Source organism: Megalobrama amblycephala, linkage group LG9 (genome assembly GCF_018812025.1).
Source record: "Megalobrama amblycephala isolate DHTTF-2021 linkage group LG9, ASM1881202v1, whole genome shotgun sequence".
NCBI classification, from domain to species: Eukaryota; Metazoa; Chordata; class Actinopteri; order Cypriniformes; family Xenocyprididae; genus Megalobrama; species Megalobrama amblycephala.
This window is the reverse complement of record NC_063052.1, coordinates 40,636,243-40,760,583: the sequence shown is the minus strand read 5'-3', so window position 1 is coordinate 40,760,583 and position 124,341 is coordinate 40,636,243. Positions and strand designations below refer to the sequence as shown.

The window sequence follows — 124,341 nt, the reverse complement described above, 5'->3', positions numbered from 1 at the left end:
GCATACCAATAGTGAGAGTGTGAAAAGTGTGTGTCTTAAAACAGTAAATATATATGTAGAGTATTTAAATAAGTTTTACGACTGACTTTTCACACAACATAATGTGACCTCAGTGTAAAGACGACAGTGTAATTTCATAAAGGATCCAGTGAGGGGCGGCAATGCGCTCAATACAACCAGAAGAGACTTTGGTGTAAACTTTCACTTTCTCATTTAGTGTAGCCTAGATATACAGGACGTGCGACTGAAATATGAATGTGAAAAATGGCAAATACACTGTGGTTTAAAACATTTACCACACATAGTGTTTTGTTATTTTTGTTTTTCCCTTTTCTATGCAATCTTGTTTACGCCACAGAATAAAAAAGTTAATGATGTTTGTATGTGTGAGTTTTTGAGGTTATCACTGAGCTGAAGAGTAGAGTCTGTGGTTAGGCTGAGTTTAATTTGAACTTAAATTTAACAACTTAGTTAACTTTCACGAGTATTTAGCACTTTCTTTTTCTTCCAGGCTCACAGAACTGATATATTTTAAGTTAAACTGAATTGTTTCATTGTTTTGAATTTTATGAACTTAATTTCTTTCAATTTAGACACACTTAAATTTAACTGAAACTGGGCTGGGATTTCTATTTCCCAGCATGCTTTGCACATGACACTCGAAAGGGTCTACAGAAAGACAATTTTTTAGTTTTATATGATCAAGTTCATATCCATCATATACTGCCCCCTGCTGGAGAGATTCAATATCACAAATCTTCCTCCTGTAGATCAGTGGTGATTTATTACATCAAACTACATCTGAAATCTGCTCTTGTTCATCCTGAAGTCTTTTCTGATCCAGTTCCTCTCTCTCCTCTCTCATGGTTTCCCGTTTGTTCTTCCACTGTCCTATAAAGGTGGAAAAGGCCCAAAATAAATTAAGACTGATGTCTAAATGCCTCCATAACTGTGTCCCATAATGACTGACTGTCAACTCAACAAAAGCAATTTTCAGAGAATATTAAAGTGACTTTCAGTCTGTTCCTCGTATCATTCAATCAGATCCATTGGCATAAATTGAGGGTGGGACATGTGCACCACAAAGTTCTTCCAGACGTAAAAGCAGAATGTTAAAAAGTGAAATTACTGCACTGGTGAAGAAAGTGAACTTGATCCAGATCTAGATATTTATGATGATCCGACATTCTTGTTTGTTCTTCTGTCGTGTTTCACTCTTTCGCCCCTTGTTCTTCTTCAGTGTTCGAGCTTCTTTACAGTGGGCTGAAAAGGCCTTATGGGAATGCGGGACTTTTCCCAAAAGTCTTGGATCAATCCTTCATGGTCTGCACTGATGCTTCATGATTCACTGTACCCATGTCCGAATCCTAAGTATTCATAACTGAGTAGGCAAGAATTACCAGGGCTTTGGACTCATTCTCGAGAGATTCAGATGTGTGTATACTAATGTTGTGTTTGAATATGCCTACTTACCTACTATATAGTAGGAGAAAACAGTAAGAGAAAAGAGTAGTATGTTTGAAACCTCTGTATTCATAAAAGAGTTGGTAAGAAATACCTGCATGGCAGAATCTCCTGGCCAGATTCTGAAGCTCTCGTCATCAGATACTTTTCTATCCCTGCCTTCCCAGGAGGCCACGGGAAAGGATACAACATTAGCGAACATGAAGGAGACCAGTGATGTGGGTGATCTGAATGTGAGTATTACAAACCAAAAACATGGTTCCTTTTGTTTTGTTTTGTTTTTTAGCTATTTGTTGAGAGTAAACTGTTGAAGTGTTGAAAGCTCTGGACAGTGTAGTATTGTTGTGATTTTGCTGTAAAAAAATGTTTTAGTGTGTATAGCTAACAGGGGAGCTCCATAAGCACACATACGTCTCCAAAGGGATTTACACACAATCTAAACCATATTCTGTATCAACCCACAATTGTTTGGTTATATTAAAATCACAAAATAAATGGGCAGCTGTTTCTTTAACAAGACCACAAAATTAGATTATCCAACCCCATCTCACGGCAATTTGTACGTATTTATATGAGGTGGCTAATTTGTACGAATTCATACGTTTTTTGCTAAATCGCATGTATTGTATGAGTTGACAAATTCATATGAATTCATACGAAACCCCAAACCCCGCTCATAAACCTAACCGTCACTGTGGTTTAGACAAATCGTACGAATTCGTAGGCCTACGAGTGAGGACATATATGAATTCATATGAGTTAGCCACCTCATAAAATACGTACAAATTGGTCGTGAAATAGCGTTGCATTATCAGGAAGTAAAATATAATGATGGATCTGATTGTGAGCAAACAATTAATAAATTGAGAAATATAAAATATGAAGCCCTCAAAGAGATGGTAGAATGAAAATTGAGGAGAAAATTGTAGAATTAAACTTTCAGGAGAACCTCTTAACTAAAGTATGAGCTTGTGGATTCAGTTTGAGGGAAATACCCTACTGACAAAAGTGAAGCTAGAGGATTTATTACCTTTTCAGGACAAGAGTATATACCCACACCTCTGAGATGTTTTAAATACCAACGCATGGAACAAACAGCAAATACGTAAAGGAAAAAATGTGCTGTCAAAATGTGGAGGAGAAGATGAGTGTGAGGAGGAACAGAGATCAAATGTGTAACTGTGGGGGAGGTCAGAGCGCTGTGCAGGATGCCTTGTGCAACAAGAAGTTTGAGAAATACAAAAAATAAAGACAAAATATAACATATACAAAAGCTACCCTTATGGAAAGAAAATATATTTCCATATATGAATCAATCAATGATTTAACAGTATATTTGAAAATATACAGAAAAATATATTGCATAAATATATTACAATATATTGAATAATACATAAGGAATTGCCGCTTTTCATATATTGAAAAATATAAGTGAATATCTGTGAATGTGTGTATATATGTGTGTATAATACATTCACATTTATATGGGAACATGTATGTGCAATATATGTGCGCAATAAAGGATAAAACTTTATAAATGTAATGCTGTTTTTGTCTTCATTTATAAATATTTTTTATGCATCAATATATAGCCATACATAGTCAATATTGCAGTATATTGAAAAATATAAGCACAAGTTTCCCATATATGGAAATGTATTATGTAATACATTGTATTATATTTTGCAGTATATTCCCATATATTTTTGTTCCGTAAGGGTACCCATAAGATAAAAGGCAGAAACAAAGAGAATAAATGAGCAAGGAATCAGTGTGGAATCTTCCATCCAGAATAATGTAAATCCTTTAAAAGAAATAAAGATGTTCTGTGTATGATGAACAAAATTGATTTTGTGGCATTTATTTGGGCAGTGGTGAATAGAGCAAGTAGAAAGGAAGTCGGACAAATTAAAGATAATCGTACACTCAAAAAATATGTTGAGGGTTATGTTGGTTTTAATGCATTTAATTAAAATTATTTATTACAGTAAACTTAAGTTTATTACATAAGGTTAATTCAATGCCATTTAGTTGAATCAGGTTGACATTCATAATTTTGTCCAAAACTATTAAGTTCCATTATCCTAATATTAATATGAAACAAAAATTAAAACAATCCAATTTAATTGATAAGTTTATTTAATGAATACATTCAATAACAATTTTAACAACTTTTACAAATGCTATCAAACAAGAACAGTTTGTACTCTATAAAGACTTTTATTGTTAGGCATTAGCCAGCAGACGGTTTTGTTACATCTATGGCATGCCCAAAGTAATTGTTTTTTATCATTAAAACAACTTTAATTGTTGTTAGCAGGCAGTGTTGCCAATTGCTTTCAGCTGAAAGTAGCTCAAATTTGTAAGGACCGCCCGTCGAAGGTATAATGCGAAGGTATAATGCGAAGGTATAATGCGAAGGTATAATGCGAAGGTATGTCTTTTCAGCGCCCCTGTGAAGTTCACTTAATTTTTAGAATTTAGTTTCAATTTTATTTTAGCTGTGCGCTTAATCTGACTCCAATTTAATTTGATTATTACATTTAGATTGTGTTTCCATTGTGAATTAGGAATTAATCATAACTATTGGTTATTTATTAATTTAGGTATTTGATTATTCTGGGTATCCCGTACTCTCAATTATTCATTCATTAGAGACCCGACATCGCAATGAGTCACACGGCCCGGGTTTGCACGGATTGGGGGGGGTGCTCTACCACCTTCCCTTAATTACCCAGACCAGAACAAAAGGACTGTAAATATTTTCTACACTGACACCTGGTTTTGAGGGAGAAAAGAAGGTTATCAAATATCTTGAAGAGACAACACCCATAAAGGAGAACAGAATTCTCATCAGTCAATCTTTCTCATAATACATGTGACTGCTGTGAAATTGAAACCATTTTACCAATCGCACTGAGACAATTAAAATGAGACCAAACATGAAAGGGGAAAAACAATAGATTCACAAGATACATCATACATAATATATGCATTCGTAAAGAACTTTCAGTGACTTGAGTCAAGGAGAAAGGAAGGAAGGGGGTGGGTGAAGTCGGTTTGGGCAAGGCAGTGTCAAGTAGAAAGGAAGTTAATGTGCTAATAAATTCTTAAAGTTAACATGAATTTTAGCTGAAGAAGTACACAAGAGAAAGTGAAAGAAAGAACTGTTGCTTTGGATATGACACAGAGTAACAATACATAATCTTATAATGTCTTTTTATACACTGTAAAAATAAAATCCCCATAAAAGTTCACAGTAAAAAGGGGCAGCTGTGGTTGCCAGAACTTTACTGTAAAACTGTACTCTTACTGTCATGCAGAGAATTGTGGGAATGTCAATTTACGCTTTTTCAATGTAAATTATACAATGACTTATTATTTTTCACTTCCAAAAACTACATTTTTCAAGACAAATTACATTAAATGCACCATAAGATCTATTACAGTTATTCACCGTATAGTACAGAAACGTTCTGTAAACCACTTCATGTTTTTTCACCGTAGCATTTTTACAGTCTTTTATTGTTAATTCACAGTCTTTTTTAATTTTTGTTTTTTTTACAGTGTACTACTACATTGGAATGGTGGGATCTTAATAACAAATGGGCAAGAATTTAAAGAACGTATCACAAAAATGGAAAGAACACCAGACAATATTTGGATCCAAGAGACATGGTTAAATTGCTCCTTGGATTTTAAGATCAATGGATATGTAGTAGAGAGGAAAGACAGAGAAAATGCAACGTTTATTAAAGAAGGCAAAGCATACAAAAGAATATATTAAAATAATGCAGAATATATACATATAGAAATAATTGGAATGAATGAAGTAATCAGAATTATTATTACTATTATTATTATTATGAGTGGGGATTTTAATACAAATATTGGTGTAGTATAAGCACTGATAATAAATAATAGAAGAATTTATAGAACAACATTCACTGGTTTATTTGAATGATGGAACCTCAACAAGAATGGATATAACAAGACATCATGTTTAGATCCCACAGTGATGTCAGGAGCGTAAGTGTTTTTGGACAGGTCATAAAGATAATATGGGCAGAGATCATTGGCCAGTAATTTGTGTAAATATTAATCAGTGTGTAAGATGGCAGGCAAATAGAAGGAATTTTATATATTGTGTGAAAAAAAATTTCAATAATATGAAATTGGAAGGAAGTGTAAATATAATAAAACTGTAGAAGGAATTGTCTTTGCAGCGAAACAATCTATTCCTTTGATAGGAGATAGTGGAAAGAAAAAAAATTGTACCATGGCGGTCAGAAGAATGCACAGTGGCAATTAGAAAGAAATATGGTATTCCGAATTTTGAAAAGATACTAAAGATACAACCGTAGCGTATCAGAAGGGCAATTGCAAGACAGCTGATTATGAATGCAAAAAGGAAGAGTGGCAAGAGTTCTGCAGTACAATTAGAAGAGAGACTGAAATGCATGTGGTGTGGAGAATGATTAGGAAAAAGAGTGATATTAATAATTATAAGCAGATCCCTGTAATAGAAGAGAAAGGGAAACTGGCCATTACAAATAAGGAAAAGGCAGAAGTCTTTACTATAACCTTCACTAAAATCCACAGTGCTGAAAACTTGGACACGTTTTTTGTTTGTTTGTTTGTTTGTTTAATGATTTATGAAATCCATGAAGTCCATATGAAAAAACAAGGAGAAGATAGCAATATAGATGAAGATTTTAATTAATTCCTTTGAGTTAAAAATAACTATAAACAATTACTTCTGTGGAACATAAAGATTTTTTTTCACTGTTATTTGTCAGTGGTCATCAGAAATGTTCAGTTACCAACATTCTTCTTCTTTTGTGTTCACCCATTCTTCAAAATATACTGTTTTGTGTTCTACAGGGGAAAAAAAGAAAAGAAATGCAGTTATGGAATTTTAGGGTGAAATATAAATATTAACAGCTGGATGAATCCTGACTGATAACAATCACAGATGACAATGTTTGTTATACACAGTACAGTCCAAAAGTTTGGAACCACTAAGATTTTTAATGTTTTTAAAAGAAGTTTCGTCTGCTCACCAAGGCTACATTTATTTAATTAAAAATACAGTAAAAAACAGTAATATTGAGAAATATTATTACAATTTAAAATAACTGTTTTCTATTTGAATATATTTGACAAAGTAATTTATTCCTGTGATCAAAGCTGAATTTTCAGCATCATTACTCCAGTCTTCAGTGTCACATGATCCTTCAGAAATCATTCTAATATGCTGATCTGCTGCTCAAGAAACATTTAATGTGTACAATTGTACAAAATATTCGTGTACAATATTTTTTTTCAGGATTATTCGATGAATAGAAAGTTCAAAAGAACAGTGTTTATCTGAAATCTAATCTTTTGTAACATTATAAATGTCTTTACTGCCACTTTTGATTGATTTAATGCATCCTTGCTGAATAAAAGTATTCATTTCTTTAATTTCTTTTCAAAAAAATAAAAATAAAAATTCTTACTGACCCCAAACTTTTGAACGGTAGTGTATAATGCTACAGAAGCTTTGTATTTCAGATAAATGCTGTTCTTTTGAACTTTCTATTCATCAAGGAATCCTGAAAAAAAAAAGTACACAACTGTTTTCAACATTGAAAATAATCATAAATGTTTATTGAGCAGCAAATCAGCATATTAGAATGATTTCTGAAGGATCATGTGACACTGAAGACAGGAGTAATGATGTTGAAAATTCAGCTTTGATCACAGGAATAAATTACTTTGTCAAATATATTTAAATAGTACACAGTTATTTTAAATTGTAATAATATTTCACAATATTACTGTTTTTTACTGTATTTTTAATTAAATAAATGTAGCCTTGGTGAGCAGACGAAACTTCTTTTAAAAACATTAAAAATCTTAGTGGTTCCAAACTTTTGGACTGTACTGTAATGTTTCAAGGTAGATATTTTTCAAATAATTCCCAAATTATTTTATATTTATTGATTTTTACATGAAAGTCAAGAGAAACAGGAAGTTGAAGATCTGACTGAATTTGTTATTGCTTTCCCATTTCCTCTACCCCATCATCACACAACCCGACAGTTCTTGAGGTTTGAAGGCAGAAGCTGTGAAGGGAAAGATAAAAAGAGACTTTTGAGGTAAACATCCCAAACTGCCCCTCATTGAGAACATATATTATTCAAACATGTTTTTTCTTAATTCTTTCTTTCTTTTTCTTATTGTTTGTGTATGGAAAGATTCATGTTCTGAGACAGTAAGCATGAAACTGCTCTGCTTCAAATCATTTTCTCAAACAGTAAGGGCTTATTGTTCTGCAACCGTTTCAGTTTCCGTGCTTTTTTTTTTACCTGTGTATGTTAAGCTGTCAAAGCTGTTGTGCTTTCTTGAGTGACGCATAAGAGCCTATGTTAAGAGCATGAAGCTGCTGTGTTTGTGCCTTTGTAGGTGCTGTTAACCACACCACATGTTTTGCTGCATAAAAGCTCCTCCTTTTCTGTCGCTGGAACATGATGTGCATGACAGTTTTCAACAACCAAAATCATGAAATCTTAAATCTTACTATGCTTGTTCTGATTGGTACAAAATGCAAAATGGTGTTAAGTGCAAATAATAAAATACATGCATTACTGTTTAAAAGTTTGGTAAGATTTTTTCAAATACTTTAGAAAGAAGTCTCTTATGTCTTAGTGTTGTCACAATACTGGAATTACTTTGATATGATACTTTGAAAAATATTGATATTAAATTCCATTTTAGACACTACTGGGAAAACTGCCATATGTATACTGAATAATGCCATAAGATTATTCAATATCTCATAATTTTTTGTCCATCCATTGAAAGTCTAGGCCATCATTATTTTCAAGCTTCAAAAAGCACATGACAACAGTAATCTTGGAGTGGTTTAGTCCAAGTGTTCTGAAAAGACACGTTCACTTAATATGATGAACAGATTTTAAATTATGCTTTTATTTACTTTTTTTTTTACTTTTATTACATCCATTACAATAATCTCACATAAATGTTTGCTCACTCAAAGTATAATGGTCTGAATTAAATTTACAAAACTGTAATAAAATAACAAATAAAAAACAATATCCTAAACAAATACAATATTATCATAAAATTATATTTTATATTTGTATATATATTTACAAATATATTTTTTGTATATATTTATCATTTACATTTTAAATTATTATTATATTGTGTATATATATATATATATATATATATACACACAATATATATACAAATATACATATATATATACAAATGTTAAGTTATTGTTTTATATTTAAAGATTTATAATTTAAATGACATTTTTTTAATTAAAAATTTTGAAGAAAGTCTTTTTCTCTACAAAAGCAGATTCAGTTTTCCGTGGTCATCCTGCTGATCTCTCTCTTATACTGTGACTGCGTGTGTCCATCAAAGACCCTGAAGAGTTACACAAACACACACAAACACACACACTGAATGATGGAGAGATGAAAAGTCTCCACAGATCTGAGCTGATCCCAATCCACAGATCACAGAGTTCTGGACATAAGATCCTCTTCATAATCTCCAAAGAGAATACATACATACATACAAATATGTGTCAATTATATAAAAACCAAAAAGTGTTTGTGCTCCTGTGGTTTCTTGTTTAAGGGTCATGTATGTCAGATTTGAGTGAATATACCGGAGGAAACCAGAGGATTTGTGTTGCTTGGAAATGGCTAGCAAAAACCCTGGTGAAACACTTGCCACAATGAATTTCTCTAGTGATTTCCCCTCCCTCTCTGTACGTCAAACTCGTCACATACTGTCAGACTGTGGGGTCTTTGACACATTTGGAAGATTTATGACTGATGTCTGTGTGTCTCCGCAGATGTGCGGGAATATGAACCTCCATTCGGGAAGCTGAAGGAGCATCCGTGTGTGGAGAGCATGAAGGATGATGTCATCAGATATCGACTGAGACCGGAAATACCGGCCAGACTGCCAAAAGCTCCTGGCAGAGAAACATGGATTTACAGTTATCAATTTGTGTCAATATTTAGAACTTTGGTAAGTTTTAAGGAACACTATACCTTTATTTTAAACTCATAATTGTTTGTTTTACTCAGGTTTTCCCCTATTAAATCTAGTCATGCAGCATCTTTTGCCACTCAGGCTGCCTGTTTTTTGACTCTGTTTATGGAAATACCATTTTTTTTACTTGTTTACTCTATTTGATCATTTATAAGCTGAACTTGTGAAAACAACTGCTAGAGTTAATAGGACATTATTTTCTTATTTATTTATTTACTTGCTTTCAAAGATTTATTTTTGCCGTTTTTGCCTTTTTAGGACAGAGAGTAGACGGTAAACGAAGTGGGCGAGACGGGATCAGGAAAGGTCCATTAGCAGAAACTCAAACTCGGGTCACGTGAGCTGCCCACAAGGCTATCGTGCCGATTATAGTATTTTATTTTCAACTTGACTGCAATGTTTAAAAGGACTCATGAATGAAAGTAATGTTCTAATTGGATGGTTGATACACCACCCCTGGACCCTGTATAAAATCCAAGCACAGAAATAAAAATGGAGAAGGTTCATGTTCATGACTCTCCCAGGCGTTCAATTAGTGAAAAAGGAAAAGACTGAGAATGAGGCACAGGAAAACAAAATAGAGATTAATAATCTAACAGAAAGAAGATATGCTTATTGACTTTAGATCAGAATCTCATTTTTCCCAGTCTACACTCAGCGTCACTATACAGCGGCATACAGTCACATTAAAGGTCGCAGAAGTCCCTCCGGTCACTCCTCATCTTCTGTCTGAATCACTATCACCTCTAAAAGTCTCTGATCCAAAGACCTTAGAGATTTAACAGATCGTTCAAAGGCTTTATAAATATCACAGTAATAATTTATTAACCTAATAAAATCTCTGAATATGATTTACTTGAGTTGATTTGAGTTGAACATACCAAAATAATTGCCTAAAAATCCAACAGTTAATTTTCTTTAAAATTTACAGTTATATATTTTTTTTCACTATAAAAGAATTTACTAATTGACTAACAAATTAGTTTTTAAAAATAGTTAATATTTTTGTTAAATTTCTATTAAAATATTTGAGAATGAGAAATGAAACTGACCTGTTTTAAGAATCCATATTATTTCTTAATTCAAATCAATATTATTAATCTTTAACAAACACTTGAGAAATTGAGTTTCACTCAGTTAAAACATACACCCCTCAACCACCCCGACCAATCAAAACCTTAAACACACAATTTTAAACTGTCCTGACACAGAAATGTATAACAATAAAATTTAATAGAGTTTATTTATTTATTTAGAAAAAAAAGAAAAAGAAAAAAATACATAGGCCAATACTGTAGGCAACGACTTTTGTAATGACTGAACGTTTTAACCACGATGACTTCAAAAGAGAAATGAGTAGGCTAGTCTGTAAGCATGCGCAGTGAGAATCTCTTGGCGCGAGTCTGAAATATAAACGGAAACATGTTTCAAATTATCTCGTTTACAAACATTTTCTTTATATATGTAGTAACGTTTTGGTTAATGTTTCACCCTTGTCTAAGCGATGCTCATCAAGGTAAGCATTCATTTGTTTTACTCTGCTGCAGATTCAGCTATCTAAAAATGTAGCCTAAACTAAACCTTTCAAGTGTGCTTCTAGGTTGTAATTACAATAGTTTCATCAACCATATATATTTTTTATTATTATACTATTATACTATGTGCCTATAGTATAGCTACTATCGTTTTACATACAGTGTGTTAGTCTTTGTGAAACTGCCTCAGGAAAAAAAAACGTGTTAAGTTTATAAAGATAGTTTTGATTTAATATTTCGTTTGGCTATAAATCGATGTGCGCTGTCATAAGCTATGTTTCTATCCAGCGTATTTAACTTATGCATAAAACATTTGCGAATAAAGCTGTTTTTCCATCCAGCTAGTCAAAGCATGAAAGACTCGCTGGATGGAAAAGAACAAAAATGTAACTTTCTGATAGACTGGCGCTAAGTATCATTAAGACAAATTGAAGTTTCTGCAGTATAGAAGCCACTGTATATAATAATTTTCATATATAATAAATTATTTGCGCCTCAGAGTGCGCAGACGAAACTAATCGCTGTCATGTTATTGCATTCAGATGCAGGTGGTGTTTGTGAACGCAATCATGTGAGGCGCTTTTGGGGGGGAATTACTGAACCACTTTAATCAACAGACTTTACTCGGGCATTACAGAATGATCAAAGCAGCATTTCAGTGATGTGCAACGAGATTGGTCCGCTGGCTGGTATACAGTTATGCTGTCACATTGCAAAGATACATGTCTTTTTTGATGCGCATCAAGGAATTTATTCAGTAAAAGTGTTTCCGTCGTATGCGCATGTTTTCGTGTCGCATAAAAAATATTCTGCTCATTTGAGCGCATACGTTTTTTATGCGCATTTTTAGAATTTATGCGCATCATGGCCTTTCCATACAGCGTTTTTTTATGCGATATCCCAAAATGAAAATGAAATTTGAAAATGAAATTTTTGAGTGAAGTTGTCAGTGATAGGTTAACTGGCCAAAAATGTATTGTGAAATAGTTCACAAATCAGAAATAGTCTATTTTAGCCTAGTATGACCGACTAGTTGATACTTTTTTAAACATATAATCTGATTTATCTCATAATGGATGGATCATTATTCATCAGCACAGCCTGTCATTATTACACAAGAAAAAGAGGACAGAGCAGTGAGAAACACTGATAAAATGCAATTGTAAAAGTTTTCACAAATCAGACTGAATCTAAATCAAGTGATTTTGTATTACAGTTTTTTTCGATTGCTAAACGACAGTGGGCACAACTGGAGTCACATGTGCAAAACTCTAAGTACAGTCTGCACAGCAGCAGTTCATGTGGACCAAACTCTAGTTTGTTTTTCATTGCTTGAACACAGTTTTCAAAACTCTGCACACTTATCCCATGACTTTAACCACAACCTGCACAACACTGTGGATTTACAGCACTTTGTTCAAATGCTAACACACTGCTGTCAAAACTGTGAACCACACATTCAAAACACAATAGATTTCAGCCTTGTGCCTTTCAAACATTGCAATTTCAGCTGAAAGGCTAAGCAGGTGTCTTGTTTTAGACTTGTTACAGTTTTTTTCGATTGCTAAACCACAGTGAGCACAGCTGGAGCTACATGTGCAAAACTCTAACTACAGTCTGCACTACCAACAGTCACCTGAGCTAAACAGTTAACACATGGCTCAAAACAGGCTCAGTGCAGCCAAACACTATCACAACCCTCACTGAGATAACACACACTGTCACTCAGAACACACTGAGAGTAAAAACACTGGCATCAAACACCAACACATAAAATACAAACTTTTCATCTTTACATTTTGAACAATTTCAGTGACTTCATACAAAGTAATATTTTCTTCAAAGAAAAGAGTGACATTCTTTCACATGATTTATTAAAATTTTTAGAACATAATTCTTTAAGGTATATGAAAATTAGCAGTTTGCTTCAATAGTCTGTAGTAATTTACGGAATTACAGTAATGAGTTACATATATATATATATATATATATATATATATATATATATATATATATATATATGTGTGTGTGTGTGTGTGTGTGTTCACTAACAAGTCTAAAACAAGACACCTGCTTAGCCTTTCAGCTGAAATTGCAATGTTTGAAAGGCACAAGGCTGAAATCTATTCTGTTTTGAATGTGTGGGTCACAGTTTTGACAGCAGTGTGTTAGCATTTGAACAAAGTGCTGTAAATCCACAGTGTTGTGCAGGTTGTGGTTAAAGTCATGGGATAAGTGTGTAGAGTTTTGAAAACTGTGTTCAAGCAATGAAAAACGAACTAGAGTTTGGTCCACATGAACTGCTGCTGTGCAGACTGTACTTAGAGTTTTGCACATGTGACTCCAGTTGTGCCCACTGTCGTTTAGCAATCGAAAAAAACTGTAACACGGTCTGTGTGTTTATTGGAAATAGATGTTAAACATGAAGAACACCTATTTTTAGCAAGAGGTTCATGGACAAAAGCTTTGCTGTGAAAATACTCACAAATCAAGCAGGTCAAGATGACACTGGTTTCAGTCCCCTGCTTTTAAAGTTGTATGCATTGTAAAATTAAGAGTCACAATCACAGACTTCACACCTGAGGACCACATCACCTGAATTTTTTATACTGTTAGAAATATAGAGAGAAAGGAACAGAAAATATATATATGCATGCAAGTTAGATCTCCCTTTAGAATTACAACTTTTCTCAATTCTCAAACAGATGTTTCCTCTTTCTCCTGTCCTCCATCCTGTGACTCGTGTTACACCCACACCAATATTTAAATCACTGATGAGGTTCAAATCAGTGACTATAGATCTCTGTGCATTAAGAAAAAGCTCATGGCGCCTGAGGCCCTGAGCATGTTATCGTGAGTTTGTTCTGTTTTTGAAATTCAGAATAATATTTATTTATCAATAATAAAACAATTAATGCAGATACACGTGATTTCTAATTGTTCATTGTTGTTCACTTTAATAATTCATTTTTTAGAATTATTTTTTGACATTGTTTTTGTGTATGCGTATATAAGCCTATATTATCGCATAACTTGTTATAATTTATTACGAATATTTGGATCGCCTAATCAGATTAACTTAATGTAGTTGAACCAATATTACAATTAATTAATCAGTTCGTCAAGTGAACACTCAGTATTGACAAACCGTATTTTCTCTCCCCCTACACTACTCCTACCCCTAAACCTACCCATCACAGGAAACTGTGCACACTTTTACTTTCTCACAAAAACTCTCATTCTGTGTGATTTATAAGCCTTTTGAAAAGCCTTTTTTTTTGAGAAAGTAAAAGTGTGCACAGTTTCCTGTAATTGTTAGGTTTAGAGGTAGGGGTAGTGTAGGGGAGATAGAAAATACAGTTTGTACAGTATAAAAACCATTACGTCTATGGAATGTCCCCACAATTCACAAAAACAAACATGTGGGTGAGAGTGTAAATGTGTCCGAGTGTGTGTATGTGTATATTTGTGTGTGTGTGTGTGTGTGTGTGTGTGTGTGTGTGTGTGTGTGTGTATGTGTGTGTGTGAGTGTAAATGTGTGCAAGTGTGTGCATGTGTATATTTATGTGTGTGTGTGTGCGTGTGTGTTTATATGTGTATGTGTGTGTGTGTGTGGGTGAGTGTGTGTGTGTGTCTGAATGTGTATATGTGCATAGGTGTGTGTGTGTGTGTGTGTGGGCATGTTTTTGTGACATATCAGGGCACAAATGTGTATAATGACATGGGTATGACATAGGTATTACAAAAAGAGGTGACTTATGAGGACATTACCCATGTCCCCACTTTTCAAAAGGCTTATAAATCATACAGAATGAGTGTTTTTGAGAAAGTAAAAGTGTGCACAGTTTCCTGTGATGGGTAGGTTTAGGGGTAGGGGTAGTGTAGGGGGAGAGAAAATATGGTTTGTACAGTATAAAAACCATTACGCCTATGGAATGACCCACAATTCACAAAAACAAATGTGTGAGTGTTTTCATTGTTGTCCATGTTTTATATCTTCCTCAGAGAAACATTTCCTGCACTACAAGTTTACAGTCCTGACTAAAGCAGACACATTCCCAGAGTTCAGTGCTGTGATTGTTGCTGATGACAGACAGATCAAACACTTCAGTGATGAAGAAAGAGTCTGGATTCTGACTGAAGATCAAACTGAACCTCCTAAAGATCCACCTGATTCTAGAAAATGGTTCATACGTCAGATCAGGACTCTGACAAACTGCACAAACTCACAGTGTTCTGGTGAGATTCATGATTTCTCTTACATTTAAGTCTTTTTAAGATCTTTTTGAAGACCTGCACAAATAATACCACAAATGAATACTATATCTACACTGTAAAAAAAGTCAGTAAAATATACAGCAAAACACCGTCAAATTCCAACGGTAATGGAGCGTAAAACCAAAAACTTCCTTTTACTGTATTAAATAGATTGAATTACCGTTAATTGTGAGACTGGATAAAACTTTGTTATTTACTGTAATAAAATGTTGAAATTATAAATATTTTCTGTGAAAACAAATAAATATGCATACATTTTACAATTAAATATTGTAATGTTGAAAATGTCGTAAAACCTTAGATTTTATGGTATTATTTGAGTAAAACTACATCTTTTGGGGTTGTGCACATTGGAATTCACAGTATAAATCTGTAGATTTTTAAGCAAACAAAAACATTCATTTTTACAGAAGCAAGATGTTAAAAAATCCCACTAAACACTGGACGTCGGATAGACATGCAGATCATGTCTATATTAGGTCCGTCGGTCCATGACCATTTCTGAACATCTATTCGACGTCCAAACTACACAGTTAAAAAAAAACTGTCAAATTTACGGTAAAATACCGGCAGCTGTGGTTGCCAGGAATATACCGTGAAAAAAATGTGGAATCTGTAAAAGACAATACGGTATACTGGTTTTGTAACCCTAAATTTTACAGTAGACAACGTATTTTTTTTACCAAAATCATGGTAGAAAAAAACAAATATATTTGTCAATTATACAGGTCCACTATTTGGACGTCCAACCATGACCCAACTTGGACGTCATCTTGACGTTCAACATTTGACCTTTGAACGGGGTAATTTTTTTGGACGTCAATTGGACGTCAATAACAGATGCAGGAAATTGACATGATTAATATGTAATATTTGTTTTATAGGGCCTATCAACATGATTAATACATGAAGAGCTCAGATGCAAAAGCCTCTAAGTGCCATCTGAAATTTTCTTCTAGAATTATCATTTTTATCAAGCTTGTATATTTAAGTTCAATAATTTCACTTAAATGGCAATGCAAATTACCTATTAATTGTCATTTAAGTGAAAGTACTTAACTATACCACAGCAAAATCCCCAGTGTTAAATTAACACCCAAAGTGAACATATGAGTCCATCTTACCGGGTGTTAAAAAGTAACACTGAAGCAGTGTTAAAGTTAATGAGATAATTGATTGATGATTGAGTGATGATTGACAATTAGTGGAGACACCTGATGATAATAAGCAGAATCACTGAAGAAACAACAAGAGAAAAAGAGAGAGACACAACAACTACAACTGACTTCCAGCCATTAAACATTATTACACTTATTATTAACCAGTTTGATTTGATTTCTGTCATACATCAACAAAAGTTCTTACTGAGAATGAACAGAGGTTTAGATGTTAATGTTTTAATGAAAGTTTAGTTTGAAGTCACCATGATGGTGAAAAGCATTTCCTTTAGCTGGGCTCTTGACTCTCTTTATTAACATTAATTTATCTCTGGCTGCTCCAACTTTGTGTTTGTAAAGCACATTTGTTATGGTCAGAAAAACTATGATCAGGGCTGTGTTTCCCAATAGTGATGTGAGCTAATGTTGATCAATTTAGGTTTACAATGCTTTGGGAATCACAGTCATGATGGTTTTGTTTTGATGATGACATTCTCTTTGTGAAATGGTCAGATTCATTGGTGACGTCCAGTGTTGTCAGTCATATAGATGTTATATTATTTCTTTCTAGTAAATCTGTTACCACTTGAAATCTAGAAGAGCTTTTATAATCTGAAGAACAGAAAAAAAAAACACAGACATCAAGAATCAGCACATGACCCTCAACAATGGTGACAATCAAACAAAGTGCTTCATGTTGCAGTGCATGATGGGAGCCACCAATCAAAACTCATCCATGGCTCCCATCATGCATTGCTGCATGAATAAATTATGCAGCTGAATTGTCCTGTAATTTTCGTAGATTGTTCATGTTGGCTTTATTTTTCTGTAGTTTTGTTGTGACAGTAGCTTGTTTTGTGATGTTCAGAGTTGATCTGTTTGTCAGTATTTTGTATTTATTTATCGTCACCGTTCTTGAGAATCATATGCTGACTCTTGATGTCTGTGTGTGTGTGTTTTTTTTTCTTGATTCTTCAGATTATAAAAGCTTTTCTGGATTTCAAGTGGTAACAGATTTACTAAAAATAATATAGCATCTATATGACCATCAATACTGGATGTCACCAATGAATCTGACCATTTCACAAAGAGAATGTCATCATCAAAACAAAACCATTATGACTGTGATTCCCAAAGCATTGTAAACCTAAATTGATCAACATTAGCTCACATCACTATTGGGAAACACAGTCCAGATCATAGTTTTTCTGACCATAACAAATGTGCTTTACAAACACAAAGTTGGAGCAGCCAGAGATAAATTAATTTTAATAGAGTCAAGAGCCCAGCTAAAGGAAATGCTTTTCACCATCATGGTGACTTCAAACTAAACTTTCATTAAATCATTAACATCTAAACATCTGTTCATTCTCAGTAAGAACTTTTGTTGATGTGTGACAGAAATAAAATCAAACTGGTTAATAATAAGTGTAATAATGTTTAATGGCTGGAAGTCAGTTGTAGTTGTTGTGTCTCTCTCTTTTTCTCTTGTCGTTTCTTCAGTGATTCTGCTTATTAACATCAGGTGTCTCCACTAATTATCAATCATCACTCAATCATCAATCAATTATCTCATTAACTTTAACACTGCTTCAGTGTTACTTTTTAACACCTGGTAAGATGGACACTTTGGGTGTTAATTTAACACTGGGGATTTTGCTTTATAAAAATGATCATTCTAGAAGAAATTCAGATGGCACTTAGAGGCTTTTGCATCTGAACTCTTCACATACAGATTATTTAGAAACAAACACGATTTATTATGTGAATGCCTATTTATTATTTCAGGCCATGTTTTTTTTTTTTTTTTTTTTTTTTTTTACATTTTCCTGTTTTTCTTTAACTGGTTTATTTAAAGTAGCCTAATCAAGTTATTTCTTTATGCATATGTATTTTTGCATGTATCTGTTTATTTATTTGGAAATGCAATTTGTGGGAAATTATAGTTCAGAAAATAATTTCATGGTAGCATATATTAGGCCTACACTGTTAAAAAAAAACTGTCAAATTTACGGTAAAATACCGGCAGCTGTGGTTGCCAGGAATATACCGTGAAAAAAATGTGGAATCTGTAAAAGACAATACGGTATAATGGTTTTGTAACCCTAAATTTTACAGTAGACAACGTATTATTTTTTACCAAAATCATGGTAGAAAAAAACAAATATATTTGTCAATTATACAGTAATTTTATGTAAAAAATGCAACTTTCCATAGCTTTTCACGGATATTTGCAGTAAAAAAAAAGTTATAATATAATAATATATACAGTAATTTGTTGTTAATTTAACAGTAATAGGATATACCCTATTATGGTAAATAACTGTAAAAATAACAGAAATATGTTAAACCTTATTAAAACCTTTGACAGTAAAAAACACAGTGAAATTGTATAACAAATTACAGCATTTTATTTTGACCAGATACATTTTACGGTAAATTCCTGGCAACCACAGCTGCCGGTATTTTACCGCTAAAAATACAGTACAATATGAGGAACATAAATAGTTTACCGTACATTTTACATTTGCAACCGCTAAATATAGAAAAATCTAAAGATGCTCATATATAACCAAGGTAGTGAATATTACTGATAAACAATGAGAAAATTTGACATACCATTTGAAAACAGACTAAACATATCATTTTCTCTATTCCTACCAAACAGCATAGATCTTGAGAATACAGCATGTGTCCATATATATGGCTGGTAATCCATGGAGAAATGAATAAACATGAAACAAAAAATGACCTGCCCCTGACCGATCAACAGTAATGAGTCACTGGGTCCTGCCTTGGTGAAGGAAAGCACTCAGTGGAGTTTCTAATGCGCATGGTGTCGAAGATACAAGCTCTGCAGGAGTACTTCAGTGTCCATCAGGAGTTCACTTTGGACTGGCAGGATCCCCTCTGCAGCAAAAAAATGGATAAAGTTTCAAAAGTTTGATCAGTGCTTGAGCAAAATGCACAGAAATGAACAAAACGTGCTGTCAAAAACAGATCTAATGATAAATGATTTCTTAGGTGTAAAGTATGCAGTTCTTAAAGGATTAGTTCACTTTTAAAAAAACTTTTGCTGATAATTTACTCACCCCCATGTCATCCAAGATGTCCATGTCTTTCTTTCTTCAGTCGAAAAGAAATTAAGGTTTTTGATGAAAACATTCCAGGATTTTTCCCTATATTATGGTCTCCAATGGGACCCAAACGGTTCAAGGTCCAAATGACAGTTTCAGTGCAGCTTCAAAGGGCTTTAAACGATACCAGACGATGAATAAGGGTCTTATCTAACGAAACGATCACTCATTTCAAAAATAAATAAAAAAGTTTAAGTTTTATAAGCACAAATGCTCGCCTTGCTCTGTTCTGTGAATTGCGTAATTGCGTATTACGTGACGTCACGAACGCGCATCACAGAACAGAGCAAGGCGAGCATTTGTAAAATACCGTTAAATTCACAGTTTTTGGAAGTGAAAAATAACAATTCATTGTAAAATTTACAGTGAAAATCCGTAAATTGACATTCCCACAATTCCCTGCATGACACTTCACAATTGATATATTTTCGTTGAAATAACTGTTTCTTCTTAGTTTTTCTCATTTTTTTTCTAATCAGTTATGTACATTAGGGTTTTATGTTACATCTAATGTTGTTAAATTAATGTTTATTGCATTTTTAAAATTTCATGCATGTTACCTTGATGGTGTTTAGTGTGTGTGTGAATGACACTTTGTGCACCTTCTATATATTAGTATTGTCCTCCTCAGCTTGTGGAAAAGCTGCTTCTGATGAACTTTGATTCATCATGTGACTCTCATCACCACTGTGTTTGGTGACTGTCAGTGTATTATAAAGGTACAAAACAGATATTAGTACTTCATTAGGTTAGTAAATTAACATTATATCAGTTAATGAAATACGTAATTTTACCGTAAATTTAACAATTTTTTTTTTTACGTTGCTACTGTATTTTTTTACGGTAAAGTTCTGGCAACCACAGCTGCCGGTTTTTTACCGTAAATTTTACTGGGATTTTTTTTACAGTGTATTACTGTTAAATTAACAACAAATTACTGTATATATTATTATATTATAACTTTTTTTTTACTGCAAATATCCGTAAAAAGCTATGGAAAGTTGCATTTTTTACATAAAATTACTGTATAATTGACAAATATATTTGTTTTTTTCTACCATGATTTTGGTAAAAAAAAATACGTTGTCTACTGTAAAATTTAGGGTTACAAAACCAGTATACCGTATTGTCTTTTACAGATTCCACATTTTTTTCACGGTATATTCCTGGCAACCACAGCTGCCGGTATTTTACCGTAAATTTGACAGTTTTTTTTTAACAGTGTATGGTCAATGTCTATGGTAACATTCAAACCATAAAATGACTGTAAAAACAACAATTTAAACAACAAATCATCACATGTCATCAGTGTGTTTCTTGCTATGCAGAGTTTATGTAGACAGACGTCAGTCGCGGAGCACCACAAACAAATGTTCAATTCAAGGCTTATCACAAATGATTTTTTGTCCAAAAAATCCTTTATTGTTTGGTGTCATTACGATTATTTAACTGCTCCTGATAGAGATGGAGTGTCCCGATCTCAAATCAAAGCAAGTTTGATATTTATGACTCTTGATCGGGCTGCCTCTGACATTAGACCGGCGATAGCCAATGAGAGTGATCATGTTGTGTGCTTCTTTAGCTGAAACTTGGCAGCCACAAACATGCCACGAAAGAAACGGAAGATCACCCATATTCTTTTTCTTTTCTATTTTGTTTTTCACTGTAAAGCAGAATGCATGGCAGGAGAGCCTGCTGACAGTATCAATTGTCCTCTATTTGTTTTTATTCTCAAGTCACACTTAATCTAGCGAGTCTTCATGGGATCTCGTGTCCCTGTGAAATCATTCCTGCAGTCAACAGGTGTGGGGTCTCGCAGTCCAGTCAAATCATCTAGGTGTGTTCGTTCAGAGGATTATAATGCTAAAAATTGGCCAAAACTGTCTATATGTATGTGGTCTCCCACAGTTTTAAAATCGTTTAAGATTTGAAAATGGAGTGGGATTGTATGCTTTCAATGCTAGCAGGCTAACAATGGCATTTCCCAGATCACCTACTGCACCTTTAATAATATAATAAAATTTGATATGAGGGGATTGTACCTTAATTTTATCCACAGTAATCAAAAGAGGTACACTAGACTTCTCTTTTCTTTTATTAATTATCATGTTATATTAAATTGCATATATTTATCTAGAGAGTTTAATAATATAATAATATATTTTTATAATGTAATTCATATTTTCACACTGAATCTCCAAGTTATGCAGTATTATTTTTAAATAAATTACTGTAGTCAGAAATGTACTGTTTACTATGTTTTATGGTGAATTCACATGATAAAGTTGTCTTTAACCACGACACTGTAAGAAATGAATTATTCACACTGTAATTGTTTTGAAGTCGCCATAATGGCGATTAGTGTCCATATGCCTGGGATTTTGGACCTTATATATTCATATTCAAATTTCTGATTAAAGTCATTTGTCAAAGTCAGAAGTTTGACAAATGAAAACATGTTAAAATGATGACAAGCTAGAATATGAAATAAGCTAATTGGCAGATTTTAAGTTATATATAGCATGTATTAGCATGTATATGAAGGACTTATTTTAGCATTATTTAAGCATGATTTACCAATAACTTATTTCAGATTACTACTTTACTATCTTATGAGTGTTGTTCTGTGATTGTAGAGCTTCATGTTCTTCAGAGAATAATTGGCTGTGAACTGGAGAAACTTCCTGATGGAACAGTGAATCTGACTGTCTTTGATGAATATGGATTTGATGGAGAGGATTTTATATCCTTTAATTCTGACACTATGAAGTGGATTGATAAAAACCCCAAAGCCAAAGAAACCAAAATGCAATGGGATCTTCAAACAGGACGAAACCAGTTCATCAAATATTTCCTCAAGAACTGCATTGACTGGATCTCAACATTTAATGACATTAATAAGAGTAAGTTATGATAAGATCAGTGTAATTATTTTCTGTCTTTATGTTAATTTTAATGTTAATGTCAAATTTTATGTTAATTTTATGCTTCTTTCTTCTCCAGGTTCTCCAGATGTTCACATCTCTGTGAGGAAAGCTCCTGATGATCACAGTAATCTGGTTCTGACGTGTCTGGCCACTGGTTTCTACCCCAGAGATGTTCAGATGAACATTAGAAGGAACAGAACTAAACTTAGGCATCAAACATCTTCAGGAATCAGACCAAATGATGATGAAACCTTTCAGATGAGAATCAGTGTGAAGATCAACAGAAACTACAAAGGATTTTATTACTGTCTGGTCAATCACAGCAGTCTGAGAAAACCAATTTCAGTAAAATGGGGTAAAATTCATAAATTCAGTTACATACAGTATTTATATCAGGAGAACATGATAATGCTGGAATGAATTAAAGTTTTTCACCACAAACAAATACATGTAAAGTGCCTCAACTCATTTCAACAGTTCATAATGTTGATTAAAAAACATTTATAATGATTTCGTTTTATTTTTTCATTCTGCAGATGGAAGATGTTCTGACTGTGAAACGGATCATACATGGATTGCTATAGGAGGAATAGCAACAGCTGTAGTTCTCGCTGTGATTATTATTGTGATTGTGATTATGTTTGTAACTGTGACTGATTGCTGCATCTACGAAAGGAAAAGTGAGTTATAAATTTGCAACGTTGTAAATATCCTTGTTTTAATTTTTTTTTTAAATGCATGAACAACAGTTTTAACAATATACACCAAGTGTCAGTAGACATATGTGAACTTTTTGATGATAAGATTTGATTTTTATACTCTGCATCTAAACATAAAAAAAAATTATGAGATTTAAAATTCCAACATGCAATTCTATATTTACAAAAGCAGGATATCTGTATAGACTCAAGCTAAAGTTTTTATAATCTGTTTTATCTTTTCTAGCTCAGAGATAAATAACAGAGGAGAATATTATGAAGACAGAAACACATAATCATCTCCACACACAGGTATCTTCATCACATTTATTGTCTGTCTTTGTGCAGAGAATCATAATTCAGTCCAAAGCATCCAAAAGCAAAGGTGTGATTTCTTGACCTGGAAAAATCATTGAAATTAAAATTTTCTTCTTGGAAAATGTTTTTATAATGAATCTATTTTTTTGTTTTGTTTCTTATATCAAGGTCTAAAATAGTTAATAGGGTAGAAATTGCAATTTGAAAGAATCCTCATAATCATGAATGACTAGAAAATTCATTGGTAATAAAAAGTGTAAACATTAAAAAAAATTCAGTTATTGAACCAAGATTAACTAATTATTTATATTATTTTATTTGATCATTTTAATTTTCCAGTCTTAGTTTCTGTAAATAAAAAAGTGCTTCAAATATTTGCCTTTGAAAAGTGTTCAGAAAGGTCAAAAACTGCTGGTTTATGGACTATGATTAGAAATGAAATGTTTTTCATTTTCATTCATTTTGTAGAGAAACAGTATTTTGTTTTATTTTTTACATTAAACTATTTACAATGTCTGTTTATTAGTCAGCTCTAATTTAATACTACTAATACCACTAATAATAATAATATTGTTTTGTTTATATAGGGCCTTTCAAGGACCTAATGACACTTTACATAATATTGGCATATAACACAAATAATAGAGATATACAAGCAATGAACAACAAATGGAGAGGCAATCAGAGTAAAGCAGTAACAAAAAGTAATGAAAAAGGGAAACATCATTTAACAAAACATAGCTTGAATAAATACCTTTTCACGTCTGTCTAAAAGTTCTGGAGTGAGGTTACAAGACAGGGGTTTTGAGGCAGCTTTTTCCAGAACTTACCAGACAGAAGACAGTTTGAAATTGGGTATTTAGCGAGTTGTGAGAAATAGATCTAAGAGTGAAGGCAGAAAGATATAGATGTTTTAATTCTGATAGATATGAGGGTGCTGACAGACCTTAAAAACTAAGACCAGTATTTTGAACTGAGTCCAATTATCAATATGGATCCAGTGTGATTTCTGAAGGATGGGACTGATGATTTAAGCTGATTTTTGTTAAATGTAAGAACATGGACAGCTAAATGTTGTATAGTTTAAAGCTTAAGGGCTTTAGTTGAAAGACCACATATCAAGTTACAGTAGTTCAGACGGGAGGGTGTGAAGGAGAACAGTTTCAGCATCTTGAACAAAGGTCACATATGGACAATATTGTGAAGAACAGGATTTAATAAGCTGACTGAAATGCGGATCAAACCATAATTTAAGATCAGATACTCCCAGATTGCACACACTGGATGAAGGTCTAACCAACACTCCATCAATATGAATGAAGATGTTGAGAAGAGCCAAGGGGTTTAAGACTGACTAACATGAATTCAGTTTTACAGCATTCAGATTTAAGTAGTGATGGATGAGGTGGAAAAACAGAATTGGGCAGAAACATAGATTTGTGTATCATCAGTGTGAATATGAAAATTAAGACCATGACACGAATGATCTGAACTAGAGGATCATGACAGACCCTGTTTATTATGTTTCTGTATGTTCAGTTGAAATATGAAATCAGACATTTGACAGATTATTGAAACATTGTAACAATATTATTCCCTGTTGTTGTTTCAGGCAGATGCACATGATTTATCAGGAAATGGCGAATTGTTGCAGTGAAACATCAGAGGATTTAAATGCTTCTGGAACACACTGACTACTGTGAAATTACACTCTGAAACGGACAAGTTTATTTCCAGAGACCTCATGAGCTAAACAAAATGAATTCTGTTGTGGTGAATGAGAGACTGCACTTTTGCATGCCTGTTTGATCCACTAGAAAAAATTATAATCCATGATAGCATTTCCATGACTTTTCAAATTATTAATTAATTAATTAATTAATTAATTAATTTTGGATCGCTGCTGCAGTCTGCTTGTCACCTCAACTGATTCCAGCCCCTGAACTTGGCATTTCTGCCATGTCTGTGCTTTTGTCAGGATTATTTCATACAATTATCTAATAATATGGCTTGTTGTGGTTAATGGTTGAGACAGATGTGCACACTTGTGGAACATAAACAGAACACGTTGTTGGATCGTCTTGACAGCGGCTAAAAGTTTTGTTCGTCAGAATGACAATGGCTGAAGAATATGTCGCTCAAGACAACACAAACTCCGACAGCACTGCTTGGATATTATAACTAAAACTGCTGCACTATTTTGGACTTTGAACACGGGCTCATTTGTTTGAGTCCAACGATCGTATACAGTTTTACAACATAAACGGTGCTCAGATTGCATAATTTCTTGAAGAATGACGATTGAGAGTAGATCATTCAGAAGAAATGTGATGCAAACAATGGACAGTACATCAGTATTTCATGGATTTAATGCTGTTGTGGACAAAAAGAGCTGTTGGATGTTTTTCAATGGATGCACATGGACATTTTACCCAAGTGCGACGGATTCATTACAAAGGTATGAAGTCCCGTTTTGATTTTGCGCATTGTTATTTGCACTCCTGACACAAATTACACATGTAGTGACATCTTTCCGTGGATAAAACAACATTCCTTCTGATGTTCATTCATGTTTATTTGGTGCTATAGTAGAAAAAGATGATCGATTCACATGCTGCTTGAACTGAGGTGCTAGTCAGGGCCGTGCCCACCATTGAGGTCCGGACCTCATTATTTTTTGTGTATATCCCTGTTTTTCTTTGTACTCTATCCTGCTCTGTGTTCACAAATTGCAAATCTCTCTGTCACACACACACACATACACACACACACTTTGAACATAGTGGTTATAATTTAAGATAACCACTAAGTAAAAAGGATTCCTTACTTTTGGTTATCCATATTGGAAATTGCAAACAAAGTAGAAACTATATCTATAGAATCTGTATCTATAGAAATCTATAGGTGTACCAAATGATTAACCATTAAGAGCATTTGGATTAAATAATAGACGTGTATTAAACTAAATGAAAAGAGATGCAAATGAAAAGTTTGATAGTAATAGCATTATAAAGGCAGTTACTGTGAATGAAACATTTATAAAGATGAAACACTTATTTTGTGTTGTGAAAATGACTGGGATTTTGTGTATTGTACAAACACAAGTGAAAATATGATGAAATGTTTGAAAAAAAAATGCACATGTGATGATCTGTTATGATATTAGTATTAAGAGTTTTGAATATTTACCAGTTGCTTGTGAAAATTGCACCAAAGCAATTAAAAAAAACTGTAGTGTTTTCAGTGATATCCAACGTATACATATCTGTTCACTTCTCAAAAAATTGGGTTTCATGACCCTTTATAGAGCCACAAAACGGTATTTATTGTTTGGATTTCTTAAAAAAAAAATGATCGAACTTGAAAGTGGACTGAAAGTGTTTATATTAAAAGTCTGTACCTTTGGCTTTTTGCTTCTGGCGACTGAATTTAGGCTTCAAAATTCATAAAAGTGTTGTTCATCTCTGAAAAGTATCTTGATGGACAAAACGTGTAAGTGTCATTAACTGTTTTTTTGCGATAATCCAAAAGCCTATGGAGGCAGTGTGATGCTGCCGATTAGCCTACAAAGTGATGTCATAAGCAAAAGCAAAAGTGTCCAAAAGTGTGAATTATGGGATAACGGACACAGCAATGCATCATGTATTATAAGATCATTATGTTTGTAGCGTGATCCATTAAAACGTACAATATAGCCTATTTCAATTCAGACCTAGATATTATTTCTCCACTAGGTCTGAAATATATTGTTCGCTGCAAACATGATGATCTTACATTTATTAATTTACTAATAATAAATGTGTAAAGTTGCATAAAATGGAAATACTCAGTAAAGTAGGCTAACTACGTTACCTCAGATGGATGAATGGTTGGATTCCACAACTAAATTAAAACATCTATAAGACAATACAACAATTTACTGGTGACTTAATTTAAAAAAAAAAAAAACTGTTCTGCGCTTCTGATTTGGCAGTGAAATTCGCTAATTTTGGGTGTGTAAGATGTAAAGGATTCAATGGTCCAGTTAGTATTTTCAGCCCATAATGGCAGCCGCTCTACTAGTGGCTGTTATACAAAAAATATCAAAGTGTCACCTCTTGGGTACTAAGCTTTTTGCTCAATCCCAAAAACTTGAGGTAAACTAATCAATTCTGTTTCTGGTACAGAATGCATAGCTTCACGAAATGACTCGAAAAAAAGATTTGTTCATTTTGATTCAGTAAAATGATCCAAACATCCCATAAATACAGTGCAAGCATATACTTACTTACATAGTTACTTCCTGGAAAACCGCCATAATAAAAGCTTGCTGATTTTGGGTATATAAACATGAACAAGCTCTGAGTCGCTCAAAAGAAGCATTCAGTAGACACTTTTATCCAAAATGGCTTAAAATTGAGGAATAAAAGCAATTAATCACAAGGATGCAATAAATAATAAACATGAGAAGTGCAAACAGAAAGCTGTGAAATACTTTTTAGCAGTACAAGAACACATGAGATTCATCACTGTATGAACTGACATGTCACAGCAATGATAAAAGCTAAAACTCAAATTTTAATATAAAATAAATACTTCTATGTTAACAAGAAGTCATTATTAGTTAACACTGTAGTTAACACGCAGTTAACAGTCATGTTTGGTGAAAGCAGTTCATTTAAGAACATGAAAATACAGTGTAAGAACAAAATACAGTGGTTATTACATCGCCTTTTCCTCTTTTTTGCAATGACACTTTTCTACAGTTATTAACACTGAATCTAAACTTCAATAAGCACCAATTTTTTATGTAAAAGACTTACATGGTACAGTGAAAACTTGTTAACATTAAGCTCCTTTTCTAACATTACATTTCATGTCATTTTAGAGTAAAATATTGTGTTTGGAAGTAAAAAAGATTGTGATTTTTAAATTTATATTAAAAAGCTGAACTCCCTGCGAGGCACTTTTGATTTATTTTAACAATTGTTTCTTTTTTTTTTTTTTTTTTTTAATTATGCACATTAGAGTTTGTATTACATCTTAGGTTGTTGGATGTTTATTGCATTATTATTTTAGTGTTTTGTATTTGTGTGTATGACACAATACAAAACAACATCTACACCTTCTACATATTATTCATTAAAGTCTGCACCTTGTAAATATTAGTGTTTAATTTAGTTTGCAGAAAAGCTGCTGGTGATGAACTTTTTTAAACTTAAAATGAGTTTTAATTAGTGCAACATACAGCATGTTGGAAATCACAGCTGCCGGTTATTTTCTGTAAAAACAAGAGGATTTTCTGTGCTTTGGCTGAATTGAGCGACAGTAAATTTGACATCTTTCTCTCTTCTGACGGCTGTAATCAATCTCTAGATTTTTTTCTGAATTTAGAAAGTCATTAAATGCAATAGTGGATTATTATTTCAGCTACTGGAGCAAAAGGGAATGCATAGTTGTCATATCTGCTGTAGTCTCACATTCACCACTACACAAATATTTTTTTTTAGCTTATGAGAACCTTGTGCAAAAATAATACATGCATGATTTTAGTGCAAAATGAAGTTCAGAGTGAATTCTGCAGCAGTCAGTGTGTCCAGAATCATTCAAACCCCTGAAGCTTTAATGCGTTTCCTAATTCACCGTTTCCCTTTACCTGAAACAACAACAGAGGACAATATAATATACACACAGTACAAATATGTAATATAAATGCTTCAAGAAGCTGTCAAATGTGAAAAGTTTGAAGCATCACATTTCAGCTGATCATAAGAAACATAATAAACAGGGACTGGCATGATTAATTATCCTGATTAAAGTAGAGGCGACCCATAAACAGACATTAGAAACAGCTGAAGGGAAAAACTGTTTATCTTCAGGATGAAAGAAAATGAATTGTATGTATTTTGTATTTTAAACAATGATATTACAACAATATAACAACAATAAGACATTGAAAGCAACAGTGTTGCATATTCATAACTCACCATTTGACCATCTCCTTCTGTAGATGAAATAACCAATCACAATCTCAGCGAGAACTGCAGCTAGAACTCCTGCTGCTCCAACACGCCATAGAGATCCTGTTTCACGGTCAATACATGTTCCTTCTGCAGAATGAAAATAAAAATAGATTAATTTTTCTTTTTATTTATTTAATAAATGTTTGGTTGAGGCAGTTTACATGCAGTTGTTTTTGGCAAGAAAATATTTCTGCATAATCATGTTCTCTTTGCTACAACTTTATATGTGACTGAATTTATGGTTTTATTTATTTTTTTAAATAAATTTTTAATAAATTTTTTAATAAATTTTTAATTTTTAATTTTACTCCTAATTTATGTTCATGCATTGACTGTTTTTCAATCACATGGCATATAGAAAAACTTCACCATTCACTGAATAATAATGGATAAAACTGTTTGTGTCACATGGAGACCCGTCTAATAAGGTCGATTCTGAACGGATGAGACTCGTGAAGAGGCATGTCCAGTTATGAATACCTGGTCTTTTTAAAATTTCAGTCTGTTCCCCCTACACCGCCTGAACGAAGAAGACTTTATGGCACAGAAGTCATATGATGGAGTAAGATTTATTTATTTATTTATTTACTGATTGTCCTGTTTGTTTTGGACCGTGATGGAATGTTTTGTTCACAGTTTATGCTCTCAAACTATAGTGTAAAAATGTTTTGAGAAAGTTTAAAAAAGATAATACTGTTAACAACGAAATTAAATGATTTTTACGACTGGACTTATCAAAATGTGACCTCAGGAATGAAAACGTAAGTGTGATTCATAAAGCGGCCAGTGAGGGGCAGTAATGCGCTCAAAACACCCGGAAGACCCGAGATGAACTTTCACTTTAATGTACCGTTAGATCTGTTCTGGGCGCTCGACTGAAATATAATGGACAGAAATAGCTAATACGCTATCTTAAATCATGTTCTGTATAGACAAAGGAATATTTTTGCTTATATTTTTATGGTTTTACCCTTTTCTTAGCGATGCACAGGAAGGTAAGAACACTAGTTCGGTTAAACGGTAGACGGCAGGAAAAAGAAAATGCGACAATCAAACGGAAGTTACTGTAACATACTATAAACAATGTTATAATATTATAAAGCTGAATGTAAAATAAAATACGTTTCTATAGTATATTTTATAGTACATTTTGTTTTCAGGAGTTTAAGGAAGTTTTAATGACCATTTGTCGACGATCGTTTTGCATAGGCCTTGGTGTCAGGAAGCGTGCGCTTCTGTTGTGTAGTGTTGACAGATTATGTTTCATATGTTCCTCAGAGAAACACTTCCTGCACTACAAGTTTACAGCTCTTTCCAAAGCAGACACATTCCCAGAGTTCAGTGCTGAGGGTGTGTGTGATGACAGACAGATCAAACACTACAATAATGAAGAAAGAGTCTGGATTCTGACTGAAGATGACTGGACTGAACCTCCTGAAGATCCACCTGATTCTAGAGACTGGTTCAATCATCAGATCAGGACTCTGACAAACTGCACAAACTCACAGTGTTCTGGTGAGATTCATGATTTACTCTCATTCATTATCAGACATTATATTCACTGTAAGTTTGTCATGAGTGTTGTTCTGTGATTGTAGAGCTTCATGTTCTTCAGAGAATAATTGGCTGTGAACTGGAGAAACTTCCTGATGGAACAGTGAATCTGACTGTCTTTGATGAATATGGATTTGATGGAGAGGATTTTATATCCTTTAATTCTGAAACTATGAAGTGGATTGATAAAAGCCCCAAAGCCAAAGAAACTAAAGAGAAATGGGATCATCAAACAGAACGAAACCAGTTCATCAAGGATTTCCACAAGAACTGCATTGACTGGATCTCAACATTTAACAACACAAAAATGAGTAAGTTCTGATCAGATCATTTAATTATCTCATTGTCTTTGTGTGTGTGACATAAGTTCAGCAGATCATTTGAAAATGTAAAACTGCTGAGGACACATTCAGAAATGTTGAAATATCTTTATTTAAATGTTTTCTTTGACTTTCTGTGTTTAGTGACACATCAGCAGCCCTTCACATTATGAAACACTTCTATGAAACAATTGCAATTATGAAAATATATATATTTGAAGCTTCAAATATAAAATATTTATAATATATATATATATATAAGCTGTTCATGTATGCAAGGGTTTTCTCTATACTTCTTATTGTGATTATTTGCTCACAAAAGGTGTCTTTTTTAATGAATATGAATATATATATATTTTTTTGTAAATGCCATAATTACATTATTATTTTCTTCTCCAGGTTCTCCAGATGTTCGTGTCTCTGTGAGGAAAGCTCCTGATGATGACAGTAAGCTGGTTCTGACGTGTCTGGCCACTGGTTTCTACCCCAGAGATGTTCAGATGAACATTAGATTGAACAGAAATATCCTTGAGGATCAAACATCTTCTGGAATCAGACCAAATGATGATGAAACCTTTCAGATGAGAAACAGTGTGAAGATCGACAGAAACCATGAAGGACCTTATGATTGTCTGGTCAATCACAGCAGTCTGACTGAACCAGTTTCAGTAAAATGGGGTAAATATCACCATAAATTCAGTCTTGAGTGAATATGTGAAGATTTATACAGTAACACTGCTTCTGCTTTATTAACATATGAAACTAAGTACAAGTCTGTCAATATGTAGAAAGACAACATGATAACACTGATGTTTCTGTCACAAACTATTACAGTTAAAGTGCCTCAACTCAGTTCAACAGTTAAAAACATTTACAATGTTTGTGTTTTTATTTTATTTATTCATTTATTTGTTTTATTTTTTGCAGATGGAAATTGTGCCGACTGTGAAACCGAATCTCAGAATCACACTTTGATATTAGTAGTAGCTTTAATTCTAGTTGTAGCTCTAGCTCTATCTCTAGCTCTAGCTCTCACTGTGTGTATTTGGTGGCTCTGCATAAGGAATAGTTCAAAAGGTGAGTTCTAAATATTGAACACTGTTGCTTTAAATGTCTTGGTTTTAAATATCCTTTTAAAGACATTTCCAAAATGATAATGTTTTGAGAGTATATATTGTATGACAGTAAAACATATAAACTAGTAAAGAGTTTGTTGATGATTATATGAAATTTATTTTGATTTTATTTGATGGACATAAAATGCAAGTCAAGATGAGACACAAATGAGAATTGTGACATGATATCTGTTTGTACTCAAGTTGAAGTTTTTGTATAATTACTGTATTCTCTCTAGGTAAGATAAGAAGATATTGAACATCAGAGCTGAGCATGATCCTTATTTCACAGGTATCAAATCAATACAAATTCAGTCCAAACTGCAGATATAGACACCAGTCTAGTGTTTAGTGATGTGAATTTTTTTTATTAAAAAAAAAAGCTTGAGCATTGTTACAGGAACATTATATTGGTATGTAACTACATTTTATTTTATCTGCTGTATTTTGCTGTAACAGAGCGAGGCCAGTGGCGTGAGGGATAATGAGCTTGATTGATGATTTATAGAGGAGAATAAATCATCATCTCCACACACAGATATCTCCACATCACAGTCACATGATCCAGACCTCTATACTCCAGTGTTTTCATCAAGAGCTCAGTGCTGGTGGATTTACATATGAACAGATTGTGGTTTATAGGTTCTGATTATAAATGCTATTTATAAATGCTATATTTGTCTTATTTCTCTGGGATGGTACAGAATAAAATTGCTGGACAATGTTATCCTGAGCAGCAGATGTTCTGTGTTTCTGTATATTTGCAGCATGTGTCCCTGATTTGACTTTTCATTCACACTTCTCAGGTAAATGTTTTTCATTGTGGTTCATTCGGACACAGAATGAACTCTGTTCTTAAGCTCTCCATTCTGGAAAAAAATAAAGGGATAGTTCACCCAAAAATGGAAATGATCCTATAAATTATTCACCCTCAAGCCATCCTAGGTGTATATGACTATCTTCTTTCAGATGAACACATGAGTTATGTTAAAAATGTCCTTGCTCTTCCAAGCTTTATAATTGTAGTGAATGGTGAGATTTTAAAGCCCTAAAAAGCACATTCATCCATCATAAAAGTGGTGATAAGTTAATACAGGTGAATATGATTGGCTGTAACTGTGGGGTTCAGGGTTGCTGGGCAACAGGGGCGGAGTTATAGAGACAGTCACAGAAATGACAGTGAGTTTGGTCTGCTGCTGCTGTGTATGTTGAATAAAACGAAAAGACCGAGTTATTTAAATTGTCTACTCAATATATCATGACATGGGCAGTGGAGCTTTTATTATGCCATAGTCGCCAGCATCACTTATTCCGGTCAAGCATATAAGGTAACACTGTATTACTTGGCTACTAATGCCAATTAACAGTATTTTAAGCCAATTTAAGTCCGATTGGCCAGTTAACGAGCTCGCCGACAGGTCAGGCTATGATCAGGGGTAAATCAGCAGGTGATCGGCGCTCGCCAATCTTTATGTGTGAACTACTCAACGACGCATCAAAGAGGCTCGCTGACACTTTGCGGATGCCAGACAAATATCTAGCATGCTAAATATCTGGAGCTGATGGCTGACTCGATATCCTGTGGTGTCACGTGTTGCGATGCAACAGCCAATGAAATACACACTGATGTCTATGGAAGCAGCAATAACAATCCATTAAAATATAATATAATAAGGTTTATTCATATCAGATACACATTGTGTAAGAAACTATAAAGCTAACTCACTCTTGATCTCCCAGTTCACCATCCACATGTATTTCGGGACAAATGGATGAATTCGCGTTATAAAGATCAAGGTCATTATATAGGTTTTTTTAAATGACAAAACTCTCACTTGCACATATTTGAGAATCAGAATATCAGATAGTTGATGACATGGTGAGAAAAGCAATACATCTGTCATACAGTGTAGCCGGCTGGCCGTGGTGTGTCACGTGACAAGCATGACGCGTTGTCATGGAAACAAAGGAAAACGTTCTAAAATAACAGTCGTCTTAACTCTAGGAGGTCAGCCAGAATGTTTTGAACTCATGTGTAAAATTGTTAATTTTAATTAAAATTACTTCAAAATTTAATCTAATTTCCTCCCAACATCTATTTTCAAATAAAGTCATTGGGTGACAGTTATCATCAGCTCGTGTAGTGAATCAGAATCAGAATCAGAAAGAGCTTTATTGCCAGGTATGTTGTTTACACATAGTGACAGAAGCTCCACAGTGCAACAGAGAGCGACAAGACACATAATAAAAAGAATAAAATAATAATATACAAATTTACAAGATAGACAAAGTGCAAAAAAAGCAAAAAACAATATATAATATAGACAAATTGTATGTACAGTTAGCCTATGTGTGCAAATTTGAAATATAAATAAGCGTTTTAAGTAAATAATGTGTAATAGTGTTGTGTGTTCCGTGTTTGTCAAGTGTTCATGAGATGGATTGCTTGAGGGAAGAAACTGTTCCTGTGTCTGGTCGTTCTGGTGCTCAGGGCTGTGTAGCGTCGACCGGATGGCAACAGTTCAAAGAGGGAGTGTGCTGGATGTGAGGGGTCCAGAGTGATCTTCTTTGCCCTTTTTCACACTCTGGATAAGTACAGTTCTTGGAGAGTGGGGAGGGTTGTGCCAATGATTCGCTCAGCAGACCGGACTACCCTCTGTAGTCTTCTGAGGTCAGATTTGGTAGCTGAGCTGAACCAGACGGTAATTGAAGTGCAGAGGATGGATTCGATGATGGCAGAGTAGAACTGTTTCAGCAGCTCCTGTGGCAGGTTGAACTTCCTCAGCTGGCGAAGGAAGTACAACCTCTGCTGGGCCTTTTTCACAATGGACTCGATGTGGTTGTCCCACTTCAGGTCCTGGGAGATGGTGGTGCCCAGGAACCTGAATGACTCCACTGCAGTCACAGTGCTGTTCATGATGGTGAGTGGGGGGGTTTCTCCTGAAGTCCACAATCATCTCCACTGTCTTGAGCGTGTTGAGCTCCAGGTTGTTAAGACTGCACCAGACAGCCAGCTGTTCAACCTCCAGTCTGTAAGCTGACTCGTCCCCGTCCTGGTTGAGGCCGATCAGTGTGGTGTCATCCGCAAACTTCAGGAGCTTGACAGAGGGGTCTTTAGAGGTGCAGTCGTTGGTGTAGAGGGAGAAGAGTAGTGGGGAGAGGACACACCCTGAGGGCCGCCGGTGCTGATGGTGCGGGTGCTGGATGAGAATTTTCCCAGCCTCACTAGCTGCTGCCTGTCTGTCAGGAAGCTGGTGATCCAGTGACAGACAGAGGTGGGCACGGAGAGCTGAGTTAGTTTGGGCTGGAGGAGTGATGGGATGATGGTGTTAAAGCAGAGCTGAAGTCCACAAACAGGATCCTCACATAAGACCCTGGTCTGTCCAGATGCTGGAGAACATAATGCAGTCCCATATTGACTGCATCATCCACAGACCTGTTTGCTCGGTAAGCAATCTGCAGGGGGTCCAGTAAGGGTCCAGTGATGTCCTTCAGATAAGCCAGAACCAGTCTTTCAAATGACTTCATGGCCACAGACGTTAGAGCCACAGGTCTGTAGTCATTTAGTCCAGTAATTTGGGGTTTCTTTGGGACGGGGATGATGGTGGAGCGTTTGAAGCATGAGGGGACTTCGCACAGCTCCAGTGATCTGTTGAAGATCTGTGTGAAGATGGGGGCCAGCTGGTCAGCGCAGATTTTCAGACAGGCTGGTGAAACGCTGTCTGGGCCTGGTGCCTTTCTTCTCTTGTTCTTTCTGAAGACCTGGCGCACATCATCTTCACTGAACTGAAGTGGAGGAGTGGGGGGTTGTTGGAGGTGTGAATGGTGATTTTTCAAACCTGCAATAAAACCCATTCAGATCATCTGCCAGTCGTTGATTCTCCACAGAGCTGGGGGATGGTGTCTTGTAGTTGGTGATAACTTTCAGACCTTTCCACACTGAAGCTGTGTCATTAGAAGAGAACTGATTCTGAAGCTTATCACAATAATTCCTCTTTGCCACTCTGATCTCCTTTTCCAGTGTGTATTTGGCCTGTTTGTACAAGACTCTGTCCCCTTTTCTGCGAGCATCTTCTTTGGCCTGACGGAGCTGGCTGGGTTTTGCAGTGAACCAGGGTTTGTCGTTGTTGTAAGTTAAATGAGTCTTTGTAAGAATGCACAGATCCTCACAGAAACTGATATATGAAGTAACAGTCTCTGTGAGCTCGTCCAGATCGGTGGCAGCAGCTTCAAAAACACTCCAATCAGTCCATTCGAAACAGGCTTGTAAAGCCCACTCTGTTTCGGTGGTCCATCTCTTTACAGTCTTTGCTACAGGTTTAGCTGATTTCAGTTTCTGCCTGTAGGTTGGTATGAGATTAACTAGACAGTGACCAGAGAGCCCCAAAGCTGCCCGTGGGACAGAGTGATATGCATCCTTTATTGCTGTGTAACAATGGTCTCTGGTGGGACAAGTAACATGCTGTCTGTATTTAGGAAGTTCACGTGAGAGAATCGCTTTATTAAAGTCCCCAAGAATGATTAGAACAGAGTCCGGGTGTTGTTGCTCGCTCTCTGTGATCATATCGGCGAGTATCTTTAAAGCCGAGCTCAAGTGCGCTTGCGGTCGAATGTAGACGCTCACCAGAATGAACAAGCAAAACTCCCACGGTTTGCAGTTAATGAAGAGTGTTTCAAGATCTGGACAGCACATCTTCTTTAACACAGTTACATCTGAACACCACCTTTCATTGATGTAAAAGCACGTCCCGCTGCCGCGTGATTTCCCCGTTGATTCTGCGTTGCGATCTGACCTAAACAGCTGAAAGCCCGGCAGACTTAACACGCTGTCCGGAATGGCGTCGTTCAGCCAGGTTTCCGTGAAGCACAGAGCAGCCAAGTTCGAAAAATCCTTATTTGTCCGGGAGAGCAGAAGAAGTTCGTCCGTTTTGTTGGGCAGAGAGCGGAGATTCGCCAGATGGATGCTAGGCAGCGGCGTTCTTAATCCGCGCTGTCTGAGCTTCACGAGGGCGCCGGCGCGCTTCCCCGTCTGCGCGTCCTGAAGCGTCTAAACAGCGCTGCCGCTCCGCCGATTACAACATTCAACAAAACGTCTGAATAATCGAAATCCGGTAAAAGATTTTGTGGTGTGTACTGCCGAATGTTCAGCAGTTCATCCCTGGTAAAACTGATGGTGTTTGAAAAACAGAAAACAGGAAAAACTAACAAAAACAGAACAAACACTGAAGAGCTAAGCACTGTGGCTGCCATGCGCGGCGCCATCTTATAGAGTCTATGTGACTTCAACTCTAACTGTATACAGATCTAGACACGCCCCTTCACGAGACTCATCCAATCACAGTCGATCTCATCAGTTAGGCTTCCATCATGAGACATTTATTCATTATTTCAGAAATCAGAAGAGTATTTCTGATTCCATCATAAGATGGAGGCTTAAAGCCTTTTAACTTTTTGATTTATATTTAAAGCCCTTAGAAGCGTGTCAGATATAGCTTCAGACTGTATGTGCTCTTTAAAAACACAATCTCATTCACTTCACAAATAGTCAGTGGCAGGCAGACCCGGCGCCAGACACAAATTCACGGACGGGCATTAAATTTTTTTCAGGGGGGCACAAATGAGATCAATCTTATTGCATAATAACATTAATTATTAATTAAATGGACAAAAAAATAAAAAATAAAAAAAACGAGGAAGAACTAAACACGTCGCATGGGCTCGACATTGCCCGGGACAAGTTGATTTTTTAAAGGGGCAAGTGAAAGAGAATTTTACTTGCCTGGCCTGATTAAAACGCCAATAACAAAAAAATGACTAGAGAATCACCAAAATGCGATAATGCTTCTGCATTCATTTAGTCTAAGTGGCTTAGTGCATAATAATATCGATATTATCGATAGTGCATAATAATATATAGGCTGCCGCTGATGTAATGTACTGACGCTAACAAAATGTTGCGCTGTTGAGGCGCTCGCGCTGCCTCTCGAGGAGAAATCGAAATCGAAATGAGCGCAGCATGACAAATGTTGTTTTAGGATGTTACAAGGTATGTAGGAATTCCAGCGAAGAAAAAAGTCATGTCTATTCTAAGAAAAACATAAAACAAACACAACAGAACTACTGTATGTAGAAGCTATTCACATGAACTAAAGGGTTTATCCTCTCATTTATTTAATACGCTACTCCACATAGGAAGAACAGACATGCCAACTAGTTACTGACCTGATACAGATACAAATGTGAAACGGACTGATGTTGTCTTGACCTAGAGCGAGGTTTACGTGACATAACGTCACTTGGAAGTAAGCGGGGCAGCCAGAAATCTGCTCAAACGGCTGCTCAAATGGGTGCTGCAGTTCCATTTTTCACCACAGGTTTACATCATAGGTTTACATTGGAAATTTGTGGGGCGCTGTAGAGCTGGGAGGGCTCTGAGACAGGCTGCCCCGCTTATCATGATTCATGCCTGCCGAATCCATGCGCTATATTTTAATATACCCTGCTCACTTTACGACTAGAAAATCTGAAAAATATTTGTTGCAGAATGCTGGACACATTTACAATATATTATTATTTCAGTCTATTTTTGGATTAATATTTTGTTGGGCTATGCCCCACCCAGACGAGCTGCGGCTGAATACTGCAGTAAAAATTCAAAATGTGGAGTTTTTATATTTATGACATTTGATACAGTTAAGCAACATCACACGACCAAGAGTGCCGAATAATACCATCACGACTGAAAATGTGACACTGATTTCATATGGCAGTTCTATAAACAAGTAATTAATATGAATTTAATTACATTTTAGACGCGAAAATAGTTCAGACAAATATCATAGCAGAAGAGCGTCAGTCTCTGCGGCTGCGGTTCTGAAACTGTGGTGCTGTGGGTCTGCAGCTGGATATGTCTCAGTCTCACAGCAACACTCGGGCTTTCGCCTAGCATTACCTTGCTGATCTCTCCTGCCAACTTTGGTGGTCTTTGATTAAAGAAACGCCGTATATCCTCAGACACTGTCACACGAGATAGTTCAGCAGTTGTTTAAAAAATGACCGCTAACATTAAGCGGCAGCACTATGCTTAGCACACAACCAAACATTTCCGCGCTCAATATTTACAAACCAATCAAATCCGTTTATTTTATTTTATCTTATTTTATTTTTTTAAATCAGATCAAACACATTTTTATCCGGTAGTTATGATACAAAACGATAACTTTTGATGACAGTAGCCTAGGCTATTGATAAAAAAAGCAAGGACTGGTGGTTGGTGGGACGTGGAGTTGTCGACTCGTCCAGGGCGGACACTAGTGACTCACAGGGCGGGCCAGGCCCCCCAATGCCCGCCCATGGCGCCGGGACTGTCGGTCTATATATTCTTCATATTCATTAAAAAAAGACACTTTTTGTCAGTAAATTATAATTATTAAATCTAGAGAAAACCTTTGCATATGAACACAACCTTAAAAGTAGTGCTGGGCGGTATACCGGTTCATACCGAATACCGGTATTTATTTTTGTTATGATATGAATTTTGATGATACCGCAATACCGTATGTGTCGCTTAACCAACGTTCGGAACGCGGCGCAGCCCGTCACTGTTTGAGAGCGTCCCGTTTCACTGTTGCTCTGTAGTGAGAGCACAGCTGAGATCGCATCACAGCCTATGGTAAGTCCGAAATCATCCCCTAAACCCTCATTCACTATTCCCTACGTTATCCACTTATATTGTTCACTTGAAAGAGTGAATGAAAACGAGTGAGTGAATTCGGACAGCCGTTGTGTGTACATCGGCTGTACACTCGTTATTGCGGTGCAATGTGAGATTGAATGAGTGCACTCAATAACGTCCACTATGGTTTCGGACACCACTACAAATGGCTGTCGCCTCAATTAATGCCCTATTTGAGGTTATAGGGGGCGATTTCTGATTCAGCCCTTGATTACAGCGGAGAACTACACGCGGAGCGGTTTCTGCGCGCAGCGCCGTGATGAGGTAAACTTTCTCCACATGGATCAGATATAGACCGGAGCGAGCGTGTTTAAGTTTTTTATGGACCTATTTCATATACTCTAGTAGTGCTATAAACATGAACTAGCAGCGTGTATTCGCACATATTTCATCACGTCTTTTTCAAAGAAATGTAACGTTATGCAAAGTGGAAACAGCACTGTATAATCGATTGCACGAATGTATCAAAGCATTTACAATTTGTTCAAAAGAATGCTGGATTATTTTATGATGTGCACAGATGACTAAATGATGTGGAGCTTAAACAAATAGTTTTGAGAACTGTAAATTCATTTGGCCGCACCGAAGTAGTCAAATGACGTAATGCGCGTGCACGCGGAGGTCAGTCGAAAATTTGGCAGGGAGTCGAGGTTCCAAAAGTCATCTTATGTGCCGCTGCAGGCCTTCCATTGGACATACGCATGACAAAACGGGAATATTTATTTTTTTACACCCTGTGCTCATCTGAAATAGGCTAAACAAAATGGCTCAAAACATTTTCTTTATAGAGGCAGTAGTACTTGTCCAGCTTATTTATCACCTTTATCCAAGCGATGCGTTGAAAGGTAAGCACAGAGTTCAATGGTTAACCCTTGTTGTGAACCTCGGGCAAAAGCAAACAGTTTTGCGCCATGCAGTTTCTGGTCGGGTTTTATGAACTTTCACCTCAAACTATATTTGTAGAGCCATTTTTACAGAACTGCGGTTGACACTAAGTGCTTTACAGTAAGAATTATAGTAAAGAAAACATACGTCCATACAAATAAAGGCGCAAAAACTGGGTGAGCAGTAGCCTATATGCAGCGCATATCATTTTAAATGAGTAAAACATTTTTATTATTTTATAGTCTATTAATATCGACTGATTACACTCCTACATATAAGTTTATGACCAAAATGGATAATTCACCACTGTGGGTCTTGAAGTGAATCAGTATTTAACAATGTGAGTTAATAAGTGAATAATGTTACAATAAGTTGATTTCCAAATCTCTGTCACACAAAAAATAAGTCATGCTATATTTGTGAATCGGCACAATATGTAAGATTTTTGCTGTAAAATATAAAAAAACACAATAGGCCAGTGTTATATATTTTGTTTACTTGAGTACTTGTAATATCCCAAATGTTTCCAGCTATTTGTAAATCGTGAGAAAATTGCAATTTTAACCAAGGCTCCAGGACATGAAATACTGTGAGGAATACTGTGTTACCTCAGACGCTTGACCGGAAGAAGCAGCGCCGGCGACTGTGGCATAATAAAAGTTATGCTGCTCTCGAACTGTGTGTTGCGCTTGTCTCTCATTAGCAATCACTCCAGCGGCCTCGCTCAGCTCCAGCAGCACTCGCCTTGCTCTGCTTCATACTACGGTAATGTTAATAATCTCATCCATGAATATGATTTCTGCCCAAATCCATCCAGATTATTTTCCACTGGCTGTGAGGTGAAGACGATATCTCTCAAGAATCTGCACTCAGTTTTAACGTCATCAAGCTATGCCTTTGTTTTGAATAGGCGACCTCCAGCGGCGAAAAATCTACATAATGTAGCTTTAACTGAAACTGTGGAAATAGTTAAAAATGTTAGCTGAGCCTTCCATCACCATGCACGACCTAGTTATTGAGCTTTTGGCCTCATCCTCTGTTAATGCCTGAACTGTATTTAATCGATCATTTGAGTCATTTGAGAAGGTGGATCTTCAGAAACAAGCAACCCTGCTAGACTAGTGCGTAGATTTTGTGACAACTGTGGAGAACACTTCAGTGTGAGAAAACAAATCAAGTCTTGGACTTCTTAGGCAATTAAGAAATCCCGGCCAAGAAAGTCAGTAAAAGGGAACATGTGATGACTTTTTAAAATCTGTTTCATGCTTCTGTTGTGTGTGTGTTTTTTCACTGTTGTTTATGTTTCATAGCTTCCTCAGAGAAACACTTTCTCCACTACAAGTTTACAGTCCTGACTAAAGCAGACACATTCCCAGAGTTCAGTGCTGTGGGTGTGTGTGATGACAGACAGATCAAACACTTCAGTGATGAAGAAAGACTCTGGATTCTGACTGAAGATGACTGGACTGAACCTCCAGATCCACCTGATTCTAGAGACTGGTTCATTCATCAGATCAGGACTCTGACAAACTGCACAAACTCACAGTGTTCTGGTGAGATTCATGATTTACTCTCATTCATTATCAGACATTATATTCACTGTAAGTTTGTCATGAGTGTTGTTCTGTGATTGTAGAGCTTCATGTTCTTCAGAGAATAATTGGCTGTGAACTGGAGAAACTTCCTGATGGAACAGTGAATCTGACTGTCTTTGATGAATATGGATTTGATGGAGAGGATTTTATATCCTTTAATTCTGACACTATGAAGTGGATTGATAAAAACCCCAAAGCCAAAGAAACTAAAGAGAAATGGGATCATCAAACAGGACGTAACAAGTTCCTCAAGTATTTCCTCAAGAACTGCATTGACTGGATCTCAACGTTTAACAACACAAAACAGAGTAAGTTCTGATCAGATCAGTTTAATAAACTCCTGTCTTTTTGTGTGTGTGTCGATGAGTTGAAAATCATTAAAGGTGCCCTAGATTCAAAAATTGAATTTACCTCGGCATAGTTGAATAACAAGAGTTCAGTACATGGAAATGACATACAGTGAGTCTCAAACTCCATTGTTTCCTCCTTCTCATATAAATCTCATTTGTTTAAAAGACCTCCGAAGAACAGGCAAATCTCAACATAACACCGACTGTTGCGTAACAGTCGGGATCATTAATATGTACGCCCCCAATATTTGCATATGCCAGCCCATGTTCCCAACATTATGAAAGGCATTAGACAAGGGTAGGCATTAACGTCTGGAGCAGCACAGCCGAATCATCAGACTAGGTAAGCAAGCAATAACAATAGCGAAAAATGGCAGATGGAGCAATAATAACTGAAATGATCCATGATATCATGATATTTTTAGTGATATTTGTAAATTGTCTTTCTAAATGTTTCGTTAGCATGTTGCTAATGTACTGTTAAATGTGGTTAAAGTTACCATCGTTTCTTACTGTATTTACAGAGACAAGAGCCGTCTCTATTTTCATTTTTAAACACTTGCAGTCTGTATAATTCATAAACACAACTTCATTCTTTATAAATCTCTCCAACAGTGTAGCATTAGCCGTTAGCCACGGAGCACAGCCTCAAATTCATTCAGAATCAAATGTAAACATCAAAATAAACACTGTACTTATGCAGTTAGACATGCTGCATGACGAACACTTTTTAAAGATCCATTTTGAAGGTTATATTAGCTGTGTGAACTTTTTTTTTTGTTGTTTAAGGCAAGCGTGAGCTCTTGGGGTGTGGAGCACGGAATTTAAAGGGCCACACACCCTGAATCAGCGCATTTCTAATTATGCCCCAAAATAGGCAGTTAAAAAAAATGAATAAAAAAAAAAACTATGGGGTTTTTGAGCTGAAACTTCACAGACACATTCAGGGGACACCTTAGACTTATATTACATCTTTTAAAAAAAAAAGTTCTAGGGCACCTTTAAGAAAATGTTCTTGATGCAGCAGATAATGTCAGCCATCAGATTGACACTTATGAGTTAAAGTTAAAAGTGAAACAGAGAGTTATAAATACAAACTTTTGGTTAAAAGGCTGATTCACCTTGTCATAATCTTGTTATCCTTGTTGTTTCCGATATGTGGAACACAGAAGATGAATTTATAATGATGAATTTTATCGATAAAATGAAGAATACAATTTGTTTTCACTACACAGAAACTATTGAGACTGAATCAATCTCTGTGCATATATTTATCTGTTCATTTCATAATGATTTTATGCTTCTTTCTGCTCCAGGTTCTCCAGATGTTCACCTCCTTGTGAGGAAAGCTGCTCCTGATGATGACAGTAATCTGGTCCTGACGTGTCTGGCCACTGGTTTCTACCCCAGAGATGTTCAGATGAACATTAGATTGTACAGAATTAATCTTGAGCATCAAACATCTTCAGGAATCAGACCAAATGATGATGAAACCTTTCAGATGAGAATCAGTGTGAAGATCGACTGTAATTATAAAGGATCTTACGACTGTCTGCTCATTCACAGCAGTCTGACTGAACCAGCTTCAGTGAAATGGGGTAAACATGATTAGGACATTGTTAGCATTATTTAGCACATTGCTAACATGTTGTTAATATTATCAGCACATTGTTAGCATTATTGCTAGCATGATTTAGCATGTTTCTAGCATGATTTAGCACATTGCTAGCATGTTTTAATGTGATGATAGATAGGTAGATAGAACAATAGATAGACAGAATGATAGAACAATAGATAGATAGATAGATTGATTGATTGATTGAAGAAATATAAATTGTATTTATAGATGTTAAGCTTATTTACTATAGTGACAGACAGCTTAAAGGTGCCCTAGATTTTAAAATTGAATTAACCTTGGCATAGTTGAATAATAAGAGTTCAGTACATGGAAAAGACATACAGTAAGTCTCAAACACCATTGTTTCCTCCTTCTCATAGAAATCTTGTTTGTGCAAAAGACCTCTGAAGATCAGGCGAATCCCAAAATAACACAGACTGTGACGAAACAGTCAGGATCATTAATATGTATGCCCCACGGAGCACGATCAAACTCATTCAGAATCAAATGTAAACATCTAAATAAATACTATACTCACATGATCTGATATGCTGCATAACGAACACTTTGTAAAGATCCATTTTGAGGGTTATATTAGCTGTGTGAACTTTGTTTATGCACTGTATTATAGAGTAGGATTAGTTCAATTTCAAATAAAATTTTCCTGATAATTTACTCACCTCCATGTAATCCAAGATGCCCATGTCCTTCTTTCTTCAGTCAAAAAGAAATGAAGGTTTTTGATGAAATCATTCCAGGATTTTTCTCCATATAGTGGACTTCAATGGCCCCCAAACGGTTGAAGGTCAAAATTAGTTTCAGTGCAGCTTCAAAGGGCTTTAAACGATACCAGACAAGGAATAAGAGTCTTATCTAGTGAAACAATCTGTCATTTTCAAAAAAAAATGTAAATGTATATGCTTTATAAACACAAATTATCGCCTTCCAAGTGCTTCCGCCAAAACCACATTTTGGTATTCTTTAAAACGCTTACGCTGTATGTCCTACGCCTTCCCTATTCTACTTATGGAACGAACACAGTGCCAGTTACATTTTTACGTATTTAGAATAGGAAAAAAATGTGTAATTTTGACCTTCAACCGTTTGGGCTTCATTGAAGTCCACTATGAGGAGAATAATCCTGGAATATTTTCATCAAAAACCTTAAAAAACTGAAGAAAGAAAGACATGAACATCTTGGATGTCATGAGGGTGAGTAAATTATCAGGAAAATTTTATTTGAAAGTGAACTAATCCTTTAAAGGTGTACACGCACTGAATCTGTGCATTTTTAATTACACCCCAAAATAGGCAGTTAAAACATGGTATAATAAAAAATCTATGGGGTATTTTGAGCTGAAACTTCACAGACACATTCTGGGGACACCTTAGACTTATATTACATCTTGTGAAAAACGTTCTAATGTTGATGTAATAAACATTCATAGTGTTTGTTTTCTGCAGATGGATCATGTTTTGACTGTGAAACAGAACTCTTCTGGCTTTATATAACATCAGCAGCAGCAGCGTTTCTACTTCTAGTTCTGGTTATCATTGGTTGGTGGATCAAGAAAAAGAAACGGTCAAACGGTAAGTTATGAATATGTTACTGTTTAATCTGTTGTTTTTAAATGTTCTTGTCTTAAAGATATTTTTATACTGTATGAAGTTGATTTGGATAGTTTGACTGTATTCAGGCCTCAGAGCAGGTTGGTTTGTGGTTTATGAACACCAATATGAAATTAAATGGTTTTGAATTTGATTAATTCTGATAATACAGTATTCTTATGTTCAATCTCTGTTCGGCAAGAAATGTAGTTTGTTTAAGGCTTTATTTTTATTCATTCATCCATTTCTAATTGGTGACTGTTTAACTAAAAATGCTGAATCATGACAGGCACTTTTTATCATGTTGCTTTATGTTTAGATGAAATAGGACTCTGTATCAGATATTTTACATTTGACATTTTCTTGAATATTTAAAAGGATCGAGAACATATAATATGTGTTACATGTAACAATTCTCTGTTGTTGTTTCAGACGAGGACGACGATTACGAAATGGTGGAAGTAAATGAGATCGTTCCAGTCTTCAAATACTTACTGGCATTTTATTTTTGTGTATTTATTGTGGATATAATTATAACGCCATATAATTATATGACATATGTATATATATTATGTACATATATTGTGTATGTAAAATGGTTCTAAATAATGCATAAATCATAAAACATTGATCGTGCGATGTTTCTAGGAGATTGGAAAGGCATGACCTTTACACTGTATAAAAACAAACAAAAAAAAACAAATTTTTCAGAAAATAATTGATTCTTTTACGGTTGTTTTCTTTTATTTTACATTGTACCCAAAACTCTGTAAAATTACAAACAATATCTATAAATTAACAACTTTGCTGTTATTTAAGTATTGTGACATTAATGTCAAATTAATATCCTAAATTAAATAGACTGAAAACACTGTTATTTTTCAGGTATTTCGTGAATTATTACGATCGTCTCTTCTCTGGTTATTAATGCACTATATCATCTACTGTAAGTGTCATTATTGTGATTATGATTTAACTTTCAGCGATCATGATTAAACTATACAGGCTGAATTTATGTATCGACCAAGATCCTTTCATGTTTTAAATCCTGTCAGGAGACTTTGTGTGTTTTAATGGTACGCTTAGTAACATTTGCTTCATCATGCTGTGTCATGATTAGCTGAGCTTCAGGAACACTGTAGGGATGGAGATTTCCCCTCATAGTGTTCCTGTACTTTGTCTAATCATGATCAGATCATGGGATTGATTTCCATGTAGGGAAAATGTATTGATCAAATGTACAGGTGACTCTGAAGTGTCTGACAGATGCATACTGTAAATATGTCTCTTTGAACAACATGTGTTAAATGTGCAATATTGAGAAATAAATGAGTCTTGACTAACTGTGAGTGTGTTCATGTAGTGCAAATGGTGAAACATGATGATTAGGTGAAGATCTTCATTGATATCAGACATTTCTCTCAGCTCATACAGAAACACATATTTGATAAAAAAAAAAAAATAACTCACTAAGATTTGAGATGTTGGAAGTCTATGTGGTTTGACTGCTATGAACCAAATGTATAGCTTGAATGTAATGCATAGATGCATAAATGTGTCAGCAATGATGGTTATTTTAACATCCATAGATAGATAGATGCATATCTTTCCATTCCACAAAATGTTCTTTAGATTATTAAAATGTTCTTCACATTAAAGAAAAAATGGTTTCCCGCTGAAAGGTTCTTTATGGAACCAAAACTGCTTCTTTTATGGCATTGCTGCAAAAAAATCAACTGCTGGACAATCACTGGTTTTACTTTATATCAGAATGTGATGAATGAAGCTGCTGCTGATCGCTGTCAAACCTTCTGAACTCCAGCAAACGCTGAACACTTATTGAAAATCACAGGCCTGGAGACACACGTGTATAAAGCACAGACTCCACCATCACTGCAGTCAGTATTTCATTCTTGAGGAGAACAGTCAATCATTTTGCTATCCGTTGGCATAGATTGACCATCAAAGCATAAGTCTCTGCTAAATGAATAAATGTAAGTGTTTAAAAAACAGTGTTTCGATAGATGTTTTTTTCATAAATATATAATGTGTGTGTATAAATGGTTTATTATGCATAATACACAGAGTGATTTGTAATGTTTTTGTTCTCTGAGACCATAAGGAAAATGGTAGCTCTTTATAGTAAGATCTTGTTTGTTATATTTGTTACAGTATTTATTCATATTTGCTAACATTATAGTTAATAAAAAACACAACAGTTCATTGAATGTTCATGTTAGTTCACATGCAGCGCGTTAATGAACATTAACAAATACAACTTTTGATTTCGCTTTATTCTGTAAACTAACTATATTTCTCCCAAATTCAATAAAGTTTAGTTATTAAGCAGTAAAACAGTAATTATGTCAAAATTTATTTACATACATTTTTTTAGGCAAATATTGGCAAAGCATTAGAAAGCCAAATATATTATGCAACTTTATTAAATAAAGCCTATAATAACTGTATTCTTATTTCTTATAATAAACAGAGATTATATTGGGATCTTGACATGCTTGACGTGTTCGTGATTTATGTTTATGCATAAAACTAGTGATAATGTGTTTTAAGAGAGTTTTTTTATAAAAAAATAAAAAATAAAATAAAATAAAAAAAATACACAGCTGACAGTGAATTTAAATAGGTCACGTTTTTACGACTGAACTTTTCCTATAATGGTGCGTGACCTCAGGAATAAAGGTGAAGTTGTAATTTCATCAAGCAGCCAGTGGGGGGCAGCAATGTGGTAAAGACTTTGATGTAGACTTTGACTTTCCCACTCTGAATCAGCTGTCATCTCTAGAGGTACTTTGATCTTATATGCGGAAATCAAACTGTTTTCTCAAGGAAAAATATTCCTGAAAACATCAAACTATTCCTGTATGGAAATCCATTTGAAAGAGTGTCAGAATTTAACTACCTATGATTATGGTTTGATAGCAAATGGAGAACACATACAGTATAAACAAGACAAGCAAAACAGTTATAAATTTGATGAGGACTATATCAGGATGTTGATGGTGCAGATAAAAACATCAATCATGAACATGTAGAGGCATGTTAAAGGGTTACTTCACCCAAAAATTACATTTCCACACAAGGCCTAATCCTAAACCGGCCAAGGTGTTTAAGTATGCTGATGAAGTAGTGTTCAGAGCAGTATTGGGTCTATTTAATGAGGTGTGGATGGAAGGTAAATTGCCAAGGAGATGGAAAATGCTGTAATAATTCCCATAGCTAAACCAGAGAAAGATCCTTCAGTAGCAGATAACTACAGACCTATTGCTCTTACATCTAATCTCTGTAAATTAATGGAGAGAATGATTGCAAATCAGTTGTATACCAGTGGTTTAGTTTTATTTTTGAAGGGAATGCGCCACAGATAATATATATGTACAGTACGATTTATGTAACGTTACCTGCTGTTTACTTTCACAGAAATAGCTGATGGTTTATGTGACCTGTGTGTGTATTTGACAGTTTAGACAAAACAAAAAATGTGAAAGAGAAGTTACTCACCAGACTTGACGTCTGACGTCTGCTGTATTTAACAGCTTTGGTTGAAGCCTTTTACACACGTGTACTGATGAGAGCCCCAAACATGTCAAAACTATACGTTTGGGATATGGCAAGGCTATTGCACACTGCAGCTGTCTGCAAGTATGCAAACTTGAATAGAATTGCCATTTCAGTAAATCTACATTTTGATATTGTGAAATGGGTATTATTACAGTGCAGAAATTGTGTATAAACAGTAATTTCTTTGTTTCAGTTTCTGATGAAGATTAGTGAGCAGCAGCAGCAGCAGGAGGCAGACGGGTGATGCTCAACACAGGTGACAAAAATGATGCACATATAAAGATTTATACACATCTGGAGGATGTTCTAGATTGTAATAGAGTCTTGTGTCTCCTGAAAGAATACAACTGATCAAAATCATAAAACGCCTCTTTGTTTGCTTGTTTATTATAGCACAGACAAAATATACTATAATCACTTCCAGCAGAGTTTTATGTATTTTCAAAGGGTTTTCTGTAAAATAACACTGCAAATCGGATTTAAACCACTGTAAATGGGTATGGGGAGACTTTTTATTTACTATAATTTTTAAAATCACTTTTAGGAGTGTTTTATGTAACTTCAAAGTGCTTCCTGTAAAATTACACCAAGATTTTGTATTTAGAGCACTGTATGGGAAGCTTTTCAATTTGGGTGCGCCAAATCTAGCCTTAGGAGGTTAATGATCAGGCAAGTTTAATATATGATGGTGGTCCGATGGTGAGCCTGAAGTGGTGGTCCAATATCTGGAAATCCAAAAGGTTTTTGTGACAAAAACAGGAAACATCGCTATTGTGAAGTGTCACAACACACCGTGTCACACAGCCCACTTCCTGTCCCAGCATGCACCTCATATGGTTTTGTTTTTGTTGTTTAAGGGTAGTTTATGTCAGATTGAGTGAATATACAGGGGGAAATCAGAGGTTTTGTGTTGCTTTGAAATGGTTGGTAAAAACCCTGGTGAAACCCTTCCAATAATGCCTTTCTCTAGTGATTTCCCCGCCCCCTCTGTACACAGCTGTCAGTCAAACTCGTCACATGCTGTCAGACTGTGCCGGCTTTGACACATTTTAAAGTTTTATGATGTCTTTCAAGTTTTTTTTTTTTTTTTTTTACTAAAAGCAATTAGTATTTGACTAACAAATTAGTTTTTATTCTCAAAATATTGATCTGTTTCAAGAATCAAAATTATTACATAATTCAAATCAATATTATTAATCTTTAACACACACTTATGAAGTTGAGTAGAAACAACACACCCCTCAACCACCCCGTCCAATCAAAACCTTAAACACACAATTTTAAATTTTGTCCTGACACATAAATATATAACATAAAAATTTAAGAGTTTATTATTTAAAAAATATAGGCTAATACTGTTGGCAACGAATTCAAATACTTTTTTTTTGTTTTAATGACTGAACGTTTTAACCGATGACTTCAAAAGCGGAACTAGCTGTAGACGTGACAGAATGAGAATCTCTGGACGCGCGTCTGCAATAAACGGAAACATGTTTCACACGATCTCGTTTACAAACATTTTCTTTATATATGTAGTAATGGTTTGGTTTATGTTTCACTCTTGTCTAAGTGATCCTCATAAAGGTAAGCATTCATTTGTTTTACTTCTGATCCTGCAGAAGCAGTTAATTCGACAGATGTTTAAACTAAACCTTTTACTTCCAGGATATAATTAAAATATTTTCATCAACCAAATTTTAGGCTATATTATATTATATTATATTATATTATATTATATTATATTATATTATATTATCGTTTTACAGTATGTAGCTTTGTTGTGAGACTGTTTCAGGAAAAAACGCGTCAAGTTTATTAAAGTTTTGGTTTGATCTTCAGATTTGGTTTTGGCTATATATATATATATATATATATATATATATATATATATATATATATATATATATGTGTGTGTAGCTTCAAATGTCGGACACTTAGAAGACTGAAACCAGTTTCATCTTGACCTGCTTGATTTGTGATATATATGATATATATGTGATATATATGTGATATATATATATATATATTGTGATATATATATATATATATATATATATATATATTATATATATATATATATATATATATATATATATATTTTTTTTTTTTTTTCACAGCAAAGCTCTTGTCCATAAACCCCTTGCTAAGTTCTAGTCAGGAATGTGAAAAATAAGCGTTCTTCAAGTTTAACATCTATTTCCAATAAACACACAGACCATGTTAATACAAAATCACTTGTTTTAGATTCAGTCTGATTTGTGAAAAATGTAACAATCACATTTTATCGTGTTTCAGTGTTTCTCACTGCTCTGTCCTCTTTTTCTTGTGTAATAATGACAAACAGGCTGTGCTGATGAATATGGTCCATCCATTATATAATTCATCTTTAAAAATGATCAACTAGTCTGCTCATACTAGGCTCAAATACACTCTAAAAAATGCTGGGTTAAAAACAACCCAAGTTGGGTTGAAAATGGACAAACCCAGCAATTGGGTTGTTTTAACCCAGCGGTTGGGTTAAATGTTTGCCCAACCTGCTGGGTAGTTTTATTTAAACCAACTATTGTTTAAAAATTGCTATATGGCTAGCTTAAAATGAACCCAAAATATACTCAGCAAAAAAAGAAACGTCCCTTTTTCAGGACTGTGCATTTCAACAATAATGTTGTAAAAATCCAAATAACTTTACAGGTCTTCATTGTAAAGGGTTTAAACAATGTTTTCCATGCATGTTCAATTAACCATAATCAATTAATTAACATGCACCTGTGGAATGGTCGTTAAGACCTTAACAGCTTACAAAAAGTAGGCATTTATGGTCACAGTTCTAAAAACGCAGGACACTAAAGAGACTTGTCTACCGACTGTGAAAAACACCCAAAGAAAGATGCCCAGGGTCCCTGCTCATCTGTGTGAACGTGCATTAGGCATGCTGCAGGGAGGCATGAGGACTGCTGATGTGGCTAGGGCAATAAATTGCCATGTCCGCACTGTGAGACGCCTGAGACAGCGCTACAGGGAGACAGGAAGGACAGCTGATCATCCTCGCAGTGGAAGACCACGTGTTGAGCACGTCTGGGACCTGTTGGATCGCAGGGTGAGGGCTAGGGCCATTCCCCCCAGAAATGTCCAGGAACTTGCAGGTGCCTTGGTGGAAGAGTGGGGTAACATCTCACAGCAAGAACTGACAAATCTGGTCCAGTCCATGAGGAGGAGATGCACTGCAGTACTTCAAGCAGCTGGTGGCCACACCAGATACTGACTGGTATACTTTTGATTTTGAGCCTCCCTTCATTCAGGGACACATTGTCAAACATTTTTAGTTTATGTCTTATGGTGTTGACTCTTTTAGTGTTCATACAAATATTTACACATTAAGTTTACTGAAAGTAAAAACAGTTGAAAGTCAGAGGACGTTTCTTTTTTTGCTGAGTATAGTTGGGAAATTAAAAACCAGATGCAATTAGAGACAACAATAATAGACAAAAGGTGAATGTTTATTAATAAGCTTTAATATTTTATTAATATAAATTTAATAGTTTAATAGTTTATTAATATAAATTTATTAATAAGCAATTTAATAAATGTTTATTGTTTAATAATTATTCATTGAACATTAATAAATGTTCATTTCCAACATACTTTGGGTTAATTTTAATTAAGCAATACAGTAATTTTTAAACAATAGTTGAGTTAAATAAAACTACCCAGCAGGTTGGGCAAACATTTAACCCTACCGTTGGGTTAAAACAACCCAATTTTGTCCATTTTCAACCCAACTTGGGTTGTTTTTAACCCAGCATTTTTTAGAGTGTAGACTATTTGTGATTTTTTAAATATTTCAAAAAACATTATTGGTCTGTTATCCCTTCACAAATCACACTCAATCTAAAACAAATGATTTTGTATTCAATTCAGTTGAATATTAACACGGTTTGTGTGTTTATTGGAAATAACTTCACTCAATTTCACAAATCATAATGATTATAATGACTCAGGGAAGGGTTAACTGATGAAAACTGCACTGCAAAAGATTTCACAAATAGGAATAGTGAAGTTGAGGACTCACAACTAGTGTGTTTGAGCCTGGTTTGACCTGACTAGATGATTTTTAAACATATAATCTGATTTATCTAATGCATTGGACCATATTCATCAGCACAGCCTTTGTCATTATTACACAAGAAAAAGAGGACAGAGCAGAGACAAAACACTGAAACACAATAAAATGTGATTGGGAAATTTTTCACAAATCAGACTCAATCTAAAACAAGTGATTTTGTATTAACACAGTCTGTGTGTTTATTGGAAATAGACTAAACAAGCAGTATGAAAACACAGATTTTCACATCACCTGAATTTACAAATCAAGAAGAATTAATATTTTATTTGCAGTCTATGACAGCGCACTGAGGATTTATAGCCAAACGAAATCTGAATATCAAACCAAAACGATCTTTACTGCAGAGTTTTACTTCAGGTTTTATGAACAGTCCAGTCAAACTGTATTTGTAGAGCCAATTCACACAAACATGGTTGACCTAAGGTGCTTTACAGTAAGAAATATTGTGAGAAAGGAACAGAAAATGCATGCAACATGATGCAAGTTAGTTCTCATGAACAATTGTTGGTTCGTCGTGTTTCTCAATACTCAAATTGATGTTTCCTCTTTCTGCTGTCCTCCATGTGACTCATGTTACACTAACTTCAGATTCTGTGACCATCATATTCTGTGACTGTTGTAAATTCAGACTGTAAGCAAATGAAGTTGAAATTTGTGCAGATCTTTTGGTTAGAAATGCTGGTTATTCACATTATTTGTTGGACACATTGTAGACTAAACAGAATGTGGTTGAGAGCCAGTGTGGTTATCCCTCTATGGTACGGTGTTGCCTCCAGGCAACATGGTCTATTTTAGTTTGTTTTTAATATAATAAGGCACCAATTGATTGATCAAACATATATCAGGACAGAATAACTCAAATATTAATCAATAAAAGTGCAAAAAAGACAAAACATGACCAACAGGGGTCCATGTCCACATGTCACATAATAGGTTTGAATACAAATGTATTATATTTGTAAAGAAAAGAGTTAGAATTTTCTAAATATGTTGGCATTTTCACATGATTTTGTAATGCACTTATAAGAATAGTAATTCACATACTATATCTGCATATATTATGATCTGCACATTTTCTATAGCACTTCATAAAGGTATAAAACACAGGTAACACTGGCAGTTTATGAGGGTGATGATGAGGGGTCAAACTGTGATGAGGAAGATGAAATCATAGTGACAGTCCGTCATGAAAATGCCAAATGTTTAAATTGTTCCATTGTGGTACAATGTTAAAACAAACTTATAAAAAATTAAATAAATTAAAAAATTATGAAAATGTTTATTGATATTGTTAAAGTGTCCAATTTTAAGCAGGAAAAACAACACAAATAATTTTTTCCTCATTGATATCATATTGCGTACACGATATTTAAATCGCTGACGAGGTTCAAATCAGTGACTATAGGTCTCTGTGCATTAAGAAAAACTTTATTTTCTGTAATTATCCAATAAGCCTATGGGAAAATCCTAGTCGAGGAACCGGTGTGATGCAAACTTCAAAAATATGTTATTACTGCCGCACTCCTTTGGGACGTCTGTTACGACCCGTCTAAGGGAAAGGGTACAACATGAAAGAAAAATACATTGAATTTGAACAATGATACATTTATTTACTTAATTCAGGACATTTGATCCAGCAGCTGGGCCAAAATAACAAACAAAACTTATTTTTAAACCTCTTTCCTAAACAATCATCCCAAATGCTGTTCAGATCATGTCATTGTGAGAGAACAAAATCATATTCTTAGGCAATTAAGAAATTCCAGCCTTGCACTTTTTAAGATCTGTAACATGTAACAGGGTGTATGGTCACCATACATGACACGCTTCTGTTGTGTGTGTGTGTGTGTGTGTGTGTGTGTGTGTGTGTGCGTGTGCGTGCGTGTGTGTGTGCATGTGTGTGTGCGTGCATGCGTGTGTGTGTGTGTGTGTGTGTGTGTGTGTGTGTGTATGTTTTCATTGTTGTTCATGTTTTATATCTTCCTCAGAGAAACACTTCCTCCACTACAAGTTTACAGTCCTGACTAAAGCAGACACATTCCCAGAGTTCAGTGCTGAAGTTGTTGCTGATGACAGACGGATCAAACAGTTCAATAATGAAGAAAGAGTCTGGATTCTGACTGAAGATCAAACTGAACCTCCCGATCCACCTGATACTAGAGACTGGTTCATTCGTCAGATCAGGACTCTGACAAACTGCACAAACTCACAGTGTTCTGGTGAGATTCATGATTTCTCTTACATTTAAGTCTTTTTTAAGATCTTTTTGAAGACCTGCACAAATAATACCACAAATGAATACCATATCTATGGTCAACGTCTATGGTAACATCCAAACCATAAAATTACTGTAAAAACAACCATTTAAACAACATTAACTTCACATCATCACATGTCATCAGCGTTTCATGCTATACAGAGTTTATGTAGACAGACGTCAGTCGTGGAGCACCACAAACAAACATTTGATTCAAGGCTTATCACAAATGATTTTTTTGTCCAAAAAATCCTTTATTGTTTGGTGTCATTACAATTATTTAACTGCTCCTGATAGAGATGGAGTGTCCCTGATCTCAAATCAAAACCAGTTTGATATTTATGACTCTTGATCGGGCTGCCTCTGACATTAGACCGGCGATAGCCAATGAGAGTGATCATGTTGTGTGCTTCTTTAGCTGAAACTTGGCCACAAACATGCCATGAAAGAATTTTGAGAAGGAAGATCACCTGTAGTCTTTGTTTTCTACTTTGTTTTTCACTGTAAAGCAGAACGCGTGGCAGGAGAGCCTGCTTAAAACATACATTTTCCTCAATTAGTTTTTATTCTCAAGTCACATTTGATCTCGCGAGTCTCCGTAAGATCTCATGTCACTGTGAAATCGTTCCTGCAATCGAAACTGTCATCATGTCTGTGGTCTCCCACAGTTTTGAAATCAGTTAAGCCTTAATTGTTTACGTAATTATTGTAATGTGCTTTAAAACATGAGGTAGTTTAATGCCATCTCTTCTGACGCTTTGCTGAGAGCAGCTGTGTGTGTGTGTGTGTGTGTGTGTGTGCGTGTGCCTTCATGTGTTTTGGAGCAGGCGTGGCTTTGGATGGTGATATGCTTTTATTAATTATTTATCATGTTATATTGAATTGCATTTATTTATCTATAGAGTTTAATAACAGAATAATATATTTTTATATTGTAATTCATATTTTCACACTGAATCTCCAAGTTAATGTACACTGTAAAGATTGCTATGTATTTACAAGATTAAAGAGTATTATTTTAAAATAAATGACTATACTGTCAAATCAGTGCAGACTGGATCTCAATTATACTGTGAATGCACATGATAAAGTTGTCTTTAATTACGCTGTAATTGGTTTGAAGTCTCCATAATGGTGATCAGTGTTCACATGCCTGGGATCTTGAACCTTATACATTCATATTCAAATTTCTGATTAAAGTCATTTGTCAAAGTCAGAAGTTTGACAAATGAAAACATGTTAAAATGATGACAAGCTAGAATATGAAATAAGCTAATTGTCAGTTTTTAAGTTAGTTTAATTTAACTTATTCTTAGCATGTATAGGAAGGTTTTTTTTTTTTTTTTAGCATTATTTAAGCATAAAGATTTACCAATAACTTATTTCAAATTACCATAATTACCAGTTTGTCATGAGTGTTGTTCTGTGATTGTAGAGCTTCATGTTCTTCAGAGAATAATTGGCTGTGAACTGGAGAAACTTCCTGATGGAACAGTGAATCTGACTGTCTTTGATGAATATGGATTTGATGGAGAGGATTTTATATCCTTTAATTATGACACTATGAAGTGGATTGATAAAAACCCCAAAGCCAAAGAAACTAAAGAGGAATGGAATCTTCACACAGAACGAAACCAGTTCATCAAGTATTTCCTCAAGAATTGCATGAACTGGATCTCCACTTTTCACAACACAAAACAGAGTAAGTTCTGATCAGATCTTTAATTAGTGACTGTCTCTTTACTCTCTCTCTCTCTCTGTGTGTGTTTGACAAAATAACTCCAGGAGGTTGTTTCTCATTTCCTGATGCAGAAGCAATTTATCATCAGTGACAAATAAATACGAATGAGATGAAAATGTAAAACTTTCTCTACACTTTTAGATGTCATTGATTGTTTATTAGTGCAGATCCAGTGTGTGTCTGATACTGTTTAGTTATAGATAGTGTCTCTGTGTAAATCATTGGATGTTCATCTGGATTGCAAGAGTTTGATTTTCATATTGGATTATGAGATTTCATGTCAGTTTACTAAAGTATTAGATCCACCCACTAGTTAGCAGATTTCATTAAAGAGAAAATTGAAAAGGCTCATTCTCATTACGTCTTTCGAAACCCATTTGTCTTGCTTTCTTCTGTGGAACAAAACATTAATTTCTTCCCAGCACAGAAACCACAGAGAGAGAATGAAAATCTTTGCAAATGTTTGTTTGTTAATTGCATTATTATTTTCTCAGTTCCACCAAATGTTCACGCTTTGGTGCCGAAAGCTCCTGATGATGACAGTAATCTGGTTCTGACGTGTCTGGCCACTGGTTTCTACCCCAGAGATGTTCAGATGAACATTAGAAGGAACAAAAACACTCTTGAGGATCAAACATCTTCTGGAATCAGACCAAATGATGATGAAACCTTTCAGATGAGAATCAGTGTGAAGATCGACATAAATGACAATGGGCTTTATGACTGTCATCTCATTCACAGCAGTCTGACTCTATCACGACCACTTTTAACACTATACGGTAAATATCACCATAAATTTTGTTGTGATTGTGATTTGAATATCCATTATTATTTACTATTTAAATAATGTAGTTTAATGCCACAAACAATTAAGATTAAAATCTGTTCAAAGTTTAAAAGCATTATTATGTTTTTCTTCATTCTGCAGTTGGAGGATATTGTGAATCTTCTTGTCCTGTTCTAGCAACAGCAGCAGCTGCAGTTCTAGCTCTCACTGTGATTGGTTACTGCGTCTACAAAAAGATGCATTGTAATTTCTAAATATTCAACATGACCATTATTGCTTTAACTTTCTTGTTTAAATATCTTTTTAAAAGATATGCATGAACAGTTTTTGAACAAAATATGAACATTATGTGAAATAATGGTAAGATTTCTATTTTCATTATTTGAATTTCATTTGACAACAAAATAAGATTAGCCTATCCATAATATTTTATCGAAAAAATGTGAAGTGTGGCATCATTGCAGCTTGGCATAAACATATTTACAAGAACATTTATGTCTTATTTATGTCAAGATGAAGTTTTTATAGCGTATAACAATCTGCTGTATCTTTCCTAGGTCTAAAGAGAAGTTATCGTGATTATGTTGGAGCGATTGAGCAGGTCCACTGATCCTCTGTCCAGCGTCTGAGAGTTTCATGAAACATGTCAACGGATCAAGATCACATCAGTGGTCCGATCGAAGGAGCTCTTAGGCTACTTTTTTTGTGTATATCCAGTGTAAGACTCCTCTATAATCCTCGGCAAACTTCGACAGTCAGTTGAATCTGCTCATTCGGCTGTGAGTCTGGCATCATCCACTCGGAACTAAAGTGTGATTCAGTTCAATTAGAGAACTGGCTCAAAAGGACGAATTCGTTCAAGAGGTTTTGATCTCTGGTTTTGATGCCCGTTCTTGGTTTTTCTGTCTCCCTGTGCCGTTATTATTTGACTGTTTACCATGTGTTTATGACCTCTTACCTCTTTATTGGATTACCCTTTAACAAATGCTGCATGTGGATACTCAACATAAAGTCTAGGAGCAGTTCTGTTCGAAAGACTTCACCACACCATGTGAAGAATAGTAAGAATCATTAACGCATCAAGCTCCGGTGGCTCCGGTGGCCACGCTGTTCAAAGTGATTTTTTTTACTTAAGGTGTCAGGATGCTTGTGTCTGAACAATTACAGACAAGAAATCTCACACATATATGTTAGTGCTTTAGGAAATTAAAATATATTATACTGTGAATATGATGTTAGCTTTAAACTGCTAGATGATACAAGTTTGTTAAAATGCCGGGAGTGGGGTAAACTGAGCCAAAAGGTCTGGGCTTTTTTTTTCTTTTTTTTTTTGGGTTTTTGAGTCTGCTGGGCTGCTTATTTAACTTTGTGTTCTAAATAGTATTGATTTGTATGTTTTAATCTGTTATGTTGCATTGATACAGTGTGTCCCTATAGTGTTCCCTTAGCTCATCTAATCATGATGGCAGTGTTAGCAATGCCATTGTCATGGGTTTGATTCCTAAATAAAACATGTATTGATCAAACGTACAGCTTGAAAACTTTGTAAGTGTATTTGACAGAAGTGTAGAAGTGTCTGTGCAATAAAAGTCTTAATAGTGAGTGTGTGTTTATGTACTGGACATTATAGATATTCACCAATGTCAGGCATTTCTTTCAGCTCATTCACATTCCAGATAAAACTGGACAAATCTAAATGCATCTAGTTCTTGAAACCACATATGTCAATTTTATCCTCTCAAAATATTAAAAAATAAACATGTGAGAGCATGTTATAGGATATATGCATGTTATAACCAGATATGACAGCGCAACACACATCGCCTCAGATCTCTTCAACAAACTGCGGCAAATGAAACAAACTTTGAGTCTCTGAACCTCAACACACAAACATCTTCATTACAGTTTTTCCTTAATTACTAACACTATAACTGCTTCAGCTGCCCAATTTCCCAAACTATTAATTCAGTTCTCAAAACACATCTCACCGGTTTTCACACACATTCTAGTTTTCTCAATGTTTTCTGCACAACTCTACACAAAACGCTCTCATTTTTCTCAGGTTAAATCATGTTCTCATTCAGTAAACACTGTATATTTGCAGAACTGAGAGTACACACGGAGGGCAGTCAAATTTTGGCAGGGAGTCGAGGTTCGGTTCAATACCTGTTCCAAAAGTCAACTTATGTGCTGCTGCAGGCCTTCCAGTGGACATGCGCATGACAAAACGGGAATATTTATATTTTTACATCCTGATACACCAGTGCTCATCTGAAATATAAACGAAATGGCTCAAAACATTTTCTTTATAGATGCAGTAACGTTAGTAGTTGTCCGGCTTATTTATCACCTTTATCCAAGCGATGCGTTGAAAGGTAAGCACAGAGTTAATTTGTTCACTTTTGATTCGCAGCTACATACAAATGGAGTAAGTAACTAAACCATTTGAGTTTACTTTCAGGTTATATTTTAAATCGTTTCAGCAAACATATTTTCGTTTTATATGGCGTGGCCAGCGTGTTAACCCTTGTTGTGAAATGCAAACGGTTTTCGCTGTGCAGTTTCTGTTCGGGTTTTATGAACTTTCACCTTAAACTATATTTGTAGAGCCATTTTTACAGAACTGCGGTTGACACTAAGTGCTTACAGTAAGAATTACAGTAAAGAAAGCATACGTCCATTCAATTTAAGGCGCAAAAACTGGGTGAGCAGTAGCTATATGCAGCACATGGGGTGGCCAAAATCATTCTTTTTTTCTCCTTTAATACAACTTTTTAAATAATACAAATTTATCTGTTAAAATGATGAAAGGAAACATTTTTAAATTAGCTTTTGTTCAGCATTTTAAATGAGTAAAACATTTTTATTTTATTATATCAATATCAACTAATTACTCTCCTACAGAAATGGATGAAAGAGATGAAAAGCGTTTTGGGAACAGAAAAAGAAAAAGGGAAAATGATAGCTTAAATTAGCATTTTCACCACTGTTTAACAATGTGAATAATAAGTGAATAATGTTAACATAAGATGATTTCCAAATCTCTGTCACTCAAAAAATAAGTCATGCTATATTTGTGAATGGGTGCTTGAATTAGATTAAAGGCACAATATGTAAGATTTTTGCAGTAAAAGATCCAAAAACCATTAGGCAAGTGTTATATATTTTGTTTACTTGAGTACAATATCCCAAATGTTTCCAACTATTTGTAAATCGTGAGAAAATTGCAATTTTAACCAAGGATACGGGACATGAAATACTGTGAGGATACTGTGTTACCTCAGACGCTTGACCGGAAGAAGCAGCGCCGGCGACTGTGGCATAATAAGAGTTCTGCTGCTCTCGAAGTGTGTGTTGCGTGTTAATAATCTCATCCATGAATATGATTTCTGCCCAAGTCCTGATTCTTTTCCACTGGCTGTGAGGTGAAGACGATATCTCTCAAGAATCTGCACTCAATTTCGACATCATCAAGCTACACCTTTGTTTTGAATAGGCGACCTCCAGCGGCGAAAAATCTACATAATGTAGCTTTAACTGAAACTGTGGAAATAGTTAAAAATGTTAGCTGAGCCTTCCATCACCATGCACGACCTAGTTATTGAGCTTTTGGCCTCATCCTCTGTTAATGCCTGAACTGTATTTAATCGATCATTTGAGTCATTTGAGAAGGTGGATCTTCAGAAACAAGCAACCCTGCTAGACTAGTGCGTAGATTTTATGACAACTGTGGAGAACACTTCAGTGTGAGAAAACAAATCAAGTCTTGGACTTCTTAGGCAATTAAGAAATCCCGGCCAAGAAAGTCAGTAAAAGGGAACATGTGATGACTTTTTGTCCCAACAAAATCTGTTTCATGCTTCTGTTGTGTTTGTGTGTGTTTTCACTGTTGTTTATGTTTCATATGTTCCTCAGAGAAACACTTCCTGCACTACAAGTTTACAGTCCTGACTAAAGCAGACACATTCCCAGAGTTCAGTGCTGTTGGTGTGTGTGATGACAGACAGATCAAACACTACAGTAATGAAGGAGGAGTCTGGAAAAAAGAGAAGGATCTGACTGTAGATGACTGGATCGCCGGTGTTCCTAAAGAACCATATGAATCTAGAGACTGGTACAAAGATCAGCTGAAGACTCTGTCAAACTGCACAAACTCACAGTGTTCTGGTGAGTTTAATGCTTTACTCTTATAAATGATCATGTTTATGTTAAATTGCAAAAATGTATCTACAGTATTACAGTATCTACAGTATTATGCATATATTTATCTACTGTCAAAGTATTTATATTCTGAGCTCATTTTCTGATCTGGCCAATTCAGAAGTGACAAATACAACAATGACAAGCGACAATATGAAATCTGCTAATTAGCAAACTATTCATCTAACGAGTGATGGGCACTTTCAAAACACTACTTCATGAAGCTTTGAATCAGTGGATCATTTTGTGTAGCAATTGGTTCAATTGATTTGAAGCTTTGAAAAGTTTTGTTTCTCCCATGACAGCTTCTAACATGAATATGAAATTTTGTACATGGTTATTTCACAATAGTGAAGCAGCTGCTGAGCCACGTCTTTGAAAGTTGTGACATCATCTTGCAAAACATTTTCTTATGAGCATCACCTAATTATACACAGACATCAGTACTCAACATACAAAACACAACAGTGGTCACACACAAGACTTGATAATTTTTTTTTTAAAAAAATCATCAAAAAATATGAACTCTGAACATTACAAAAAAAAAAAGTTAACCAAAAATAAGTTCAGCAGCACAGATAAAATGATGACACGTGCCTGGAGTTTGGGCCAGCAGTCTCTCACGTTGTCCTAGGTGCTGGTCATATAATTAGAATATCATCAAAAAGTTAATTTATTTCACTAATTTCACAGAAGATTTGGCACACAATCCTCCAGTGTGACATCTCCTACGACGAATGTCAAATTGTCTTCATTTTTCAAGACAAGCCGTGATCAAAATTAATTATAGAGATGTTGTTGTTAGCCACAATTTCAGTCCCGTGTGTAACGCAGCTCACTGTCATCGAATGTGTATGTTTTGATGATTTAAAACTCCAGACAAGTGTTCATGCATGTCCGTTTTTAACGCGTCTTGACTGTCGTGCAGTCTGACATTAAAGACAGCTGAGATCCCACAGTGTGACATGAGGATCATGTTCGTACAAGTAACCATCGTAAAGGACTATTATAAATCGCTCAGTGTGAACCCGGCTTATCTCAGAAAATTAGAATATTGTGAAAAGGTTCAATATTGAAGACACCTGGTGCCACACTCTAATCAGCTAATTAACTCAAAACACCTGCAAAGGCCTTTAAATGGTCTCTCAGTCTAGTTCTGTAGGCTACACAATCATGGGGAAGACTGCTGACTTGACAGTTGTCCAGAAGACGACCATTGACACCTTGCACAAGGAGGGCAAGACACAAAAGGTCATTGCGAAAGAGGCTGGCTGTTCACAGAGCTCTGTGTCCAAGCACATTAATAGAGAGGCAAAGGGAAGGAAAAGATGTGGTAGAAAAAAGTGTACAAGCAATAGGGATAACCGCATCCTGGAGAGGATTGTGAAACAAAACCCATTCAAAAATGTGGGGGAGATTCACAAAGAGTGGACTGCAGCTGGAGTCAGTGCTTCAAGAACCACTACGCACACACGTATGCAAGACATGGGTTTCAGCTGTTGCATTCCTTGTGTCAAGCCACTCTTGAACAACAGACAGCGTCAGAAACATCTAAAGACAAAAAGGACTGGACTGCTGCTGAGTGGTCCAAAGTTATGTTCTCTGATGAAAGTAAATTTTGCATTTCCTTTGGAAATCAGGGTCCCAGAGTCTGGAGGAAGAGAGGAGAGGCACACAATCCACGTTTCTTGAGGTCCAGTGTAAAGTTTCCACAGTCAGTGATGGTTTGGGCTGCCATGTCATCTGCTGGTGTTGGTCCACTGCGTTTTCTGAGGTCCAAGGTCAACGCAGCCGTATACCAGGAAGTTTTAGAGCACTTCATGCTTCCTGCTGCTGACCAACTTTATGGAGATGCAGATTTCATTTTCCAACAGGACTTGGCACCTGCACACAGTGCCAAAGCTACCAGTACCTGGTTTAAGGACCATGGTATCCCTGTTCTTAGTTGGCCAGCAAACTCGCCTGACCATAACCCCATAGAAAATCTATGGGGTATTGTGAAGAGGAAGATGCGATATGCCAGACCCAACAATGCAGAAGAGCTGAAGGCCACTATCAGAGCAACCTGGGCTCTCATAACACCTGAGCAGTGCCACAGACTGATCGACTCCATGCCACGCCGCATTGCTGCAGTAATTCAGGCAAAAGGAGCCCCAACTAAGTATTGAGTGCTGTACATGCTCATACTTTTCATGTTCATACTTTTCAGTTGGCCAAGATTTCTAAAAATCCTTTCTTTGTATTGGTCTTAAGTAATATTCTAATTTTCTGATATACTGAATTTGGGATTTTCCTTAGTTGTCAGTTATAATCATCAAAATTAAAAGAAATAAACATTTGAAATATATCAGTCTGGGTTTAATGAATGCATATAATATACAAGTTTCACTTTTTGAATGGAATTAGTGAAATAAATCAACTTTTTTATGATATTCTAATTATATGACCAGCACCTGTAAGACCCCTGTCTGGTTAGGTGATCAAGGTACCCACTACTCACTCCAGGGATCAAGTAGTGACCTTGCAAGTGCTTCCTCCTGAGGATTGAGACCTAGCTTGTTCTCTTTTGTACCCAGTACACACTTTGCCGGCTCTAAAGCCCACCCTCACACACCTAATCCAAATTCTACCATCATAGATGTATGCAGGTTGTCATAATCTCATGGGGAGACAGATTTCCACACCACACCTGCAGGGAAAGGGGTCACAAAATGCAACCAGTCTGTGACAGTCTGGAGTAGTGGTAATGCTACCCAAAGTAGGGGGAAACATTAGCATAGGTATTTTAGGAAGAGAAAAATGCACATTGCACAACTGCGTTTTTTTTTAATGCAGGTAAACAGACAATGGTAATTGCAAAGGTTTCTCATTGTTTTGTGATTGTAGAGCTTCATGTTCTTCAGAGAATAATTGGCTGTGAACTGGAGAAACTTCCTGATGGAACAGTGAATCTGACTGTCTTTGATGAATATGGATTTGATGGAGAGGATTTTATATCCTTTAATTCGGACACTATGCAGTGGATTGATAAAAGCCCCAAAGCCAAAGAAATCGAAGAGGACTGGGATCTTTACACAGAACGAAACCAGTTCATCAAGGATTACCTCAAGACCTGCACTGACTGGATCTCAACATTTAACAACACAAATAAGAGTAGGTTTTAATGAGATTATGTTAATTATATCTGTGTGTGTGTGTGTGTGTGTGTGTAAAATAAATACTGACAGGTTAATGATTAAAGACACATTCAGAATTTTTGAAATATTCTTATTTGAGTGTTTTATTTAACTTGCTGGATTTGTATCTGAAACACATTAGCAGCTCTTCGCATTATGAAACTTTTAATTTAGTCTAAATTCTGAAAATATAGTAAAAATATTTCAATGTTGTGTTCATGTATGCAAGAGTTTTCTCTATACTTCTGTGATCGTTAACGTGCAAAAAGTGTCAATATGAAGAATATAATGTTTTTACACACAGAACCTAATTCTTTGTAAATGTTTGTTTGTTTGTTTGTTTGTTAATTGCATTATTATTTTCTTCTCCAGGTTCTCCAGATGTTCATGTCTCTGTGAGGAAAGCTCCTGATGATGACAGTAATCTGGTTCTGACGTGTCTGGCCACTGGTTTCTACCCCAGAGATGTTCAGATGAACATTAGATTGTACAGAAACATCCTTGAGGATCAAACATCTTCTGGAATCAGACCAAATGATGATGAAACCTTTCAGATGAGAATCAGTGTGAAGATCGACAGAAACCATGAAGGATCTTATGATTGTCTGCTCATTCACAGCAGTCTGACTGAACCAGCTTTCAGTAAATGGGGTAAATATCATAAATTCAGACACTCACAAAGTTGTAGCAAGAGAACATGATAATGCTGAAATGAATTAATGTTTATTGCCACAAACAATTTAATTTAAAGATAGTGACGGGCTATTTCGAAACACTGCTTCATGAAGCTTCAAAACCTTTACGAATCTTTTGTTTCAAATGAGTGATTCTGAGCGTGTATCAAACTGCCAGAGTCATGTGATTTCAGTAAACGAGGCTTCTGTTTCAAAATGTTTTGAAATTTCACTGGTTCACCGATGGGACGATGCTGTGAACCCATGAACCATGCGGTGAACCATCAAACAAGTGTCTATGGTTTTTACCTGATCTCTGATCCGTTTTATACATTTGTAGACGTTTTAATGAAACATTTGTGGAATTATAAGGAATAATAGTAGTTAATAGTCTCTTATTGGCCTATTTGACTGAGCCATACATAGAACAAACAAAACAAGCCCTGAAAATTGATAAAAGAACACATATTATACAGAAAATTGATGTTTAATAGTATTAGATTAGTTATTTGCATTTGATAGATTACATTTTCAATAAAACATTTGCAATGGGTTTGTAAAAGCTGTTTTTATTCATGTTTAGGCTGAGTTTTCAATGCATTTACACTGTTCTGACCAGCAGGGGTCATCAGCGTGTTTCGAACACTTCAAACAGTGAATCATTTTGTAACGCAATTGGTTCAATTGATTTGAGGCTTCGAAAAGCTTTGTTTCTCCCATCGCTAATTTACAGTTCCTCAACTCATTTTAGTATATTTTAAAAAATGTATAAATAAATCATTTAAAAATCATCATAATGGTTTTATTTCTATTTTAATTCTGCAGATGGAAAGTGTCCTGACTGTGAAACAGAATCTCCACGGCATGTTATAGGAGGAGCAATAGCAGCTGTAGTTATAATTCTCACTGTGATTGTGATTGTGGTTGTTTACTTCATCTACAAAAGAAGAAGACCATGGTGAGTTAAAGATATGTACAATGTCTTGTTTTTTTAAGTATTCCTCTTTTAAAGATATTTCAAAATGTTCATACTGTTCATGGACAATTTTGACTGTACTGTATGACAGTAGAAATGTTGTGATTATGATTTTTAATTTTTTAAGTTTACTCTGCAGCTAAATATGAGAGAAAAACATAATTATGAGTTTTAAGGTATTAACATGAATTGAATTCTGTATTTACAAAAACAGGATATCTGTATGGACTCAAGCTCAAGTTTTTGTATAAACTGCTTTCTCTTTTCTAGCTGAGACAGCAGCGACAGAGGAGAATATTAGTATGACAGAAACATGAAATCCTCTTCTCCACACTCAGGAATCAACATATTTATTGAGTCACAATTCAGTCCAACGTAATGTACTGTAAACCTACAGACACCAGTCGAAAAATTTGTGATAAAGATGGTCTGGACTGAGATGGAAGCAGAGCTTCTCAACCAAGGGTCTCTGGATCACACCATCACACTTAAAATCAACTAAAAAAGACAGAATATTCTTGTAAAACTTTTTATAATGAATCTGCTTTTTTTATGTTGAGGTCTAAAATGTTTTATAGGGTAGAAATTGCCATTTGAAAAAAATCCCAGTAATCACAAACAACTAGAAAAGTCATTGTGTAAACCTTGAAGAACATTCAGTTATTAAACCTGAATAATTATGGAAAGTAATCATTTTAATTAATTATTTTATTTAATTATTTTAATATATTGCCACTCTTAGTTTATTTAAATAAAGTGATTTAAATATTGTCTTTGATAGGTGATCAGAAAGGTCAAGAACCACTGGTTTTTGGGCTCTGATTAAATAAAATATTTTTCATTTTGATCAATATGAAGAGTCAGTACTTCGTTTTTATTATTTTTATTTTTTGCCTTGTCTATTTAGCCTTTCAAGGGCCCAAGGAAACTTTACATAATATTGGCTTATAACACAAATATAGAGATACATTCAAGGAACTACAAAAGGACAGGACCAGGACAGATCAGACAGTAACCATATAGCAATATGATCATAACAAAAAAGGGAAACAGTGATTTAATAAAACATAGAGTGAATAAATATATTGTAAGTTCTGTCTGGCCTGGAGTGAGGTTACAACACAGAGGTTTTGAGGAAGCTTTTTCTAAAATTTACCACAGACAGTGGACAGTTTGAATTTTGGAAGTGCAAGTGAGTTGTTAGAACAGCTGAATGTTGTACTAGTTTAAGGATGAAGGGCAGCGGTCCAAACATGAGGGTATGAAGGCATGAACAACAGTTTCAGCATCTTTATGACTGAGCTAATACGTCATACGAACAATATTGCAAAGATGGAAAGAACAGGATTTAACAAGTTGACTGATATGCGGTTCAAAACATAATTTAGGATCAATTTTAGCACTGCTAAATTCCATACAATGGGTGCAGATAGCAACTCCATAGGAGACTTATGACCAACTAACATGACTTCAGTATAATAGCATGCAGTTTCAAGATCTTTAGGCCAGAAGTGATGGATGGGGTGGAAAAACAGAATTGGGCAGCAAAATAGAGTTGTGTATCAGTAGCATAACTATGAAAATTAAAAACATAAAGCTGAATGATCTGGACTAGAGGATCAAGACAGTCCCTGTTTATTATGTTTCTATTTGCTCAGTTGAAATACAGACATTTAACATTTCAACAGATCAAGAACACTTCATATTTGTGATCTGTGTAAGATTATTGTGCTCTGTTGATGTTTCAGGCAGATGGACAGGGATCAGGGAGTTTGAAATGCTTCTGGACACACTGACTACTGTGAAATTATACACCGATCATTAATGGACACATGTTTACATTTCATAAGCTAAAAAATATTATAACATTATATATACGGGAGACGTACTCTTTTGTATTCATGTTTGCATCAGTGGCAAAAATAATACTCCATAATAGCATTTCTGTGACTTTCCAAATCATGAAAAATATCTTGAGATTAATTACAGCCGTCAGAAAAGAGAAAGATGTAAACACTTAGAAACACACACAGCAGCATTTGCTAATTTTTGAAATTTAGATAATGTGACAGAAAGCCAAAGCACAAATATAGTGTTGTAAATGTACAATTGATTTTTTTTTAATGAAAATATAAAGAATTTAGCTTGATGTTTGTAGATGTTTTTAGTGTTAATAACTGCAGAAAAGTGTAACAGTCTGTAATAAAGAGTTGTATTTTGGGCTTGATGCTTATGTTCTTCAAAAAAGTGTGTGATTTCACCAAACAGGATTGCAAAAGTGTTACAATCTTGCTAACCATGACATGTTGTTGACTGAATATTAACATGTATAGATGTTTAGCCTAAAAATGTTTCTGATAAATGGTGTTGTCTTCAGTTCAGTACATACTGCAGCTCATGTAGATTGTACTTTTCTAAACAGTGTTTAAAACTTTATATTGTGTGAAACGAAAGTGTAATATCAGCAGTCAACCAGTGAGGGGCGACAATGCGCTCAACACAACCCGGAAGAGACGAGATAACTGTTCAAGGCGTTCGTCTGAAATATAATGGACAAAAATGGTTGATAGTTTTGAAACATTTTCTCTATAGACATAGGAATGTTTTTGCTTATTTTTTCATTGCTTCACTCTTTATTTAGCGACGCGCAGCAAGGTAAGAACACGGTTTATTAGTTTCAGTAGATGATCGACAGCAAAATAACAATCTACAAATCCATCTGAAATACATTTCTATAATGTACTTAAAGTGCTCTATTTTCGTGCACTATAATTGTAATTAATATACTAAAATTCTTCTTTAGTACTTCTTAAGATATTCTTAAGAACATCTAAGTGTGCTCAACTGTTATTTTGAGACAGCATGAAATATGAACTAAAATGTGCTTTTTAATATACTATCTCTGTATTAAAAAAGTATTTAGTTACTACTTGCAGTGCACTATGGGTTCAAATGTACTTAAAGTAGTAACTAAATGCATTTTTTTTAAATGCATCTCTGGACCGGGCCAGCCATTGCCGACTGGGCCAAATGCATAACATTTATTATTATAACCATGAAATCGTGCAAGCAATAAAAACCCATCCTTTGCACTATCGACCTGTAAAAACTATTTATTTATATATATTAAAAATAAAACTGACATGGCATTTGCCAGCATTGCCAGATGGCCAATCCGCCCATGAACGTACATCAGAAGTGAACCGACGAATTGTGATATTGCATGAGAGCCCTATCACCTTTGAGTGTTATCTAAACAAGCCAATAGACACTGGCGTATGTGATTTGAAGCAGATTGATCGTTCCTGCTTCTACAGTTTCATAAGAATGTCCACTTAAAGAGTGTTCTTCACGAAAAGCCTCTTATCGGTGCGGGGTGTGTTAGTGGCCGCAAGCTCACAGCTCTAAAACTGCTCTTAATACAGCAAGTTGTCCCAGAGAGTGGCGTCTTCAATGACCCTTTCTACGGTTTGCATCGAGGGTCAGGCATATCAGTACAAAGCGCTACCCTTTGGGCTAGCCCTGTCACCCCGTATCTTTACCAAGGTCGCGGAGGCGGACAATGTTCCCCTGAGGGAACGTGGCGTTCGCATTCTCAACTATCTCGATTACTGGCTCATTCTAGCTCACTCCCGAGAGCAGTTGTACAAACACAGGGATCTGGTGTTAGCTCACCTCAGCTCAGTGTGGAACTGGACTCGGTCAACCTCCTCAGTGTTGAACTGTCTGAGTTCACTCAAGAGCAGGACTTATTTCAGAGAATTATTTCAGAGGCTCCTGGGGCGTACGGCATCCGCAGCCACAGTCACGCCGCCGCTTGGATTGCTTCATATGGGGCCACATACAACGGGCATGCAGTCGCAGGTCTGTAGACGTGGTCTCAACTGCAATGGCATAATTGCCTTGAGTTGCTAGCCGTACGTCTTGCACCGGGCCGCTTTAAACTGCTGCGACTAGGCAAGCATCGTTCAGCCCTTGCGGCTTCAGACATTGCGGAGTGTCTGATGCTAGGCCAAGCACTCGTTTACTTAGCAGGGTGCCATACACTACTGTTCAAAATTTGGGATCGGTAAGATTTTTAAAGGTGCCCTAGATTGTTTTTTTACAAGATGTAATATAAGTCCCAGGTGTCCCCTGAATGTGTCTGTGAAGTTTCAGCTCAAAATACCCCATAGATTTTTTTTAATTAATTTTTTTAACTGCCTATTTGGGGTCATCATTAACTATGCACTGATTTTTTCAGCACGGCCCCTTTAAGAGATGCGCTCCCTCTGCCCCACGAGCTCTCGACTATATATACATCACATAAACAAAGTTCACACAGCTAATATAACCCTCAAATGGATCTTTACAAGATGTTCGTCATGCATGCTGTATGCATGCTTCGAATTATGTGAGTAAAGTATTTATTTGGATGTTTACGTTTGATTCTGTGTGAGTTTGAGACTATGCTCTGTGGCTAAAGCTAACATTACACACTGTTGGAGAGATTTATAAAGAATGAAGTTGTGTTTATGAATTATACAGACTGCAAGTGTTTAATAATGAAAATAGCAACGACTCTCGTCTCCGTGAATACAGTAAGAAACGATGGTAACTTTAACCACATTTAACAGTACATTAGCAACATGCTAACGAAACATTTAGAAACACAATTTACAAATATCACTAAAAATATCATGATATCATGGATCATGTCAGTTATTATTGCTCCATCTGCCATTTTTCGCTGTTGTTCTTGCTTGCTTACCTAGTCTGATGATTCAGCTGTGCACAGATCCAGACGATAATACTGGCTGCCCTTGTCTAATGCGTCGAATGGGCTGGCATTATGCAAATATTGGGGTCATACATATTAATGACCCCGACTGTTACGTAACAGTCGGCGTTGTGTTGAGATCCGAGTGTTTTCCGAAAGTCTTTTAAACAAATGAGATTTACATAAGAAGGAGGAAACAATGAAACTCAATGTATGTCTTTTCCATGTACTGAACTCTTGTTATTCAACTATGCCGAGGTAAATTCAAATTCTGATTCTAGGGCACCTTTAATGTTTTTAAAAGAAGTTTCGTCTGCTAACCAAGGCTGCATTTATTTAATTAAAAATACAGTAAAAACAGGAATATTGTGAAATATTATTACAAGAGATTAAAGTTGTTAAATTTCGAGAAAAAACTCGTTAAAATTTGAGGAAAAAAGTCGAGATAAAATGTTGAGAATAAACTCATTAATTTACGAGAAAAAACTTGTTAAATTTCGAGAAAAAAAGTCGAGATAAAATGTTGAGAATAAAGTCATCAAATTACGAGAAAAAAGTAGTTAAATTATGAGAAAAATGTCGTTAAATTTCGAGAAAAAAGTTGAGATAAAATGTTGAGAATAAACTCATTAAATTACAAGAAAAAAAGTCATTAAATTATGTGAAAAAAAGGACAAATAAAATGTTGAGAATAACACACTCGATGTGTGTCATACGGAAGAGGTAGCGTCGTGTTTGTTGCATAGAGGACATGACAGAGTTGGATGACTTAGTGAAGCTTTATTTTAGACTTTCTTTCAGTAACAAAGAAATTCCATCAGCTTTAGCTAATTATAACTGAATAATAATTAGCATACGAACTTTAAAGAGAATTTGCAAGCGACTGGGTCTTTTTAGAAGAAAAAAACAGTCCAATTTGCACGATGTACTCGCTTTTGTCCAGCATGAAATAACAACTAGTGGACAAATGCAAGGTTATCGCTGACTTCACCTACGTGCGATTCATCGAGGTTTCGTGGTTTCCCAGGATACCATTAGACGCATTATTATACTTGTTGATCCTGAAGGTGTGGAATGGTGACGAAGGAGACGCTTGAGAAGACGCCAGTACAGCTGCGCTGGCCCAAATGCACTCTGGCATATGGACAGCTATGACAAACTAAAACCATACGGCATTGCCATTAATGGGTGTATAGATGGTTACAGTCGTTTTATTCTATGGATGGAGGCGTACACAACCAATAACGACCCTAAAGTAATAGCCAGTTACTTCCCCACCTTCAGGATCAACAAGTTTAATAATGCTTAACTGCTGTCCCTGCCAGTTGTGTCTCACCATGTGGCAGGCTGGAGCCAGGGACTTCCATATGTGCTCTGCCCATGACCAGTCCATATGTGTATTCTCATGTAATACCTCCCTTCGGGCAGGTTGTGGTCTCCGCAGCATCCCCTGTGGGCATGCTTTCTCAGTGTTATCCAAGTCTTACTGATTGGATGACTGCGAATTGCAGTCATTTACAAACATACTATATGAATAGTATAAAATATATTGTTAAATAAAAATACAAGTTACAATATACCTTATAGTAGAGTTTGTTTTTTGTTTTTAAGTTGGTTTTATCCATCATTTGAGAGTCTTTTAGTATTTTGATATTGTTTTATGTTCATCCAGAGAAACACTTCCTGCACTACAAATCTACAGTCCTGACTAAAGCAGACACATTCCCAGAGTTCAGTGCTGTGGGTGTGTGTGATGACAGACAGATCAAACACTTCAGTAATGAAGAAAGAGTCTGGATTCTGACTGAAGATGACTGGACTGAACCTCCTAAAGATCCACCTGATTCTAGAGACTGGTTCATTCATCAGATCAGGACTCTGACAAACTGTGAAAACTCACAGTGTTCTGGTGAGATTCATGATTTACTCTCATTCATTATGTTACAGCCCTGCCCCTTTTTCCTTTATTTTTTTTTGTTGAGAGATTGCAGGGACAGAGGCTCCTCTTTGATGGGCGGGGCTCCAGTGCTGATCATGGGCTGCACCTGTGGCACTCCTATTTAAGAGGCTCATGGAATTGAGTTCACTCTCTCTCATTTGTGTTCCTTTATCTTTGTTTGAAGAGTGGGTTGATATTTTGGTGTTCCCATTTGTTTCCACAACTCCACAAACCCCATTTCCAACAGTTATTTGATTTGTTGTTTCTTTTATTATTCTTTAACATTTTGACCCTAGACATTATTTGATTAACCTGAAATAAATTTATATTTTCTTTATTGAAACTTATGTTGTCAAGTGTCCTCTTTATGTTGTGACTTTGAGCCGGGTCGTAACATAAATTGGAGCCTCATCCGGGATCAAATTCTGGCTTGGAGTTGGGGTTTTGTTACTTGTTGTTCAAGTTTTTTTGAGAGTGGAGTGTGGAAAAGGTTTACAGTGATTGGATTATTGGAGGACTCCGGTTAGGTAGAGTGGTCCAGCTGGGTTGCTAGTCAATCCTTCCAACGGAGCACTGTTTGTTTTGTTAGTTTGTTTTGTTAGTTTGTTATTTTTGTAGGTATCCCGGGTGGAGATTTAATCTCTGTTGGGGGTACGCTATTCAGGGCCTGGTTTTTACCAGGTGACATGAAGTTCAGCGTTTAAAGTGGCCCCGAGCCTGGTAACCCTTTGAAGATTAGAGAGGTTAGTTTTTTTGTGTATAGTGTTTCCGGAGTTGTTCTCTAATATATCCATGCCGATTGGTGTGGTATTTAGAATCAATGACTAATGTTGGGAACTTGTGAAACATTTATTTATTTTGTGTGAGAGAGCACATTTTTTTTCTCATCCCCATATTCTTCAAATTGGTAAGTAATTTTACACCAGTAACTAAAGTAGGTAGGCATGTCAATATATTAGGTAACATGCAGTTTTGTGGTAACTATGTTGTTGAATGTTGTCAGCAGTTCAGGTATGATTGTGTGCAGGGCTTGACATTAACACCCGCCAACCCGCCAAATGCGGGTAGATTTCAGCTGTGGCGGGTAAGACAGCCACTCCCACTAGCCACTTTGGCGGGTTGAATATAATTTCAGCCTACAGCCAAATGAAAAGTAGCCAAGCTTGTCGTATCACAAAATTACGATTCAGTCACAATTCTTTATCGATTAACTTGCGGTTAGTGAAGGTGGGATAGGCGGAATCGCGCTAAATGACACAACAGAAGAGCTCGCGTGCGCGCGATTCAGTTCTCCTTGCGCCTGAATACACGCGCACACACAGATGTCAAAATGCATCGTGTGGAGTATCTCGCGTGAATACAGTCGTCTATGGCTTACGGCTAAGTGGACGTAAACAGGTGGGTAAAAACTGGATATGTGTCAGTATGGATATGACATCCATGCATTCAGCAGCCCCCAAATAAATACCCCTCTGTCATTAATGTTAATCAAACATCAAAAAATGTTAAATACATGTATACATGTATGCTAAATAAACATATGTATCTGAAAAAAAAAAAAAAAAAAATTAAATTACTATTTGTAATTTGCTTCTTTGTTCTTTTTATATAGCCTAACAAAAATAACTGTACATATCTGATATATACAATGTATAGTCTTGATTTGGGAGGTCAATCTGCATTTGTAAGTTTGAAAGGGTTTTAAATCTTGTAAATCAAGTAAAATGACTCAAAATCAAGTAATTTAAGCATGCCAGAGTCAACTTTAATCATATAAAATGTAATTTCCCAACAGCAAAATTGTGGCCAGTGAAAATGCTGAGTGGCTAGTAACTTTGGAAAACCACTAGCCACATTGGCTGGTGAGCAAAAAAGTTAATGTCAAGCCCTGATTGTTGTGACTTATGAGTTAGTCTCTTTTTGCAAGAGTACTATATTGTTAACATGTTACCCGTAGAGAGGGTTTTTGTAAACCTTTTTGAAATTATTTCTCCATGGGGGGGATTGATTTATGACTTGTTAACTGGTGTAGATTAAATTACCTTTGAGTAGCTTTGTGGATTGGAGTTGTGTGTAAATTAAATACCTTTTTTTTGTGCAGTATATTTGAAGGATATTGTGGTGTTAAGTGTGAACTCCTAAAGCGGCTACTGGTTTGAAAGATTAGAGTTTTTAGCCATGGCTTCCAATGTGGAAGAATTTCTGAAAGAACCTTCGGAGGAAGCACTTGAGAAGTGCACTAAAGAGCAGCTTTTGTTGATTGCCGCTCATTATAATATAGAGCTCACTAGCAGTGATAAAAAACTTAAGGAGTCTGTCATAAAGCGTTTGAAGGGCACTTTAGAAGAAAAGGGAGTTTTAGTTGCAAAATTACAGGATCCAGGTATTGTTGACAGTGAAGTAAAGCTAAAAGAGATGGTGTTACGAGAAAAAGAGTTAGATCTGGAGGTAGTGAAGTGTCGCCTAGAACATGATAGGATAGCTTTGAAAGAAATGGAGTTGCAAAGAGAACTAGAGTTGAGGAAACTTGAGGGACAGGAAAGAGAGCGTGAGCGTGCTTTTGTCCTTAAAAAAATGGAGTTGGATTTGGCAGGTAGGACACCTGAGGGACAGCCGCCTGTTTCACCTTTTGTGGTACCCTCTGAGTCTTCTCGAAGGGTAGAGCAAGTTTTTGATATTGGTAAGCATATTAAAATGGTTCCTCCCTTCTCTGAAAAAGAGGTAGAGAAGTATTTCTCCCACTTTGAGAGAGTTGCTACTTCATTGAAGTGGCCAAAAGACGTTTGGACGTTGCTTTTACAGTGTGTGCTTACAGGTAAGGCTCAAGAGGTTTATTCATCACTCAGCTTAGAACAGAGTGCTGTGTATGATACAGTTAAAGCTTCTATCCGTTCATGCTTATTGAGCTAGTACCTGAAGCATATCGTCAACGTTTTCGAAATTACACCAAAAGCGACAGGCAGACGTTTGTAGAGTTTGCTCGGGAAAAGGAGAACATGTTTGTTAGGTGGTGTGCTTCCAAGCAAGTTGAGACTAAAGAGCAGCTTAGGGACTTGATTCTCTTAGAGGAGTTTAAAAATTGTGTCCCAGCAGTTCTGGCTACTTACTTAAATAAACAAAAGGTTTCCAAATTTTTGATGCAGCTGTAATGGCTGATGAGTTTGCTTTAACCCATAAAGGGTTATATGGAAACCGTGACCTAAGAAGAAATTATCAGGGTCATAGTAAACCTGTTGTAGCAGGATCTGACTCTGTTCCAACTTCCTCTAGCAAGCTTAGTGCTGTTTCTTCCAAGGCAAATATCATCTGCTTTTATTGTAAGAAACTGGGGCATAAGATATCTGAGTGTTTTGTTCTTGGTAAGAAAGCGAAGTCAACCAAGCCAGTTGGATTGACTGCTGTATGCCATTTTCCTGTACAAAAAAGTGATGAGAGTTTTGAGTTTCAATCTTTGGAGTCGAGAGACTTGGGAGATTGTGATTTTGTAACCGATTATGCTCCTTTTCTTACAACAGGAGTTGTGTCTCTACTGGGGCAAGAAAGTGGTGTTCCTGTGAGTATCCTTAGAGATACTGGAGCCTCGCAGTCATTACTACTTGAGGGAATTTTACCTCTCTCTGACCAGACTACTACAGGAGCTCATGTGCTGGTAAGAGGAGTTGAAATGGGCTGTACTGTTGTTCCTCTACATAGCATTGAGATAAAATCACCTTTAGTGTCTGGTCGGGTAGTGGTAGGTGTGCGGCCCTATTTGCCAATTGAAGGGGTTTCCTTCATTTTAGGCAATGATTTGGCTGGTGTCAGAGTCACTTCTAATCCTCAAGTTATTGAGGTGCCTGTGTCAAGCGGGAGCTCTGATCTGTCTCAGTCTTTTCCTGATGTTTTCCCAGTATGTGCGGTGACCCGGGCTATGGCTAAACAGACTTTTAAATCCACAAATGAAAGAGGTGCAGATTTTAATTTTAATCTGGCTGATACCTTTTTGAGGGAGTCTGGTGGGAAGGAGGTAGATAAGGATGTGCCCATTGAATTTCCCATAGTGATGGGTAAGGAAGAGCTAGAAACATCCCAGGAAATTCCTCCTAAAGAGTCTTTAATTACCAGAGATCAACTCATTTTAGAGCAGAGTAAAGATTCTTCTTTATCTTCTCTGTTTGAGGAAATGGGCACTGAACAAGAGGTAAATGAGCTGTCATTTGGTTATTTTCAGAAGAATGGGGTCCTAATGCGAAAATACACCCACAATCATTATCCAGACAAGATGAGTGGAGCAATGTCTTTCAGATTGTGGTACCTCAGGTTTTTCGTGCAGAGATTCTCAAGTTAGCTCATGATTGTAGCATGGCAGGACATCTTGGTGTGAATAAGACATATAATCGTATATTGCAAAATTTCTATTGGCCTGGTTTAAAAAAAGATGTAGTAGCTTATTGCAGGACCTGTCATGTTTGCCAGGTAGCTGGTAAACCAAACCAGACTATACCCATTGCTCCTTTGCATCTTATTCCAGCTTTTGAGGAGCCATTTGGTAGAGTTTTAGTAGACTGTGTTGGTCCTTTGCCTAAAACCAAACATGGCAACCAATATTTACTGACTGTTATGTGTGCTTCTACTCGCTTTCCAGAGGCCATTCCTTTAAGGAAGATAACAGCTCCTGTGGTAGTGCAGGCCTTGTTGAAGTTTTTTTCAATTTTTGGGCTTCCTAAGACTGTTCAGTCCGAATCAGGGATCCAATTTTATGTCTAGGATTTTTAAGCAGGTGCTGAATCAGTTAGGAATTTTGCATTGCCATTCCAGTGCTCACCACCCAGAGTCCCAAGGGGCTCTCGAGAGGTTTCACCAAACCTTGAAAGCTATGTTAAAAATCTATTGCCTTGAATTTCAGCGGGACTGGGATGATGGAGTACATCTCATGCTTTTTGCAGCCAGAGAAGCTGTGCAGGATTCTCTGGGGTTTAGCCCTGCTCAATTGGTCTTTGGGCATAATGTCCGTGGCCCTTTGAAGTTGTTGAAGGAGAAGTGGCTGGCTGAAGTAACAGATTCTTCCAACTTACTGGACTATGTTAGCCACTTCCGATATTGACTTAGTAAAGCCTGTGAAATTGCTCGTTCTAATCTCGCTGGCTCACAGAAAAGGATGAAGGCGTGGTATAAGCGGGCTAAAAAGCGATCTTTTTCAGTAGGAGATCAAGTTTTGGCTTTGCTTCCTGTGCATGGTTCTTCGTTGCAGGCACGTTTTTCAGGGCCTTACACGGTAGAACGCAAGGTTAGTGATCTTGACTATGTCATTTCTACTCCAGGCAGACGAAAGAAAAATCGTCTCTGTCATATTAATATGCTGAAGGAGTATTTTGGTTAGAGAGGGTAGTTCTGATTTAACTAATAATGTGGTGTTACCTTGTGCTTCAGTTATTTCAGAAGAACTCTGTGAAGTGATGGTTTCTGCACCCCGATTGAATCATTCTGAAATTCTTTTTAATCTTGAGGCTCATCTTTCTTATTTACCTCAGGTTGAAAGGTCTGTTCTCGAAGAGCTGATTAGTTCCTATTAGGGCTGTAACGATATGCGATATGAAACCGAAATCGCGATACGCATGTCCACGAACCTGTATTGCGATGTGAGAAGGCAGAATCGCGACACACCCCTTCCAACTCCCAGAGTTATCCTTCCTGTCCAGATCCAATGCTACCACATTTTTAAATTACTATAAGTATTAGGGGTGTAACGATTTATCGTAGATGGTGTGTCTCAATCAGCTCTCTAGTTCAAGTGTTTCGGGCACACATTGAATCTTGCAAGCAGGTTTAAACGTTTCTCATGTCAGTCTCTTGCATGGTCGCGTGAGAAAAGTCGTGGCTTTCTTTCACCGCAGTGCACAGCAACAGCTGTTCTCACAGAAAAGCAAAAGACGCTTGCGATGCTTTGCTTTAAGTTAGGGGCCGTTCACATATTGCGTCTTTTCCGCGTGCAAGTCAGTTATTATTTTCAAATGTAGCCGGGCGGCAGGCGCGCTCATAATGGGATCAACGCGGTCGCGACGCGCATGCAATTCTCAACTTCTCAGAATGCCGCAAGCGCACCGCAGGTCGTGTGACAAGAATCAACCGATCAGCTATGGCCTTTCCGTAACAAAACATCAAAAGCTCAGCCGAACAGCTGATCATAGCTGATCATAGCTGTTCATGGTGGTTTTTATATCTTATCTCCATCAATATATCTCGTAGTAAAACTAATGCAAGGGCTAGAAATCATTTATCCTTTGCAGAAACATCCTGATCCTCTTGGAGAGCTCAGTTCATGGTTGCATAGCAACGACCGACGCCACAGGAGCGCAAGAAGGAGAAGCGGTGCGGCCGCGCCTTCCACGCGTTTTTAGACGCGATATGTGAACTCATAATTCATAATTCTAAGTTCATGTTAAATTTAACATTTTTTTTCAGTGACAGACAGCCCTATTCAACTGTTAATTTGAATACAGAAGGTTTTTATTAAAATTTTATATTTATTTATTTTATTGAAATGTGATCTTGTATGTACAACAAGGAAAATTATTGAAATTTGTTCATGTTTTTTTTAATAAATCTTGTTTGAATTTCAGTTTCATTTTGTTCAAAATATCGTGATACGTATCGTATCGTGAACTCTGTATCGAGATACGTACCGTATCGTGACCTGAGCGTATCGTTACACCCCTAGTTCCTATGTTCCCTTGTTTCCAGATGTGCCTAGCCAAACTAATCTTGTTGTGCATGATATTGATGTTTCAGGAGCTGCTCCCGTGAAGCAACATCCCTACCGGGTTGGTCCTGAAAAGCGTGCACTGTTGAGTAAGGAAGTTGCCTATATGGTTGAACATGGAATTGCCGTACCAAGCCAAAGTGCCTGGAGTTCTCCTTGTATTTTGGTGCCAAAGTCTGATGGGTCCATGAGGTTCTGTACAAATTTTCGTAAGGTTAATGCTTTAACCAAAGTAGATTCTTATCCTTTGCCCCGATTGGATGACTGCATTGACCGTGTGGGATCTGCCAGGTATGTAACCAAGTTAGACCTTTTAAAAGGTTACTGGCAGGTTCCCCTCTCTGACAGAGCCAAAGAGATTTCAGCGTTTGTGACTCCAGATGGGTTATGGGAATACCGGGTTTATGGCTTTTGGAATGCAAAATGCCGCATCTACCTTTCAGAGGTTAGTTAACCAAGGTATATCTGGGTTAGACAATTGTGAAGCCTATCTGGACGATATTGTGGTGTATAGTCCTGATTGGAGTAGTCATGTAGCTCAGCTTAAAGCTCTTTTAGACCGTTTGTAGGCTGCTAACCTGACTGTTAATCTAGCCAAGTGTGAGTTTGCCAAGGCTACCATTACCTATTTGGGCAAAATTGTGGGGCAGGGGCAAGTACGAACTGTGAGGGCTAAAGTTGAAGCTATAGATCGATTCTCCTGTTCCTCAGTCTCGTAAGGATCTAAGGAGATTTTTGGGTATGACTGGCTATTATCGTGCCTTTTGTCCCAATTTTGCTACTGTAGTGAGTCCTCTTACAGATTTAAGTCCAAAAATTGACTTTGTGTGGTCAAATAGTTGCCAACAGGCATTTGATAATGCCAAGGCCCTGTTGGTCAATGCCCCCATCTTGGCAGCGCCGAATTTTGAAAAGGCTTTCAAACTGGCAGTAGATGCAAGTGAAACTGGTGCAGGAGCCGTTCTTCTGCAGGAAGATGCTCAAGGTATTGAACATCCAGTTTGCTTCTTTTCTAAAAAGTTTAATTCCCATCAAAGAAATTACTCTGTAATTGAGAAGGAAGCTTTGGCATTAATTTTGGCAATTCAGCATTTCGAGGTTTATTTGAGTAGCGGCAACCAAATTGAGGTGATGACTGATCATCATCCGTTAGTTTTTTTGCAGCAGGAGTGGTAACAATAACCAGCGTTTGTTGAGATGGAGTCTGTTTTTGCAGACTTATTCTCTACAAATTCATCACATTAAAGGAAAAGAGAATGTTTTGGCTGATGCACTGTCTCGTGGATAACGTCATACTATGCTCCTGCCTTTTGTCTTTTCAACAGTTTCTACCTGTGGATTTGCTTTTTGTAAACATGATACTTTAGGAGGTGTCAATTTTGATAAGTAGGTATATATATTTGCTATATACATTGATTTATTACTTTTTTTTTTGTGTTGACTCTTTAATATTCAATGCATTAAATTTGAGATTATTTAACGTTTTGTGGGTGGAGGTGTTACAGCCCTGCCCCTTTTTCCTTTATTTTTTTATGTTGAGAGATTGCAGGGACAGAGGCTCCTCTTTGATGGGCAGGGCTCCAGTGCTGATCATGGGCTGCACCTGTGGCACTCCTATTTAAGAGGCTCATGGAATTGAGTTCACTCTTCTCTCATTTGTGTTCCTTTATCTTTGTTTGAAGAGTGGGTTGATATTTTGGTGTTCCCATTTGTTTCCACAACTCCACAAACCCCATTTCCAACAGTTATTTGATTTGTTGTTTCTTTTATTATTCTTTAACATTTTGACCCTAGACATTATTTGATTAACCTGAAATAAATTTATATTTTCTTTATTGAAACTTATGTTGTCAAGTGTCCTCTTTATGTTGTGACTTTGAGCCGGGTCGTAACAATTATCAGACATTATATTCACTGTAAGTTTGTCATGAGTGTTGTTCTGTGATTGTAGAGCTTCATGTTCTTCAGAGAATAATTGGCTGTGAACTGGAGAAACTTCCTGATGGAACAGTGAATCTGACTGTCTTTGATGAATATGGATTTGATGGAGAGGATTTTATATCCTTTAATTCTGAAACTATGAAGTGGATTGATAAAAACCCCAAAGCCAAAGAAACTAAAGAGGAATGGGATCTTCACACAGAACGAAACAAGTTCCTCAAGTATTTCCTCAAGAACTGCATTGACTGGATCTCAACGTATAACAACACAAAAAAGAGTAAGTTCTGATCAGATCACTTTAATATACTCCTGTGTGTGTGTGTGTGTGTGTGTGTGTGTGTTTGTCTCTGAGTTGAAAATCATTAAGGAAATGTTCTTGATGCAGCAGATAATATCAGCCATCAGATTGACACTTATGAGTTAAAGTTACACAGAAAGTTATCAAGACAATCTTTACCTTGATTTACCTGATTTACCTTTTCATTGTTTTATTATCCTTGTTGTTTCCTTTATGTGGAACACAGAAGATACATTTATGATTAATTTTATTGATAAAATGAAGAATACAATTTGTTTTCACTACACAGAAACCACTGAGACACAGTCAATTTCTGTGCATATATTTATCTGTTAATTTCATTATGATTTTATGCTTCCTTCTTCTCCAGGTTCTCCAGATGTTCACCTCCTTGTGAGGAAAGCTGCTCCTGATGATCACAGTAATCTGGTCCTGACGTGTCTGGCCACTGGTTTCTACCCCAGAGATGTTCAGATGAACATTAGATTGTACAGAAACATCCTTGAGGATCAAACATCAGGAATCAGACCAAATGATGATGGATCCTTTCAGATGAGAATCAGTGTGAAGATCGACTGTAATCATGAAGGATCTTATGACTGTCTGCTCATTCACAGCAGTCTGACTGAACCAGTTTCAGTAAAATGGGGTAAACATGATTAGCACATTTCTAGCCCGATTACCATGTTTCTAGCATGATTTAATGTAACAATAGATAGATAGATGGATAGATAGATATATCCAAAAGTGTTCATCCCCTGTTCAGCAGGTGATAATGTTGATGTAATAAACGTTCATAGTGTTTGTTTTCTGCAGATGGATCATGTTTTGACTGTGAAACAGAACTCTTTCTGGCTTTATATAACATCAGCAGCAGCAGCGTTTCTACTTCTAGTTCTGGTTATCATTGGTTGGTGGATCAAGAAAAAGAAACGGTCAAACAGTAAGTTCTGAATATGTTACTGTTTAATCTGTTGTTTTTAAATATTCTTGTCTTAAAGATATTTTTATACTGTATGAAGTTGATTTGGATAGTTTGACTGTATTCAGGCCTCAGAGCAGGTTGGTTTGTGGTTTATGAACACCAATATGAAATTAAATGGTTTTCAATTTGATTAATTCTGATAATACAGTATTCTTATGTTCAATCTCTGTTCGGCAAGAAATGTAGTTTCTTTAAGGCATTATTTTTATTCATTCATCCATTTCTAATTGGTGACTGTTTAACTAAAAATGCTGAATCATGACGGTCACTTTTTATTATGTTGCTTTGTTTAGATGAAATAGGACACTGTATCAGATATTTGACATTTGACATTTTCTTAAATATTTAAAAGGATCGAGAACATATAATATGTGTTACATGTAACAATTCTCTGTTGTTGTTTCAGACGAGGACGAACGATTACGAAGTGGTGGAACTGTGTTACACCGTTCCAGTCTTCAAATACTTACCTGGCATTTTATTTTTGTTTATTTATTGTGTATATAATTACAGTGCCATATAATTATATGACATTTGTATATATGTTATGTATATATATTATGTATGTAAAATGGTTCTAAATAATGCATAAATCATAAAACATTGATTGTGCGATGTTTCTAGGAGATTGGAAAGGCATGACCTTTACACTGTATAAAAACAAACAAAAAAAACCCTAATTTTACAGAAAATAATTGATTCTTTTACGGTTGTTTTCTTTTATTTTACATTGTACCCAAAACTCTGTAAACAATATCTATAAATTAACAACTCAGCTGTTATTTTAAGTATCGTGACATTAATGTCAAATCAGTATCCTAAACTAAATAGACTGAAAACACTGTTATTTTACAAGTATTTTATGAATTATTACAATCATCTCTTCTCTGGTTATTAATGCACTATGTCATCTACTGTTAAGTGTCATTATTGTGATTATGATTTAACTTTCAGCGATCATGGTTAAACTCTTCAGGCTGAATTTATATAACAACCAAGATCCTTTCTTTCAGATCATGTTTTAAATCCTGTCAGGAGACTTTGTGTGTTTTAATAGTAAAATTTGCTTCATCATGCTGTGTCATGATTAGCTGAGCTTCAGGAACACTGTAGGGATGGAGATTTCCCCTCATAGTGTTCCTGTACTTTGTCTAATCATGATCAGATCATGGGATTGATTTCCATCCAGATAAAAAATGTATTGATCAAATGTACAGGTGACTCGAAGTGTCTGACAGATGCATACTGTAAATATGTCTCTTTGAACAACATGTGTTAAATGTCAATATTGAGAAATAAATGAGTCTTGACTAACTGTGAGTGTGTTCATGTAGTGCAAATGGTGAAACATGATGATTAGGTGAAGATCTTCATTGATATCAGACATTTCTCTCAGCTCATACAGAAACACATATTTGATAAAAAATAAATAACTAACTCACTAAGATTTGAGATGTTGGAAGTCTATGTGGTTTGACTGCTATGAACCAAATGTATAGCTTGAATGTAATGCATAGATGCATAAATGTGTCAGCAATGATGGTTCCTTTAACATCCATGCATCTTTCCATTCCACAAAATGTTCTTTAGATTATTAAAATGTTCTTCACATTAAAGAAAAAATGGTTTCCCGCTGAAAGGTTCTTTATGGAACCAAAACTGGTTCTTTTATGGCATTGCTGCAAAAATTATTAAACTGCTGGAGAATCACTGGTTTTACTTTATATCAGAATGTGATGAATGAAGCTGCTGCTGATCGCTGTCAAACCTTCTGAACTCCAGCAAACGCTGAACACTTACTTGAAAATCACAGGCCTGGACGACACACATGTATAAAGCACAGACTCCACCATCACTGCAGTCAGTATTTCATTCTTGAGGAGAACAGTCAATCATTTTGATATCCGTCGGCATACACTGATAACAAATGATGAGCTGCATTAATCATTAAAACACTCTCCACATGAGCTTTATGTGCTCTTGATCACAGACAACATGGAGTAGAAAACTACTTCCTGTCTGGAGGTGGACTGTGATTGGACACTGACAGCGAGGGAAAACAAAGGCTTCTGGGATATTACTGAATTAAAATGATGGTGTAGATTGACCATCAATGCATAAGACTCTGCTAAATGAACAAATGTAAATGTTTAAAAAACAGTGTTTTGATTGATGTTTTTTTTCCATAAATATATAATGTGTGTGTATCAATGGTTTGTTGTGCATAATAAACAGTGATTTGTAATGTTTTTGTTCTCTGAGACCATAAGGAAAATGGTAGCTCTTTATAGTAAGATCTTGTTTGTTATATTTGTTACAGTATTTATTCATATTTGCTAATATTACAGTTAATAAAAAATACAACAGTTCATTGAATGTTCATGTTAGTTCATAGTGCATTAATGAACATTAACAAATACAACTTTTGATTTTAATAATGTTGTATTAGTAAATGTTGATATTACAAGGAAAAACTAAGAGAACGCCTCAAGATGATCGGTTTACCTGACTTTATTGTGTAGGTATAAGTTTGAGTTGTTTTATTCTGTAAACTAACTATATTTCTCCCAAATTCCATAAAGTTTAGTTATTAAGCAGTAAAACAGTAATTATGTCAAAATTTATTTACATACATTTTTTTAGGCAAATATTGGCAAAGCATTAGAAAGCCAAATATATTATGCAACTTTATGAAATAAAGCCTATAATAACTGTATTCTTATTTCTTATAATAAACAGAGATTAAATGAAGGCTAAATTCTTGTTTGGACCTTGACATGCTCAGAGGTGGAAAGTCCAGGGGTCAGAAAGTAAAAGTCCTGCCATATTTTTTTTCCACCCACTGAAGCGGTGTTAAAGTTAATGAGATAATTAAGTGATTAATTGAGTGATGATTGAGCATTATTGAAGACACCTGATGATAACAAGCAGAATCACCACAGGAGAAAAATCACAATTTTTAAGACACCATCACAGAGGTCATGGTTTGCTTTAGTTGGGCTCTTGACCCTTGACTTTTTAATATTAGATCTTGTTTGGGCTGTTGTAACTGAGTTATAACAGCCAGACAAGCAAAGAGAAAAGATGGTCAGGTAACGTTGGTTGTGTTATCACATAATCATTATTTAATCTGAATCACTGAACTCATCTAGAGCCCAATCTCTGAGTTAGATTTACATTATTGATTACAGCAGCACTGTGATTCTACAGCACAAGATCCAGTTTTCTTCAAAATAATTCAAAGGTTTCATCAAAAGTTGTTCTTAGAAAAAAAGACTCTTATTTAGACACACAGATATCAAGAATCAGTCTGTGAATCTCAACAATGGTGAGAATAATTAAGCAATGTTGCAGTGCATTCTGGGTGCCACCAATCAAAACTCATCCACAGCTCCCATCATGCATTGCTGCATGAATAAATTATGAGATGAATTGTCTTAGTAATTTTCTTTATTCTCACTATTTAAATTTTGCTGTTTTTCTGTGACTTTTTAGTAGCTTGTTTTTTAATGTTCACAGTTGCTTGTCACCGTTGTTGAGATTCACAGGCTGATTCTTGATGTCTGTGTGTGCCTAAAAGACAGACTTTTCTTTTTTTGATCAGAACAACTTTTTAAAAAATTCTTATTTTATTGATAAAGCTGATCTTGTGCTGTAGAATCACAGTGCTGCTGTAATCAATAATGTAAATCTAACTCAGAGATTGGGCTCTAGATGAGTTCAGTGATTCAGATTAAATAATGATTATGTGATAACACAACCAACGTTACCTGACCATCTTTTCTCTTTGCTTGTCTGGCTGTTATAACTCAGTTACAACAGCCCAAACAAGATCTAATATTAAAAAGTCAAGGGTCAAGAGCCCAACTAAAGCAAACCATGACCTCTGTGATGGTGTCTTAAAAATTGTGATTTTCTCCTTTGGTGATTCTGCTTGTTATCATCAGGTGTCTTCAATAATGGTCAATCATCACTCAATTAATCACTTATTTATCTCATTAACTTTAACATCGCTTCAGTGGGTGGGAAAAAAAATATGGCAGGACTTTTACTTTCTGACCCCTGGACTTTCCACCTCTGGACATGCTTGACGTGTTCATGATTTATGTTTATGCATAAAACTAGTGATGTGTTTTAAAATGTGTTTTAAGAGAGTTTATTTATTAAAAAAAAAAAAAAAAGTGAATTTAAATAGGTCACGTTTTTACGACTGAACTTTTCCTATAATGGTGCATGACCTCAGGAATAAAGGTGAAGTTGTAATTTCATCAAGCAGCCAGTGGGGGGCAGCAATGTGGTAAAGACTTTGATGTAGACTTTGACTTTCCCACTCTGAATCAGCTGTCAGCTCTCGAGGTACTTTGATCTTATATGCGGAAATCAAACTGTTTTCTCAAGGAAAAATATTCCTGAAAACATCAAACTATTCCTCTATGGAAATCCATTTGAAAGAGTGTCAGAATTTAACTACCTATGATTATGGTTTGATAGCAAATGGAGAACACATACGGTATAAACATGACAGAGATTAAAAGCAAAAAAGTTATAATTTGATGAGGGCTATATCAGGATGTTGATGGTGCAGATAAAAACATCAATCATGAACATGTAGAGGCATGTTAAAGGGTTAGTTCACCCAGAAATGAAATTCTGGATTCTCAGCCTAAACATGGCCAAAGTTTCAAAACACGAGTTGGACGTATGATGGAGTAATTCTGTGCCAAATCCCCTACTTCCGGTTTTGGTACAGGATTCGGAGAGGTTTTTTTCGAGTGTGTCCTGTATGACGATAATGACATCAAAAGAGAGCGGAAGCTGAGAGATTTTTCAAAAATGGCTGTGTCCCAATTCAGGGGCTGCACGCTTTGAAGGCTGCATACATTAGGGTGACCATATTTTGATTACCGAAAACCAGGACACTTGGCCCAGCAATGAAATAGTCAAATGATACTCGAAGTTTACTCAAATATGCCTTATAATTTCAATACATTTAATGTAGGCCTATGCCTCCTCTGTATGGATATAAAATTGCTATATTACAAAATACTATCTAAAACCAAAGACACAAATTCAGATAGGCTTCTCAGAGGTTACTCAACATGTTTTATGACAAGTTTCAAAAATAATGAATGAAATAATGATAGAAATAATGTCTCTTCTGTATTAGAAAAATAATGAATAACTAAAAAAAATACCTCTGCTATATTAGCAATCCAAATTTAACAAAAATAGCTCTCACAAACTTAGAAAAACTAACAAAAAAATCTATATCTTTAATTTTCCTCTTCATCCTGTTTTTCTTCCTCATCCTTCTTGTTTGCCCATTTATATTTTGCTGTAGAGCTGATCTTTCCCAGCAGTTTTTTGTTACTTAACAAACAAGCATGAAAGTTATAAAGAAATTTATACAGGCCTATCAGCTGTTACATCACAAGGTACAAAGGAAGAGCACAACGAGCTGAACTCATAGTAGATGAAGGTTGCTCTGCTGTTACACGAAGTATCTGTTATTCAGTTACAGACGACTGCACAAATCATGCATAATAATGAAAACATATAAACTGTTACCTAGAAGTAAACAACTGTAGTTTAGGCATAAGTCAGCCACGACGCTGAGAATATAGTTACCTTTATGGAATAATCCACTAATGTCTTGAGATACAATGTGAACTAATATTCTCAGTTGCACGTGCATTATTAATATATGAATATTAACTCATTAATATTCATGTATGCTCCGCCTTCGGAAACTGAAAATCTCAGAAACCGAAAATCTCGTAACACCGGTCAATTTAATGGCCCAATGAAAAACAATGAAAACCAGGACATTTTCATCACTTTTTAAAAAACAACCAGGATGGCCAGGACAGACTTCGGTAAAGTTGGTTTTATATTCGCACATTCGCACATCCGTATTCGATAGCCTTGTTAATCACACTACATTGGACATTCAGTGGACATTCACAAGTAAATATGCCATTAAAACAATAGTTGCCTATTTTGATCGACTGTGAAAAATGTTGTAAGTTGACAATCGTTGGTTGTCAATATCATGTCGCTGTTTAAAATTTGCAAACATTAATTTATTGCACATTTATTGGAAAGTCTGAATTTATCAGAAGTCCGAATGTGCGAATATAAAACCAACTTTACCGAAGTGGACATGTCCTGGGAAAACAGGACGTTTGGTCACCCTAGCATACATCATCGGTCTAATTTAAGAAAAATAACCTTTAGATTGCAATGTAAGAAAGAAATTACAGTATTTTAATGAATATCAGTCAACAACAAGTTACTTTTCTTAAATATGACATCCTTGATGAAGAATTCAGCCTTCAAATGTGACCTCCGGAGGACGCAGCCTCTGAAATGAGACGCAGCTCCTGTCACTGAAGGAGTGTGTTTTTGGTTGTGAGGGAAAGATTACCTTTTTCAGCTTCCCAAAGAACCCAGCGTTAAGGGAACAGAGGATGAAGTTTGTTTTTCCGGGGCAGCAACGGAGTTATGTATGTATGTTTGTTTGTTCCCGGGATTTTGGTGATGAATTCTTTGTAAACAAGTCCCAGTTCGGCGCTGGATTTGCAGATCGCGGGTGGTGAGTAAAGCTGCATCAGATGTCTGTGTTTTGTTGGCAATCAGCGCGCAAGTGCAAATAATGTAAACAACACGAACGTTTTTGTTCCCTTTTTTATTTATAATGATGTTGCAGCTAACAGACGATCTTTATGCAGAAGCTGCACACGCTCGTGACTCTTTAGCTCTTTAGCTTTATCTATCTTTTATAAATATGACAAAACTAAAGACTTTTCGGAGATATGAAGGATGCATTGTTACTCTATATGTACACAAGATTAATATGAGATTGGCAGAAACCGTGTGTGATACCCCCTCTTTAACAACATTATCAGATATCATGTGTCCAAGAAACATGGCTTAAACCACAGAGCTTTGTCCTGGATATAAAACAATTAGGAAGGATTAGGATTAATGAGTGGTGGTAGGTATTTGATAAAAATGGGGTTGCATATTGTAACGAATGGGGACTCGTGATCCAATTGCGAGCTTTTATTAAAAGTGAGCATGGTCATACAAGCAGGGTCAATCAGGAGCAAACAGGAACAGCAAGGGACAGGCAGAGTCGTAGTCAGGGTACAGGCAGTAGATCAAGGCAGGCAGATATCACTCACAGAACAGCAGACAAGGCAAGGGTCAGGACAGGCAGCAACGGGTCAATAACGGGTAACAGGCAGGAACGGTAACAACAGGCAGACAGGAAATAAACGCTCGGAATTGTACACAATGTGAAACAAGACTTCGCGATCAGATGGTGTGAGTGAGAGTCTTTTATAGTCCAGGTAATGAGCTGCAGCTGGGTGTGGTGATTAGTGAGGAGTGTGTGCATGGCTGTATGTGGCAACAGGTGATTGGTGTGGAGTGAACATGTGATTGGCAGGGAGGATTGTGGGAAGTGTAGTCCAGAAACTGACAGGAGCAGACGGTGATCGTGACATAACGCCCCCCTTCCAGAAGGAACGTCCTCACGATGTAAATGGCACGAATAGGGAGGGGGGGTGGGTGCATTGGAGCTACAGTGGGAACATGGTCTCCAATGCAGGTTCCAGGGCAGCCACGGTGGATCAGGTGCCACGGGTAACCATGGCGGGTCAGGTGCTATGGGCAGCCAGTGCAGGTCAGGAGTGCCATAAATCCACGGCGGGTCAGGTGGCTCGGGCAGCCACGGCAGGTCAGGTGGTTCAGGCGACCATGGCAGGTCAGGTGGCTTGAGCAGCCACGGCAGGTCAGGTGGTTTGGGCAACCACGGCAGGTCAGGTGGTTCGGGCAGCCACGGCAGGTCAGGTGGCTTGAGCAGCCACGGCAGGTCAGGTGGTTCGGGCAACCACAGCAGGACAGAGTCCATAGATGACCCCAGCGGGTCAGAGTCCATTAGTGGCCATACTAAATTGCAGTCCAAAGGTGGCCATAACAGTTCAAAGGCCCATGACGACAGTGGTCGGGCAAGGTCCCCACCCACAAGCTCCCCACCCTCAGGTATACTGCCCCCCCAAAAAAGTTCTTGGGGATTTCAACGGGGTCCGTTGCGGGCTCGTGGGCAAGGAGTTCGGGTGGCTCTGGCAGGGCAAGGCGTTTGGGCGGCGCCGGCAGGGCAAGACGCTTGAGTGGCGCCGGCAGAGCAAGGAGCTCAGGTGCAGCAAGAAAGACCTCTGGAGTGGTCTCCGGGCCCACAGCGGGCTCTGGGAAGGCCTCCGATCCCTGAAGAGTGAAAGAAGCCTTCTTCCTCCTCCTCCTCCTCTTCCGAGGGTGAGGCGATGGTTCACCGGTTGGAGCGGGTTTTGGAGCGGACTCAATGGCTGGAACGCCCCCTACATCCTTGAGCACCGCAGGGGCGGCCATCTTGCCCGTGGGCACTGTCAAAGCAGCCATCTTGTCCATCGCGTCCAGGGCGCTTGAGTGCATTGCAACCGGCGAACTTGAGAGCGTTGCAACAGACGAACTTGAGAGCGTTGCAGCAGACGAACTTGAGAGCGTTGCAACAGACGAACTTGAGTGCGAAGCGGCCGGCTGGCTTGAGTGCGAAGCGGGCGACTGGCTTGAGTGCGAAGCGGCCGCGGGCTTGAGAGCGAAGCGGCCAGTGGAGGCTTAGGGATGCCAGCCACTCGGGCTGAAATCAGCGGTGGATCAGTCACACTGGAACGCAACCCTCTCCTCTCTCGGACAGATCCAGAGACGTGACGTGAAGCTAGATGATCAATGGAGACTTGACTTGGCTCTGGAAGATCAACGAAGACGTGGCGTTGCTCTAGATCAGCAGAGATGTGATGTGATGTTGTTGTGGTAGCCGCCATTTTGTGAGTGTTCTCTTTAGCGGCCGCCATGATGTGATTCACCATGGTGTCGTATTCCTCCGCAATACCCACAATAAAACGTGAACCAACAGTGATCAGGGCAAAGTCCAGAAATTCCACGAATGACCCTCGGGAACCATTGGTGAGTAAACTGCTCTTTAGTGGTTCGTTTAATCCATAAGCAAAAAAGTCAATGAGGGCACAGTCCGGCAGATCAGATAAATAAGCAACATCCAGGAACTTCTGAATATGATCCTCAAGGTTAGAGTTACCTTGGCGAAGGCTGACGAGACACATTGCTGGGTCCATGCTGAGGCTGGTAATGCTCGTAGAAGCTACTGGATCTTTGTGCGGCGAAGTCTTCTGTAACGAATGGGGAGTCAGGCAGGGATCCAATTGCGAGCTTTTATTAAAAGTGAGTGTGGTCATACAGGCAGGGTCAATCAGGAGCAAACAGGAACAGCAAGGGACAGGCAGAGTCGTAGTCAGGGTACAGGCAGTAGATCGAGGCAGGCAGATATCACTCACAGAACAGCAGACAAGGCAAGGGTCAGGACAGGCAGCAACGGGTCAATAACGGGTAACAGGCAGGAACGGTAACAACAGGCAGACAGGAAATAAACGCTCGGAATTGTACACAATGTGAAACAAGGCTTCACGATCAGATGGTGTGAGTGAGAGTCTTTTATAGTCCAGGTAATGAGCTGCAGCTGGGTGTGGTGATTAGTGAGGAGTGTGTGCATGGCTGTATGTGGCAACAGGTGATTGGTGTGGAGTGAACATGTGATTGGCAGGGAGGATTGTGGGAAGTGTATAATTTCTGAGTGTTTATATTCCTGTCTGCCTGTCTGTTCCCTGATATTTGACCCGTTGCTGCTTGTCCTGACCCCTGCCTTGTCTAATGTCCTGTGAATGATATCTGCCTGTCCTGACCATTGCCTGTTCCCTGATTACGACTCTGCCTGTTCCTTGCTGTTCCTGTGTGATCCTGATTGACCCTGCCTGTACGACCACTCTTACTTCTAATAAAACGCTGCAAATGGATCTCTGTCTGAGTCCCGCTACGTTACGGAAGACCTCGCAACGATCCAGCAGCTTTCCTGGAAAACGTTTATCCGGTATGGACATTACTCAATTATTGTTGTGGAGTACGCAGGGTACACGATCACTAGAGGAATATGTGAAGGAGTATTTGGACATTGCCTATCTCTCTGATCTGCCTGACTACGCACTGATAGACTTCTTCTGTGATGGCGTTAACCAACCACTTAAATCACAACTCATCCGTGAACTCATCTCTAAGTCACTTCATTGATTATGCTTTATTGACTGTTGGCTCTCCGTTTACTGTGGGTGTTGTGGAGACATACGAAACCTCGTTTGATGACGTAATGGCCGCTGCACCAGTGCACACTAACAAGATGGCGGGTACCATAACAACAACACAGCATCAAGTCACAGATCTTCATGAGCAAAGTCAACTCACCACTGATCGCTCAGAGTCATGTCACGTTACTGGTCCCATCCGAGAGCGGAGAGGATTACGTTCCAGTGTGGTTGATCCACCGCTGATTTCAGCGCGAGCGGCTGGCATTCCTAAGCATCAACCGGCCGCTTCGCTCTCAAGGCCGCCGGCCGCTACGCTCTCAAGCCCGGCGGACGCTTCGCACTCAAGCCCGGCGGACGCTTCGCACTCAAGCCCGGCGGTCGCTTTGCACTCAAGCCCGGCGGCCGCTTCGCTCTCAAGTTCGTCTGTTTCAACGCTCTCAAGTTCGTCTGTTTCAACGCTCTCAAGTTCGTCTGTTTCAACGCTCTCAAGTTCGTCTGTTTCAACGCTCTCAAGTTCATCTGTTTCAACGCTCTCAAGTTCATCTGTTTCAACGCTCTCAAGTTCGCTGGTTGCTATGGACTCATGTTCACTGGTTGCAACGCACTCAAACGCCCTGGACGCGATGGACAAAAGGGCTGCTTTGCCAGTGCCCACGGGCAAGATGGCCGCCCCTGCGGTGCATAAGGATGCAGGGGGCGTTCCAGCCACTGAGTCTGCTCCAGAACCCGCTCCAACCAGTGAACCATCGTCTCACCCTCAGAAGAGGAGGAGGAGGAGGAGAAAGGCGTCCTCCTCTCCTCAAGACGCAGACGCCCTTCAAGAGGCCGCTGTGGGCCTGGAGACCACTCCTGAGGTCTCTCCTGCTCCGCCCAAGCGTCTTGCCCTGTCGGTGCCTACTGAGCTCCTCGCTCTGCCGGCGCCACCTGTGCTTCTTGCCCTGCTGGCGCCACCTGTGCTCCTTGCCCTGCCGGCGCCACCTGAGCTCCTTGCCCTGCCGGAGCCACCCGAACTCCTTGCCCACGAGGCCGCAACGTACCCGTTGAAATCCCCAAGAACTTTTTGGGGGGGGCAGTATACCTGAGGGTGGGGAGCTTGTGGGTGGGGATCCTGCCCAGCCACTGCTGTCATGGCCACCCATGGACTGTAGCCCACAAGGGCCATTTCTGGACTGTTACCCACCATGGTCATCTATAGACTCATTGCTGCGGCTGCCCAAGCCGCCTAACCTGCCGTGGTTGCCCAGGTCACCTGACCTGCTGTGGTTTCCCGAGCCGCCTGACCTGCCGTGGCCGTCCGAGCCACCTGACCTGCCGTGGCCGCCCGTAGCACCTGACCCGCCATGGCCGCCGTGGCACCTGACCCGCCGTGGCCGCCCGTGGCACCTGACCCGCCGTGGCCACCCGTGGCACCTGACCCGCCGAGGCTGCCCGAGGCTCCTGACCCGCTGTGGTGCCTAGAGTTCCTGGACCTGCCCTGGAGACCTCCATACCTGTCTGCACTTCCAGTATCACTTGCCAGTAGGTCTCCAGGGCACCCACCCCCCCTCCCCGATTGTACCATCTATGGCGCAAGGAGGGGGACATTCGGGAGGGGGACATTCTGTCACAAATCCTGTCAGTTCCCTGACTACATTTCCCATCATCCTCCCTGCCAGTCACATGCTCACACTCCACTCCAATCATCATCAGCCACATACACCTGAAGCACATTATCTGACTATAAAGGACTCTCACACACACCACCTCACCGCGAAGTCTTGATTACCCTGGTATCATTTCTGAGCGTTTATATTCCTGCCTGCCTGTCTGTTGCCGTTATTGTCTGTTCCCTGATATTTGACCCATTGCTGCCTGTCCTGACCCCTGCCTTGTCTAACGTCCTGTGAATGATATCTGCCTGTCCTGACCATTGCCTGTTCCCTGATTACGACTCTGCCTGTTCCTTGCTGTTGCTGTCTGATCCTGATTGACCCTGCCTGTACGACCACTCTTCTAGAAAAAACGCTGCAAATGGATCTCTGTCTGAGTCCCGCTATGTTACAACCTGATTCTATCATTAATTATCAGATAAAAAGAGCTCAGGCCAGGAGAAATGTCAAGGGAGCTAAAATGAAAAAAAGGCTGATCGACTTTCTGCTTTCACTTAGAAGAGATTCAAAGCTATACAGACCTATTGCTCTTACATCTAATCTATGTAAATTAATGGAGAGAATGATTGCAAATCAGCTGTACTATATATATCAGAGAGCAAACAATTAATAGCATCATACCAACATGGTTTTCACCCTGGACATTCTGCAATGGATGCACTAATAAGGTTAGAAACGGATGTTAAAAAGGCATTGGCAATGAAAGAGGTACTGATAGCTGTGTATTTTGGCATTGAAAAGGCTTATGACATGATGTGGAAAGAAGGATTATTATTAAAGAATTGGGGGAAGACTTTATAATTGGGTAATAAGTTTTATGTTATTATTCAAGTGAGAGTAGGAGATATTTGATCAAATATGGTCAGGGTGGAAAATGGTACTCCCTAAAGAAGCGTTATTAGTCCTATTTTTTTTTAAATATCATGATTAATGTTATTTTTGAAGGAATTAATCAAAATATTAATTAAGCACTATATGCAGATGATGGAATATTGTGGAAAAGAGGAAGAATTATTACTTTCATTATTCAAAAAAATCAAAAAGCAGTAGGGATGGTCATTAGGGGTTTTAAAGTTTCCACAACTAAATCTTGTCACTTTTCACCCGAAAGAAGATATAGGACCAGATGTACAGTTGCATATATATAATCAGCCATTGGAAAGAGTGATGAAATTTAAATATTTAGGTTTATAGATGATTGTAAACTGACTTGGAAAACACATATAGAATTTATTGAAAAGAACTGTAATAAAGTACTTAACCTAATGAGATGTTTGGCAGGATGGGATTGGGGTGCAGATAAACAATCAATGATGGGAATAGACTCTATAGTAGATTATGGACAGTGATGGGAATAACGGCGTTATAAATAACGCGCGTTACTAACGCCGTTACTTTTTTCAGTAACGAGTAATCAAACGAATTACTTTTTCTCCCGTTACAACGCCGTTAGCGTTACTGACAAAAAAAATGCCTCGTTACTATAATTGAGCTCACTGATGCGGTTTTCATCCGAGTAAGCTCTCTCTCAGCCATAGGACCTGCAAAGTTTTTTTTCTCTGGTGTGTGCTGCGGTTAGTCATACACAAATATAATTTTAAACTGATAATAATGTATGATGCGCTGTGTGTGTGTCTGTCAGAGCATGCGCGCGAAGCGCGAGCTCAAACCAGAATACCCTTTTTGATGCTTGATCGAAAATATGTGAAATGAGTTTTTTTCTAGTCGACTAGTAGTTGTTCATTTAAGCTATTAGTTGACTAATCACATTTATATTATTTTAATTTCTTAAATACTGGAGAGAATAAACCATAATACGGAGCGTTTACATAATATAGGCTATAGCACTCAAGGGCACGCACAATTGCCATAAAGAACCGGCAAAAGTAATGATTATGAGTGTGACAAAAACAGCAAGGAGACATTTTAATTGTTTATTAATAAAGTAATGTTTTCTGAATCAGTGTCGGCTGCAAAGATGAAGTTGACATTGCTGATTCTCATTGCTGATCATCTGCTCATATGGACGCGCCTAGAGAGATAACGCACATTTCATTCGGATTAGGCTATATAATCAGAGTAGCCTCTTTCTTTTCGTGTTTAATTACTTCATTTTCGTTAAAGTAGATATTTCAAGCATATATAGATATATTTCTCATGTCTGCGAGGCAAGCAGCCTCTGAGTTTCGGTTCATTTAGCCTATAAGACGCGCTCCAGTTCACGCGCCAGTGATCGCGCCCGCGCCTCCATGTCATGATTTTATTGTCTGCTATATTTGCTTGTTATATATTAAATCCAAGCAATTGGTTGATGAAACATTGATTAAAATTAAGATACAATTTTTACAAAACGAAATTCACTTTAAAGAGAGGCTTTCTATAAAACAAAACTTAATGAAGTGTTTAAAATCATGTCTGACCCACTCCATGTCTCCCGATATATTTGCGCATCTTATGATGCATCTTACTCATGCTGTTCACTTTTCATAATCGAATAAATGGATTTAAAACATAACATAAGACTATTTAAACATAAATATGAAACTACGTTTTCTTTAATGGCTACCAACACAGTACAAGAAATTTCATGTCGTGAGCAAGAGCGGATCATGAGTCAGGAGTCGCATCAAGAATAATTTATTCTTAGACTTATATGTAATATTGGGGGCATTCAATTTATTTGGCATAGGCTATTTTTTTTTTTTTTTTAAGTAACGCAATAGTTACTTTCCCTGGTAATTAGTTACTTTTATAATGATGTAACTCAGTTACTAACTCCGTTACTATTTGTGAGAAGTAACTAGTAACTATAACTAATTACTTTTTTAAAGTAACGTGACCAACACTGATTATGGATGCATTATGTATGGGTCTGCATCCACATCGTTGCTAAAGGAATTGGATGTTATTCAATACAGAGCATTAGGATGCATTCTATGAGCTGCTAAAACAATACCAGCAGCAGCAATGCAGGTGGAGCTATCAGAAATGCCTTTAAATTTGCGGCATCAAAAACGATCTATTGTTACAATTGCTGGTTGTAAGCATAAGCACGCACGACGAGGAAGATATAAACATAACAATCTTTAATAAATCCACAGGTAAGGTAATCCACAGACAGGTTCATCGGAGAGACAACCACGCAATACACAAACGATACCGGACAATGCTGGACAGGAAACACAAGGCTTATACACAGGGAAACTAGGAGGGTGATTGAACACACTGAATGTGATGATTGGGGTCATCAGTAACCATGGTGACTAACTAGTGGCGGAAAATGGTAGAACACGAGTCCAAAACAGAGTGCACATGTAACATCTATGGCATATTGGATAAGTTTAAATGGCCATAATAATAATCATATAGCTAGGGAAGTATTAAGAGGAAGTTGGGAGATTAAACATTTACAGGATTTGCATGAAAGGCACAGTATACACCTTGTTAAATGTCTCATTGGCTTAAATGTATGGCAAGCCGTTTTGACTTTTATTCACATCTCAGGATATGAATTCTTGATATCAACAATTCAGTTGTTGATATCAGGAATTACATTTCCACTAGTAACAATGTAAATACTTGATATCAACATTTGAATTTCCACTAGTAAAAACTAGAATTCTTGATATCTGTAATTGTATTTTCACTAGTGAAATGTCACCATAGGCTGCCATTCAAATTCAATTGTTGATATCAAGAATTGATTTCTTACTAGTTGAAATTCCAATTTCACATATCAGAAATACAATTCTTACTAGTAAAAATCGTAATTTTTGATATCAATAATTACATTGCTACTAGTAAAATGCAAATTTTTGATATCAAGAATTCAATTGTCACTAGCTGAAATGTCAGTTCTTGATATCAACAATTGAATTGCTACTAGTAAAAATGTATAATATCTGAAAATATTAAAAAATATTAAAAAATTAAAAAAATATATAAAAAATATTTAAAAAATATAAAAATATTAAAAAAATTGATATCTGAAAATGTATTTCTGATATAAATATAATTTCAAATATCTAAAATGGCGTTCTTACTAGTAACAATCACATTCATGATATCAGAAACTAACATTGTCACTAGTGACAATCAAATTATTGATATCAAAAATTAACATTGTTACTAGTACCAATTAAATTTTTTGATGTCAAGAACTGACATTTCAACTAGTGACAACTGAATTATTGATATCAAAACTTATGATTTTTACTAGTAAGAATTGTATTTCTGATATGTGAAATTGGAATTTCAACTAGTAAGAAATCAGTTCTTGATATCAACAATTGAATTTGAACGGCAGGGTGACATTTCACTAGTGAAAATACAATTACAGATATCAAGAATTCTAGTTTTTACTAGTGGAAATGTTGATTCTTGCACTCTCAAAAAATATGTGTTAATTAATAACAAATTTTTGTGTTATTTTTTATGACACATTTTGTCTCATTTTGTGTACATAATTGACACAAATCGTGTAAATATAACACAGTGTGTAGAAAATGAGCAGGAATAACACATGGTTGAGAAACTTAAAAGTAACACAAAATGTGTTGTCCTTAACTAGACACGTGTGTTAAGATATAACACAAGTTGTGTTGTTTTTAACACATCTGATTTAAGATATGAACAATTGTCATTGTTACTAGTACAAATGTAATTCCAGATATCAAGAATTAACATTTTAACTAGTGAAAATTGAATTGTTGATAACAAGAATTCATATCCTGAGAATGAATAAAAGTAAAAACGGCTTGCCATATAAATGCATGTTTCACTTGTTCAAGGATTTGCAATGATTAAATACATGTAAATACAAGGGAGACATTTTATAGGCTTTATGGTTATATATATATATATATTAATATATTTTCAAACTGATATGGTTAAAGGTATTTGTTCTCAGTTTATACGAATTAGTTCATAACAAAAAATAGTTTGTATTTTCCATTAACATGGTAATTAAAAATCCTTATTGTACATCATGATATCTTATGCACGTGAACAGAAAAGTTACTTTATTTAAAAGTATTGTTGACATCAATCCGATCAAAATCCACGTAAAAAACAGCTTTTATTTAACAAAAGAAAATTACTTGTATGGGTGGCGCAACTATGACTGTTTAAGCCCCGCCCTCACCAGTGGCGCCCCCAGAAAATTTTAATAGGAGTGGCCAGACGAGGCCACAGCAATTCTTGGGGTGGCACAAAAAAAAAAAAAAAAAAAAAAAAATAATAATAATAATAATATATATATATATATATATATATATATATATATATATATATATATATATATATATATATATATACACACACACATTTACCTCAGATTTCATTATGGTTTCATAATTACCGAGGTCATAAAATATAGTTTGCTAGGGGGGTTCGGGGGCATGGTCCTCCGAGAAAATTTAGATTTCTCTGGTGTACATTTGTGCATTTTTAAGACGTTTTAAGGCCAACAAATTGGATAACAATAGCTTTAAAACCATGTTAACAAATACATGCATTCACAGTTTTGAGGCAGCTTTAATCGCATGTGTGGTAATTTCATGACTTAACTTACAACAGAGCAATGACGGTCATTGCTCGTATTATTTTGGGCTTTATTTAAGCGCTAATAAAATAATTATGCAGCGCGCGCCGGCGCATTTGCGCATGCAATTCTTGAGTGCGCGCCGCGAGCACAGAATAACAGCTGATTGGACCTGTTCATTTTTTTGAATTTTACTGACAAAGTCTGACAACATCTCATCTGACCGCAGTTCACTGTTGTTCAACTGAAGCTCCCTCGTCGTCACTTGTAGCCTATCTTTTCCAATTTTCATTGATTCAACTTCAACGTTCAAAAAGCTGATTCATTCAGTTAAGAAACAGCGCCATTTGTTGTTCAGGGACGCAATACAATGCTCTGGATTTCATCTGAACTATATTCGTTGGCGAAATTGTGCAAAAACAGGCAATGATGTCTAAAATGTAAACATGAATAAAATTTATATAACATTTGTTATGCTAATATCTGGAGAAAAACGGCACTCTTCATGTGATATTTATTAACAGTGAAAGCGTGCACTCTAAATGCGCACCGACACTAGTCTAATCTACAAGACAACATCACATACAGGGATGTCAGATCGATTGTGCATCGTTAAAACAACAATTATGATAAAATCGTAGACTAAATATATCGCACACCTCTACCCTACCCTCTTCACAGTATAAATAATATTTGAAATTCAGGTCTGTAGACATTACTATTTAGACTCTTGGTGGCAGTGAAACAACTACTCTGGTGGCGTCAGTCAATCTATCTTTTTTGGTGGCATTTTATTTTCTTTCACTTCATGAACTTGTGAATTTACATTATGCATTTAAATTAATAGTACCCAATGCAAAATCATACTGGGGTGGCCACAGGGGTGGCCAGAGTTTATGCAGGGGTGGCCGTGGCCACCCTTTGGGGGCGCCACTGGCCCTCACTTCCAGCAGAGACCGCCTTCTCAGTTCTGTGGCTGCAGTGCGGAATCTCCGAGTCACGGGACAATGAGGGAAGACCGTGATATTATTTAAGGATTTAGTGCTGCGAGGATGCTGCGTCTGCGCCAGTCACCTAAAAGAAGAGGAAGAAGAAGATGCTGCGTCTGTTCCGAATTAAAACATGGTTGTTTGAAGTCGAACTCGAACAAACCTTAAGGCAGTCCAGTTATTGTGGCAGACTGAGAAGAATCGGTGATGTTTCCACATGTGTAACGTCTAAAATAGCCTATAACTGGCAAAATGTTTCAGACGCTCTCGTTTAAAAAATGTTTCCTTTATTTTAGTTACGTGATGATCTGGATTATTTCTCACCCTTGTCTAAATGATGCACATCAAGGTAAGAACTAAGTTCATTTGTTTCCTGCTGAGTCACATCTACAAATGTATAAACATTTTGAGTTTAAGGTTGTCAAATTGTCACTGGTTTCGACTTGCATGATAAAGGAGCAAACTGCTTAACGTTGAGCGTTTTATCACGATGATGAGCTATTATAGGCTACTTACGTTCACAACGCATAAGGTTATTGATTCAAAGATCATTCAAAAATCTTCTTGGTTTCAATATGAGAAGGGTTGTATATTCAGGGTGTTTTTGCAGAACTCGAGGTGGAAAATTTCATCAGGGTTTTTGTCCCAGGATTCATAATTTAATTTAAATTTGGGGCCCCAGATTTCACAGCCATACAGGCTTGATCGGAAATTTTCAGCCAGTTTAATAGGTGGGTTGAATTTGATCAGTGACTTAAGCCCTGCATGCCTTATCGGTCAGATCTAATCAGTGACATTGATATTTTTTATAGTCAGTAGATTTTAATGAGGCTGCAGCCTTGATGGACTCCTTCCTGACTGAAATAATCAGTCGGTCTGTCGTTGATCTTGACTCAGCAGTTCTCTCTCTCTCTCTCTCTCTCTCTCTCTCTGTCTGTGCGCATGTGCGGCGTGGCTGTTGGGAGTGTGTGGGTGAGGAGCGTGTGGAGTTGCTGAGTGAGTTTCTAACTTTTCCTTTTTCAGTTTAATTTTATTTATTTATTTCTAATTTTGTTGTAAGTTAGAAGAGAAGTTGTCAGCTGATAAAGATGGGTTTAAATTCGGATGGTTTTTCCAATCTGTCGGCTCGGCACGCGTGCAAGTGCATGCCGGCAGATGAGTCAATTTCCATTGAGAATGTTTTGGTTGCTATTGGTCGCGAAATAGGTGCACAAAACATAATGTCTGCGTCGAGAATGAATAAAGCAATTGTCGTATTTCTGAAAGAAATCGAAATGGTTAGTCATTTGGTGGAGTGTGGTTTGACTGTTCAAGATGTGTTTGTACCAGTCTTGCCTTTGTCTAATCTTTCGAAAAAAGTGATGATATCAAATGTACCTCCGTTTATTTCTGATAAAGCGCTTGAGTCTATTTTAGCTCGTTATGGAAAATTGGTTGGGCCGATTAAAATGATCCCGCTGGGACTAAAAACTCCAGATTTGAAGCATGTCATGTCTTTTAGACGTCAGGCTCTGATGATATTAAGTGCTGAATTTGAAACGTTGGATGTGTCTGTTAAATTGACAGTATGTGATAGGGACTATACGATCTTCATCACTACTGAGACCATGAAATGCTTTATTTGCGGAAAATATGGCCACATTAAAACAGGCTGTCCAGTGGTTAAAGAGGCTCAACGCGCAAGAAATAGTTCCGAATCTGATTCAGTGCAAGATGTTGTGGAGAAAGATTTAGTTAAACGGACTACAGAAAGTGTTGCTTATGATTTGAATGCGGAAATTTCCGCGTCTACTGAAATGGGAGAACAGTTGCGTCAGGATGATAGTATTGAAATTACAGATGCGACAGTTCCTGACGTTAGACAGAGTGGAACGAATGATCCTGTAGAGACTGTTGAGGGGTTAAAACAGTCTGGAGAAAAAGACAGGCCTAAAGTGAGTGATGTCTTGGATGAGGTACAGGCATCAAGCAGTAACATGATTCAAAATGATGCTGATCTGTTGGTTGAAAAGCCAACATCACAAGTTGTTGACAGTGAATTGGATAGTGAGTGTTCAGATTTAATCACTGATGAATTGGATGAATTAAGCTCTCAGGAAAGTACTGTTGGGAGATTCAGGAAGTCTCGACTTTATAGTCTGGAAAAGTTAAATGACTTCTTGAATGCTACAAAAAATCAGAGAAAACCAAAGATTGAAATGTACTTTCCTGATCTAAAGCTTTTTATTGATTCCTCTGTAAATGCTATGAAGAAAGCTACACTTGAGGAATTAGATCAGCCTAAGCGTTATCGTTTAAAAAAGTTTGTAAGTGCTGTTAGAAAAAGAGTAAAGAAAAGTCCTTAAAGAGGTATTATGTATTGGAAATTACATCTATATCGATATTTATTCAATTTCTCTTTTTTCTTTTTCTTTCTCATCCTGATGGTATCCTTTAACATTGGATCCTTAAATGTAAATGGATGTAGAGATGTACGAAAGAGATCGACTTTATTTAAGTATTTACAACTTAAAAAAGCAGATGTAATTTTGTTGCAAGAGACTCATACTGATGCCTGTAATGAGACTGATTGGATAAATGAATGGGAGGGCAGCATTAGTCTTAGTCATGGTACGAATCTGAGTGCTGGTGTTGCGTTTTTATTTTCAAAACGTGTTAAAGATAATCCAGTTATTTTAGAAATAATACCTGGACGCCTTCTTCGAGTTGATATAGTAATAGGTAATAATAGTTTTGCTTTTTATAATATCTATGCTCCTAATATAGGAAGTGAGCGTGGTGATTTTTTTTAAAAAACTTTCTGAAGAAATGTTGAAGTGTTCAGATGATAAGATTGTTGTTATAGGTGGTGATTTTAATTGTACTGCAGATCATGAATTAGATAGGAACCATGAAGAACCTCATTTTGGTTCAGTAGATGCATTAAAATCTTTAATTAATAGACATAATCTCATAGATTTATGGAGGGATGCTTATCCTAATGTTAAACAGTATACTTGGTTGAAAATTAACTCAAATCATGTTTCTGCTGCAAGATTGGATCGTTTCTATACTGAGGAATGTAACAAAGGAAGATTTTTTAGTAATCGTATATCTCCTACATCTATGTCAGATCATCATTATATTTCTATGTCTATGTCTGTTTTGTCACCTAAATCCTATAAGTCACATTGGCACTTTAACAATACATTACTTCAAGACCATATCTTTATGCACTCCTTTGGTATTTTCTGGAAATCTTGGAGAGAAGAGAGAAGTAGTTATTCATCTCTAAGTCAATGGTGGGATCTGGGAAAAGTGCAGATAAAAGCTTTTTGTCAACAATACACTGCAAATAATACTGAGAACTTGAAAGTTAAGATGAAGATGATAGAGCAAGAAATTCTTCAACAAAGCCTTCATAATCAGGGAGGAGGTGATATCATTAAGCAGAATAAAGTTTTTTTGAAGGACTTATTGGAGGAACAGGAGAAGGAGACATTTGTCAGATCAAGATATGTGAAGTGCAATGAAATGGATGCTCCAACTTCTTTTTTTTTCGGATTGGAGAAAAAGTCAAAAGAGCAGAAATTTTTCCACAGATTGAAACTTCCTAATGGTAATGAAATAACCAATCAACGTGAGATCATAGGTTCTGCTATTTCTTTTTATGAGAAACTTTATCAGTCAGAACTTTGTGATGAAGCAGCAGTTGAAGAAATTCTTCTAGATCTTCCACAGTTGTCTGAAGAAGAAAAGATGGAATTGGAGGAATTCTTGACTTTTTCTGAACTTTCAAGTGCTGTGCAAGGGCTGAACAGTGGCAAATCGTCGGGTGTGGATGGCCTATCTGCTGAGCTTTTTTAAAAGCTTTTGGAATGTGATTGGATATGATCTGTATGATGTTTTTTTGGAGTCCTTTAACCAAGGTGTTTTACCCTTAAGCTGTCGAAGAGCAGTGTTGACATTAATCCCCAAGAAAGGAGATCTTGGACTCTTGAAGAATTGGCGTCCTGTGTCATTGCTGTGTACTGATTTTAAAATACTGTCAAAAGCTATAACTAATAGGTTGAAGAAATGTATGGGAACCATAATTCATGAAGATCAGTCATATTGTATCCCTAAAAGGACAATTTTCGACAACTTATTTTTGTTAAGAGACATTATTGCAGTTGCAAAAAAACATCAAATTGATATTGGACTCTTATCTTTAGATCAAGAAAAAGCTTTTGACAGAGTGGATCATTTTTATTTACTAAAGACACTGAAGGCCTTTGGCTTTGGACCACAATTTGTCTCCTGTATTAAACTGCTTTACAGTGAAATTTTCAGTATGCTTAAGATTAATGGTTGTTTAACTAGACCTTTTGCAGTAACAAGGGGTATACGACAAGGATGTCCTCTTTCTGGACTTTTATATTCAATTTCTATTGAGCCTTTGTTGTCATATTTGAGGAAACGACTGTATGGTTTTTGTATTCCTGGTTTTCCAGAAATCCCACCTGTAAAACTCACAGCTTATGCCGATGATATCACTGTTTTTATAAGGAACATTGATGATATGGCTGCTTTGACTTCTAGTTTGAAAATCTTTCAAAAAGCTACATCTGCTAGAATTAATTGGGATAAGTGTACATCCCTTCTGTTAGGTGAGTGGAAGAATATGGATCCTCCCCAACTTCCACAACAATGTGAGTGGATTAAAAATGGTTTTAAAGTTCTTGGGGTGTATTTAGGTTCTGATACTTATATGAAAAAGAATTGGGAAGGGTTAGTTGACAAAATTGTAGGGAAACTACAGAAGTGGAGATGGATCCTCCCAAAGTTATCTTTTAGAGGGAGATGTTTAATCATTAATAATTTGGCAGCCTCAATGTTGTGGCACAGATTTACAGTGTTGAACCCCCCTGAAGAGTTATTGATTGTTATTCAAAAATCCTTCGTTAATTTCTTTTGGGATGGTTATCATTGGGTTCCTCCTGGAGTTTTATATCTCCCAGTTATAGAAGGAGGTCAAGGACTTATAAATCTGGAGGCAAGAGTTAAGACAATGAGGTTTCAGACATTACAAAAGCTATTGTATTGTTCAGATAAGATACCCTGGATTGCATTAGGTTTGTCTGTTTTAAAAAGTATTGGGGGAATTGGATTATCTAAGCAATTGTTCTTAATTGAAAAATCTTTTGTTTCAAAGTTTCAAAGTTTTTCTTCTTCTAATTTTTATGTATCTGTATTAAAAGCCTGGCAAGTGTTTACAAAATTTAGAGATGATAATGAACATTGTGGTGTTTTAGAACCATTGTTTTTTAATTCTCTCTTTAGAATGAATTCTTCTATTTTGAGTTCAGTGATTAATCGGTTTTTAAACACAGGAATATCTACTGTAAAAGATTTAATTGATTTTTCAAAGGGTCAATGGTATGCGACTAAAATAATAGCTAATAAAGTTGGTCTTAGATCAGAAAGATATGTTGAGGGGATAATTGGGCAGCTTAAAAAATCTTTTCCTCAGTCTTTCTTGACCCATGTAAATAATGTTATCGAGAATGGTGAAAGGTCTTTGAGTTTTCCAGATCTTAGAGTTAATATAATTTTAGATCTGGATACAGACCTAAATAATACTTTATTGAAAGGATTTGAAAATGTTTCATTTCACAATGCTGATAAAAAGATATTGTATTGTATGTGTGTGAAATCCCTGTTTTTTACTCAACTGAAAAGACGTGTTGATACTAAATGGAGAGAATATCTATCAATTTCTTCAGAAATAACTCCAGCATGGAGGTGTTTGTATAAGCCCCCTATTCCTAAGAGGTCTGGGGACCTCCAATGGAGAATACTCCATTGTGCTGTGGCATCAAATAGTTTTGTGTCAAAATTTAATGGGATGGTTTTATCTACATGCCCTTTTTGCAATACTGATATTGATACTGTTTTTCATTTTTTTTGTGATTGTATAAGATTAATTCCTTTGTTTGGATTGCTGGATAAAATATTTACTAAACTTGGTTTTATGTTTACAAAAAATATGTTCATTTTGGGTGTGAAGTATAAGAAAGAATGGAAAGCACAATGTACACTTGGTAATTTTTTAGTGGGACAGGCGAAGTTGGCTATTTTAAAATCCCATGGATGTAGGAATGATGGGAGAGATGCTAATTTGCTTGGAATGTTTAAATCTCTTGTAGAGAGTCGTGTTGTTGTGGAATATGCATATTGTAAATTATTAAATAACATGCATTTTTTTGATGTAAGGTGGAGTGTGAAAAATGCTCTTGTGATGAGAGATGAGTTTGGAGAGTTATTGTTTAATTGGTGAAATGTAAAGAATGTTTTTAAAATGGCTGTTTGATTAAAAGAGTTTCAAAAGTCAAAAAGTCTCTCTCTCTCTCTCTCTATAAATATCCTGCATACACAGAGACAGAGCGCATTTAGGGTGCGTTCACACTTGTCATGTTTGGTTCGATTAAAATGAACCCTGGTGCGATTGCTCGGATAGTGCGGTTCATTTGCCATCCGAACCCTGGTGCGCACCAAACAAGCGGACCGAGACCGCTGAAAAGATGGGTCACGGTCCGCTTCCAAACGAACTCTGGTGCGGTTCGAAAGATATATGAACGCAACACGGACCAAAGACATGTAACCGAACCAAAAACAGGAAGACGAGACCCTAAAAAGGACAGAATACTCACGCATGTCGGTTTTTCTTGTCTTATAGTCGCGAGTTTGCCCATCACAGGCATCAGACGCGCGTCTCCATGCAGCAGATCATTTGTGTGTGTGACGGATGGATTCCCGCCGGTGTTTTGACTACTTTACACATTTTATAAGCTCTTCACGAGTTCCCAGCTGGCCAAAATACCATCACATGCAGGCTACGCACCGCTACGCACACACAACGAGCGCATTTACCTCAGAAAACAGCACGGTTTTTGACTTCGGTAAAGTTGGTTTTATATTCGCACATTCGGCCATCCGTATTCAATAGCCTTGTTAATCACACTTAATTGGACATTCAGTGGACATTCACAAGTAAATATGCCATTAAAACAATACTTGCCTATTTTGATCGACTGTGAAAAATTTTGTAAGTTGACAATCGTTGGTTGTCAATATCATGTCGCTGCTTAAAATTCGCAAACATTCATATTGCACATTTATTGGAAAGTCTGAATTTATCAGAAGTCCGAATGTGCGAATATAAAACCAACTTTACTTAATCCTGTTTTTGGATGTTCGGTAAGTTCCGTCTCAAAATAGGCAATACGTCATAAAATCCGACCAATCACGTTGTGAATGTATCCCTATGCCTGAAGGTTCGGTATCTTTTGGTTCGGTGATAAAATTGCCAATGTGAACGCTAACCGGACCAGGACTAAATGTTTTTTTTTCTTCTTTGGTCCGGACCAAATGAACCAAACGAACCGAACTACAAGTGTGAACGCACCCTTAGGCCACGCTCACACTGGAGGGGAGAACAATCCAGCCGTCTCCATTCACTTTATATAGCGTGAGGCTGTCTCCTCGTCATTTCTGGCTTATATAAAAAAACAGAACAATGTCTAAAAGCTGCTGTGTGACATGGTGTACAGCAAACAAGCTAAAAAAAAAAAAACAACTAAGTTTTTATAAGCTGTCGACCCCAAAAAACGAATGTTTAAGGGCACAAAAGTGAATGCAGGCAGTGAGATAGAGCACAACAGGTCATATTACTGTAAGAACTACACTGGAGGGGAACGTAATCGGCGACAGGTTATGCTAAACAAACCTTTTTTTTAACCATGTCAAAGAATTATTTCACCTGTCGATTACGTTCTCCTCCAGTGTAGTTCTTATAGTAATATGACCCGTTGTGCTCTGTCTCACTGCCTGTATCCACTTTTGTGTCCTTAAAACATTTTGGGGGTCGATTATGACGCGTGTTGCTTTATAAAATTGTCTTTGAACTTCCATTTTGCGGTAGCTCTGTACATTTCTATGGCATGCTGTCAAAGAATAATTAGGTGATTAAGTGGATTTACTTGTTGCAGAGTTAATGAAAGTTATCATGAGCATTGTTATGTTTAAAGTAGTCTTGCGGTATTCGCCATATAACTTACGCTCCACGGCTAACCTGCTCTGGGGCAGGTTATGTTCTGGGTTAGAGATTTGAAATTGGACCAATCAGATGTAAGCTAAGTGACACTGACACAAACGCAATAAAATCACTCCCCCAGTTTCTCCTCCTCCAAATTAAAGGTCACTATATAGTAAAAACAAATAGTTAACGATGAAATTGTCTGGCTTTAATGATAATTACTTAGAATGATTTTATGATTTATAGCTATAATATTTAAATGATATTATTATTAATCCATTACACAAGCAATTTTAGTTTAACAGTTATTATTTAGTTTCAATGAATATTAATATATACAGATCATATGTAATATAAATAAGCTGTAAATAAACTTTAAATATGACCACATATGAACTTACATGTCTCAATCATTATATTATCAAGTAAATAAACTAACTTCACAAGTTTCACTTGCACTGATAGAGCAAGATCATTTCTTTTATTTTTTTTCATCAGTGTAAATGAGTTTAAATTAATCATTTACTTCAATCTCTTAATCTTCAGCAAAAGAGTTTTGAATCGCGCTGGCTCGAGAATCATTGTTTCTCTCTGTTGCAAGACTGTAAAAAGGCTGATGTCACACAATAATGTGCATGCGCTCCACAAACTCAGGATCAAAGCCTGAGTTGACAGAGAAAGTTGATGAACAGCATCATGGTATACCAAGAAAGCCGGATTGGAGTGGTTTGGTTTTGTCAACTCGAAACTAATCCTATAACCCTGAGTTTGTTCAACTATTATCATGGTACAGGCCCCGGGAAGACTTTAAAATGAGCAGTTCATTCATAAATATGTAAGATCGCAGTGGAAATACAAACCGGAAGTCAAAAGACAACGAGCACAACGCTGAAAAGGGGTGGAGCTACATAAGGTCTATAGGCAATAGGGGTGGGAGAAAAAAATCAATGCATAGATCCAACGATTCTGGATCGATTCTGAACTTATAGTTTTTAACTGAAGATGTGCAATGACGCTGCGTATGCTTGGAGCATGTCCACTGGCACGGAGCAGAGTGAGCGTTTTCAATTAATTCCTACTGAAGTTGAGCACAAAGCTTGGAATGTGCGGAAAAGTTGAAGCAAATTTCATTCGCAGAATTCATTGCAGAGGGAAACGTGCGCTTTGCTTGTTGTTACACTTGCAGTTTGTGGTACGCCTATTTTCCTTACAAATACTCTGTGAAGGCATCGTTTATGTTATTTGGAATGCTGTGGCCTTATATATTAAAAAAATATGAAATTCACTAGCAGAAAGCCGCTTTCGATTTCAAATTCTAATTCTTCAGACTAAGCTTTTTTTCTCAAAGCTCTTCAGAGGGTGGTGAGAACAGCAGAGCTCATCACTGGCCTTAAAGGACATTTATCAGACACGCTGCTTGAGAAAGGCTCACCGCATCATCGATCTGCTCACAGACAACCTGACTGAAGAACAGCATTTATCTTCAAGCCATCAGACCGCTTAACAGCCAGCTGTCCTTCATCTAGACCTGCAATCGCTTACTGCCAATCTTATACACGTTACCTCTGACACTGAGACTTCTTACTCAGGAATACTTACTGCTCTTAAGGTTTACTATTATTGTATTTGTACTGACACTTTTTATCAAGTCAAGTCAAGTCAAATTTATTTATATAGCGCTTTTTACAATTGGTAATTGTTTCAAAGCAGCTTTACATGTTAGAAGCACAGAAAAAAGAGAAGTGGTTATAAATAAGCTGTACAAGCAAGCGTGGTAATATGTAACATATACAAGATGGTGCTACATTAAGCCAATGTCAGCTGACTCCCAGGGGTGGAAAAAAACCCCTAGGAGAAAAACCCAGCGTGTTAACACTGGGAAAAAAGTCCTAGGAGGGAAAAAACTCCTTGGAAGATATATATAATATATGTAAATGGATATGGAGATCAAAATCTGAATTATACATTTTATTCTGAATTATACTTTTTATATTCTTTCACGTAGCTCTGTGACACTTTGACATTTTTTTGACCCCAGTATTCTTATCTCAGTACTTCAGGACTACTTAAAGGATTCATGTTGTATATTCTCATTATATTATTATTTTACATTTTTAACACAAAAAAAGTTGCGGACTGCAGCTTTAAGTAATTCAGGATAAATACTATTAAATTAAATTCAAACCTGTTAATGAATTCATTTAAAATGCATGCAGTTTTCCATATAAATACCAAAAGGTGTGTCTTGTTACTGGCTCCAAAAAAAAAAAAAAAAAAAAAAAAAAAATTTAAATGTTTAGTTAAAATAAAACATTTTGATGTTGGTTTTATTCAAAGAACTATAGCAGAAAACATGTTATTGGGATTTATTATCCAATTAAATTATAGCATATGGTTACCCATACATTTTTTCTGTAAAAAAGGGCAAGTTTTGAACCTAAATAATGTGCTGTATATGGTTACATCTAAATTAATTGATTTTATTCAAATAAAAATGTTATTTACCATTTTTGCATCAACCTAAATACATTGTTACACCAACAAAACTAAACTTAAGGGTGGGATCAGGTAAATAGCTCTTTTACCTAATCTCAACACTTTTACAGTGCATCGTAAATCAAAAATATAATACATTAATGAAAAATAAAACAACATTACAGATCCTGGATTGGAGCCAGTAACAAGACAAACACTTTGAAATTGAGATAGAAAACCATATGAATTTTCAGCTAAATGAATTTATTAAACATTTGAATTTCAAACTCAGTCAAAACAAATGCAACATAGTCCTCTAGGGGGCAGTAATTCCGCACACTCTTTAAGAGGCTGTCTGAGATTTTTCGCAATTGTTGTTTCAATAAGATGTGTTGTGCTGTAGTTTTGTGAATAAACCAACCTTAAAGGGTTCTTCTAGGAAGCAGTAACAGCACACAGCATTTAAAGTTGAGTTAGAACACTATTTATTTTCAATGAACTCATGATTTTCTTGTATCAATAGCTTGCCTTGTGCTATAGTTCTGTGGATAAAGTCCACCTTCAAGGGATAGTTCACCGAAAAATGAAAATTATCCCATCATATACTCATTGCCATACTGTGCATGTTGACTTGCGCCACAAGAGTGACTCGATGTATGATGCAAAATGTAGGAGTAATGTAAGTTTAGATGCCTCTCGTGGTTCAAACAAATTTGGCTGGGTAACAAACTCAAGCTCCTCTTCTGTTATATTGAAATCCTCTGACATTTATCTTTAAAATTTCTCATTTTAAAAATAAGCTCTTTTGTCTTTGAAATGTTCAGGGACAAGTTGTTATCAGAACACCATATGACTAGTTTCTGAACTTGATCTCTATAGGCTGATTCGTCTTCACCTGAGATGAGTCCAATCACTGTGGTGTCGTCAGCAAATTTAATGATTTTGTTGGTATAATGAATAGAATTACAATCCACCGTGTACAGAGCACACTGTGTACAGTAAAGGGCTCAGTACACACCCTAGTGGAGAGCCGGTGCTGAGTGTAATGATGGATGAGAGGTGAGGGCCAATCTTTACCATTTGTGGGTGATTTGTAAGGAAATCCTTGATCCAGGAACAGATGGAAATGGAGAGGCCCAGTTTAGTCAGTTTTTTTTTACTAAAATATCTGCACAGCAAAAACTGCAGTGTTAAATTAACTCCCCTGGGAGTACATGTGAGACCATACTCAAGAGTGTTCAAGTGTTAAAATAAGAGTGTTAAATTAACACTGAAGCGGTGTTAAAGTTAATGAGATAATTAAGTGATTAACAGAGATGATTGACCATTATTGAAGACACCTGATGATAACAAGCAGAATCACCAAAGGAGAAAATCACAATTTTTAAGCCACCATCGTGGAGATGAGGGTTTGCTTTAGTTGGGCTCTTGACCCTTGACTTTTTAAAATAAAATTTTGTTTGGGCTGTTTTAACTGAGTTATAACATCCAGACAAACAAATGGAAAAAATGATCAGGTGGTGTTGGTTATGTTTTCACATAATCATTATTAGATCTGAATCACTGAACTCGTTTAGAGCCCAATCTCTGAGTTAGATTTACATTATTGATTACAGCAGCACTGTGATTCTACAGCACAAGATCAGCTTTATCAATATAATCTGAAAGATTTCACAAAAGCTGTTCTGAGCACAAAAAAAAAATAATTCTCTTAGGCACACACAGACATCAAGAATCATCCTGTGAATCTCAACAACGGTGACAAGCAACATATTCTGATCAACAGATCAACTCTGAACATCAGAAAACAAGCTACTAAAAAGTCGCATAAACAGAACAAAATAAAATATGAGAATAAAAGAAATTACTAAAATAATTCAGCTCATAATTTATTCATGAAGCAATGCATGATGGGAGCCATGGATGAATTTTGATTGGTGGCTCCCAGAATGCACTGCAACATGCTTTATTATTCTCACCACTGTTGAGATTCACAGGCTGATTCTTGATGTCTGTGTGTGCCTAAAAGAAAGATTTTTTTTTTTTTAATTTATTCGGAACAACTTTTGAGAAATCCTTCAGATTATATTGATAAAGCTGATGATCTGCTGTAGAATCACAGTGCTGCTGTAATCAATAATGTAAATCTAATTCAGAGATTGGGCTCTAAATGAGTTCAGTGATTCAGATCAAATAATGATTATGTGAAAACATTACCAACACCACCTGATCATTTTTCCATTTGTTTGTCTGGATGTTATAACACAGATAAAACAGCCCAAACAAAATTTTATTTTAAAAAGTCAAGGGTCAAGAGAACAACTAAAGCAAACCCTCATCTCCACGATGATGGCTTAAAAATTGTGATTTTCTCCTTTGGTGATTCTACTTGTTATCATCAGGTGTCTTCAATAATGCTCAATCATCTCTGTTAATCACTTAATTAACTCATTAACTTTAACACCGCTTCAGTGTTAATTTAACACTCTTATTTTAACACTTGAACACTCTTGAGTATAGTCTCACATGTACTCCCAGGGGAATTAATTTAACACTGCAGTTTTTGCTGTGTGGTATCATTTTATTGAATGCTGAGCTGCAATCAATGAAGAGCATTCTTACATAGGTCCCATGATGCTCAAGATGGTTAAGTGCAGTGTAAAATGATATGTTGATAGCATCCTCTGCAATGTTCCCTCTAATTTTTTTTTCTCGCTGAGCAAAACTTTTCTATGTTGAGTGCACATTTTGGCCACCTGAGCAAAAACATACTTTATATCAGACCTGTACAATCAATGTAAACACACACAAAAAATGGTTTTATCATGCAACTTAACTTTAATGTGCCGTTTCTATTTTATTTGACCCTTGATGTAACTTAGTGATATATTAAATAATATTTTTGAAAACAAGCAGTTCAGTCACTAAATTAAGCACATTTTAGGTTACTTGAGATTTTTTCACATTGCTGTATTAACTGTAGGCTACCAGTCTTTACCAAGAAATTCTTTACCTTCTGCAGGACAGTTAAATTCTTTATAATAATATAATATGAGCAGTTACAATGATGGTTTGGAACAACCATAATGTGTTTTTGTACAGTCAATTATTAGCAACAGTGTTAAACCATCAAAATTGCATGTTTATTGCTTATGAATTTCCCAGATTTTATATACCAGGAGGTTAAGATTTTTCGTGGCAAGGAGCCCTAAACAATCCCCTTGTGAGATCAATTTTTTATTAGGCTTACATTAGTCTGGCTATAACCAGACCAAGTTCAATTTAAAATTGAACATTGGTCTGGGGAGTTTGCTATGTATTTCCTACTGCACAAGAGGCGTGATCAACGAGCATTAGTCACGCAATTGGATAGTCCGTCAACCAATCAGATCAACGATCCGGGTGACGTGCTTTGCATAGGGATGCAAAAACTCTAGACAGGTTTATCGTGTGTCTCAATCAGCTCCCTAGTTCAGTAGTCAGGGCACTGATCAGGGAATCAGCCACATTCACTTGCATGATATACTGACTCACGACCTAGGGAGCTGATTAGGACGCAGGTTTAGTTTGTAGCATTGATCCGCGGTTTGCAGAAGCAGCAATGGCATCGAGCGATTTTTGCAGGTTGTGCAAAAAAACATGAAAGTGAGTGGTATTTACACCCACTTGAGCAATTTGTTTGCTAACTAAAGAAGTCATTCAGCATCGTCGAGAGTTTAAAAGGCGACTCTGATACTGTTCTGGTTCAGTATAAATGAACGCGGAATATAACCGCCCTAAACTACGTCATTGTCATGACAACCAAAAAGAATTCCAGTCAGCTCAGGCGGCGCGAGATTCAAGAAGCAGGGAGACGAAACATATAGAGCAAATAATAAAAATATTGTCTACCATCAAGGGGCATTGAAGTAAAAGAGTCCTGTACTCACATCGTGAAGAAAACCACCAAAATAACAGCAGAGAATCGTCGTGTGTCATCAATCGCTGTTTGTAATCTTCCTATGAAGAGACTGTCGGATCAACGCTCTGCTACATTTCTCTCAGATAAGGTAAATGCTTAACTCAGTCAGCGTCACTGTGATTGTGCATTGTTATTTTGGAGAGACGGTCGTGCGAGAGACGGGTAGATCAGATAGAGCTTGAAAGCTGCTTGCCGTCGCTTCTCTATCGTCATCGTGTTATATACCCGCCAATAGCGAGCAAAGTGGATAAGCCAGTCTGTGATTGGTTCCCGCAAAAGTGTAACAGTGCAGTAGAAATGAATGCACGGGTTTCCAGACTGAGTTGCCGAGCGAAATCAAATCGCCAGCAGATCAGACTGGGTTTACCCAGACTAGGCTTACAGGCTTACTTTAAGTATTTAAACTGATATACAGTATTATATCAGTTAAAATGCTTCCATTTGTTTTAATATATTACAAAGTAAAAACAAACTGAAGCATTTAAACAGATCTGATAGCTAAATATTTTTAAGAAAAATGAACATGTTAACTGTTTTATAGTTATCTAAACATCCCTGAAACCCACAGCACCACCACACACAAAAATCTATTTAAACTGAGGTATATCACTGATTTTTTCTGAGTTTGCAAGCTACACCTGTGATGGGTGTGTGATTGTAAATGTCTCAGAGTTTTGTTAGCATTATGTGCCCATCATCCGTCATTTCCGCCACTTTTTTTATTAAAACATGACGTTTTATTTCACATTTCTTTTTGTTTCGCGTTGCCTCTCGTATTGAGGTAATTAGTCCTGAAACATGACAGTATTCCTACCGCTGTGAGACCAGTTTCTCAAAGCACTTCATGATAATTGGTGTTAGTGCTATTGATCTGTAATCATTCAAGTTATTTGTGGATGCTTTTTTAGGAACAGGGATGATGATAGCCGGATAGTGGATGTCAGTGAAATGTTAAAGATCTTTGTAAAGACCCCATTAAGCTGATTGGCACAGGCTTGGAGTACTTTGCCAGATACTCCATCTGGGCCAGCATCCTTCCTTGTGTTTATTGTTTTGAGCACTCGCCTCACCTCATATTCCTGTAGGGTGAAATGGCAGGTGCCAGAGGTTAGTGGAAGTCCTGGGGATGTGATGGGTTTCTTAACCTCAAAACGGGCAAAAAAATGGTTAAGTTCCTCAGCCAGTGTAGCATCGGCATAGAAAGTGCTGTGGTTGTTGTTCTTATAGTTGGTATGTTTTGAATTCCTTGCTACACTCTCCTTGGATTTTTGTCTGTGAGATGATCTTCAATTTGCTTTTTATAAGACTCTTTGGCACGTTTGATGTATCTTCTCACTGTACAAAGCCTTGTCACCAGATCTGTAGGCGGAGTCGCGTTCTTTGAGTAATGACTGGACTTCATATGTCATCCAGGGTTTCCGATTTGGAAACACCTGAATCTTTTTGTTGACAGTGACGTTGTCCATGCAGACTTTAATATAAAACAAAACAGTTTCTGTGTATTGTTCCAGGTCCTGATGTATAAATACTTCCCAGTCCGTCTGCTCAAAGCAATCCTGCAATTGTTCAAGGGCTCCCTCCGGTCAGGTTTTTATGATCTTTGTGATCAACTTGCTCTTCCTCCTAAGTGGGGTATATGCTGGGAGAAGCAACATTGAAGAGTGATCTGATTTCCCTAGATGGGGGAGGGAAACAGCCCTATAGGCATTCTTTATGTTGGAATACACATTCCCTCTGGTAGCAAACTTAACATATTGGGTGAATTTACGTAGTACTGTTTTCAGACACGACTGATTAAAGTCACCTGCTATGATGTGTACCCCGTCTGGATGATTTCGTTGATGTTTATTTACAGTAGTGTGTAGCTGAGTGAGAGCTGCGCTAGGGTTGGCATCTGGTGGAATGTACACAGCAGTCACTATTGCTGCTGTTAGCTCTCTTGGTAAATAAAACGGTCTACATATCACAGACAACGCTTCTAAGTCAGGTGTGCAGTACGTGTCTATAATATTGGAGTTGCTACACCAGTCGTTGTGCACAAAGATGCAAAGTCCCCCTCCTCTGCTCTGCTCCATACACAATTAAGTCCTGACGTCCATAGGCAATATGTGCATTGCATATCTCAACAAATAAATACGAAAACAAACATAAAACCACCCAAACAAAACAGGAGAGCAAGGAGCCACTGCGACCATGCGCGCCGCCATTGTTTTGCTCTATATTCTGCACTTCTGTGTTCGTCATTACGTCATGCATCAGGTCAGAGGTCACTCTTCCACCACAAATTGATGCGTACAGTTGTCTGCCGGAAGCTAGTTATTATAATTTCTAAAGTTTTAAATATGGATATTTTTCTTACAAAAACCCATCGATTAAATTCAGAAGGCCCTTATTAACCCCCTGGAGCCTTATGGATTATATTTATGATGGATGGATGCACTTCTTTTTGTGCTTCAAGACACAATTATTTCTAAATTAATCAATATGCTCTGTATGTTTTATTCACATATTTTTTCATATTTATCCTTAAGTATTTTTTCCCACTTTTGTATGTTGAAAATTTCATTTTTTTATAATTTGTTCATTTTTAGTAAATGTCATATGATTTTATTTGTAATATTTTATCATTTTAAAACCCCATTTATAACATGTGATATTTTTACATATTGTTTCCATCATCAGCATACACTCACCTAAAGGATTATTAGGAACACCATACTAATACTGTGTTTGACCCCCTTTCGCTTTCAGAACTGCCTTAATTCTACGTGGCATTGATTCAACAAGGTGCTGAAAGCATTCTTTAGAAATGTTGGCCCATATTGGATAGCATCTTGAAGTTGATGGAGATTTGTGGGATGCACTTCCAGGGCACGAAGCTCCCGTTCCACCACATCCCAAAGATGCTCTATTGGGTTGAGATCTGGTGACTGTGGGGGCCATTTTAGTACAGTGAACTCATTGTCATGTTCAAGAAACCAATTTGAAATGACTCGAGCTTTGTGACATGGTGCATTATCCTGCTGGAGGTAACCATCAGAGGATGGGTACATGGTGGTCATAAAGGGATGGACATGGTCAGAAACAATGCTCAGGTAGGCCGTGGCATTTAAACGATGCTAATTGGCACTAAGGGGCCTAAAGTGTGCCAAGAAAACATCCCCCCACACCATTACACCACCACCACCAGCCTGCACAGTGGTAACAAGGCTTGATGGATCCATGTTCTCATTCTGTTTACACCAAATTCTGACTCTACCATCTGAATGTCTCAACAGAAATCGAGACTCATCAGACCCGGCAACATTTTTCCAGTCTTCAACTGTCCAATTTTGGTGAGCTTGTGCAAATTGTAGCCTCTTTTTCCTATTTGTAGTGGAGATGAGTGGTACCCGGTGGGGTCTTCTGCTGTTGTAGCCCATCCGCCTCAAGGTTGTGCGTGTTGTGGCTTCACAAATGCTTTGCTGCATACCTCGGTTGTAAGGAGTGGTTATTTCAGTCAAAGTTTCTCTTCTATCAGCTTGAATCAGTCGGCCCATTCTCCTCTGACCTCTAGCATCAACAAGGCATTTTCGCCTACAGGACTGCCGCATACTGGATGTTTTTCCCTTTTCACACCATTCTTTGTAAACCCTAGAAATGGTTGTGCGTGAAAATCCCAGTAACTGAGCAGATTGTGAAATACTCAGACCGGCCCGTCTGGCACCAACAACCATGCCACGCTCAAAATTGCTTAAATCACCCTTCTTTCCCATTCTGACATTCAGTTTGGAGTTCAGGAGATTGTCTTGACCAGGACCACACCCCTAAATGCATTGAAGAAACTGCCATGTGATTGGTTGATTAGATAATTGCATTAATGAGAAATTGAACAGGTGTTCCTAATAATCCTTTAGGTGAGTGTATATAGGGCTTATATTTATTTTACAAAGCAGTGGAAAATGATCACTTCCTAGATTGTCTGTACTTATTTTTCCATTCACTTAAACTTGCAATATATCATGATACCATTTTAAGGTCAATATTTGACATTTTGCTTGTAATATCTAGTGTAAAATGTTGAGACACACTTTAAGCTGCTGTTTGATTCATAGTTTAGTGGGTTTATCATTTAAAATATTGCCTTGGTTTCCTTGCTGGAAATTCCCAGGTATGTCTTTGCTGCTTCGATCAATGTCTCTATTCTTCTGGAACAAGAGCAAATTTAGGGCTTGATTTTGTCTGTGGGGAATTGATTGGATAGCGGTGGTTTGCTATTGGTGGTTCTGGTATGAGTGACAGGTTGCCCTGCCCTTGTGTCATGTTCATTTCATGATTACATGGTGCCTATCATCATCTGATCACTGGTATAATGTATTCCTTTACAGGATAACTTGAAGTGTTTTCAGTGTTGTTTGTGTTTCATATCTTCCTCAGAGAAACACTTCCTCCACTACAAGATTACAGTCCTGACTAAAGCAGACACATTTCCAGAGTTCAGTGCTGAGGGTGTGTGTGATGACAGACAGATCAAACACTTCAGTGATGAAGAAAGAGTCTGGATTCTGACTGAAGATGACTGGACTGAACCTCCTGAAGATCCACCTGATCATAGAGACCGGTTCCTAAATCAGATCAGGACTCTGTCAAACTGCACAAACTCACAGTGTTCTGGTGAGATTCATGATTTACTCTCATTCATTATCAGACATTATATTCACTAGTGATGGGAAGTTCGGATCATTTTACTGACTCGGACTTTTGAGTCTCGTTCAACAAAATGAACGAATCTTTTTTCGAGTCATTTCGTTCATTTCGTTCATTTTAGCAAAATGTAATTAAAATGTTACGTGTTACTTCCCCAACACATCTACTACTTATGCAAACGTTGATCCCACTACAAACAATACAAAACTACAATGCTATAAGATTCAGAAATGATTAATTCATTACCTGGGTCTTCAGTTTATGACAAGCTGATTAAGCTCACCTCACCTCTTGTCTGACAAGTCTTCGGGTTTAAGTCATTCCTTAATGACGTGACAGGCAGTCCCATGCTAAACCAATGCAGTCTGAGCCGGTAAGAGAATTGATTAGTTCATTTCATGAGTCTTTCGGGTTTTTGAGTCGTTCCTTAAACACGTGACAGACCCATACACTAAGCCAATGTATTCTGAGCCGGAAAGAGAATTGATTAGTTCTCTTCATGAGTCTTTCGGGTTTTTGAGTCGTTCCTTAAACACGTGACAGACCCATACGCTAAGCCAATGTATTCTGAGCCGGAAAGAGAATTGATTAGTTCTCTTCATGAGACTTTCGGGTTTTTGAGTCGTTCCTTAAACACGTGACAGACCCATACGCTATTTCTGACATTTCTGTCACTGTTTTTGTTACTGAGGATCTGTGGTGTGTTATTATAAATAAATAAAGCCCTGTTATAAATAAAATATTGATTAATTTATCTTTTTGACTGTCTATCTGTAAATAAACACTAGGCTATATAATAATATAATAATCCAAGCCTACAATACAAAGTATTTATAGCCTAGTTTGTTAATTTTTACTCCAATATTTTGAGTTTGCTGTTATAATAATTGCTTTTCCTAGGCAGACTTGACATTGGTCTAATATAAGAAGATTGCTCAAAAAGGACATAATGACATAAATTAAAAGCAAATAACATTTTGAATTTGAATTATTAATGTTAGTTTAAAACATCAAGGTTATGATAACTTCAGCTTTAACAGTTGTAACACAAACTCAAACAAAACTGGAGAGTTAACGTTATTTACTAATAAATATAATGTGCTTGGGTCACACAGCATAGTGTATGGGTATGTCACGTGATTAAGGAACGACTCAAAAACCCGAAAGACTCATGAAGAGAACTAATCAATTCTCTTTCCGGCTCAGAATGCATTGGTAGCGTATGGGTCTGTCACGTGATTAAGGAACGACTCAAAAACCCGAAAGACTCATAAAAAGAACTAATCAATTCTCTTTCCGGCTCAGAATGCATTGGTTTAGCGTATGGGTCTGTCACGTGATTAAGGAACGACTCAAAAACCCGAAAGACTCATGAAGAGAACTAATCAATTCTCTTTCCGGCTCAGAATGCATTGGTAGCGTATGGGTCTGTCACGTGATTAAGGAACGACTCAAAAACCCGAAAGACTCATAAAAAGAACTAATCAATTCTCTTTCCGGCTCAGAATGCATTGGTTTAGCGTATGGGTCTGTCACGTGATTAAGGAACGACTCAAAACCCGAAAGACTCATGAAGAGAACTAATCAATTCTCTTTCCGGCTCAGAATGCATTGGTAGCGTATGGGTCTGTCACGTGATTAAGGAACGACTCAAAAACCCGAAAGACTCATAAAAAGAACTAATCAATTCTCTTTCCGGCTCAGAATGCATTGGTTTAGCGTATGGGTCTGTCACGTGATTAAGGAACGACTCAAAAACCCGAAAGACTCATGAAGAGAACTAATCAATTCTCTTTCCGGCTCAGAATGCATTGGTAGCGTATGGGTCTGTCACGTGATTAAGGAACGACTCAAAACCCGAAAGACTCATGAAATGAACTAACAATTGAATCATCAGGTGAACTACTTCTAGCAGTACAGAACCTGTAGAATATTGCACATGCGCGACTGAACGAATCACCCCCCGAGACGACTCGTTCTTCCCGAGTCACATAAAAGATTCGTTCAAAATGAACGAATCGTTCAAGAACGACACATCACTAATATTCACTGTAAGTTTGTCATGAGTGTTGTTCTGTGATTGTAGAGCTTCATGTTCTTCAGAGAATAATTGGCTGTGAACTGGAGAAACTTCCTGATGGAACAGTGAATCTGACTGTCTTTGATGAATATGGATTTGATGGAGAGGATTTTATATCCTTTAATTCTGACACTATGCAGTGGATTGATAAAAAC

General features: G+C 36.8%; 6 protein-coding genes across 10 annotated transcripts; all 6 read left to right on the top strand.

Moving 5' to 3' along the window:
* The first annotated feature begins 10,960 nt into the window (after window positions 1-10,960).
* Window positions 10,961-27,073, top strand: LOC125275923 (zinc-alpha-2-glycoprotein-like). 2 transcript variants are annotated; one of them, XM_048203273.1, is made up of 7 exons: window positions 10,961-11,065; window positions 15,090-15,323; window positions 22,293-22,559; window positions 22,660-22,938; window positions 23,120-23,263; window positions 23,529-23,593; window positions 25,212-27,073. In XM_048203273.1, exons 1-6 carry the CDS (start codon window positions 10,972-10,974, stop codon window positions 23,537-23,539), a joined length of 1,029 nt encoding a protein of 342 aa, XP_048059230.1. In that variant the 5' UTR covers window positions 10,961-10,971; the 3' UTR covers window positions 23,540-23,593; window positions 25,212-27,073. The 2 variants fall into 2 exon arrangements, with proteins under 2 accessions (XP_048059230.1, XP_048059229.1); XM_048203272.1 differs by lacking the exon at window positions 23,529-23,593.
* Window positions 27,074-30,397: 3,324 nt separating this feature from the next.
* On the top strand, window positions 30,398-33,323 carry LOC125275924 (zinc-alpha-2-glycoprotein-like). Its single transcript, XM_048203274.1, has 7 exons — window positions 30,398-30,596; window positions 30,880-31,116; window positions 31,200-31,466; window positions 31,875-32,153; window positions 32,403-32,552; window positions 32,830-32,882; window positions 33,050-33,323. The coding sequence occupies exons 1-6, from the start codon at window positions 30,521-30,523 to the stop codon at window positions 32,847-32,849; spliced, it is 1,029 nt and encodes a 342-aa protein (XP_048059231.1). The 5' UTR covers window positions 30,398-30,520; the 3' UTR covers window positions 32,850-32,882; window positions 33,050-33,323.
* Window positions 33,324-40,973: 7,650 nt separating this feature from the next.
* Window positions 40,974-47,724, top strand: LOC125275918 (class I histocompatibility antigen, Non-RT1.A alpha-1 chain-like). 2 transcript variants are annotated; one of them, XM_048203263.1, is made up of 6 exons: window positions 40,974-41,170; window positions 42,530-42,763; window positions 42,847-43,113; window positions 44,472-44,753; window positions 46,238-46,363; window positions 46,814-47,724. In XM_048203263.1, the coding sequence occupies exons 1-6, from the start codon at window positions 41,089-41,091 to the stop codon at window positions 46,984-46,986; spliced, it is 1,164 nt and encodes a 387-aa protein (XP_048059220.1). In that variant the 5' UTR covers window positions 40,974-41,088; the 3' UTR covers window positions 46,987-47,724. The 2 variants fall into 2 exon arrangements, with proteins under 2 accessions (XP_048059220.1, XP_048059219.1); XM_048203262.1 differs by having other exon boundaries at window positions 42,521-42,763.
* Window positions 47,725-51,344: 3,620 nt separating this feature from the next.
* LOC125275921 (major histocompatibility complex class I-related gene protein-like) lies at window positions 51,345-60,470 on the top strand. Of its 2 annotated transcripts, none has more exons than XM_048203269.1 (6): window positions 51,345-51,544; window positions 56,072-56,302; window positions 57,776-58,042; window positions 58,576-58,860; window positions 59,010-59,111; window positions 59,426-60,470. In XM_048203269.1, the coding sequence occupies exons 1-6, from the start codon at window positions 51,412-51,414 to the stop codon at window positions 59,476-59,478; spliced, it is 1,071 nt and encodes a 356-aa protein (XP_048059226.1). In that variant the 5' UTR covers window positions 51,345-51,411; the 3' UTR covers window positions 59,479-60,470. The 2 variants fall into 2 exon arrangements, 1 of the variants encoding a protein (XP_048059226.1); XR_007186536.1 differs by having other exon boundaries at window positions 51,346-51,544; window positions 59,010-59,228.
* Window positions 60,471-61,029: 559 nt separating this feature from the next.
* Window positions 61,030-70,117, top strand: LOC125275925 (RT1 class I histocompatibility antigen, AA alpha chain-like). The gene is made up of 6 exons (XM_048203275.1): window positions 61,030-61,243; window positions 62,784-63,035; window positions 65,955-66,221; window positions 66,617-66,895; window positions 67,744-67,876; window positions 68,165-70,117. The coding sequence occupies exons 1-6, from the start codon at window positions 61,156-61,158 to the stop codon at window positions 68,166-68,168; spliced, it is 1,023 nt and encodes a 340-aa protein (XP_048059232.1). The 5' UTR covers window positions 61,030-61,155; the 3' UTR covers window positions 68,169-70,117.
* A 248-nt stretch (window positions 70,118-70,365) lies between these two features.
* On the top strand, window positions 70,366-84,532 carry LOC125275920 (BOLA class I histocompatibility antigen, alpha chain BL3-7-like). 2 transcript variants are annotated; one of them, XM_048203268.1, is made up of 5 exons: window positions 70,378-70,549; window positions 74,326-74,562; window positions 83,283-83,549; window positions 83,941-84,219; window positions 84,387-84,532. In XM_048203268.1, exons 1-5 carry the CDS (start codon window positions 70,495-70,497, stop codon window positions 84,515-84,517), a joined length of 969 nt encoding a protein of 322 aa, XP_048059225.1. In that variant the 5' UTR covers window positions 70,378-70,494; the 3' UTR covers window positions 84,518-84,532. The 2 variants fall into 2 exon arrangements, with proteins under 2 accessions (XP_048059224.1, XP_048059225.1); XM_048203267.1 differs by lacking the exons at window positions 83,283-83,549; window positions 83,941-84,219; window positions 84,387-84,532 and adding an exon at window positions 78,108-80,260 and having other exon boundaries at window positions 70,366-70,549.
* The last annotated feature ends 39,809 nt before the right edge of the window (window positions 84,533-124,341 follow it).

Excerpts from the sequence above, each read along its gene's own strand:
- LOC125275923 (XM_048203272.1), top strand. The coding sequence starts at position 10,972 with ATGTTTCAAATTATCTCGTTTACAAACATTTTCTTTATATATGTAGTA. Across the intron at positions 15,324-22,292 it reads CACAAACTCACAGTGTTCTG|AGCTTCATGTTCTTCAGAGA; the intron begins GTGAGATTCATG and ends CTGTGATTGTAG. Across the intron at positions 22,560-22,659 it reads ATTTAATGACATTAATAAGA|GTTCTCCAGATGTTCACATC; the intron begins GTAAGTTATGAT and ends TTTCTTCTCCAG.
- LOC125275924 (XM_048203274.1), top strand. The coding sequence starts at position 30,521 with ATGTTCTGTATAGACAAAGGAATATTTTTGCTTATATTTTTATGGTTT. Across the intron at positions 30,597-30,879 it reads TCTTAGCGATGCACAGGAAG|AGAAACACTTCCTGCACTAC; the intron begins GTAAGAACACTA and ends TATGTTCCTCAG. Across the intron at positions 32,553-32,829 it reads CATAAGGAATAGTTCAAAAG|GTAAGATAAGAAGATATTGA; the intron begins GTGAGTTCTAAA and ends TATTCTCTCTAG.
- LOC125275918 (XM_048203262.1), top strand. The coding sequence starts at position 41,089 with ATGGCTCAAAACATTTTCTTTATAGAGGCAGTAGTACTTGTCCAGCTT. Across the intron at positions 43,114-44,471 it reads GTTTAACAACACAAAACAGA|GTTCTCCAGATGTTCACCTC; the intron begins GTAAGTTCTGAT and ends TTTCTGCTCCAG. Across the intron at positions 46,364-46,813 it reads GAAAAAGAAACGGTCAAACG|ACGAGGACGACGATTACGAA; the intron begins GTAAGTTATGAA and ends TTGTTGTTTCAG.
- LOC125275921 (XM_048203269.1), top strand. The coding sequence starts at position 51,412 with ATGAGAATCTCTGGACGCGCGTCTGCAATAAACGGAAACATGTTTCAC. Across the intron at positions 56,303-57,775 it reads CACAAACTCACAGTGTTCTG|AGCTTCATGTTCTTCAGAGA; the intron begins GTGAGATTCATG and ends CTGTGATTGTAG. Across the intron at positions 59,112-59,425 it reads CGTCTACAAAAAGATGCATT|GTCTAAAGAGAAGTTATCGT; the intron begins GTAATTTCTAAA and ends TATCTTTCCTAG.
- LOC125275925 (XM_048203275.1), top strand. The coding sequence starts at position 61,156 with ATGGCTCAAAACATTTTCTTTATAGATGCAGTAACGTTAGTAGTTGTC. Across the intron at positions 66,222-66,616 it reads ATTTAACAACACAAATAAGA|GTTCTCCAGATGTTCATGTC; the intron begins GTAGGTTTTAAT and ends TTTCTTCTCCAG. Across the intron at positions 66,896-67,743 it reads ACCAGCTTTCAGTAAATGGG|ATGGAAAGTGTCCTGACTGT; the intron begins GTAAATATCATA and ends TTAATTCTGCAG.
- LOC125275920 (XM_048203267.1), top strand. The coding sequence starts at position 70,495 with ATGTTTTTGCTTATTTTTTCATTGCTTCACTCTTTATTTAGCGACGCG. Across the intron at positions 70,550-74,325 it reads ATTTAGCGACGCGCAGCAAG|AGAAACACTTCCTGCACTAC; the intron begins GTAAGAACACGG and ends ATGTTCATCCAG. Across the intron at positions 74,563-78,107 it reads TGAAAACTCACAGTGTTCTG|GAGTTGTGTCTCTACTGGGG; the intron begins GTGAGATTCATG and ends TTCTTACAACAG.